The 109339-nt window shown below is 49.5% G+C and overlaps 3 protein-coding genes across 7 annotated transcripts; all 3 read right to left on the bottom strand.

The window, feature by feature from the left end:
- Positions 1–49310: 49310 nt before the first annotated feature.
- Positions 49311–73739, bottom strand: taf1 (TAF1 RNA polymerase II, TATA box binding protein (TBP)-associated factor). 5 transcript variants are annotated; one of them, XM_088925519.1, is made up of 41 exons: positions 73467–73739; positions 72419–72540; positions 71205–71328; positions 70614–70730; positions 69897–70019; positions 68659–68897; positions 67933–68151; positions 67191–67394; positions 66059–66269; positions 65659–65778; positions 64450–64617; positions 64223–64350; positions 64028–64135; positions 63598–63771; positions 63207–63380; positions 62451–62555; positions 61583–61783; positions 60646–60787; positions 59754–59884; positions 59390–59470; positions 58701–58850; positions 58322–58441; positions 57917–58092; positions 57162–57403; positions 56170–56377; positions 55879–56044; positions 55327–55538; positions 54712–54820; positions 54508–54606; positions 53927–54104; positions 53539–53606; positions 53312–53434; positions 53002–53094; positions 52819–52915; positions 52619–52686; positions 52340–52456; positions 52120–52224; positions 51696–51794; positions 50869–51055; positions 50443–50614; positions 49311–50260 (listed from the first exon to the last, which is right to left on the bottom strand). In XM_088925519.1, exons 2-41 carry the CDS (start codon positions 72530–72532, stop codon positions 50023–50025), a joined length of 5910 nt encoding a protein of 1969 aa, XP_088781645.1. In that variant the 5' UTR covers positions 72533–72540; positions 73467–73739; the 3' UTR covers positions 49311–50022. The 5 variants fall into 5 exon arrangements, with proteins under 5 accessions (XP_088781645.1, XP_088781647.1, XP_088781646.1 ...); XM_088925521.1 differs by having other exon boundaries at positions 52831–52915; XM_088925520.1 differs by having other exon boundaries at positions 73452–73537.
- Positions 73740–76660: 2921 nt separating this feature from the next.
- rhogd (ras homolog gene family, member Gd) lies at positions 76661–87239 on the bottom strand. The gene is made up of 3 exons (XM_088924468.1): positions 87105–87239; positions 84899–84992; positions 76661–83893 (listed from the first exon to the last, which is right to left on the bottom strand). The coding sequence occupies exon 3, from the start codon at positions 83863–83865 to the stop codon at positions 83290–83292; it is 576 nt and encodes a 191-aa protein (XP_088780594.1). The 5' UTR covers positions 83866–83893; positions 84899–84992; positions 87105–87239; the 3' UTR covers positions 76661–83289.
- A 3193-nt stretch (positions 87240–90432) lies between these two features.
- On the bottom strand, positions 90433–107406 carry fhdc2 (FH2 domain containing 2). Its single transcript, XM_088924469.1, has 12 exons — positions 107305–107406; positions 102397–102998; positions 99940–100001; positions 98503–98605; positions 98078–98163; positions 97557–97657; positions 97113–97183; positions 96540–96647; positions 96024–96094; positions 94699–94822; positions 94133–94297; positions 90433–94011 (listed from the first exon to the last, which is right to left on the bottom strand). The coding sequence occupies exons 2-12, from the start codon at positions 102850–102852 to the stop codon at positions 92644–92646; spliced, it is 2715 nt and encodes a 904-aa protein (XP_088780595.1). The 5' UTR covers positions 102853–102998; positions 107305–107406; the 3' UTR covers positions 90433–92643.
- Between the last annotated feature and the right edge of the window lie 1933 nt (positions 107407–109339).

The raw sequence follows: 109339 nt of genomic DNA, 5'->3' as shown, positions 1-109339 counted from the left end.
TCAATAAAGTATCTATCAATCTATAATTTCAGGGTCCTAGATTTGATTGCATCCTCAGACACCTGTCCTTAAGGAAGACACGTTCTTTCCCAGCTCCCAGAGCATGATAGTTAGGTTTGATTGGCTGTTTTACATGCTTGGCTGTGGACTGTGACCCACGCAGGTGGAGAACAGCCTTGTACTCCCTGTCATGCCCAAAGCTGAACTCTGAACGATTGATATTGCAATGACCCTCACAAGAAGCAGTGGTTCACAGACGACGAATGGAAAAACCAACCTTTGTGCCAACAGCAGAACCGACAGCTCCCTGCCGGTACATTTGAACACAAATTAATGAAACCTCTCGCAGTAAATCTCATCTCATTAAATCACAAAGCCATCTTTCAATGCCAAGACCAGCCTACAAGATTCACACGGACTCTCTGGAGAGGAGCTTTTTAAACAGGCGCTCGTTATTTCCTCACTTATAATAAAAGTGTCGTTATTAAACTTTAATCTCCTCTATTATCAAGAGGGAGGTGTGGGGAGGGGACACAGAGCACATTAGTGATTTCAATAAGACTGTTTGACAGTCCACACATGAAGCCACATCACTTAGACCAAAATGAAGTAAGCAGTTAAGAGCAGAATGAGTATAGTATGGAAGCCCCCTCTCACTACCAGGGTCAGTGGGCCGAGAGGGTTGCAGGCTTAGGCAGAGAAGCAGAGTCTACTCCACTTAGTTCTCCCTGGAGCACTGTTGGTGAGAATTAATAGTGCATTGATCGAAAGAGAACTTAAACAGTATTTATATCAGACTGTGGTGGTATAAGTAGCATCAGCTGTGATATTAGAAGTCATAGTTTCAGATATAATAATTATTTTATATAATACATTTATTGTGCCACATTTCACAGGACAAAGGGGTAAAACATAGGACAGATATATACTACAATATGAACAACAATGCCTTTCCAGTCTGGTAACAGTTTCACAGTCTCTCATAGTCTTTAGAAGGTTATTTCACATTGTAGTGATAGAGAACAGAAATGCAGTAGCTGAAAGAATGCCACTTAGGGTTTAGGTACTGATGAAGAGTAGAGAACTCAAAGGCCACATTAGAAGGAGTGTATGTTTAAAGACATTTGCAGAAGGAAAAAAGTGATAGCTCATGCAGGGCTTCGAACTTCAGGATATTTTTCTCTGAACCCTACTGGTAGCCAATGCAGGGCAGCTAAGATTGGAGTAATGTCATCACAGAATTCAAGTTTCCTGAACAGAGTGTCGTTATACAGGTGGGAAAATGAGACATCTGAGTAACTGTGAGAGATTTTAAAACACTGATCAAATTTAACACCTGTTCTTTTACAGAAATAAATCTCATTTATATCAACAACTCATTTGAGATTTCCATATTTATGTAGCTAAGATGAAATCCATCTGGCATTTCTTTGGTCTCAACAGAGTTCCAGTCCAATTCTTGATATCAGTCAAACAGAGTGTTGAAGAAGACTGTTTCACTGGCCCAATTTAAATGCAAAAAGTTAAGTTGGAACAGGTCAAATGATGTTGATGAGAAGCTCTGGTCCATATTTAAAACTCACTCCCTAATGGAGATTATTAGGATTATTAGGAGGCCATAATGGGTAAAGGCCAATTAGAAATTTGTTACACCCCTACTCTTTCAAGAAATGCCCTGGGATTTTTAATGACCACAGAGAGTGATGACCTCAGTTTTACATCTCATTCAAAGGAGGGTGCCTTTTTGTAGTAAAGTGTCCCAATCAATATAATGGGGCATTAGGACCCACATGGACCATAGGGTGAGCACCCCCTGCTGGCCCCACTAACACCTCTTCCAGCAGCAACCTTTTTTTTCCCCAGGAGGTCTACCATCCAGGTACTGACCAGGCTCCCACCTGCTGAGCTCCAGCAGGTTGCCAGCTGTGAGTTGCAGGGTGATATGGCTGCTTCTCTTACTCAATGCTGAAGGCAAGCATCCTGCGCCCAGCTGACTCAAGCCTCTTTCAAGCCTCTGTGCGCTTTTTACAGCAGCAGCAATTTCTGAAACGCGGCAGCGCGTGCTCTCCTAAATTATGAATACAATCGTTTGAAACGAACCTCATCTGGGAAAACCGCCCTCTAATTAAATTGCAATTCTCATGAAACAGTGATGAGATCAGAGGCGGGGAAGCTATCGGACTGGCCGGCGGGGGTCGGTCTCCGAATTAAAAATATATTCGCGGACCACAATGCACCGCGGGAGTAACCCTGCACCCCAGAGCTTTGTCTTCCTTGGCGTCGGTGGAGTTTATCTCAGCACCACAGAAGAGGAGGCAGACAAGTGAGACACTCTGCTGCTGCTGTTGCAGCCTGATATTTTAGGAAGGTCACAGTCAAGACTGTAATCCTATTAATAATGAATTCTATCGCATGTTTAAGGAGGGGGCTTTACCGCTGAGCGGGACTGGAGGGCTTGGGCCTGCTCTGAGCGATTGCAGAGGGGCGATCGGAGAGCAATACCCAGCCCAGGGAGAAAGCAAACGAGCGAGATTTCCACGGATCTTTGCATCCCTGCCTGCGCCACGGAGAGACGAGCCAAGCCCAGCCATCCCACGTCCGAGGGAGAGAGCCCAAGCTCTCCTCCTTCTCCGGCTTTCTCCACACGGCGCGGACACAGGCGCCAGGCGAGCCATGTGTTGATTCCGCATCAGTGGCGCAGTTTCCGTTGTCAGTCCCTGGCGTTCTCTATTGGCAGCTCACCCGAGCAGCATTCTTAACTAATATATTATTTTAAGGATATAAGAACAGTTCCAAAGTGGAGGAGGCCATTCAATCCATTTGGCCCATTTGGAAATATTTGAACAGTTTGTATGTTCTCCCTGTGTTTCTGTGGGTTTCCTTCGGGTGCTCCGGCTTCCTCCAGTAGTCTTCCTCCCACCTGCTGATAGGTCAATAGGCCCCCAATAGTCTTCCTCCCACCTGCTGATAGGTCAATAGGCCCCCAATAGTCTTCCTCCCACCTGCTGATAGGTCAATAGGCCTCCAATAGTCTTCCTCCCACCTGCTGATAGGTCAATAGGCCCCCAATAGTCTTCCTCCCACCTGCTAATACATCAATAGGCCCCCAATAGTCTTCCTCCCACCTGCTGATAGGTCAATAGGCCCCCAATAGTCTTCCTCCCACCTGCTAATACATCAATAGGCCCCCAATAGTCTTCCTCCCACCTGCTGATAGGTCAATAGGCCTCCAATAGTCTTCCTCCCACCTGCTGATAGGTCAATAGGCCTCCAATAGTCTTCCTCCCACCTGCTGATAGGTCAATAGGCTTCTGGGGAAAGTGGCCCTGGTGTGAGTGTGTGTGCGTCTGTGTGTTCCCTGTCTCGGCCGTTGCTTGCCAGGATAGGCTCGGCTTCCCCACAGCCCTGGACTGGATGAGGAGGTTTAGAAATTAGATGGATAGGTGGCAGATTTAAGTTATAACTGCAGTTATATAACAGACACATTATACAACTGCATGCTGGAATAATCAGATTTATAAAATACACCCATAAAACTATACATCATTTTTTAAGCCGTAGCAACGGTTTAACAATATCCAAGGTTTCCTACAGGATTCCAGGTTGGATAAGATCTGTAGAAATGTGGGATATGTGAAAGTCAAGCCACACAGCTCCCAGAAAGAGCACACAGATAGCATCACCTCCTTCGAGAGCGGCACTGAGCCTAGCAAGAGATGAAAGGTTCTTCCCCTCCTTTTCTCTTCTTCACAGACGTATATTTACACACATTTTCTTTAATCTGCCTTGCCTTTATTCCCCTGCCGGAAGCACCTCTCTTCGGTGAGATAATGATGGAATAAATGCACTTCGAGGGTAAGAGAGCAGAAAGAACAGAGTCCAGCTCTGGAGAGAGGAAGGAGAGTCCTGTGTGAAAAGCCGCCATTTCCCACTGCAGGGGGGCCAGCGCTCGGCCGTGATGAATTGAACAATGAGCACGGACAGGTGGGGCGTCATTCAGTCAGGCCTGGTCCGGACAGAGGGGGCTCTTTCCATGTCATTCCTGCCGAGCAAATATCCCTGCGGCAGGCCCACACAGGGAAAGCTCAGAGCAATTTCCTCTGGAAATCTGTACAGTATTTTCACAGGTGTACCACGTTCCCGCTGCGCTTTTTTCCTGCAAAACTGGGCTACACTATAACTCTACCTAATCTACCATGATATTACTGTGCATTACCGCCTTTTATTTTTCATGTCCCAGCACAGTGCAACACAGTAGGCTTTGTAAGGAAAAACACAAACAGTGGCACACACGTATACTCCAGCAGAGAAAAGGCAGAGCTACCGACTGATGAGAACAACTGCAAGAATCGCACCTGCACAAGTACCTGCTGAAGCACAAAAGGCACGATTATTTACAGGAGGAAAGCAAACACACAGTCGCACCGCACCTTGCCCGCCTACGCGCACACACACACACATACACACACACACAGGAAACATAGCGTTTCACAGACAGTTTCGCATGCAGGCTGGCACCTCGGACAGCAGGCCCCTGAGCAACCTCACACACATCCGCGAGAAGTCACAAGCTACTGTACATTTCTGCACAATCCTGCCAGCTCACACACAGCCTGTAATCCACCGCTAACGTGAGTGAATGCTGTAGGCTATAACGATTGCTGTGGCCTGAGAGAGCCTGGAGAACACAGACAGAGGAGGAGAGAGAGGGGGAGAAGAAACTCAATAGAGCTGCAGCCCAATAGGTGATCTCCTGCCAATGCCTGGGGAACAGAGAGTGAGCTTCCTGGGTAATAACAGTTCTAAGTACGTTTTGATAACTCTCAATGCTTCGTCATTTATCGGTCATGTGGCTAAAGCACTTCAAATCAGATGGTGAAGCACAGAGAGAAGGGGGTGGCATAGCATAGTGGGTAAGTCTCTGGATCATAACTGGTGGGTTGTGGGTTCAAGGTCTCCAGCAGACACTGCTGCTGTAATGTGAGGGAGGTATTGTTCCCCCAGTTTGCCCAGTCCTCTCAGTTGTATAAATGGGATCCAGCATTGCTGTGATAGACCAATGTCCCATCCAGGGGGGAGTCATGTGCTCAGAGACCGACCCAGAGAGGAGAAGGGGAGGGCCAGGGTGGGGTAACAGTCAGAGAGGGGCCCGTACCCCTGCTCATTTAATTTCCGTGCTCACAGCCCCCCCTCAAATCCTCGGTGCTGCTTTAATCTCGCAGTGCCGCTCTCTCCTGTGTGCTCATCAACCAGCACCCTTCACAGTGCATCTCAATATCACAGCCACTGCACCGCACTCCAAACACGGGAGGAACACGCAGGAAAGCCCTATGAATTAATGACAAGAGGGAGAAATAATCTGCCGGAGAGGAGAAACCTGCTTTACACAATACTCTCTTTCAACAGTCAGAACCCACCCCCTTCCCCCAGGAAGAACAAATATCATAACTTACATCCCAGCATTCTCAGTTGTTTCCATGAGCACTGGCTCACTCATTTCAGGTTATTGGGCTATGGGGTACAGTTTCCCACTGCTAAACAGCTGTCTCTCCTCAGAACTGCGCCAACAGCATGCTGGACACCCCCAACATTACTGTCAGAACTGATGATCCCCTAAGCCAAGACTGATCCAGATGACTCTATGTCTGAATAACACAGTATCGACTGTATGTAATAGAAGCACTGGATAGTTACAGAGTCCTCCCTCAAATTTAACTTAGGAACAACAAAACCGTTTTCTAGAAGAACATATACAGGAACCAAATGCTATCCCCCAAAAACCAACCACGCATCTTCCCTCTCCTCGAGATTTTAAACCCCAGAACACACACAGTCTCAAAGATTTCAAAAACATTTTTTTTTTAAAAAAACCTGCAGTTGCAGAGCTTTTCGGCACAATCCTGTACATAATCCTGTGCACCAGGTCAGACAGCAAGTGTGAAGAAACATTGCCAAAGACTTTCCAGAAAGACAGACATATTGTAGTGGGAGATGTCAGATGCAAACAGTCCTGAATGCTGGACAGGATTACAAAATCTGGCAGAATTAATCCCGTGTCACGCAGACAAATCCATCAGCCCTGCCTACAGCTCTCCTCTCTGTGAACCCTGCCTGAACAATGTCCACCTGCATCCGAGGCGCAGAGATCATTACAGCCTGTCATTTCCACAGGCAGTGGAAAATCTGCACAGCCGGCATGGGATTCGTAACTCAAGTGATTTTTGACATGTGCGTGAGTGTTTTATTTCCACTCTTGCTGCTGTCTACATTTTCTTCAATCTGCACAGAATCCTCAATTCCTAAATCCTTCTCCTCTCATTTTCAGCCCACCCACGTTCTCTGAATCCCTCTTATTGACTACGCCTGGCACGAACCAGCCCAGTTCCTGTAGGTCAGCACCAAGGTGTTAAACAAGAAAACAATCTCAGACATTGGCAGAACTCAAACTCAAAGATTGGGCAAAAGATCAAAAGAGGCACATATCGTGCTACTGAGAGGACAGGTCTCAGCAGATCACACAAGCTCTAGATAGCACAAGAGCAGATCACACAAGCTCTAGATAACACAAGAGCAGATCACACCAGCTCTCTAACAGGCGTTCTGGGGAAATAACTCATTTTGCAGGAGACACACTTCTTTTGATGTGCGTCTAGTTTCAAAACTCCTAGTGCCTCCCCAGCCAACTGACGAAACCTATAAAAAAATAGCTTGAAAAAGAAAAATAGGATGCATTTTCCGTAAGGACTGCAGCTGCAAAACATTATTAAACCGTCTTTATTGTCTGGGAAAACAGCATCTGATGTGCGTTTCTGAACAAGGCATTCCTGCAAATCATACTTAAGTGCTATACACTGTCAGAAGCATTGTATTTAAGAATCCAATTATGACACAGAACAGGATCCAAGGGTTAGCTCTCTAGTTTCTGAGCCTCAGAATATCAATAATATAACAAAGAAACCAGTTTTTGAAGATATATACTCACTAAGGGCTGCTGCCTTCGTCTTTGTAGCTGTTGAGCAGCAGCTTTTAATGAACTGCTCAGGAAGACAACATTCAATTGGACTCTGGTACAAAAAAAATGCCTGCTAATACATGACTTCTGCATTTAGTCTGTAAAGGAAATTCAAGTTCAGACCAAAGACTGTCCTCATCACCCCTGTGAACAACGAAACAATGCACAGCTTACTTCTGTTTTCATTTCCACAAAGCTCTTTCAAAGCCTCATGGGTCTCCTCTCACCGACGTTCATTCCTGATTGAACTGAGATCCAAGACTTTGGTCTTCGGGAAAAGGGCAAAAGCAAAAGCTAATCCACCCATCTTCTAACTGCTTCTTCCAGCTCAGGGTGGCAGGAGAGCTGTAGGGAAGCCAGTTAACCTACCACCGTCTTTTGACTGCAGGAGTAAACTGGAGCAACTGGAGGAAACACACGTGAACACAAACTCCACGCAGACAGCACCTCAGGTCCAGAATTGGACCCAGGGCCCCCACAGTGTGAGGCAGCAATTCTGACCACTGTGCCACTATGCCATCACGCTCTCCAGAGCCTGGTTATTGATCAAGAACATGTTTTTTTCAGGCCGGAAGCACTGGGAACATGTGTGTTTTCTGCAGTTTGAATAGCGAGTCGGCAGCTGCATTTCAATAAACGCGTAGCCTTATCAAAACCAAAAGCACAAAAAGCAAAGCATAGTTTTATGTCTGACTTACTTGGATCCGGGTGTTTCTGACTTCTGCGGTTGCAAAATAGGGCAGGTAAGACAAAAAAAGACGAAGATCGTGTAGATGAGAAGTCTAGTTCCCCAATCTAGTTGGTCTATTAGGTCATCACATTACCTGTTTTATTTAAGATTAGAAACATTTGTGAGTTATTGATCATCAAGGTTAGTAATCTGTTTAATTAAGGGAATCTTGTTCCATTGGGCCCAGAGGGTTTTCATCTTTTGTTTTAAATATTCACTAAATTACTTTAAACAATTTTCTTTTTAAGAGATTGCAGACCTGCTGAAGAAGCACAGCTGGAGACCCCAGCTCTCCAGAAGAGACCCCACTCCAGTCCTCTCAGGCCTGTGGGGAGCAGTGAACTTCAAGTCTTCCAAGTCTAGTATTAAACTGCCGTTGATGTGTGACCCACATGAATGCATCATCTGACTGTCCACGTTGGCCAGGCTGCAGAAGTCATGATACTCCTGCCCACATTTGGAGTGCAGCTCTCTCTCTCTCACTGGCACTGCAGAACATGTTCACAATAAAGAGGCAAATGTCTACATCCTGGAGAAGGGCAAGCACACCAGTTTTCCCAGGATTGGGAGTTGTGTTTCTCTCCTTGCACTCTCTTTCCACACTTACTCAGGCTGTGCATATCCAGTTCCATATTCCTTATAAATGTCTGGGATCGAGAGAGTCAGATGCCCCTTGATTTTTATCCAGCTGCACAAACCTGCCACATGTGAGCTAACAAACTCAGCATATTTAGCTTGCTTTGGATATACTGTGCGTTCAGAGAAAGACCAGCTAAGGGCTTCCATGGGCTCTCAGGGCTCTCAGGGAGAGCTGATGTGACCGACTGTAGGTTTGCAGACCATCCCTCTGCCCTGCTTCCCAAACAGCCTCTCTCATTTGCATTAGCTTATCCGGTTTGTGTTTTCAAACTCTAGTGTCCCTCTCAGCCTTGGTCTGTGCCAGAATGGTGTTGTCCCATCCTCCTGTCTCGCCCATCGGGCAGCACTGCTGCTCCCCCCCTCTCTCAGCCCTGGTGGGCCAGTGTCAGTGGGAGTGAGCACTGTGGACAGTGAGGAAAGGAGAGAAGCCAGCCAGCTCTGTCTGGAGTCATGCAACGCCTTCTATAAATAGCTCCTGTTATTGACAAGCCTTCAGATTAATTCCATTTTAAGGGGGCATTCAGCATGCCCTGCGGTTGTCCAGGCATCCCAAATGCTTCTAATAGCAAGTCAGATTATTTAATGAATTTCTCTCGTTACAGTTGGCAAAAGCTTTGACTGCATCCACAGCACAATAAGAGTCCCCAACATCAGGGCTCAGTGATGAGGTTCATGTGATTTCTAACACTTCTGAGCAGACCTCTCATTAAATACAACATACCCAGCCCTGGGTAACTTCATAAACATGTTTAGTGAAAGCGCTCTCTCAGGTTTAAACAGGACAAGCCTGATAATACTTATGTGGCAATTAGATTGACATTATTGGCAAACACTTTTACTGGCATCACATTGGCAAAATTGTTCATAAGAAGGGGCAAACTCAACACCTGTTAACTGTCTCGCAGACAATTCCAGACCTGGAGACTTTAACAGCTTTGACCTGGAAGTGGTTGGAGCCCTTGGTCCAGTTTGTTCCTCATGAGCAGGTGATAGATTCTGAATGGATGAGAGTGTGGGTGTGTCTGGCAGAGAAAGTGTAAATCAGTCTGTCTCTCTCCTCTCCTCCTAGGCCATCACCATTGAGACAGGAATGTGCTCTGCAGGCAGAGTCTGTCGTGGCAGAAAACGGTTCCCCTCAAGCCTGTTCTCAGAAACCTGGCCCCCCCATGCTGAAACGGCCCCATTATGTGCGCATATAAAGATGTCAGCGACAAAACTACCGTTGCTGACACTACGGACACCTTGGTTCCTTACACACTGTGCACGATGCACTCTGGGACCGACAGGAAGAGAGCTGTGATCTCCTCTTTGACTGAAGACAAACTTTCCTCTGTCTCCAAACTTTCCAAAATCTGCCCGTGAATGAGCCCTGCCCTCCAAGGTCAGCTTTCGGCGATGAGTAATTTGTCTTGCCGAACAGCTCCCAGAGACCGCTTCAGAGGAGCCTCGGCCAACGTGTCTGTCTTTGTTCGTCGTGTTATAGCTAGGGCAGGATCGTAGCTTCCACTCTCATAAACCGCGAGCTGCGGCATCCGCCTTCAGGAGTCGTGCTTGTGGCAAGAGAGGTTTTATGGAGGGGCTGCAGGTGAGGAGGGCATTGCTTTTTCCCTCTCACTCGCAGTAACGAGGGAATGTGGGAAAAAGGAGGAGCCAGGCATTTTGTCTTTGCGCTAGTGTCTTCACTAATCCTCAGGCTTTCCTTGCACTCAGATTTGGGATGGTGGTGGGGCGGGCCTCGTCTCATAGGCTTGTTCAGCACATGCCAGCATTTTCACTTCTCTTTGTGAAAGCAACAGGCCTCCTGCTCTCTCTCTCTCTCTCTCTCTCCCTCTCTCTCCCATCCCTTAAATCTGTTTCTGCCCTTTGTCCAGGACGGCCCATCAGTCTCCCCTCTGCTAAATTGAGAGAGATTTTTATAAGCTGACTGCACCATGGCAACCGCTGGCAGCCTACCCTGTGTGGGGAGAGGTTTCTCTGACATCTGACTTCTTGTTCTTATTCTGCCCCGCACCCCCTGCTTACTGCGCCCTTCTGCAATCGTGCGGGATGAGCGCCGTGCCCTTAAAGACTCCTGAGTCGTTTTTTTTTCCATGGCTCAGAGGAAGGATGACTTTCAAGGGCGTGCGGCTGTGTTGTTCGAAGGACTTCCTTAAAAAAAAAAAAAAGACTCCACGTATCGCCGCTTCGCTCACACGTCTGTCCTGCAGCGCTCGGTTACTGCGGGAGCAGATCAGCAGTTAAAATGTAGGCAACATAATTACCAGGCTAATTAAACAGCACCGAGAACACGGCACTTCAAAAACAACATCGCGTCCCATTACGGAGCACGGCGGAGTCTGGAGCGCCGCCTTTGAAGTGTAGCGCAGACGGGGGGGGTGGTGATGAGAGCCAGACGCGGTTCTGAGGAGACGCAGCCTCTCTCCCCCCCCAACGGGTTGTCATTTTCAGTTAGGATCCTCGTTGTGCGCTCATTTCTCACGGGAGGAATAGAACCCAGAGCAAAAAAAAAAGGGGGAGGGAAAAAATCCTTGAATTTCTTTTCCCCCCTCAAAATTCCTCTTCACTGACAATTCAAACAGAGAGGAAGGTTGTGGTAGAAATAGGTGGTAAAGACGACAGGCTGACAGTGCTGTTTCCATCCAGTTTCTAAACGCTTTATCAAAGACAGGGTCGCACGGGGAGCCTTGTCCTGTCCTGTCCTGTCACAGGGCAGGGCACACTCTGGACAGGAGCCCAGTCCATCACAGGGTACACACACAGACACAAACACACACACACACACACTCACACCAAGGCCAATTTTCCCAGAAGCCAGTTAACCTACCAGTATGTCTCTGGACTGTGAGAGGAAACTGGAGCACCTGAGGCAAACTCACGCAATCACAGGGAAAACACACAAACTCCACACACACACACACACACACACACACACAGCACCCCAAGAACGAGGCCCAGGGCCCCTGCACTGCAAGGCAGCCGTGCCAGCCACTGCACCTACAGTGCCACCCTGGTCTGTGCCAATCTGATTCAAATCCCAGTAGCTTTATTGGCACGACCCATACATTAGCCAAAACAATACCACAACAAAACACTTCCAAACATTTAGAATGATAGCAGAGTATTTAGCTCACTCTCCGGTCCCTGTGCTGAAAGCAGAGATAACATATGTATAAAACTCTTTCCGCAATGATTAGTAAGCACTGCTTGCCCAGATAGGAAACTCTCAGGAATAAAAATCCTTCAAACACCATTGGCACCCCAACCTCTCTACTCAATCCCTGAACAAGAAACTAAGGCGCACAGTGCTGCATTAAAGTCTCCTCCAGGGCACTTTACAGAGTCTTCCCCTGACACCAGCGCACTTCAAACAGGAAGACTGACAGCCGCACACGGACATCTAAGAACAATCCTCTGCTCATTTATTAATGCGTCTGTTTCTGTGTTTCGACACAAGTAAAGACAGTAGAGACCCTCTCAGTGAGATGGGTGTGTGTGTTTGGGGAAGGGGCATCTCTCGGGTGTGTACAATTCCCTGAAGGCCACTTTTCACTGCCTGAGCTTCTGCATGTGAAGAATGTTCAGAAGAATCTGAAGATTCTTCTTCTTGTGTTATTTCACAGTTTGTTCTCAATGTCAGGTGCTTGTACAGCTCAAGTGGTTGACACTGCACTGTCCGCTGCTGCTGCATGCACCCAGCTCTGATTCCCAGTGATTGCAAAGGCAGCAGGCCCCGTATTTTGAGCTATTGATCTCATCGGGTCAATGCATCGAGTGTCCCGGTCTTCAGCGGGTTCGTGTTTGTGGGAGAGCAGCAGGAACCCAGCTGTCTTGTGGGAGCGGTGCTGTGAAGCAGGAAGGGCAGCGAGGCTCTCTCCTGTGCAAGCACGTTCTCTGAGACAGCTGTCCTGCCTGCCTGACATCTGCCTAATTGGAGAGATTAAACCTCCGTGCCGGCGTCAAACTGCAGGAGCACACACTGAGGCAGGAGTGGCCAAGCCTGTGTATGGGTAACTGGAAGAGTGTGGGTTCAGATCCAAGGTGGGGTGCTTGAGCAAGGGAAATCGCTTAAATCGCCTACTGAAATTCTCTCCAGGTCATCACTGGGAATGAGAATGTGCTCTCTTGCATATCTGGATAAATGAAGATGTAATATTACTTGGGAACCGGACTACAAACCTTAGAGCCTTCTATACACGATCTCTGAGTCACGAACAGAGCTGATCTCACTTCACCCCGCCTCCCAGACGCTGGCACCTTCTCCGGAGAACCTGTTGGACTGAGAGGTGATCCTGACCCTCACAGACCATCGCCAGGCAGGCCCAGGAGACTCTCGAGCACAATCTCTCTGCATCAGCCGAGCTGTTTCTCGTCCTGCAGGCGCTGATTTCCCTCTGCAGGGCAATGAAGGCAGAAAATGGAAGAGTCTGAAAAGGAAGGTCAATTCCCCATCTGCCCATGAGCTTCATCGCAGGACTTCATGGCCTCGGCAGGACAGACGTGAATGGGGGTGAGGAGCTGAAGCACTGGGGTGCAGGCACCCCACTTCAGGGAAGACACCCCATTTGTTGCCAATGTGTCGGAAGAAGGGAAAGAGGTTTACGAAGGTGAGGGAACCATTGCGCTCATCTTGTCTTTCTCTCTTTGTTCTCTGCACGGAGAGATTCATTCAACCCCCTGACTGGTAATAAGACCCAGAAGAGGACCTCCTGTACTACACTGCGCAGTCCTGCAGGGGGCAGGCAAAGCAATGGCACAAGTAGGGCCCTGCACTGAAACAATAATGACGATGATGACATCCTCAATCTTGAACGCAGAGAGAGGACCTGAACCTCAAAAGCCCTTACAATCCACACAGCAGACGACTTTAGAATCAACTGTGAAACACAGACCAGTGGCCACATGTGGAAACTACACTGAAGCACATTCGTAACCAAGACCAGGAGGCACTTCTCTGCCCAGAGAGCTGGGGAAATACGGAGCATGCAACCCGGCTGTGTTCTTTAATTTCAATATCCTGGCCTCTTTCCTTGGATCAGTTAGCTACTGACTACCAGCCTCCCCTCGCTTCAAATTCTGATGGAGACACAGGATGTCTTTTCCAGCTTTGATCCATTTAAGGTCTTGCATGCAGCCAGTTTCCAGTCGAAAATGCACTGAGGGAAGAAGGAAAGTAAATATTATCTTAATCCCATCTGCTCGGAGGGCTCTGCAAACTTCCTCAAGATGAGGCAACAAGAACGAAACGTCTGTCGCGTGGTGATCGACGCGAAAGCCTGCAATCTCAGGGAAATTCCCAGATCCCAGCGTGTTTAGGCAAAGTCTGATGTTGCGCTGGCAATCCCCAAGTCTGCACAGCGGATATCAGCACAATCGGAACTGTAAATACTCTATTTCCGAAGCCTGTTAATTGGGAGTCTCTGAAGCGTGTAGGTGTGAGGAAGCATAGTGGTGCAGTGTGCTGGGAGTTAGTGGCTCAGCTCACCGGAGCCTCACAGCTCACTTCTCCCATGTCCTGCCCTTGATGCTCGCCTCACCGACCAGCCCAGTCAGGGGAGGCTGCAGCAATTACACACCGGCCTGGCCCAGCCCCCCCCCCACCACCACACCAGCACAGCAGCGCCTTGGGTTCCAGGAGGCGATTTCCTGCAAAATTTGACAAAATCAGCTTTTACGGCGGTCCACTACGGTCACTCGGTCCATGCACTCGCCACTCTTAGTGTCAAAGAAACACCTCTTTCTACTTTGTGTGCAGGGAACGTACGACAGGAAGCCGCGACGTTCATCGGCTCTTGCAAATGTTTCACCTTGAGAGCAGCCGCAGAAGAACTGGACGAGGAGTTCACAGCCTCTGTCAAAGCCAGTGAGCAGATCTGTCACTAATGGGGTGGTTGTCTTAATTCCGGCCTCAGACACAATTATCTACAGAGCAAGAGTTCTGCGCGGATATTTAGTGGCGCTGTGTTATAAATGATAATACACTTGAACTCCGCGTCACTTCTACTTTCTGTCCAATTATGATTCACAATCCAGCCCAGTGCAGTGATACAGACGCTAATGGGAGAGATTAAGTTTGCTGACAGATAGTCATTAGATCATTATTAGTCTTTCAAAGCCTGATAGTTTCTGTGCAGGGGCAGATCATCCAGCTACACGTGCTCACCCATGACCCACAAGCATATTGATAGGTGGAGGCCCTGCAATCCTGCAAGTGGTCAGCCAGTGCTTATTGATCCATTATTAACAGCTCTTTCAAAAGGCTGCTTCTTTGAGAAGCCTATCAGGAACCAGACAGGAGCAGAAACAGCATCTTATCTTCCTAGGGCTCCACGTTTGGGCTGAATCAATTGAACAAAGTCCTGCAGCAGAAGAAGTTAATGCGCAGTTCTCTCCTCGGTCACTGTATGTCCCTTTGCATGAAGGGGACAACTAAATTGACCGACCACAGGCCACAGTCCACAGTGTTATAGATGCTTTACAAGGAGAAAAGCTTTCCCACTCAAGAGCCTCTCTAGATTTCCACCTCTGGCTGCCATCAGCTTGTTAACTTCTTCCCCATCTCTTCTGCACATGATATTGAGCTGTTTATATAAAACTAGAGCTGTGGACACCCCCCATGTGGTAGTCTCCAGTGCCTCCTCCTGCTTACACAACAGCGATAGAGAAAAGACACTATATACGTGCAAGATAATGAATCCTTGCAAGAATAAGTCTTGTAAGAATAATTCTAGATTTCAGAATAAGAGAAGCCTGCAAAACAAACATTATTACTTTTTGCTGAAAGGGATAGTGTTAAGTAAATGTCTAAAACATGTCTAATTAATGAAAGGTTTATAACTGTATTAGTCACTTATTAGCTGTTTACTACCAGTAAAAGGTAATAAATAGCTAGGGAGCTCTCCTAATAGATTGTCCGTCTTGTTTTAGGGCTTGTATATCATTCATACTCAACTCACACATGTCTAACAGGTTTCTCCTAGTCCAAAGTGTTGCTATTATTTACTGTATACAACAAAAGGCGGTTTCTTTCAATTACTATGGTGCACTCCGACAGCAGAGTAAAGACTAGTTCTGCACACTGGATAGGCACAGAGAGATTTATCCAGAGCAACATAAATGTGTGATATTAGTACAATAAAGCCATGGAATAAATGCAAAACATTTGTGCAGATTTACAGTACCAGAAGGGTGATGCCCTCTCTTCGCTCAAAGCCTGTCTGTGTCAAAACTGGCTTATTGAGACGCAATATGAGTTAGTAGGAGTGTGCTTAGGTTAGAGGGAGGGGAGGGGGCTTCTTCATAGCAGTTCAATATTTGTGATGGTTCTATGGAGTGTCCGGACAAGTGCTTTCAGGTCTGTGTTCCAGGCAGCCAGGTCCACAGCCAGTGCTCATTAGAACTGAAGGTTCATTTCCGTTCTTTCTTTTATTCGAGGCGAGCTGACAAAATCATCCGTCACTGTCACAGCTTTAAAGCCAAACAGCAGGACAGCGGCCATGTGATGGAGGATTAATGAACACCTGCATGAAAAGGAGAAGTGTGGAATGTGGATGGATGAGTGAATGGGTGAAACAGACAGTTCAAGGTTAAAAGGTCTCTTAATTGCTGTGATATCTGCATCTGAAAGAAGCTGCTGACAGACAGCTCTTATCAGCCGGCACACTGTAGAATTCAGAAGCGGGTGTCAGTAGCACATTCATCTGTGACTCAATAAAAAAGTCAGAATTGCACAGCAATTTGAAATGGTGAGGTTCTGTGCAAGCCACAGCATCCCACTGAACACATTTAGCAAAAACAGGAAGGTAATCAGCGTAAATTGCTCTGCCTTTCAGAAACACACCTGTAGGCTCTTCAATTAGCCCTCCTGTCATTCAGCACTCTCCCCCCCTCCCCCTCTTCCTCCTTATCTCTGTCTTCCCCTCCTTCTCTCCTCAGCTTCAAGGACAGCGGGCAGGAAGACAGAACTGCCCTGAAAAACACTGCACATGTCCTGCAGGAGAGGTAGAGAGAATAACAGTGCTTGAATTTGCTGTCTTTCCAGAGTCTACAAAGGCCAGGCTTGTGCTCAGAGTGGAGATCCTGTGCGTTAAGGAGGCTGTGTAGTTTGTAGCCGCCTGTCACATCCTGAGGGTCAGAGAGTGATGCTGTTGGCCTACACAGCACAGACCGGGCACACTTCTAAACTGAGCTTTTTGTCTGGTTCACTCATTATAAAAGATTTTTATCATGCTTAACGCTGTATTTTTTAACTGTTAGCATGAGTTAGATTTAGTTTTTGGTTTCTTTCTTTTTGCTTGTTTCCTAGAACTAATGAAACTGTCAGTGAATTGGCAAATGCAGAATTGGGACAGGGGGAGGCCTCAGGGGCAGCGAGAGAGAGCAAGACAGAGAGAGATGAACGCAGCAGATAAGATAAGACGCAGGAAATGAAAGAACGAAGGTTCTGACAGACAGGGGATGAAAAGAGATGCACATGGAAAGCGCAAACGACAACAAAGCACTACGCACGTCAAAATGAAGAGACCCTTCAAATAAAGCTCCTCCAGTGCAGGAATTTTCTCTTGGTGTGGTGCACCACCCGGTGGCAAACGACAGTAACTGCAATGAGTTGAGATGCTTTTCTCTGCCGCTTTGGTCAGTGCAGATAATTGCTAATGGTCTTATTATTCCACTGTATGATCGTGCTTCATAAAGTAGATAAGTATTATAGAACTACTAATGAACTGACACGAAAGATAAAAAAAGGTCAGGTTACAAGCAAGAGGAAGTCATTTGTGCTAACATTCCAAATAAGGAGTTATCCAGTAAAGTGCCTGCTTCAGCAGCCAGGGAATGAAACAGATTGAAGTACAGGCTGAAATGCCACAAAAATCTTTCCACTCTTTCTCCTTATTAAACAGATTCTGACTAGATTGTACCCAGATATGGTTTCAGCCGGCCTAGCAACTACCCAACTAAAATCAGTAGCAGTGCATCTCCTGTAGGCAGGCATTTTAATACAGGTAAACTTCCCAGTGCAGGGTCTGTACAAACCAAGGTGATTTATCACCTCCTTCAATCAGGCTGTGCTTGGAAAGCAAATGCGCTGTGCTCACTCACGTCCAGGAATTGAAAAGCTGTCCAGTAGTAATTCTTATTATCAGTTTGTTTCTATGTTGATTGCCATTGTTGCGTCACATTTCTCTGCAATAACAATAAAATGTCCCGCTGCTGGTGTCTGGCCTTCAGACACTACTTTCTGTTTTGTAAGTATATTTAATTTCCGCATTCGCACGAATAAATGAATGAATTACAGATTTCCTTATTGTTCAGTAGCTCAATAAAGTCTGTCAGTCATGTTCAGACACAATTTCATTAGTGCCAGTCTTTATCCTCTCTAGGACCATGTTCTGAATGAATTCCTAGGAGACAATGCATCTCGTTGACTCAAACAACAGCTTATGAACGATTATATAGATGTTTACGGGAAGATAATGTTTACTAATTAATAATAATGATAATTGCTTACACTTATATAGCGCTTTTCTGGACACTCCACTCAAAGCGCTTTACAGGTAATGGGGATCCCCTCCACCACCACCAGTGTGCAGCCCCACCTGGATGATGCAATGGCATCCAGAGTGCACCAGAACGCTCACCACACATCAGCTATCGGTGGGTAGGAGAACACAGTGATTAAAACTATTATAAAAAATCTACAATATGAATATCTTTGGCAAAATAATGAAGCAACTCCAGCGATGACACACTTCCTGCTTCCATCTTTTTGCCCCAGGGCCTGCTATTCTCCAAAGCTCCAGCAGCGGGAGCAGATTCTGAGACCACTGCCTTGCCCATAAACCCCAAAGTTCCCTCTCCCTCACAGACCCACTGCCTTGAGCTCCACTGTTCACTGCAGTCCACAGAGGTAGTGCGTCTTTCACACTCTATCCCCAGAGCGGGAACCGGGGACGGAGACACTTCCCTGTGGCCCTGGCTGGCTGGCAGCACTCCTGCCTGCTCCACATTGCTTTCAGCCGGTGCTTATGGAATCCTGCTAGGAGAGACCTGCCCTCCAAAATGCCCCGAGCAGGAGAGAATCCAGATTCCAGCTCTGTGAATTCCAGAGCAAACTCCCTGGCACAGGGCACTGTGGGGAGGGGAGGGGAGGCGTGGGGCACAGCTGTGTCAGTGTCAGCTTGGCGGTCAATTTCATGGCTTGAGGAGCACCAGCCAAGAGACACAGTAATGGGTCTTATCTGTAGGGCCCTGCTCCCACTTCCTCCAGCACAGAGACCCGCGGGAGCTCTGAAACACCATTAAACATGCCAGTTATTTCACTGATGTCATGCCAGACTTCCTGTTATTGAAAAGCTCCATCTCTAACACGTTCTTTCACCTCCCCTTGAGAAGCTTCTCCTGGTTCTGGGGCACAGAAAGAATGCCTCAATGGTGCAGATGGAGGAAGTCGCGGTTTTACTTACACACTTTGCAATGCTGCTTCAGTATAGAGAGAGTGAACAAGATAGCGGGGAGGGGAGCCATGCACATCTGGCACATCTGTTCAAGCTCCAACGACCCCACCACCACCACCACCACCACCCTCTGCTCCTCTGTCCTGTTAGAGGCAGGCCCAGGGGTCTGAGCGCAGATAAATAACACAATAAACCAGCAAATATGGCAAAGCACAGAAGCCAAAACAGTCTCTGAAGCAGGAAGGCAAAAAAAAAACCCTAAAGCTCAGCTCTGTCACTGTTAAGAGTTTGAGCTTTCAAACAGAGGTACGTTTGATTTTGTTCAACACGTCTTCGCCCAGCTCCGGCTTCTGTTTTCACCATTAAAGTAAATGCGTCCCCTTGAACAGCAGATCTTACAGATCTCCCAACTGAGGCAACAGAAAAATAAACCACAGCAGAGTTTTTGAATCGAGGAGAATCACGATCTGAAGAAAGGTGGGGTAGGGCACAGCTGTGATCCACTGATCCACGGAATTAGAGCCTAATTCAACACCAAGCAATTTCAAATTAATTTTTCCCCCCCAGTAATCTGAAAACTGCATTAAGCTCTGCTTCCAGCGAAGGGCAAGCAAAAGACTAACCGCTTCACAAGGAGTAGTGCTGACAAAGGCTTTCTAATTGGGGCCGCTGAGAGTTTTTGTTAGGTTTTAAAAATGAAATTAAACATTCTCTTCAGACCGATTCGTCCTTCCTTTGATGCCTGCTGTTCCTTTGTCCTTTGTAGAGACATAGAGAGGCAGAAAGCCGTTTGAAGAGGCGCACAGCATTATCTACAGGACTGGCGAAGGCAGTCATCATGGTTAGAGACTCCCAGCCCCGATGTACATGCAGATAAGGAAACAGCTGAAAGCATGAACAGTTTGATTTGGATCAAGCTGGAGCAGAACACTGAGGTGGCACTTCTGTCCTTGCTAACATTTTCTTACGTGTTACTTTTATGAACACAGTTTTGAAACGTCTCGTCCTGGAGCAACTTTGCTCCTCTTTTTCCATTGAATTCTGGTGAAAGTTTTAAAACCGTGCAAATCTGGCAACATGCTGTGCAGGTATGGAATAGGTGTGAATTCCTCAGTTGAATGAAGATTCCTGGGAAATGAAATACCTTTCATCTGTGGTTAGAAAATGTTCCTGTGTCAGAAACTCTGAAACATCTTGTGTTTTACATTGCAATATGAGATATGCCAGATTCTGTTATCACAGCTTTCATCTGCCGTGCTAATGAGGAAAAATTCCAACGATCTTTTCCCATGCAGAGCGTTAGACCTCCGATTCTTAAGACAGCCACCAACGTGGAACAAGAGGAGAGAGCTGTTGTGGCAAGAACCACCCTCGGGACTCAGGAAACTCATCAACTTCATTCGCTGCAGCTGTTGCTGAGGCATCTTGGTCTGCGCCTCCCAGACTTTACTTGTACACATTATTACCCAGCAAGCTGCCTCCGCTCCTGACTCTACAATGTCTTAGAGCCACTGCAGTGCGATAGATGCAGAATACAAGGGTTCTGGCCTTTACCAGTCAATCCCCATCTCTGGACTGGCTTCATCACTCTGCTCTCCTCCCCACGGAGAGCTGGGGTCAGGGGAGTGTACTGGCACACTATGGCTGCCGTCGCATCATCCAGGTGGTGGGGGTTTCACAGTGGTGGTGAGGGGAGTCCCCATTACCTGTAAAGCTCTTTGACTTGAGTGTCCAGAAAAAACTCTATATACTGTAAGTGTAAGGATGATGATGATGATGATTAAAAGTATTAGTAGTATTAGTAGTAGTAGTATGTGTGTTTCTTGTTTAGCTCAATTTCTGCTAAAGCTGGATTTCTTAAGGTAAGTAAGGATATTCTTCCAGCTGCTCTGACCTTCTCAGGCCAGTGTTCTGATACTCAGGAAAGCTCACTTCTGCTATCAGTATGGGTCAGAAATTTGCACCTGGAAGATTATAATAATAATTATAACTGCTTACATTTATATAGCGCTTTTCTGGACACTCCACTCAAAGCGCTTTACAGGTAATGGGGACTCCCCTCCACCACCACCAGTGTGCAGCCCCCACCTGGATGTGTTTAACTCTCTGACTACCATTCCTTTTCTATACCGACAAGGCAGAGATCAGAGAACGAGCTCAGCTCAGCTGTTCCTCTGCAGGCTCCTTAGTGGAATGAGTCAAAACAGCAGAGGGGGAGGAAGCTAAGAGCCGTTTCCTGCAGCCTCTGCTCTTGTCAACGGGGTCCGCAGCTCAGACAGATGATTATGTCTCTGGGATTCAGAGCACAGTGTAAACAGTTGTCATCCTTTCCATAACAAGCAGGAGAGGAGGAGGAGGGGTGCAGTCCATCACTCTCCGCGCGGATCAGCAGACTAAACCTCTGCCTTGGACGGCTGCCATAAGTCTCCAGCTCAGACCGACAGGCAACTCTCTAGAAGAGCACGCTGTCTGCTCCGGCCCCCTCTCGAGCCGTTACCAGGTTTGCCCTGGGCTCGTGGTCTTTGACAGAAAGCCCAGGGTGAGGCGATAAAGATGATTTAAGAGACACTGCGGAAAATACACACGCCACTCAATGAGATTGGTGTACACCATTAGTGAACTCCATCTGCATTCTCGGAGCTGGGGGCTGTATTGAAACAGCAGACATAAGCTGTTGAAACACTGAAACGGCATTTATCTCTGGACACATCTAATCCACCTGAAAAGACAAGGAGTTTACAGACAACGTGTGCAAATATTAATCTCGGAATGAATCCTGTATGCAGCTCACCTAAAGCTCAGAGTCCTGGGAAATGCTGAGAGAATGGAATGCCTATGATTATCAAGACTATGAAATGAATGCCTGTAAAAATTCCAGATGATAGACACCTCATATAGACTTGATGACAGACTTGTACTGGACACTCCACTCAAGAGCTTTACAGGTAATGGGGACTCCCCTCCACCATCACCAGTATGTAGCCCCCACCTGGATGATGCAACAGCAGCCAAAATATGCACAAGTACGCTCCCCACACAGTAACTGTTAGGGTAAATTTACAGCCATTACAGAAAAGAGGACACATTTTGGCCAAAGGCCAAAGGTTTGAGGAGTCGGAAAGTAAGAATGTCCTGTGTTGATCTTGGTAACAGCAAATTGCCAAGCACAAATGCAGTGAAATTCGAGACCACTCTTGTAAAATCACAAAACATCAAGAAAAGGGGAAAGACACTGTGGGGTATAGAGTAAATCCAGAGTATCAGCACAGGAAAAGTGCTACAGTAATACTGTACAAATGTAATACAGTAGAACTTGATGTTAGAAGACTCACTGGAGTCCAGGAGCAGGGAGTGAAAAACGAAATCCTAATCCTAGAGAGACAAGAACCCCCTTCCAACTCCTTAATGGAAAAGCAGATTATCTGTGCAATCTGCCCCTCAATCCCTTCTCCAGAGCATTCCTCCACAGATCTCCCAGCAGCTCTCCAAAACAAACAGGGAGATTACACGAACAGACACAGATTATCATGCTGACTTTATACACCCCAGAACACGCTGATGCCACAATGTAATACTTTTGACACATGTCCACCAGTTAGAAACAGTCCTGGGAATGCTATTCAATATTCTGCACAGGCTCGGCTTTAGAAAACATGCCTATGCACAACAACCATGCCTGATCGGTTGGGATTTCAGAAGGTTTTCCAATAACAGGGAGGCTTTTCTAAACTTTTGGTGAACTTATCCCAGACAGTGTAATTAACACGTCAGTTAATTGGCGCACTAGCTCTGGATTGCAACACACCCAGCCTTGTTATCCATTATCTGTGAACTACTGGCACAGACATCATCTGCTCAAGGTAACAGAGAGCCTTACTATCACAGCGGTTCAGGGACACAGTTAGACCCCAGTGCGTGCCAGACAGCCCTGTCTGGGAACAAGGAGAAAGATCACAGCTTGCGAATCCCGCTGGTGATGAAAGTCCGACCCACAGTTTCCACTCCTGGGCACGGTGTCTGTACATCACTGTGGACGTGCATGAGATGCAAAAGGCGTCCTGTGGAAATTGGCATGTCCTTGCTGGTGAGCCTTCCGCTAAAGCCAAGCAGTATTTCAAGTTGTGCCACCACAGAAAGCTGTGACAAAATGGGAGTGGAAAATCAGGTGAGCAACCGATGGGGAGAGTCAGGGCACTTCATTAGCCAAAACAACATTGGCGATTTTGCGAGGCTGTTAAGGACACAAGCCTTCATACCTGGGCGGTCGGGATCAAGTCCAGAGACTGCTGGCAGAAGTTAGAAGAGCCTGTATGAAGAGCTGAGAGAGTAAATCTGTTACACAGAGGAAAGGGCGTCAGTGCTCTGCAGAGCAGTAGAAAATGCATCGGACGTTTAGTGAAATGACTGACTTCAGGAGTAATAAAGCTTCTGTTTATACCCTGCCGGACTCAGGTTCGAGGGAAGTGGTGTGAAAATTGCACAGCACACTGGCATAGCCTCATTTAGAATACCGTGTCCGCTACGTCGTAGAAAAGACATTGCTGGCCTCTCTTTCAGGGAGGAAGAATGAGATACCGTACAGTTCAGGGCTTAAAGGAACGTCCCACACTGACAGGCTGAAGAAACTGAATCTTCTTCGCCTCGAGCAGAGAAGATTATGAGCGGACCTGATACAAGTACTCGATATCCCTGAAAACATCGACAAAATCAACGCAGTAGATTGCCTCAGAATCTGCAGAGAACAATGAGCTACAGGACACCAGTAGAAACTATGGGAAATAATGCATTTAAAACTTTTTCACATAAAAGGCTGTGGCAGTATAAAAAAATAATACCATGTTGTTTCACAGAACAGCTGATTGAGTTCCAGCTATCGTTCAGCTAACCACTAACTGCCAAGGGCTATGTGAGCCAACTAGCCATAATTCATTTGCAATTTCATGTCACCTAGAAGTGCATCCTTCTGTCTTTTCAATTACTGAGACGCACACCTGCTTGTAAATTTATATAGCAGTGTTGTATAGCTGGGAACTGCTGTACTAGTTCCCAGCAGCTTACACTTCAACTTTTCTATTCTAGATACCCTATGGTAAACCAGGCTGAAATCATGCTAAAGCAGTCAATGTGCAATATGCACATTTAAAACCAATGAAAAGTTGCTGAATAGACTGGCTGCGCTCTCTGATATGAACTCGTGAACTCATCTCCCTCAGTCTTTCTCTGCTTTGCAGAGCCTTTATTGATACACAGCACTCAATCACTCTCTCCTGTTATCCATTATCCCTCCAGAAAGAAATAGACTCTGCTCTCAGGGTAGTAAATGTCAGCACTGGGGATAATCTGTGTGTTGATTTTTATACCAGGCTAGCAGGCTCTAATCAAAGCCAGCACATTCTGTACTGCCGCTGTTGTTGCAGATTTTTCTAAAAAAAAAAAAAAAATCCTCTGGCAGTGACGAACGACAGTAATTGCGGCGCAGCACGGGAGAATTCCAGAAAACGAAAAGGCTGAGACGTGGAAACCTGGGAAGAAAAAACAACACAGACTAAACAGCAGCAGCAGCGGAGCCAGATAAAAGGAGGCAGGTCCTACACGCACACACAAAAAACACAGCAAGTGCTGCTGCTGCTGTCCACACTGGAGCGGACCAATGGCTCGACACACCACTTCAAACCTGAGATACAGAAGCCCAGTCATCTGTTTTCCGGCTTCTTCTGTGCAAGACCTGACTCGTGAAAAATGGATCAACTCGCTATGGCTGTCTTATCAGTTGTCCTGGTCAAGATGAAGAGGCTTCCTCACCAGTTCAAAGGTTTGAAAGGTGTGGACTTGCACATACAGTACATACCAGTGAGACAAGGAATCTTCCTTCACAGCAGCACTTTTCTGAGCAGCAGCTACAGTCTGCAATCGGTTTTCTCCCAGGACACATTTAACGATTTATCACTGCAGCAGAGCCCAGCTGATGAATGTGCAGTATTGGAATGTCAGTGTTTTGGGGAGGGGACAGGAGGGGGGGGGGGAATCCAATCTGCTGGATTATCATTAAAGGGGGTGAAGAATTGTAGACCAGCAAGCACAGGGACCCCAGTGCCCGGATCAGCGGACAGATCAGGAACGCAGCCGGAATTTTGTTGCGTTCCATGAGTGCATGGCTCTGCTCTGGTGTTTAAATAATAATAATTGCTTACACTTATATAGCGCTTTTCTGGACACTCCACTCAAAGCGCTTTACAGGTAATGGGGACTCCCCTCCACCACCACCACCAATGTGCAGCATCCACCTGGATGACGCGACGCCAGAACGCTCACCACACACCAGCTCTCAGTGGGGAGGAGAGCAGAGAGTAATGAAGCCAATTCATAGAAGGGGATTATTGGGAGGCCATGATTGGTAAGGGCCTCCCCTACTCTTTTCAAGAAACACCCTGGGATTTTTAATGACCACAGAGAGTCAGGACCTCGGTTTTACATCTCATCTGAAGGACGGCACCTGTTTACAGTATAGTGTCCCCGTCACTATACTGGGGCATTAGGACCCATGTGGACCACAGGGTGAGCACCCCCTGCTGGCCCCACTAACACCTCTTCCAGCAGCAACCTTAGTTTTCCCCAGGAGGTCTCCCATCCAGGTACCGACCAGGCTCACACCTGCTGAGCTTCAGTGGGTTGCCAGTTGTGAGTTGCAGGGTGATACGGCTGCTGGAAAAAATAAGCTCTTCGCCACTCCTTTCACTAAAGCAGAAAGGAGAACCTTTGTCTGGCAGCCTGCTTTAGCTCCTGCTTGCTGGGAAGGTCACATACGTTAACCCCAAGACCACGATGGCATTCCCAACGTCATAGTGCCAAGCTTCTGACGCGATGCAGTTACCGGCATGTGTTGTAAAAGAACCTGTGCTCTGGGCAATGAAGAGAAAGTAAGATATAAGGTCATACAACACTCACCACCAGCTCTTATAAGAGAACAGCAAAGCTACTTTTATATTTTGGGGTTAGAAAGAATTGGCATTGATGAGTGCATTTCAAACCACAACGAAACTAAAATGTTAACACCTTAAATCTCCAATTTCCATTACAAAACAGACAACATTTTCCTGCATGGGCAACACCATAATTCTGTGGTTCAGAACCAGGCAACCAAACTTCCCGAGAGGTGAAGTGGCCCTGTTACACTGTGAACAAGCAGGCTTGGGAATCCAGCTCTTTTAATCCACTAGAAAGATTGTTGGCAAATACGTCTTGTTAACTCTGCATGCAGATCGTGTTGGAACATTTCTGAGGTGAAATATCTGCTGCACAACCTGTATTTATTCACTCGTCCATCACATCACATTAGTCATTACAGTGGCTAGTGAGCAGGAAGGGACAGTTTTTTTTACGTCACAGTTCTTGTGAACTCCCGGTCTCGCCTGTAGAGAGAGACCAGCGGTTTGTGACAACATGGCCACCGTACAGTCATTTCACAAAGGATTTTGTGAAATCATTTGGTCATGATGTTCATTATTTTGTGCTTGATATGGAATCTGTAAAAAAAACATCAATGAATTTATTTTGTTACCGAGATTTACTAACCGGTCTGAGAAATCAGAGCCGCAGTCTCCAGTGGGTTGGCGAGGGAGGCAGTAAAAGGCAACCTGTTCCCTACAATCAGTAGACACATGATCACGATCACCACCGCAGGACCAACAGTGGATGCCATCTCCTAGTGTGTGCTGCTTCAATTTTTGACAAAAAAAACAGTTGTGCAGTACTGTACAGTTCCCATAGGGAAAGCAGCCTGGCCCTTCTTTAAACATGGCTAGAAAAGCCAAGAAAACAAGCACTATTCAAGTTCCATTTTGTCTTGGATCACCACCTAAGAAAGCCTCTGATTCCTCTTATCTCTCCCTGCAGTTACAAGCCCTGCTCTAGCACAGAAAATACAGTTTTACAACAACGCACTCCTAGTGCACTTTTCGGTGCATTGAGAATGACTAGGCTAATCTCTGGTCAATAGAGCTGTGCACATCTCATCCATGGGACCTCAGCTACAGCCAGGGTAATGCTTTCCCACCAGATCTCTCCCAAAGGACAGCACCAACAGCTAAATGACACCGTCAGCACCAGTTCACATAAACCAGACAAAAACCACAGTCCATGCACGGTCCACTTGAAAGAAGCAAGCAAGCGAGTAAGAATCACGACTGGGCAAAATAATTGGACAGAGCAAAACTGCTGCAAGATATCCATAGGTTATGCAAAAGTAAGACAGGTCCTCACTCTGCGCCTTATTATACAAAATCCTGAGCCAAAGAAACTGTCGTGTTACAACATTGACACACACACCATCAATGTTTCCTTTGAAGTTCAAAAACATCCTCCTTTTTATGGTGTTAGATACCAATCTACTGGAGCTTATTTTTAATGGAAAGCTGGAGAGTGTTTGAAGTGCCAGACAAAACTTCTGTAATCCGCTCCCCTCCTCCAGATCACTGCCAGCCTGCTAATTGATTAAAAGCTGCTGCGCTGTCAGCGCTGGACAAATATTGATTATCTGTGATATCAGATTTACTGTGGATTCAGCACCCACTAGTTTAGAAAAAACAAGAATAAGTTGTGGCAGCGGCAAGTCTGTACTAATGGACCTGCAGTGTGTCTGTGCCAGACTCAGGCATTGGGGAGTGTGTGGGGGGGGGGAGATTTATTACTCTGTGGGGGTGCAGTTTGGGGACAATTTCTAAAATGGGCAAAATCCATCCTTCCCCCAGAGCCTCGTCACGTGCGTCTTGTCCAGGTGGACAGTACAATAGCATGACTGTTAACTCTACCGTCTGCAGGGTCCTGGACGCTGGACTGGGCTGTCTGTCTGTGTGGAGTCTGCATGATCTTCCCTCCTTTTGCCAGGCACTATGGCTGCCTCTTGCCTCTCAAAAATAAGGGGGTTAGGGTTGCTTGGCTACTTGAAACTGTCCCTATCAGTAGGAAGTGGATTTCACAACTGGCAGGTTTGTGGCCAGCATAACCAGTAGTGACTATGGGACTATAAGAACTCAGACCAAAATAACTCAATGGGCCAAATGTCCTCCTCTCACCCGTAGTCTTTCTGATAATCTGATCACTACTAACGGACGTCTGTAGAACTCACAGGATACCAGTAAAGTGGAGTCATGTACCCCTCAGGCATACAGTGATATATAATATCAGGCACCTTTCTCAAAGGAAACTCCTAAGTGTGCCATCCAGGAAAGGCTTCTCATCAGACAACTGAGAGATCACTGATTTGAATGCAGGCTTTTACTACATAGCAATCACTTGAGACCCACGAGGTGGCTGGGCTGCTCCACACTCAGTATGAGCCTTAAAGATGAGCCTGGAATGATCTTACAGCTTCCTTCCTCCTTGCACAACTCAAGAACAGGCACTTCCTTTTGCCCTCCTCAGCTAATCAGCACGCTTCAGCTACAGAGAAAAGACATCAGGAGCAAATTACACCATGAAGAGGAGCAGAGAGTCCTGGGGTTTCCTGCTCTCTGCTGGCATCAGCCCTGGGTTCATGTAGCCTGGCCGAGGGCCAGCTAATGCCCTGCTGCTCCCCTGTACATCTCTCCTGGCGCCCTGACTGCCAGCCCAGCCTGCCTGTTATTGCTATTAAGCAGTTGTGACATTATAATTGTGATGCAACCCAGTAAACACTCAGCCCTAATCATCTCTCATTCTTCACAGATATATAAATCAATACATCCTCCCCCCTCCCCACACGTTCGAACCCCAAGATGAAGCACGTGCTTCATCATTTTTCCGGACTTCGCTGTGATTAGAGCGTGTGTAGACCTAACGAGAGACAGAGGTGTGCAGCAGGTTATAAATGCCACCCCAGTGAGCTCTGTGGGCTCCCATGTTAACCTGTCACCTGTGGTGGCCAGCAGGGGAGACTACAGCAAACCAGACTCTAATGGTGCCTACAGTTCCAAGTTGGGATTGCCAATTGCCAATGTGGCACCATCCGCCACAATGACCTTTGAACCAACATGTGGGGGGGAATGAGGAGTATGAATATTGTCCTCCAAAATCGCACCCTTGTTCGAGGCTTACAGCTGATGAGTGGCTTCAGGTAGCTGACTGAGTGCCACGGCTCCCACTGACAACATCGCAAACCCCCAGCTGGTTAGGAAGTCGCAGGCGGTCGTTTTTCCTGGCAAGTCAGAAACACTCTGGCCAGCAGGAGCGGGACTGGACCAACTGTGCGCTGCCATTTCCTGTGGGCAGAAACCTGATCTCGGTCAAATAATGACTTAGCTTGGGCTCGACCCGGCGGCAGCGGCGAGCAGGAGCCCCAAATCCCCCTGCTCAGCCAGGAGGATCTGGGGGTGAAACCAGCTCGCGCAACACGAGCCGCCAGCCAATCTCTTCTCGAATTCGGTTTTCTCTGGCTCCACACACATCTCCCACGACTCGACCGTTTCCAGCCAGCGGGGAGGAAAAGGAGAGCAAAAAGAGGACGAAACGGACCTGATGGAGAAGAGGGGGCCGATGGGGGTGGGGCTGCAGAGAGGGGGAGTAAGCGAGCCGTGTGAGCGGCTCAGCTGCTGCTCCGGTAGTCCAGCCCTGCCTGTTGAGGCTCGCCCGCAAGTCAGCCGTGGGCCACGCTGAGAGGAAATGGGACCTGCTCTGAGAGAAGCGATTCCAGCGCAGGAATCCTATAGAACCCGACGAGAAAATCACACGCTAGCAGATGCGTGTGTGTGTGTGCATGCGTGGGTGGGTGGGTGGCGAAGTTTGTAAAGGACGCGCGAGGCACTCTCCCTCTCGCCGCTGATTGGAAACTGCAACACCAGAAACCACTCCTGCTCTGATTAGATGACGGAAAAGCCAAGAAGCAGAGCAGAGCAGAGCAGAGCCCTCCTGTTCAATTTGCTAACAACAGGGAGAATACCTTACATTACAGAAGAAAAGGATAGAAAGAAAGGACAGCTCTCTGAATAACTAAAAGACTTCTCTGGAGCGACTGATCTAGCCGGTTAATTCCTCTTTATGACCTTTTTTTCTGTCAGCAGTAACCCATGAAGTGCCAGCCCCCTCATTAATGGTAAACTAGTATTCTGCTATGGGGTTCTGATGAAATCCTGTGGTTGAAGTGTTTCAAGTGTTCTGTGTGTGTGTGAGCGTGACACTAAGCACTGTACAATGAGAGCACTATGGGATAACAGCCTTGGGTGAGCCTGTACACCAATGCAACACAGTGCTTAGTCTATATCCCCAACCCCTGGTGATGCCCATCTCCTCCTGCACCTCCTTCACCCCCCCCCACACTCTTCATCGTTCTGCAGGGTGGCATCAATTAAGCACTCCTCCCAGGAGGGCTCTGTCCTGGGCAGGATCTCTTTCGCTTTGAACAGAAGGGCAACTTCCCAGGGGCAGATCCGATGGTATTAATTAAAAGCCCCCCCTCCAACTTTTCGATAATAACTCTGCTCCGCCCCCCCACAGTGGCTGAATTCATTACCCTTCCCAGCCCAGCACTGCCAGCCTACCCACCCACTGTGTGCACAGTCTGGAGCTCCTGTTGCTATCTGCTCTCTGTCCCCCTCTCACTCCCCGCCCCATTCCCCCCCTCTTGACAGCCACTCCTCCTCACGCCCCTCTCTTAACAGGAGCCCCCACTTCTTTCCCTCCTCCTCCTTTCCAGATCACCCTCCGGCACATCCCCACTATGTATTCCACAACAGGAGCAGCGCGCTTATAAATATTGAATCGTCATTGCAGCTTTTGGACGAGGGATGAAAAAAAAGGCTGTTCGAAAAATGAGCACAACAGATCACCCTCCAGGAGTTTAATCAGAGCCGCACACTCTCGAAGGAGCTCTGATTACACTGCAGCAGCACACAACACACAGCAAGAACATCCATTAAGTTGCAGGACAGTTGCAGGACTGTTTCTGTAGCTCTGTGGGAATGGGCTCATACACTCAGCCTAGAGGGGCTATTGCATTAGTTGTCTGGCTTCTGCTCCGCCAGTCTGTCCCATTATGCACAGGCCACAGACTACTAGTTGAACAGGTTCTTTGCAGGGCAACACAATTTCATTGGCAGGTTCATTCCCTTTTTGGAAAGGTTAGATATAATAGTAGCTTTGGTTTAATAAATCAAACAGCATTGGTTCGTGCAAGTAAGCGGTACCACTCCCCAACCTTTTCTAAATACAAACTACCCCATACAATCATGTTGTCAATCCATATAATCCAGTAGTTAAATTCTAAGTATCATTTTCATCATTTTGCATGTGATAGAAATGTGATTTATTGGTTTATAATTGTTTGACTACATTTCAAGTCAATTGCAATTATCCCTGATTTGAGTGACTGTTAAATGCCTATAAATAACAGCTCTTAGTTTTCTTTAGTACCACTAGGAAAATACTGTTAGGCTCTAGAGTTTTGTTTTTCTTGAATGTTACTAATCTTTTTTATCATAGAACATTGTGTTCCATCAGACTGAGACAACTTGTCTTTTTCTTGCTTCGTAAACACTTGAGTACTTGAGTTAAGTATTCATTGTACACATAAGCCACTTCCTTTTCATCTTCTAAAAGTTTCACACCTGCAAACTTTACTTTTCTTTTGCTGCTGTTATACTGAAAAAATGTTTTATTATTTATTGTATCATCCACTGCAATATCCTTTTCTATTTCTGTATTATAGTCATTCTAATATCCTTTATAACTTGCTTGCAGTTCAGTACACACATCTTTTACCGGATCCTGTTCTTTTTTAGTCATTTTGTGAAGTGCTTTCTTTCTCCTTATATTTTTCTCTATTCATTTATTTAACTATGTGGAGCTTTGATTTCTAGCCTTGGATTTGCCAGCTCGTCCACTGCCCTCCATCTGTTTAGTGTATCAGTAGGACCACACCAGAGCATCACAGGAGTCTGTTCTTCATCATGAGCCCCAAAAATAGATTTTCAAATCATAGGAACAGTGGATCTCCATCAGACTATCTCTACCTGCTTTTATTTGCAGACATGAAAGCACTAGGAACTGATGTTTATGGTGCTTGCCTGCCTAGCTTTATTATTCTGCACAACGAGAAATCTGGTCTTCAACAGTCTTTGAGTTGCATTTTAAGGACCACATTGCTTGCAGTCAAATATCCACACATGAATCCTACCATCCACCTTTTTACACCCTCACACCGGAATTAAATGGCAAAGATCAGCTCTGACTCAGGGAAGTCACCTCCAGGTATTAAAAAAAATAGCTTCTACTCTCATTTCTTCTTTCTGAATTCATAATAGCAGTTGTTGTGTGGGTTAATACAATCTCATCTACATTTGTGCTGAAAAAAAAATCTATAGATCTGTACAGCCTATAATTATTTTAATCTGTGCTGATGACAAAGCGACTCCCTGGAGTAATTCACTCTGTAAGGCTTTTCGCTTGCTGGCTTGCTGACACGCTGAAATTTCTCTAGTTCACACTAGATTTGCAAAATCATCATGAGAGATCAGCAGCAAAGTCCACTAAAGTTATTATTCCATCCCAGCCCAGCAGGGGTAATGCACACAAGCCGAAGTTGCTGGTAGAATGTAATCTTCAGGTTACGAAATCATCTCTGCTGCCTCCCCTCCCACCTGCTACACTAATGCCTGTGAGGATGAGAATTATATTTCTCTTTTTCCATCCGTTGAGTCAGACATTTTTTCTCATTAGCGTAGCTTAATGCATTCTAACTTCTTTCAGCATGGTAATGAGACAGACACGCGTCTGCCCTTCCCAATCTGAAATACCATGATTATAGAACAGTACCGCCAGTCCATAAGGGCCTCAGCACACATCCGTTGCTGCTCATTGAGAGAGAGAGAGGAATGCCTACGTAGCTCTGCCAGTTGCTTAAACCACATTATAGCGTGAGTACCTGACAATTGGTCAAATGAGCTTCTTCTCCCTAGCCATGACAACTGCACAGTCACATGGCATCAACAAGAGATAGATACGCAACCTTAAAAAATACAGACACATGATGGGTAAATGCCTAGACCATAACTCACTGATAAGCACTGATTGGAAGGGCTGTGTTTACTGCGATCCTTAAGGAATGTTGACTCATTCAGGACAAAACCATGCAGAAATTTTTTTTTTCTTGTTGTGAGATCTGGTCCTGTGAAAGTTTTGCAAATCTGTCCCACAAATGAGATACATTCCTCTTTCCTGGGTGCTGTACTGCTGTATTTCAAATGTCTATACTTCAGTCCAAAGCTCCCCTTTTTCTGATATCTGTAATAATGATTCTGCAAAACGTCTTTTCCATCTGTGCATTCACTTCTGGGACCAAATGTTAGTCTCAAATGAAAATCTTTTAAAAGTCCCCTGTCTGGGTGTTTAATAAAAAAGAACTCCACAATAAGAAAATCGGTGGCTCTGCCCAGGTAGAATATCTGCAGGTGTTGTAAATGGGAAGGGGTCTTTGTCTTATCCAGCTTTCTTATCAGAGAAAACAATTGTGCCAATTGAGTCCAAGGCCACAGGACAACAGCAAAGGTCTGGCTCTCCATTAAATGTGCATCAGAGTGAGGTGATGGAGCTGTTTAAGATTCCTGCTCCAGCCAGGAGTGTTGCTTCCGCACTCTTCCCAAGCTCCGACTCACCCATCAGTGCCAGGTCGCCTGCTCGGGCCGCAGGAGTGGGATCAGGGGTCAGGGGACTCTCCCCGAGATCAAGATTGCAGCACGTCACATGCACCCATCTCTGCTGCATTTCCTGGGTGAACTGTGTGCAGAGCTGGTGCCTAAAGCTGGGCAACTTATCCCCAAAACCCTGTGGAAGGGGAGGATATCCACCAGCATCCCCTCTCTTCCACCTGCCTTAACCATCTCTGTGCGCCACTCTCCAGGTGTCCCAGCAGTGTAAGTGCCCTCTGCTATGTTTCCTTCAACCACATTCTTTTGAAGGGGAAATGGTTCCAAAGTGTAACTACTGTAAACTACACAGGTGTGATGTCAATGATCAATGCTGTGGTTGTGAAAAAGAGTTGTACTCGCAGGGTGTAGCGTAACACAGGGCCAAGAGTAACCTTCCCACTGACTGCTGAGGCAGCAGCCCCTGAGATAGCTTGGCCCTCTAATCAGCTGTGAGCAGAGGGGATCAGGGACTGAGTGGCTGGCAGATTACAGCTCAGAGCAGGGGAGGGCGGGGCTGGACACAGCACAGTGGTGAAGCAGATGTTCCCCAGAGTGATGAAGCAGGGTAACCCATGGCAACAGAACCTTGGGCTCTCTATCTTTCGTCTCCCCTCTCCTTCACTCTATCACTCCACACAAGGGGATCACTTGACTCACACATTACTGGATTAACGGATCCTTCTATCGCATCCTGAGCGCTCTCGTCAACCTGAGTTTGACAGGTTGCCATGGAGAGGGAGAGCTGCAGAACCTCCCAATTAAAAATGATAATCACCCAATTCAGCAGCCTCCCCCTCCACCCACCCAACCCCATTTAATAATCCTTCAGTCCAAGAACAATCCGGATTTGAGGCCTGGTACTTCCAGTCCACTCCACCGAAACACTTTGAGACAATCAGCTCCTTAGCTCTTCCATCAGATCCTCATAAATTATCAATAAAAATAATCTGTAGTAAAAGTCTGTCACGGAGCAGACTGGTTTAGGGTTTGCATCCCACTGAAAATATAAATCATCAATTTAGAATATGCACGCAGATTCACCACCTTGGCCAACAGCTTTTCATATACAGGGAAACTTCCACAGCCTTTCCCAGTCCGGACTCTCGATGCCACCCCACACTGGCCACAGCAACCGCAGACAGACACACGCCAACAACCGCAGCTTCACTGCTGTGCCAGGACAGGGAGACTCGCCCTTGGCAGAGATCCTTTCAGCACCCTGCATTACAGAATGGGTGAGAGGGTGAGAGCCCAGGGACGGACCCTGTGAACCGAGTCTTTCAGGCAGGCTGGAGGGCAGTACATCTTCCACCGGGGTGGGAATATTCAGCCAGACCCTGCAGATGAGGATGAGGAGAGCAGCAATGCAGTGGGACAGCTTCCCTCAACGTCACCTGGAATCAACCATCTTCAGGGCCCGAGCTCAAGTGCCTCCTCAGTCCTTAATAATTCCATCCACCAAAGTTAGCCATTTTGAACGAACCATGTTGCTTTGGGGGCTGAACTAGAATTCCTTTCAACGTTAAGAGTTTCACATTTGCGTTGCCCATCACACATCCACAGATACTGGACACTAGGCCAACAGAGGGTACAGCTTGAGTTATTGGATTTTGTGGGTCATTGTAGGAACATTTTAATCCCTTTTTAAAACGTTAATGGATTACTTCTGGACTATTTTGTCGTGCTTGGCCACAAAGCTGAACAACCCATTTCCCAATATAACACACTTATTTCATTTTCCGCGAGCTCAGCGGAATCAATAACAGATGAAGATCTTTCCATTGTTTTGTTTTTTTCATCCCCAAGGAGACCATTGAAAATTTAGGATTTCCCCATTTCGATTAGGATTGTTAAGATTAGTGCGAAGATTAAGATTACACAACGATGTCAATTAAGAAGGCCAAGGACACATATAGTGTGGAGATTAGCCTGCAGGGATATTGATACATTGCGTGAAGAAACTGCACTCTTCAGCACATAGGTGATTAACAGCCTGGGGGAGATAAGCAGAGGTGATCACCTTGCCAGGCACAGAGGGACTGCAAAACATAGGTTGACACTTTTAAGTGTTTAGCATGAGCCAGCGGAGGGAAGGCAAAGTAATACCTGTCAGGACAGGTGTAGAAATAAGACTGCAAATCCCAGTTTGAGAAACTTGAAAATGGATTGGAGCGCTGGGTCTTGCTTGTATCACTCCTGATGTGGCCGTCATGGCTCCAGCAGTGAGCTGGATAATAATAATAATAATTGCTTACACTTATATAGTGCTTTTCTGGACACTCCACTTTACAGGTAATGGGGACTCCCCTCCACCACCACCAGTGTGCAGCATCCACCTGGATGATGCGACGGCAGCCATAGTGCGCCAGAACGCTCACCACACACCAGCTCTCAGTGGGGAGGAGAGCAGAGTAATGTAGCCAATTCATAGATGGGGATTATTAGGAGGCCATGATTGGTAAGGGCCAATGGGAAATGTGGCCAGGGTGCCGGGGTTACACCCCTACTCTTTTTGAGAAACGCCCTGGGATTTTTAATGACCACAGAGAGTCAGGACCTCGGTTTTACGTCTCATCCGAAGGACGGCGCCTGTTTTTACAGTAGAGTGTCCCCGTCACTATACTGGGGCATTAGGACCCACATGGACCGCAGGGTGATATGGCTGCTGGCCTGATGGCTGCTGGATGGGCACAAGTGAAGGGAAAGAGACCTGCTTGTTGGGCCTGCCAGTCCGCAGGGCCCGGTCAGGTAGGTCAGGCAAGTGTGCCCACTCACATGGTCCCTTCAGGGTCCATAAGTAAATTGCACAAGCTTCAGGAGGGATAGGGTTCCCCTGCTGGCCAGACTGCTGTCATTTCCCATTGGCGTGTGTTCCCCAGTGCACCGTTACACCAAATCCCAGTGCTCCGCAGTGCAGTGAAGCTGTTTGAACAGGGCAGGTAGCTTTATGAGCACGAGCACTCTGTACCCAAACACGCTTGCCCACAAAACGTCATTCAACAGGGAAGAGCCTCAGCTGGTAAGACTGATGAACACTGAAGTGCCAGCAGGAAGGACAAACACCCCGATTCCCCCAGGCTCCTGCGGATAATCAGGCCTGCGTCAGGGATGCAATTGGACCTCTGCTGCCCACTTGGCAGACTGGAGAGGGATCTCAGCTCAAGCCCCCCAGGGATCATATTCCCACACTGCCCACACCAACCGGAGGCCGCGAGGGAGCGGAATAAATCACGCAGGCTGGGACAGCAGCAAGCAGAAAAAAAAAATGTGGACAGATGACATCTTGGCTAATCCAGTCTGACAATTTTCTACCACGCTTAGCAGTTTAATTTATATGTTGTTGTTTTTTTTCGGGAGAAGTTGCAGCCTGTCCTATCCCATTCCGTTCTGCAGGGTAAGCAAATGAAAATTGCACACGAATGGCATTTTCTGTTACTTGCTCGCACGCGAGCTCATCATCGGGATACAACAGGTAGCTCATTTCCTCCCTTGAACTGACCAGAAGCATTCGGCGGCAGCGCTGCATTCTAATCACAGAGCCGCAGCTCCTGGAATAAAATTAAAGCCAAACAAAGCCGGAGAGCGAGGACTAATGGGGATGACAATAGACAATTTCCCTGCGAATTCAGCGCATTTCTAATCACCTGCAATTATTCAAAGCAGGCCTTCCCTGTCAACGGGCTTGCATTTTAGCATTGGGGTGTAAAATCCGTCACAGTTTACCAATCAAAAATCAAGCTGTTGGACATTGGAATGAAAGGCACTATATGCTGCTGTGATTCTGATGTCTGAAGCTCTCCGCCTTCCCCACAGACTGAAGAACAAATGTGCTCTGCAGACACACTGCATTATTCCGCGCTGTGCAGCAATCACTCTGTTAGCTGTTCAGCAGGCCGTGCTGTCGGAATGCAGGAGCCTTCTCGGGTGCTTTCAGGGCTGATCAATCGTCTTTTGCTCCTTTGCCTCTCTTCTCCCTCCCTCATACAGCACTGGGTCTGGCTTCTTCACATGTCTGGCTGACCGGCCGGGGAACACTGGTTTGTATGGGTATCGCATCAGATACCAGGGGGAGGTAAAAACGGTACTCTTGCTGTTGATTAATTATGTGTGCACCCAGTTTGGAATCGCCAGCAGTTGTGCTTGTTTGCTGGTTTTTATCAGCCAGGCTTCTCAGCCCACATTCAGCTGGGCTAGTTAGTAGCCGGCAGTGGGCAGGAGACAGGGGGCAGGAGCGGTGTTCCACGCAGACAGATATCGAGGCTGGCGTACGAGTAGGAGGACAACCCCTCTTATGTTCTTATGAACCATGAAACACGAAGCAGGGCGCACACGTGGAACGTACATGGGAAGGGCATTTAAAACTCAGATCGGGAGGCAGATCTTTTCTGGAAGGGTGGTTGGTGGGAGTGGGACACAAGCTGCCCAGACGTGATGCCGAAACCGATACCTTGGTTCCTTTTAGGAAACAGCTGGAAGAGATCCTGAGATCAATTAAGTAACTACTAAGTACTAAACAGGCAGAATGGGGGGGAACAGCCCACACTGGCTTGTAACCTTCCTTATGTTAACATGCAAGCCAATGACTAGAGCTGGAGCTGTGCTCCAATGAGGTGATTGACTCTGCTCCTGCACCCACTACCGACACGGCCCTGACCGCCCCCTTTCTCCCTTTCCGCCAGGCCCATCTGGAAAGCGTCCCGCAGTGATCCAGAGCAAATAAGACCGGGGATGTTTTTCCAAGCAGACACACCTCTCTTCTATGTCTCAGACTGAATATAACATGTATTTATCAGGGCACTTTTGCAGACACTAATTTAGTGTGTACGAGGCACGTAGTGTGTGAACCAGTGCCTCTGCCAGGTATGATCTCCACACAATGGAGATTACTGTGCCTTTGCGGCTTCGGAGAACAAAAGCAAGCCGATTCGCACACTAACGCCATCCCTCTTCCACACCAAGATTGGATCACGAACAAGGTTAATAGCCACATAAAGACATGCACCTTCTAAGACCTGCTTAGAGAAGCACATTTTCTTCTTTCATGGGTCTTTAACAAAAGAGCTTAGCTGGAGCAGCTCAGAGACAGCCCGTTGAGACAGAAGCAGCTGAGTCAATTTAAGCAATCCCTGTGTGTCATTATTAACGCGGGGTTTGGGGGTCAGCGCAGAGGGTGCAGAATTGCATAAGAGGAAACGTGGGCAATAAATTACTTAAAAACTGGTGTTTGCACACATTTTCAGATTTTGACAATAATACACATGTATGCATCCCTAGCCGAAGGCCGTATCCTATGCTGCAAGGCAGGACATACACACAACATGCGTTTAGGAAGTGGGAGGAAACTGGAGCACCTTGTGAAAATCAACAGAAACGCAGGGAGAAAGTGCAGGTGCCGCACCCCAGAATCGAACCCAGGACCTAAGAGCTGTGAGCATGAAACACACTACATATGCTGCAGCACATCAGAGGTGGAAATAAGTTTCCAATAGCAGTTTGTAGTGTTGTAGGTTTTGCAAGTTCCTATCTGCTAGTGCCATTTGACCTAGAGATCAGACTGCTGGGATACTGCTAGCTGTCAGGCTCTGCTACCAAATGCTGCCATTCTAGGGAGGCAGATTGCTGTTACACTGCCTCCTGAAACAGGACTCTTTGATGTTAATGATCAAATATTATCAATCTTGGAAATTTGTATTTATACATTTTCTAGCTTAATAACATTTGGCTTTTGGCTCCTTTGAATCTCTCTTCTGAGCTTGCCAGTGAGTTGAGAACTAGCCTTGAAGGACACACTTTTGGAAAAGCAGGTCAGATCTCTTCACGGTGTCAAAAGCAATGATGTTAATACAGCAGGGTCTCTTGGCTGCCAGTGGAACACATCCTGTGAAACCTAAACCTGCAGTCAGGAATCATAAATAAAAAAAGCTCAGGGTTCCAGTGGGGTCTTCAGACTGAGATTGCATGCAAGAGCCTTGATAATAATTTACAGACTCATATGATCAGCTGTTGTTCTCAAATACAGCGGGTCTCAGTACCAGTTCTGAGGGACCCTTGTGTCTGCTGATCTCTATTCCAAATGGGCTAAATTCTACTTGATGTTTCAATTTCTGGAAATGCTGAATGAGATTTGCAATTGGCATGCTTCCTGTGCTCATTAGCGAGTTTCAGGATGGCCCTCACTCAGGTGCGTGAAAGTGAAATTCATCCAGACGAATTTGAGCAGAAAGAAAAATACTGACTCCCGGTAGGCGTGTCTGACACAGCGTCATTCCCATCTCTGTCTGTTCATCTTCAATTTGTCACTCATCAAGAACTGTTTCGGCAGAAATAAGGGAGCAAACTCCCAATGAGCAAGTTGAGAAGAGAATACACAGAGTTCTGTGTGCAATTGATCATATTTTTGAAACGGAGGACTGGGCGATCGAGCAGATCAGTAACACTCGACACTTTTCCCTGGTGATTAAGGGCCCAGTTGAAACAGTATCCAGGAGAGTCACGGTTCTCCAAAGACCAGGCCTGAGAATCTCTTTTCTCATCTAACACCTGTTCTCCCAGCTCATTTAATGCACTTGATTGTGAAAAAGATCAATGATGCAGGAAATTGACTGTTCTGCTGCAGAAACAGAGCCACAGAAGAACAAAGGGGAACAGGTATATTGTAAATTAAGAATTAATAACTGTGGGGGGATTCTTTACAATAAAAATGATTGCTTATAGACAGAGGGTCAGGTAGCTGTCTCAGACTGAGGGCGAACTCACAAGCGGTCATCCATACTACAAGTGACAGAATTCATTTAGTCTGAGTTCAATTTGACTTTTTTTTTTCCCTGCAGTCTCGTAAAAATAGCTGGAATTCCAAACAAAGCCCTTGCATTCTGGCTGTCTGACATCGGGAAGAGGACTCCCGTGCTCCTGATCCGAGAGACAACAGTTGTGTTCAGCAGAGGCCGTATTCCAGGCCTGAGCAAGCCCTGGGGGGAGGGGGCTCAGTCAGGAACGGTGCATCTGAGCCCTGCGAGGTCAGGAAGCTGGCAAACACATGAAGCTACCAGTGAACCAGGGAGTTTCTCTCCCCGGCAGGCACATCAGGAACAGCCTTGGTCAGCCTGTTTGCTCATTCCCTGTCCAGCCAGGACAACCAGTCGTCTCTTCCTGCTTTAAACAGGGACATTTAGCACGTCTGCACGGTGCTCTTCTGGAGCTGCGATCACAACACCTTTGCCAGGCCAAAACCAGAACACAACCATAGGTAAAGATAAGATCTTCTCCTCCTTCAAATTAAAAAACAATATCCTAATAACTTCATGAGTGGCAGCATCATAGCTAGTTCTTGGATTTCTGCAAACGTATGTTCCGACAGTGCTGTGTGGCGACTTGAAATTGCTTTAATAGCAGCACTAGAATTAATCATGTGTACGGAAATTGAGTTTTTGTAAGCATGAATGTCAGCACAAGCCATTTCTCCTCCCCACCAGCAAGGCGCCTTTTTCAGAACATGTACTAGCTTAACTGAAGAGCCCCAGCTCCTCTGGGATGAGATGAATAAAAACATCAGAGGAGACTCCTGGATTTCTTCTAATCAGCAGTCCCTAATCAGCTTGGCAGCTCTGCAAGCCCAGCACAATGTACATCTACTGGCTAAGGCGGATGTACAGTGAAGTTGCCAATTGCTTGGTGGATATGAAGATTAGCGGGTTCGTACCAGTGAAATACAGAATTCTTTGTAAAAGTCTCTCCAACCATGATTCCTGCTTCATGCTCAGGAGGCAGTAAAGGACAGGACCATGCCCCTCGGCCACGCCCACCTGAAGAGTCATTGGTCAGCTGACACATGGCAGAGGTCCATGGTGCAGCATGTCTTTCTCTGCTGCCACTGTGAGAGCCCGGCCTGGTGGTGCCCTCACAGACTGCGGAGGGGTCACAGAAGCCCACTGGATCACACAGCTAAATGTGTGCTCTGACAGTTGCGTGAAAAACCAGCATCAGGCCGTGGTTTCTGCAAATCTGCACAGTATAATAAGGCATCGTGACAACAAGAGTTATTTTTGAAAGCACTTTTCACGACACATCCATTGAACACGGCAAAAATCGGCACTTGGATCGCCAGCGCATCTCTCCCGGCCTGAACGGGCTCAACACCGTTCCAACTCCGAGCTCTTGTCAGCGCTCTGCAGACTGCTGGGCCTGTTGTTTGCTGGAGTAATAAAAGATTACAGTGGCTTTAGCGGTGTTAACGCAGGCTGGGGGAGCTGTAAGCAGCTTTAGTCATCCCTCCAGGCAGTGTGCTGGCACTGGAATGTTCCGATGACAAGAGCCACAACAATGACGCGCGCGGCCGTATCTGCACAATGCGGGAAGGGGCTTGTGCAGCTGTTAATAATCCACTAATCGCCCGCTTCAAAAATATCTTCACAGCTTCAGCTTTCCCACTCCTTGACGGTGTCCCTTCAAGAAATCTTCAGGTTATTAATACTCTGAATTTTCAGTCCACTGAGAAATTACAGCGGCTACTTGCAAAAGGGAGAGAGGGGCGAGGTCTCGTACATTTATTACAGCGGTGTGATTGTGACTCATGAACTGTTATGGCACTGTGTGCCAGCATTTACTGCATTACTGTGAATTTGAATTACTCTTGCAATAAATTATGTATTGCAGTCTCCGCATCGGACTCCGAAAGACAGTTTGGAATTCCATCCCAAATTCTGAGCAAGGCTGATATCGCCCGATGCTCCGACTCCCGAGGAAATGAAAAGGCAGGCTGCAAGCCATGATGCATGGCCATGCACCTTTGTCTCATTTAGTAATCCTCAGGGCAGGTAGTGGACTTGTCGAAGACAGGCAGGGGAGAGACTGCGGGTCATGCCACATGTACAGGAGAGCCACTGCTCATCACAGCCTGTGCACAGCAGCGCCAACATTGCTGCTCTTGGAAGTGAACGCCCCCATCTACCAATCTGATAAGAGGGAGCATAAGGCCTCCCCTTCTGTTCTCCGTTTCCTCTGATGCAATGCTTTCCCCAGAAGGGCCCCAGACTGATTCCAGGGCCACGACACAGAAAGCCTTCAGCAGCAGCATGATTTCGATTTGAAGTGCTTCGTGGTTTGAGCAGACCTGAAATGACATACTGTACTACACTCTGCAAGGGCCAGAACTGAGGCACCCTAGTTGACACTTCTCGGCATTGCCCCGGTCCATCTCCCTCTAAGAGGCCATGTCTCAGTCCTGCTGGTGGTGTAGTCGTAGCCCTCAGCTCACAGATGTCCACGCTGTGCAGCTGGCCTCGTTCATGGAAACCAGCAGCTGCATGGTTTGTGCGTTTGCTGCATGCACAATTTGTGTCCTGAAAGATTTATGAAGGATTCCCAGCCAGGCTTTCTGTCCTAATTGCTTTTCATCACATGCCTAAAGGGGGCTAACGAGCGACAGGGGCTGACAGCGGAGAAGGGGCTGTCTCTCTCCCTCTCTCGGACAGCAGCCTGATCCAGCAGGTCCAGGACCTGCGCAGGAGCCACAGTATAATCACTGTGATTTTCCCCTGGAAGGCTCTCCAGCATCACATGGTGCTGGAGAGGAACAAATAACCGCTCACGTGCTTCACTTCCAATTATACCTCCAGCACATCCAAGAACAGGATTTGCATAATGAGAGATGGGCCTGTTGTTCTCTGCTTGCTGTGCGTCTCTGAAGTGCAGCCCTGTAGCCTGGAGACGGCCCGCAGGCATCATCTCCAACTAACTCCTGATCCCCTTGTTGCGTCCATCTGTAAATCAGATCTAAAGACCTCTTTAACGCAGGTAGGACCGAGTAAAGCAGTTGGTCATGTGGAGATTGAAAGGGTAATGAAGTAGTGTAAAAGCAGAATAAAAGCAAGGTAGCATTCAGGAGGCACAGGAAGTAAAGAGCAAAGTGAATGTATGACAACAGCAAGGGTACAAGATCACCGGGTCCCACCCAGGTCACACAGGTGAACCTAACCAGCTCCAAACCCAGTGCAATTAAAGACAAGGGGAAAGCTTAGCGTTCCCATCCGTCAACCTCCTGATACACAGTTCAGGCAGCCAGTCAGCAGGGTAGGGTATGTGTGCCCTGCTCAAACCAGGGACCGTCTAGTTCTTTCATTGACTACCAAATGCAAGAAGGTGCAGCGCGGCACCCAGAGACAGAAAATCATACAAGCAGAGAACAGTACGTGCACAGATTTTAAAAAAATGATGGCGGAGTGCACATTTGAAGTGTGAAAATGCACACAGTACCCTCAATCTGGATTCCTGATGGGCACAGTGCCAGGCGACCCCCGACCTCTGCAGACAGGAGAAATTAAAGAGCTGGCAGCAAGAAAGGATGCAACACAGAGAGAGAGAGACAGAGAGGCAGGAGAAGAGTAAAAGATCAAAACCCTGCAACGGGCTCCCCCCCCAGTGACTCCAGACCACTGGCAGACCTGAGGATCCAGAGCCCTGCTGGAGATCACTGCTGGGCATCCAGTGACACTTACACACCTCTTACGGATGGGCCTTCGGCCCGCTGGGTATTAAGACGGCACACTGCCTGCCCAAGAACACAAGCAGCAAAGAGTAAGTGCAGTTCAGCTGGCGAGCAGACCCGCCATGCAGAGCTGTGTGCCAGCGGACCCGCGCTGGGATTGGGCTCACCAACTCCAGGACACCAGACCTCCTAGCCATCCGAGACCGTTCCCAGGTCACCCTGAAGCACCAGCTACAGAGGAGGCCTGTCACAACCCAGAGTCCATTACTCGGGGGGAAAAAGCAGAGGGGGTACTTTAAGCGTTAAATAACTACATCCTACAAAGAGCACCCCACAAAGGAGGGTGGGAAATAAACTGCAAAGCAAATGTAGGATTGGTCTGGACAGCTTTTCTCAACCGGAGTCTTTCAGAAGAAACAGCCCAGTTCCTATCAACTCCATCACAGGGAGCGCCTGAGAGAAATTAATTCTTATAACCCTAGTGATAAGAACGGACAAGACAGGTTACACATGAGAGGGGGCTGCTTGGACCATCTAAGAAATGAGCCACATTTCTTTCCAATTTCCCAATACAAGAAAACAGATTTTCAGTCCTCAAACTGGTAACTCAATGAGTGAATGACCCGTTTCCATTCGCTCTGTCCAGCTCCGTATCTGGGCCTCGAACTGTCGTAAGAGAGCCGTTTTACCTCAGCTGGCCCCTGGCCTGGCGCTACAGAGCCAGTTAACCTCATCTCTGCTCTCTTTCCTCCAAGAGCTCCTTCTGAATAAACAGCTTTTAAATGACACCACACTGCCAGCTCACTGACACATGCGACAGGCTCTCGGATGATTGCGGGGAACAAAGAGAAGCTGTTGAAGTGCCTCTTGGAATAGAGGATGGGGGGGAGGATGGTTAGTAAGTGGTTTTGCAGCAGAAAGATTAATAGGCGTCTTCATGCAACATCAGTGGTTTCCAGCTGTAATTAAGCACACAACTGTTGCAAGCACTCCCCTACCCCCTACGTGCCCCTGGGCACTGGTGGGAGAACAGGGCCGTTAATGACTTGTGAAGGGGACGTCTATGCAGAATAAGACCACAGATGCTTTCACCATCCCGCAGGCAGCAGCTGTGTTTTCCAAGCCAGCTCCTCATCAGAATCGCAGTCTTAATAGGAGAAATGAGCATGTCATCCAGTTCCACAGGGGACCTCTGCTCTAGGCTTGGTGCAGAATGTAGGCGGTGTAGCGGTTGTTGATCTTGAAGGGTTAACCGTGGTACAGAGATGGAGAGAGAGGCCAGGGCACAGCAGCGGCTCACTCAGTAATGAAAGCCGCTTGGTGATCTGTGCAGAACCGTCACAGAGTCGCAGAGCAGCTCGGTGAAGCTTGCTAGAAAGATGTAGAGGGTCTGCTCTTTTATGAAACTCCACTGTTTTCAATGGCCTTTTATAATCCAAGCATGGTCCCGATCAACCTCTTGTGTTACCCTAAATGTTACGTTTAAGACAGGGAAGTAGCATGTAAAAAGACACACAGGTATGGGAATATTTTAAAACGCCAACACCTGTATTCTGATGTCCAGCTGTCCAGGAAAATCACACACTTTCCAGTCTGTCCCTGCCAGAGTCAAACAATAGGTATGCTGCCTGCTTTAGCAAAGTAATGTACTAAGCTTAACATAATTCGACAGCAGAACGGTACACCACTGCTAACCCTCACCTGGGCAAAGCAGCAAAGAGTGCTGCTCAGAGAGGTCATGTTGAGTCTGTGGAAGAGAGGTCAGGATTTTTCCATCTTACAACTGCTAGCTGAGGGTGAGGGTGCCCACTGTTTCATCTGTGCCCCAGGCAGCGAAAAGAATCAATAAGTCACTTTAGCAGGGTCTAGCCTTACAGAGAGAGACGGATCCAACAATGTCCTGTACAAAACCACAGGAAATGCATGGTAAAAGATGCAATAGTATGCTTATTTACTGCAGTAAACCTTTGAAACGGTACAGCACAGAGGTCTATTGGAAGGTAGAGAGATCTATTTTGTCTAGATCTGAAGATGACGGTCCTATCGTTATCAAAGGGTGAACAGAAACTGCCCACAAGGACTTTGAAATTAACACTGAAATATTTGCGAATATAAACCCAGGCCTGGTTTAGAATCTAGTATAAAAGGCAAAGGGAGAAATCAAAGCAGTCTGGGTTCACACTTCAGAGTTTAATAGCCTGTCAAGGTGATGGATACAGCAGACCTCGTTGCACCTGGGGGCTCAGGAGTTCTGAAACACTGAGGAGCCAACAAGCCTGCGTGCTGGAGCTGCGAGCACTACAGACTGCTAGCAAAGAGAACATCGAGACGGCAACAAAACAACAAAATGCTTCTCCAACGGCATCCTGTTTGTCTTGGGTCTGACAGGTCTGATCTGATCTGGGCAGAGAGCGCGCACCGGGGGAAGAAGCCGCAGTGCCGCTAATTGGGCTGTGAAGCCCAGGCAGAGGTGGGACTGTTTATTCTGCAAAAAGAGCTGCAAAACACCTGTCAGGTTCAATAAGGCAGCCCGCGACTCTCCTCAGCTCAACGCACTGCAGGAGCTCTGCACCTTAACGCGGAAAATGAAACAGATCATGTAAGCGATCTGGCAGCAGGACGCCAAACTCCCGAACGAGCAGCGACTTCCTGGCTAATCAACTCAGTGTCTGCGCTCATTAAGACCGGCGCCAACCGTAGAACTTTTCTGCGAGCTGGGGTAATTGGGGTGGCTCGTTTTCTGGTTTGAAGCAAATGCTCATCCCACACTCAATCCCATGGTGCACCAGAGCCTTACAGAGCCTGGCTGCGGACTGCAGTTCCTGCTCCCTCGTCTGCTTGTTGCCGGTGTGAGAGTACAGTCCATTGGAAACACTGGAAGTCTAGTGAACGCATCTGGACCTCTTCTCCTCTGGCCCTGTAATGCTGGCCTGCAGCGGGAGGCCTCTGAAATACCAGAATCGGTCCAGAAAGCAGCAGCAGCACAGCTAGACAGTGAAATCACATGAATGGTTGCAGCCAAGAGCTGGAGACAGCTGCACGTACCTGGATTCCACCAAGCTACAGATCCCTGGAAATCTACCCCACCTCCGTGTGGATTTCCGGCCAGTGTCCCATGTCCTGGGAGTTTTGCATGCAACTGGACAGAATCATTGAGGGTCTGCACACCTCTCACGGGCATCTTGGAAGTCCCCCTGTATCTCCCCCAGGAAGCTCGTACTTTTGAGTCGCCATTCGAAAAAGTACTGATCTCCCTTCTCCACCTCTCTACCAGGGTGTCAAACCACCAGGGAAGAAAAAAACAAATGTTTTCAAGTCGAGATATTTTTAGAAAAGGCTCCATTTTTCCTTTATCAAGCCTGTCCTCTACGTCACTACCCTCTCGTTAAGCCACTATGACAGAGGAATGGGACTCACGCCACCCCCTCAGGGGCACAAACAAATTGGAGAGAAAAGCCGGGTACCAGTCACGAGGCACACAGAAGCACCGTAAGAACACAGCTACAAAGGAGAGGAGGTCTGTCCAATCAGGCTCAAGCAGTTAACTGCTTTTTGAACCCAGAACTTCACTTCAGTCAGTTCTTAATGATCGCAGCCGGCCAACAGCAGTAGCAAAGGTAGGTTTATTGCAGACCTGCTCGAGTTTGAAAGCGAAGAAACGCATCTTGTTCTCAGTACTGCATGTGCCTGCTCCTAATTTCCACTTGTGCCACAAGATGCACGTTTCATCACTGAGCCTGAGGCAGACCCTGGGAGACTGCTGCCACGAGCTGTAGACACGAGGAGGGTCTCGAATCAATAAGCTACTAAGCTTTCAGCCCTTCAGTCTTTACATTAAGAAAAGTGTCATGTCTCAGCTCCAGCACGATTAACTTTCAAATAGATGCCTGCTTGCTTATAAACACTGCTACACTGTGACCCAGAGCATTATTTTCTAAAGGCAATATGGTAAACAGACCTACGTGGTTTTTTGACTCCAGATGTCAAAAATTTTAATCAAGTCAGTAAAGCACATTTATACTGGCATGTGAGTGCACACAGACACATAGACCTGTGCTTAACTGCTTCCATATCCCTGCCAACTCAGCCTTCTAAAGATCCGTGCTTCAGCAGAGACAGGCCCCTGGGTTTCTGCCATGGCAGGGCTCAGTTAGCCTGCAGGGCTGTTAGTTAAAGTGCCAGAGGGCTCAGAAGCTTGCTCCCCATCTCAGCCTTGCTGATAATCAGCTGAGGCTCAGTGTGATGAAACAGGCTGCTGCGCTTGTGAAGAATGAGCCTGAAGACCTTTCTCGCAGGGAGGAGAGAGCAGCTCCCCCAGCCCTAGGCCAGCTAAACTTCAGTCGCCAGCCTCAGAGCAGTGAAAGCAGAAGAAAGGGGTCAGCCTGGGGAATCGAAGATCAAGAACCGAGGGAGAACAGAAGAGAAGCAAGAAAGCAGCACAGAAAGCCCAGTTCTGTAATGTTTCAGCAACACTGCTAGCAAAGCAATCAATGGGGGAAAAAAAAGGAAAAACGCTTCATAATACTTAAAGCATTAGTCACATAGATTTAAAGGTCATATAAATCTTCCTGTGATATTAATCCATTGATTTTGTGCTGTTGCCAGAACCAATGAAGCCATAAATATATTAAAAATAACAGCTCTCCAGTCAAACAGTGTCGAGCCCAGCAAAGCTTCCTGATGTGGCAATGCAACACACCCTAGACTGCAACGACCCTAGCAAAACAGTCCAGAGGACGCCGCAGGCCCTACTGAAGCACACAGGGGCCTAGGGGCAGAAGCAGGAGACTTAACTGAAAGGCTAAGTAGGAATACACATGGCTTAAAGCATGGGCAGTTCATTTCATTTCACTGAAGGTCAAGCTCGTCAATGATGATCTAAGCCACGTTCCACAGCAGGGCAAGGAAAATGAAAAACATACATTTTGTGTGGCTTGGTAATGCAAGATTAGCTGCCTGTTCTGTCAAGTGAAAGGACCAAGGTGAGAAAGGGGGCATCCTACTTAAAACATGGTCCTTCCTCCTTTCTGTGCATACTACTGCCCCCCCAGATTTTCCACTGCTGGAGCTAAGACACCTTTACGAGACCCCCCTAAAGGCCACCATCTCCAAGGCCACTAAATTTACACTCAAGCCAGCAGGGAACAGCAATTCACAATAGAGGCTTTAAAGCTCAAAACAATAGCTAATAAATTAGAAGTTCTCTGTTGCCATCTGCTGGGAAAAGAAAGCATTACAATGACCGGTTCACAGCTCAGCTGTTTATAAAACCAAAGATACCCTCTAATTTGCCTGTCTTTTCCCTATTACAGCCAGACCATAGCAGGTACAGCAAAAATCATGTGGAAAAAAATCTTTATTATCTTTTGTAAGCAAAGACTTTACACAAAAAAGTCTGACAAACGGGTGCGGCGGTGACACGCCTCACGTGATGAGCGGAGCAACGCTCGACTGCGCACACGGGAAAGGTGAACTGGTCCATAGGCTCCGACCAGCTTCACCGGGGGCGCCTCAACAGAGTCTCGGCCCCACTTGTCCACAGCCTCCAAATCAGTCTTTATCCTCCTCCGTGAGGCTGTGTAACTCAAACCCCACAGATAAAGGTGCTTTACAATAGCAGGATGACGTCGCGGTGAAGTCTTGGGGTCTCCGGTGGACCCCAAACAGAATCCCACAGACTGTTCCATAAGGAGGACTGCCTGGAAAGGTAAATGCTCGCAATGGAGAAAAGCACAGAGAAGACTGACCAGATGGGTGCAGAAAGGAAGGTTTTACGCAGGTAGACAAGAGAAATTCCAGACCCTGAAAGGGACTGGGAAAGCTAAGCCACTGCATGATCGTGGGATCAGTAAAGCACAAGGCCATGAAAGATCCACACCGGAAGTATTCCAATGGCTTCCTCTGGCTAGATGGAAATGTATCTGTCCAGCACCTGGCAGTACGGGAGGCTACGTCATGAGTGCTGCTCGGCACAGCCCAGACCACCACCGAAGAGGCTGGACGAAAGGCAGATGAAATGCACCCCCAGTTGTCCAGAAATTTGGGGGCTCTCCCTAGGTATCGGAGTCCATGTCGCTGTCCCCCCCAATGGAACGGAAGTCCTCGCTGTCGTCCTCGTCTTCACTCAGATGGACCTGCGAGAGCACGCAGGGCCCGTGCCGCCGCCCCGCCTCTTCTTCCTCCTCTTCCTCGTCCTCCTCCTCCTCCTCACTCAGCCCGTAGCCCGCGCTGCTTCCCAGGCTGGCGGGGTGCCGGCGGGTGCGTCCCTCCCCCTCCTCGTAGCTGCCGTAGCTAAGACGAACAGGAAGCGTGCAGGAGAAGGGGACGTGAGTATTTCACCCATGAGAGCAAATCCACAGCTTTCAACTGATCACTACAGCTCCCTTAGAGACCATCAGTAACACTTAAATCAACCAGGAAGAGGGTGGCTGTGGAACAAGGGAGTCACGGAGAGAGAGAGACCGCAGGCCCACCTGACGTTGCTGTCCTCCAGCTGCGAGTGCTCAGCGCCGTCCCCCTCGAAAGACATCATGCTCTCGTCCTGGTCCAGCCCCAGCCGCGCCGTCTCCTGGTGGACCCGCGGCTGCTGGGGACGCATCCCCCCCTCCGGCTCCGAGTCGCTGCCGCTCTCGCTCAGGTGGAACGCTGAGGGGACAAGCAAGAGGTCATCAGCACCGGCAGACATGCTGCATTACCCACTCGGGCCCAGGGGGGAACTTCCCCCTGTGGGCAATCGACCCATCAAGAACCAAGCAGATTGCCCACATGGGCAATGAGGACCTCACTCTCCACCACAGAATCTCAAATGTTATTTCACACACATTCCCAGGCGCGCACACACACACACATTCCCAGGCACACACACTGCATGCCCACTGGCCACTGGGGCTCTGACTTACAGGAGAAAGGGTTGTCACCCTCTTCCTCGCTGGCCTCATCATCCTCGCCGTCCGACATCAGCAAGTCCTGGTACAGCACGCTGGCCTGCGCAGGCCGCGACGAGCCTTCGTCGTCGTCCTCATCCTCGCACCGCCGCTGGGACAGATCCTCGTCCTCCTCTTCCAGGTCCCCATCTCCATCGTCCGCCTGGGGGAAGACAGGGAAGAAGAGGGGTGCGGAGGAAGATTAAAACATATTTTTCTTCCACTCCTTGCTACACTGTTCATCTTGTATGTAGCTTGTCAGACCAACACATTCCCTGACCTGACAGAGGCAGAGACTGTGCAGGAGAAAGAGAAAAATCAGCCCTGATTTCAGATCACAACCTTTCGCTTTAACCAGGAGAGAATGCAGGGCAATCTGTAGGGGCTTGGAGCCCAAACTGGGCTTTAGGGGCTTAGTTTTTCTAGCATGACCAGAGGAAGGACAGAGAGGGACACCCAGCCCCTCTAACACACCAGTCTCTAAATGCTCTGTCAGTCTCGGTCATCATTCTGAAAGACCACCACAGTAACCCAACAAGACCCCTTACAATCAGACAATTCATCATTATGTCTGCCACTTCCAGATCTTTGATCTATGTAAGGATATTGAGCTCCCTCTCACACCCGGTCCTGGGGAGCTGCAATCCTGTGAGGAGCACAGAGGGAGAGGGTGCCCGGCCACCTCATCACAAGCAAACACGACAAGCAGCCCAGGAGTAAGAGACAGGACAGAGGAATGAGGTGTCAGCCCTTCTCTCCTTCATCTCCATCCCCCCCCACCCCAAGGGAGGCACAAGTCTTACAGGAGTTGGGGTCTTGGGCTTGCCATCATCCTCTTCTTCAAATCCTTCTATGTCCACATCCGACTCTTCCTCACCGAGTCGGCCTCGCCCATGACGCGCCTGGAAGACGGGGGAGAGACGACGAGGGGTCCAGGAGCGAGGGAGAGAGAGGAGCCAACAGCGGGAGACGCAGAAGGGAAGAGAGAAACAGGCGACAAAGAGAGACGGAAGAGTGGCGGCAGGGGACAGAGGCCAGCGGGATGCCAACAGAGGAGGGAGGGAGGCAGAGCGGACAGAAATAAAACAAGAGGGAAAAGACGAGATCATTCACCAGCAGAAACAAAAGGCATTCAGCCATGCTTCATCACTCTCCCCGCCCTCTCCCTCATTCCAAGACTCGGATTATTCTCGACTTCTAATTTGCCCTGCCAGCCTGTCAGCTCACCTGCCCGCCCCTCTTCTCGGGCGTGGTGGTGGGCGTGGCATCAGCGTACAGACTGGGATCCCGTGGGAGGCTCATGGATGTGCTGGAGTCGTACAGGTCAGGAGGCTGGGGACAGAGAAGGCGGTGAGGTCACAAGGTTGGGGAAGAAGACACAAAATTAGCTCCGTCCACGTCTCCGTTTTTTGGACAAATTATGGTAGCAATACGTTTCGGGGGTTACCTGCGGGGTGTAGGGCCCAGGTGTCATGGGGTCAAGGCTCTCCAGGTCAGCCGCATCCAGAGCTGCCTCCTTGGCTGTAGAGATATCCTTCTCCAGCTGAGTCAGGTGTTCATCATACTGAGGACAGACAGCACATTCATATATTGAAGAGGGGCAGCGACACACTGATCGCAAGAAGATAGTGCCATCGCACAATGAGAACTGAGAAGTTGCATGCTGGGACAGTGACCGAAGACAGAGGGAGCAGGGAGCACGACAGAAAGGCAGCCATTTCCTCACCTCAGCTAGCGTCTGCTTGCAGACATTGACAATCTCCTGAGCGGTCTTGGTGTAGGGGCTGTCGGGGCCTGAAACAGACAGAGGCCCATGGTGAGAATGCATTCCCAAGACTTCAAAAAGGTGCCTTTCTTATATAGTTGACTACAGCGCCCACACCAACCCCTCCACAAAGCACCGATATCCCCCCTTCACACACTTACAGTCCAGCTCACCATTATACTTCACACTGTTGGTATAGATAAGATTGACATCATCGAGAAAAGCCTCTCTGTTCTGGTACTTGTGCTTCGAGATGTTCTGCAAGGATACAAAAACACAGACCCCATCAGCATCAGATCAAACCAATGAACAGAGACCTGAAGAGAAAGAAAGGCTGCCCTCACCTTGCGGATGTTTTCCAGGTCCATGGGGTTGATGATCACCTTGTAATAGTCTGGAACAAACTTCTTATTGACCGGGTGATGGAATGGCCAGGACTGCAGAGAGAGAAAGGACTTGAGCTGGACAACAGTAGAGTACCAATAATACTTCGCTTCGAAACTGTCAGTACAGACAGGGGTGTAAACACTCTCACAACTCTATCTTGACTTCATAAAGCCATAACTAGAAGGAGTAAAGATGTTCACAATGGCTCCTCTATTTCCCCCCCCCCCTCCAAGAGCAGATCAAAACTTAAGAGATTAGAAGACTCACGTCCGGCACAGCCATCATCTTCTGCGTGACGATGTTGTCAAGGATGAAGGAGAAGGCCACCTGGTCGTCGTCATCCAGCAGGGGGTTTATGGCCTTCTCTAGCCTCACCAGCCTGTCCTCCTTCTAGAGGGAAACAGGAGGGGAGCAAGAGGAACGCCATGTTACAGGGGAGACTGACACCGGATATCACTAGATATCACTAAGAGCCACCCTGTGAAGACACTGACCTCCTTCAGCTTCTCGTCACACAGATCCAGCATGGACTGCGCAACCTGGGTCAGAGGATGCTTTGCACCTGCAGCGAAATAAGAGTGGTCAGGACTTGAGTGCGAATCTCACTGCTTTAACGCCTTTACCATGCGCTGCTTATGCATGGAAAGTGGACCAAGCTGCCCAGACATGCTGCTGACACACACGCTTCTTTCAAAAGAGAAGCCGGATAAGATCCCTGGAGCAACTAGCACCAAACCTCCCATTGGCCTCCCCATGGCCTCCTCATGCCTGTACCCTTTCTTGTTGTAAAGTTTGGGAAGCGATTACGATTACACCGTGATGGGTAAAGGGGTTAAATCGGCACATTTATTCCCCCCTGCTGCCTGTCCCCCTGTTCCGCACCGTTGTAGGTGATGCTGTTCTTGACGATGAGCTCCACGCTCTCGCGGAACTCCTCTCGCGACGGGTACATGCGCTTGCGGACGTTCTCCCGCAGAGTCTGCAGGTCCATCGGCCGGGTGATGATCTTGTAGTAATCCTTCACCACCTTGGCGTTGACTGGAGTGTGGAAGGGGTAGGTCTGAAGAAAAGAGATCGCCATTTTATGACAGCTGCTTTAAAAGATCTTAATTTTTCCTTCGGTCATTCCGATTATCTTATAGACCGATTTTTTATTCTTCTGGATCGATACATTCCCCCCACCTTACACTTTGTATTTCTTTTGGTCACCAGTGGCTTGGAATGTATAGTGTACACTGCTCTGGCAAATTGCTAACTTCACACAAGCAAAGCGACTTTGAACAGAACAGAACAGGAAGAGAAGAGGGAGGTGTAAGAGAGCAGACAGAAGGGCAAAAGGACACTTATTCCAGGGACGTGACAGATTCATAGTACAGGGTGGAGTCAGAAGAAAGACTAGGGGTGAAGGAGCTGAGGTTCACAGAAGGATGAAAGAAGAGGAACAGGGATGCAGGGGCACTCACGTTGGGGTGGTCTCGCATGTCGTTGATGATGCCCTCGAGGACCGAGGACAGGGTGACCATGGGGTCTGTGCGCCGGCGGTGGATCGACTTGTGTGGGCGCTGTTGGGAGAGAAACCCGCGGCAGGTGAGAGTCGGGAACGGATGTTGCAACGCAATGCCACCGAACTCTACTCTGAAGCAGGGCGGGACCGGAAGGAGGCTCACGTTGAGGTAGTCGCAGTGCACGGTCGTGCCCACGCGCCGCTTCTTCTTCGGAGGCAGCTGCTGCTTCGGGAACTTCAGGACCAGGGACTTCCTCCGCACCTCGTCCGCGCTGGAAGGTGAGGTGGGGTAAAGACAGAACAGGGTGACATGATATTCAACAATAAATAATTTCTTACACTTAAAAAAGTGTAAGCTTATGTAGTGTAATTATATAGTGCTTTTCTGGATTTTCAAAGTGCTGTCAACAGGTGATGGGGATCCCCTCCACCACCACCAATGTGTGGCCCCACCTGGATGATGTCTCATCTGAAGTACAGAGCCTCTTTTTACAGTCTAGTGTCCCCGTCACTTTACTGGGGCATTAGGACCCACACAGACTACAGGGTGAGCGCCCCCTGCAGGTCCCACTAACACCTCTTCCAGCAGCAACCCCAGCTTTCCCAAGAGGTCTCCCCTCCAGGTACTGACCAGGCTCACACCTGCTGAGCTTCAGTGCGTTACCAGCTGTGAGCTGCAGAGTGATACAGCTGTGGGCAGTAGGTTGTACAGTGCTGTTCAGTACGAGGGTGTTACACAGTCATCGTGTTCAGTATAAGAGCCAGCCCGTTACTGTACCTCTCAATGAGCTGCTTGCCCAGCACAATCTTAGTGCCCTCCACCTTGATGAGCTCCTCGTTGTCATTGTGGATGACCGTCTTCTCCAGCTCCTCCTCCTGCTCCTCCGTCATGGCGACCGGGTTGGAGGGCGGGGCATTGGTCTGGTAGTACAGCGGGCAGAACTTGTTGGTCCTCATGTGACCAATCGCACCGCAGGCGCCACACTTCAGCTGGAGTGGAGAGAGAGAGAGAGAGAGGACATAACAGCAAGACCATCAACGCCAAGTCCGACAAGGCGAGCCTGCAATGTTCAAAGACCAGCAGCTCATTTAAATCTAAATAGGGGAGAATCACACTGTAGTAAAGGCAATACAAATTAGAAAACCTAAATAAATCACAAAGAAGGAGCACATGCGCAGCTGAAAAGCCTGAGATCATAATATATAGAGAGAATATAGTCTATATTCTAGTCTATAATCTATATAGAGAATATAGAGAGTCACAACTATCACTAGTTTCACTAGTAGTGACCTACTGACAGTGTCAAGTATGAGGGCCCGGGGTGGGTACCTTGAGATCGGGGCGCTCCTTTATCTTCTTGGGCTTCTTCTCGGGCGGGCCCTTGATCTTCTCCTTCTCCTGGTTGCGCTTGAGGCGCCGCAGCTGCTCCTGGATGCGCCGCCGCTCCTTCCGCATCTCCTCGCGGTGCTGCTCGTCGAACAGGGCGAACTTCCGGCTGCGGGCCAGAGGGGGGAGCCGGTGAGCTCGCACGCGCACGCGGGTGCGCCAACGCACTACAGCGGACCACGGGGGAGGCTCGCGAGGAGGAAGGGGGACGGGCCGCGTGCAGGCCAGACTCACATGAACTCGTCGTCCTTGGTGGTGCGGATGCGCGTGTAGGCGTCGATGACGGACGGCTTCCTGACGGTCTCGCAGCGGACATACTCCTTGCCGTCCTCGTCGCGGAAAGTGCGGTAGATCTTAAGGCGCCGCCCGGTGGCCGAGGAGTTAAGGCTGGTGACGGAGGAGGCGTCGTCATCCTTGTGGGAGCTGGTGGACAGGGCGCTGGCTGCACGACACACCAGAATGACACTCCCATCAAACCTTGCACCTGGACTGGACCGATGCGTTTCCTGTCATACCTTACTGGCATCTGTGCCTTTCTCTTTCTCTCTGTCTAGCTATGATCCAATCGAACCGTACTTGGTTAATATTATTGGTTAAAAACCCAAATGGATCTTGACAACCTCTGTTGCCAGGTCTGTCACTCAGGATGACGTGCCCCCTACAAAACCAGACAGGTTTCAGGTCGGGAAACGGCTGCGTGAAATTCTGTAGGACTGAGCTGCTGCAAGCACTGTACCGTGAACAGCTCATCTTGTGTTGCAGTTAGTCTAGCTCCGACATATGAATTACCAATAAAATTAAAATCCAAGACAAAATTTTGATATTGGTGTAACCTATCAAATGTTTTAAACTTTTCATTGTCTTTCTGTACTATTACAAATAATGAATTTCAATGTGTTTTAGTTTTTCTAATTAAACCTTAGAAACAAAGTTTTATCGGCACTGAACACTTCTCGTAGCTGTAGAAGAAGAATTTGTAGAAGAACAAATTCAGTAAATCACCCAAGCACTGCACTGCTGAGCAAGACATATGATGGGTCGCACACAAGCGAGGGCCATAGAGCCCATCTAGACCGTGTGGTAGCTAGTTTTAAACTGATCCAAGAATCTCATCCAGCCATTTCCTGAAAGAAACCAGGGGATAGGCTTAAGCAACATGGCTAGATAGTTTGTTCCACCTCCCGCTGGGTAAAGTCTCCCTTGCCCTTCTCATTCTCCAGACTCACAGCAGCCCTTGCGGTCTCGCCGGTCCTTGCGGTTCTTGTCCCGGTCGGGGCCACTGTCCTCGCCCAGCAGCATCCTCTGAAGCTCCTTCCTCTCCTGCTCCTCCCTCTCGCGGGACAGCTGCGAGCTCGTCTTCTTGTTCTGCAGCATGTTCTCGATGTTCTTGCCCATCTCCTCGAAGTCACTGTCCTCCGCAGAGCTGCTGTCCGTGTCGGTGGACAGGACCTCCGTCGACTCCAGCACCCTTGTGGTGGAGAGGGAGGGGGGAGTGGAATAGTGTGTGTGGGGGGGGAGGGGGGGGGAGAATATTAGCAATTTCTAGAGGATCTGACTCACTGCACCAGTCTACAGCAAAATCAGTCGTGTGGTTAAAGAGCCATATGCCCTAAGACAGTTGTACTATACACACTTAAAAAAGGCTTAGCAGCCAAAAAGGTCTTTTCTTTCTACTCTTCAGTGTGGAATAATCCTTTACTTATTCCTTTGCAGCATGATACTGCTTTAAACCACAACTCAGTCTTCTGATTTCCACATCATTTCACACACACGTAACCCATGATCTGGAAAATGAGAGTGATTTTTTTTTCTATCAACTCTGCGGGCACATCTCTTCCATAAACTAACGGGTGAATATGAACACGCGCGTCTTTGTTGGCGACGAAAAAAGAGCCCGGACCAAAGAGAACGCCCTCTGGAAGGAGGGGCGATCACCAACAATCGGAGACAGAGGTTGGGAGCGACGATAGAGGTTTCTCACTTGTTCTGCAGGTCGAAGATGCGCTGGCACTCCTCCTTGTACCTCTCCTGGTGCTCTGCCACGGAGAAGCGAGAGCCACGGGCAAACTTGCTCATCGGGCCCTCTCCAGAGCGCGCCTGCTCCGTCGACATGGTGCGCACAACATCGATCACCTCCCAGCGAGACAGCTTCTTAATCTGGGGACACAGCCACCAGGGGGCTAAACACCGACCCAGTTGTTGGACAGGCACTCTCCTAACAGATACAAGTCTGTAAAACTACTGCATGTTGGTCCCTCCCCACTGCACTGCCATCAACCTTCCCTCCTACGCCAACCAGCTAAGCAGGATGGCTCCTTCCACTTATCCGTTACCTTTCCCCTTTCCTGACCCCTCCCTTCTGCCCACCTCTGGCCCAATGCGTTACCTCTTCTTCTGGAACCCCGAATTTTCGTAGAAGCTGTTTGGCGTTTTTAAGAGAAAGCCGCCTCAAGTCAGCGTCTGTCCCCGTCACGGTCTTCTTGGCAGGCTGGGGCTCCTTATCGTCCTGTAAAAACCGCCCACCGCACACGGGAAGGTCAATCCTATTTCTCGAGATTTTGCCCCCCCCTTCAAGCATGCCGAAAAAGTGCAACTTTATAAATGAACACGGTGAGCTTTCAGGCTCAGGGCACAGCCGTCACCTAGCCTGAGCTCGTCACACAGACCACCCATCAATTTAATAGATTCCACTCCTCAAGCCTGCCAGAGCCCAGACCCCCCCACACAGAAAACACAGTGACCGAGAAAGACGAAGAACTCCTGACCTTCTGCTGCGTTGGCTTGTTGGGAACCTTGACGTAGGAGAAGCCCTCCCCGCAGCCCGTGGGGTCGGCCACTCCCGTCACCTCCAGCAGACACTTGCCCTTCATGGCCGCGATGAACGCCCGCGTGGTGTTCCAGGGGGCCGTGCGCACCTGCGGGGGGGGAGAAAGCAGGGAAGAAGGTGGACAATTAGAAGAGTAGGAGAGTGTGCCGCACGAAACTAAAAGCTAAACCAGCAAAAAGCAGGACTTTCTGTAACCAAGGAGAAGCCATGATCAGGGATGGCTCCAATATGTCAGGCACAGCGAAGACAAAGATCCTGGGGGTCATAACCTCGGATCTCCAGGAAACAAGACTTAAGCATGAAAAACAACTCCAGCTGGAAACTCTGGAGCTCTGAAGAACCGGAAACAACAATACAAGTCAGAACATCAGAGCAAGTCATTTGTTTTGCATAAGGAAATTTACTTGCAAGCTCTAATGGCCTGCAGGGCTGGGGGTTAGGGGCTGCACGAGAGATGGAATGGCACCCAGGACCAGCACCTGGCCATGCAGAGGGGGATACCCGTCTCCCCACCACAAGCAAAAAATACAAGAGGGGAAGAACGTGAAAATGACTCCAAGGGATCCCTGTGAAAGAAAGCCCATGTGAGGGGGAAAGATGGAAATGCACAGAGCTGCACAGTCTCACCTCATCATCAATCTTCATCTGGAAGTCCTCCTCATTCTCCTCCTCGGGGGCGAAGAAGGACTTTTCTCCATAGCCGGCATCCTGAGCGGCGCAGGGAGAGACAGAAGAGAGACATCTAGACGCATCAGCACTGGTCATGTGACTTAACACACACTAGCAAGTAGCTCTCCGCAGCACAAATCTGTAGACAATCTCCGCTGTAAAGCATTACTTTCAATGCAATAGTACAGCTCATAGCATAAAAACATAGATTTCCCTTACGTTTTGCTTGTGTTTTAACACACAAAATATACAGTGAAGTCCAAGTAATATGTGTGGAAATTTGGTACATGGACATATACCACCAGCCAGTGATGTTGTGTACCTTGAGTCTCTGCTCGGCTACCAGCATGCTGTAATAGGCACAGCACTGCTCTGGAGACACCATGGCCCGGATCTCCTCCTCCGTGGGCAGCCGGAAATCTGGCTTCAGCACCCACCAATTGGAGTCCATCCCTGGAAGAGAGAAGGGCAGAAACAGGGAGGTCACTCCTTCACAGAGCCGGGACACATGTTACTCATGTATTTTCCACTGCTTCAGGTCACTCTTTAGAAATTCCCAATTTCAGAAAGGAACATTTCAAACAGCCTCGATGGGCATCCAGAAGAATCGAGGATTTATTCCCTCTATTTGGTTGCGTGTCCAGTCACATGCAGAAATCTATTCCCTCCCTCCTCTTTTGTACTGGGATTTCCATCATCCTGTCCACTATATACACATCTCCTCTCCCCCCTCTAGACGAAGTGAAGCTCTGCTTCAGGATTTTTCGCTGCCACTTCACACTTCAGGGTTAAAACATGTACTGGTCTGTTACAGCAGCAGCAGTTCTGTTGATGTGGAATAATTTTTACATGTAGGGACCATCATAGGGCATTAGGAGAACTCCAGACATTGCTGCCAAAGGACACTATCACAGGATGTTAGGAGACCAGACTAGACCAAATCCTTTGGCTTACCCTACAAAGAGGGCTGCCAAAATTTCAGCATCTCTAAACATTGCAAACTCAGAAAGGTGCACACGACTTAACAAAAAGAATTTTAAGGATGTACATCTAGCAGAAAACACCGTCAAATGACATGAAGCTGGTGTTCTTTCGTCATGTGAACAGCTGTGAACAAATCAATGGGAGCTCATGGGGGGGTAGAGGAGGGGTCACAGACTGCCTCTCGCCCAGGCCCACACGCACCACGCTCAAACCCGAGCCCGGCCCGGTACCTGTGCGCTTGAAGTCGGCGCACAGCTTCAGGCGCTTGCGGATGCTGCTCTCCGAGTGCGAGGGGAAGGCTTTCTTGATGTCCTCCATCCGAATCCGCCGAGGCCTGTCCTTGCTCTTCCAGAAGAGCCGGTAAATGAAGACCTGCCCGAGGGAAAAGGATGAGAGAGAGAGAGAGAGAGAGGAAAATAAAGACGGCTGTACTGGAGGACTGAGGAATGTCGACCTCGGGAGTCCTGATCACAGACATCTCTGGTGAAGCTGCACTTTCAGCACAAGCACATCCCCTCAGACTGGACCGAGAGCAGCAGCACCTCTCCCTCGTCAGCGACGTGTTTATTACCTGTGCTCACTGCAGCTTTCGTTGTTTTCCCTAAGAGGTAATTCATCTAGGCACTGAATGAACCAAGCCGGCGATGTGCACATGACTGAATGATAGAATAGTGTGGAAAAAGTTTAAGGACACAAGCCTAGCAAAACTGATTTTTGGAAAACAGAAGTGAAGTCTGTTTTCATTAATTACTATTAAAGTAATCTTATATTTCCATATTGTTCTTGTTGCTTCATAATTCTTCAAAATATCAATATTTGTATGCCATTTGCTTTTTTTTGCCTTATCAGTCCTCCAATCTCTTACCTTTCACTTTTCCATTACTATTCCGGGAACGATATGCTCAAAAGTGTTTCAAAAGTGTACTGTTAACATGCTCTGTAACTGCTGATGTAAATTGCTGACCAAGCATCTCTAAAGTGAAGTTGAAAAGAAGAGAAGAAAGCACAATAGCCATCTCTGACAGCTTTCCTAATACTCAAGCCAAGATGTCCTTTAGCACTGGCAAGAGAAGAGTCATGACGCAGGTCAGTGCAACAGAGCAGGAGGTGTAGATAGGCACCCGTATACAACGTCACTATCGATAGGTCACTGCAGTGCGCCTGTACCTGGAGGAAGTCGCGGATATGCGTGTTGGCACGTTTGGAGTTGGGCCCGGGCACCTCAAACAGCGGGCACTCCTGGCCCACCACAATGATGTCCACCAGCTCGCGGACATAGTAGCCCTGTCGCGTGCGCAGGATCAGGAAGTCCGTCTCCGGCATCTTGTGCAGGTAGATGGGGGCGCGGAAGAGGTTATTCTCAAAGGCCTGGGGGAGGTGGATGAGGAGACGCATTAGAAACATCTCATGCAACACACCAGAGAACCACAGTCAAGCTGAAAAAACATGCAGTGCTCCTGGAGCAGCACATTTTTTCCTACAAAGGGAGAGGAAAGTGTCAGTTATCCCCCCCCCCCAAAAAAAATCTCCTTGCTTTTCAAATTCTTTCATTCATCTTTTGCACTGTGATTTGTTTCTCTTTCTTCTGTTCCTCTATCTTCCTTCCTGTCTCACTCCCCAAATTGTTTCTGCTTAAGAACATAAGAAGCGTTACAGACGATTAGCCCATCTCTAAGTACTTAATACTTTCAGAACAAGCACATCCCTTCAAACTGGACCCAGAATAACAGCAAGTGTCGCTTATCAGCGGTGTTTATTTACCTGTGGTTAATGCAGATTTAGTTATTCTTCCTAATAATTCAGCTATCTTGTAGATAATAGCTAATAACCTGAGGACCTCATCCAGCCATTTTCCTTGAAAGAAGCCAGGTGAGCAGATTTAACGACATGGGTAGCTTGTTCCATGGTGCCTCCTGTTCTCGTGTCCCCTGGTTCCTGTTTCCAGCGGGTTAACTTTGTCAGTGCCATGGAGGATTAATGTCTATCCTGCTCCCACCCCTCTCTGCTGCCCCCGCCCCTCCCACAGTCCTCGCACCTGCAGCAGCTGTCCCGGGTGCAGGGACCCCAGGAAGGGGGAGGTGTGGCAGTACACCGTCTCTCCGTACTTGCAGTCAGGCGCCCCGGGATCCTTGCCTGGTTTCTGTGGAACGGAGCAGAGCCGTGTTAGCGCCGGATGCCGAACCCGGCGGCGAAGTGGATGAGAAGGAAAACCAACAGTGGCCACCGAATTCCTGTTCTCTCCAGCATCCCCAAACCTACTCCTAATGACAGAGCATGCCCACCCCCCGACTTCCGAGCACCCGGCTTAGGAAATGTGCTATAAGGAAACGTGCCTTTTAGTAGACGGTTTTTGCAGTGATTTTTCTACAACGAAGGTATAGTCGTATGGAGGACACCATCCTCCTCACATGACAACCCTCCACAAGAGAGGTCCTCAGTGCGTTTGCCTTCTTAAAATTTGTACACATCTATTTCTGTTGTCAATCTGTATCTATCGTAGTGGGTAAAAAAAGACCATTATCATCTACAAGCAACAGTGAAGATGACGTTGAAGTTCAAGGTCAAATTTTAAGAGGCTGAGAATTTTAGCTGAAATGTAATGCCGGGTGATTTTTCGGTTTCGGTTTCCAAATTTCGAAGGAACGAAATACGGTCTCAAATCGAGGGATAGGTGTACTCACAGGAAGCAAGACACTGTGTACTGCTTGCCTTTCACATTCAATGACTACTGAGCAGCACAGACCACTGGAAGCGACGCCCATAAGTCAAGTGCGCAAGACGCGGCTCTCACCCTCTTGTAGTAGTTCTTGATCTTGGTGGCCATGCCCACTTGCATCATGAGCGGGGGGTACTCCTCGCTGTACTCGGCCAGGATGAGGTCGCCGTCCTTGCCCGTCAGGTCCTGCGCCGTCCGCATGAAGAACATGTCGCCCCCGCCGGAGGCCTGGCGCTCCTGCTCCCGCATCTGAGACAGGAAGACGAGCGGGAGAGCGCGGTGAGCGCGGGCAACGGAAAGGCCATGAAGGAAGGAAAGGAGGAGCGTAGGGCAAAAACTGGACCGAGACTTTGAGAGAGGGAGGATAAAAGATGGGGTGGAGACCGAGGTCACAGCCCTTTCTTTCTGCTGGCCTGAAAGGGCCGGGCAGGGAGGCGGAGGCAAGAAGACGACGGGGGCCCCAGACCTTGGCCTTCTTCTTGATGTGTTTGAGCAGCGGCTGGACAGGGTGGGGGCCGGGCTGGGACAGCACCCCGAAGGAGTACTTCTTCAGGGTGGGCCGGTGGAACTGCCGCAGCTTCATGGGACCCATGTGGGTGGGGAAGAACGGTTGCCTCAGCTCCACTGAAGGGATGGAGTGCTACAGGGACAGGGAGAGAGGGGAGAGAGAGATTGACAAAGACTCTTTGGGCACTAGTGTCACTACAAACCCAACCTGCCAGATTCCTATTCCCGATGAGGATAGTGCTCTTCTTCAGCAGGAGACACGAAGACCAATACCTGATCCTAGATGGAAACAGTGGTCCTTAAGGAAACCAGCATCCTACCCTCCCCCCAACCTCCAACAAATGGGAAGGGAAGTTCACTGCTCTCCAACATCTTCTCTAATACCCTACCTGGATGATGTTGCCTCCGAAGGTGCCCCGCAGACCCTGCTGCTTGGGGTAGTAGAACTCATCATTTGACAAGTTCCAGGGGTCCTTCACCTCTGGCTGGGACATGTTCTGAACGAAGACAAGGAGCAGGGTGTGAGTAAAGACTGACGAGTGAAGGAGATCCCCCCCTCTTTCCTTCCTCTCTCTGCCTCTGACCTGCTGGGGCTCATCCTTGATGACGCCAGTCTTGCCCAGAAGGATACGGCTCTTCTTCAAGGCCGATTCTTTCTTGTTCTCCTTGGAGGGGGAGTTGGAGGTCATCTCCTCTTTCTCGTCTGGGATCTCTGCAGTTTGCGAAAGGGGGAGAGGGGAGATGTCAGATGGCCAAAGAGAGGAGAGAACGGCAGAGAGACGGGTGGAGAAGGAGAAGGGAGGAGTACCACCTAGGATGATGTTCTCGTCATTGGGGTCCAGGGTAAGCACCGGTGGTGTGGGCATGTCGTCCATGGCCTGGTCATCCCAGATGATGTTGTCCTCCCAACGGCCGTACACCAGCTCCTCGTTATCGATGGGAAAGATGGAGAACCAAGGGGAATCCTCCTCCATGGAGACTGAAGGGAGGGGAGGAAGGAGCAGAAAACTGCAATATAACATCAGCTGGGAATGGTTATTCACAGGAGTCAGCACAGCGCTTCTCTCTGCCAGGGTGGGGCCCACCGAGCCAGCTCGGCAATGTCAAAATCAGCTCTCCCCACCCCCCAGACACAGGGGCACTGCCTGCTTCCCAGTGCTTTCGGCACCAACTCGTCAGCTGCACAAGCATTTGCATCGAACCCCATGTGATCCATAAAACCAAGACAGCCTTTACGACAGCCCTCTATCTCACGCGCACATCATCGTCATTTCAAGGCCGTTGAGAGAGGACTCTGTGCAGCTGGAAAGTTCGGCTGAGCCTTGATTTTGACTATAGGTACTATACAGCTATCCCACCACAGTGTACGTGCTGTTCCATTTCAGTCTGCAGGCACACTATTTATCCATCTGCATCTTTTTAAATTTTTTCTAGTCAAATTTCAGTGGCTGCTTCCCAGTACTAAACTCCAGGTCATACTCATCATACTCATCTCTCACAAACTACGTTTACAACTCTGTCCCACACTGTCTGCAGACCTCAGTCTATACACTGTGTGACATGCCCTTTACCCCACTCTTCACTTTACAATCCTCTGTCACAGACTGCATCGTCTCAACGTCATATTCGACCATGTCTACACCTTGTATTTCAGCCTGTCCAGTTTAAGTTTTCATACTTCTCCCTATCCCTAAGTGCACTGTCTATAGACCTCAGTCTCGTATTGTCCAGTTTATTTTCTTTATCCCTAGACAATGTTTTTTTTAAGCCACTACCGCAGTCTGTACTTTATTAATAGGCTCTAAACTTTGTCTATGCTTGTAGAACAGCCCCCTACCCTAAAGTAAACTGTCTGCAGGGCAGGTCTCTATACCAATCAATAACACGTCTGCATCCCTCTATCCCAGAATGCCCTCTACCGAAGTCTGTGCTTTGCCTTTGGTCATGTGTCAGACTATTAACAGTGCTGTCTCCATCTGTACTGTGCACAGCCCTATATTCCTCTTGAAGTCAACGTTACCCTGCTGTTCCTGGGAGTGTTTGTCCCGAATCTTGCCGGAGCCCTGGGTACCGGGGGGGGTAGCTTTGGGCAGCGGAGGAGGGGTAGGGGGCACCAGCTGTGAGTTACTGCGGCTAAGACCTGCACAGAACAGACACATCCCATTAAGAGTGACACGCTCCTTAACTGAGAGGTCGGGGTCAGGTAACTGAAAGGTGCAGCATAGTCAAACGGGAAGATACATTTTGGCAAAAAGTGTGAAAATGGAAATAAGACTCCGACTGCACAGGGGTCGTTTTGGATTGCACATAGAGATTCTTTTATATACAACTGTACCTCTGCAAAGTTTTTAACGCCCTCAGTCTTATTCTGCATTAAATTCATCAGCCCTGAACTAGCCCTGGAGCTAGAGGGCACTCACCCTGCTGGGCATTGTAGGCGTTGGCGTTGCGGGTCATGCTGGAGGGCAGCCAGCCGGCCAGACTGGCACGCTGCGTCTTGGTGCCCTTGTGCTTGACGTCCTCGCCGTTCCAGATGATGTCCTCCTCCCAGCGCAGCTGCGTCACCATGAGGAAGTGCTCGTTCTCCAGCAGCTCCGCGTCCGGCTCCCCTTCCCCCTCCTCCGGCCCGGCCTGCACACACACACACACACACACACGCAGAAAGGATCATGGGGGTGAGCTGGCTCGTTGAGCCACCCCGCCTCTCCCTGCGGGTTGGGCAGAGTCGCCTGGTGCTCAGCACTGCAGAGGAAGCGCTTGCTGGTCGCGCCCCAGGACACGAGAGGATTAAAACATCTGCCCAGTGTTCAGATGCATTTTTAAATCAAACCCTGACCTTTCACTGTCCCTGTAAAAATGAAGCACGCAAATATCAAAATGAGCAGAGCCCTTTGAGAAACGACGAGCCGCCGTCTTCATTAAAAGGTTTCGTTTTTTATTGCCGTTGGCAAAACACCAGCTCCTACCAGACTGTCACTTTCAGAATAGCACTCATCTACTCCATCTGACAGCCCTACGTTCACCTAGCAGACATGTTTTAATAAGTTCAAGTAGGTATCAGCACCCGCATGCGCAGGCTAAACTCAATTAAAGGTCTATTCCATGCTGAAAGGAAAAGAAAAGAAACAATATTTTGGCTGTGGAGCCTTACCAGAAGAAGGCTCCACAGCCAAACTTGTGCTTCTTTTCATCTTTGCAGCATGGAATAAACCTTCACATGTTTTAATAAGCCTCACTCAACAAGTAGAAAACATACAAGCGTCAAACCCACTAATTCATCTTGTGCTAGAAATCTGCAGCACTGACGTCACATGCAAGCAAAACTGCTGAGCCTAAACTACTTCAAATGTCTTAAGCAAGGTAAAATGAAGAGGTTCATAGAGCACGCTTGCTTTGAGAGGTTTTTTCGGTTTATGATTCGTGGCGAAGTGAAGGGTGCCCTTGTGTGCCAACAGGAGGTCGGTGGAAAGTCCCCCCCCCGCACAGCGGTGCAGACGCCACCCCACCCCACCCCACCAGGGGCGCGCCGTCCCTCGCTCGCCTCTCCGTTACCTGCTCCGGCTCTTCCGGCTGGGAGCCCTTCAACCGGAAGCCGTAGTCAAAGCCCGCGCCGTCCTCCGGCACGCCCAGCATGTCGTACCACAGCTGCGCGGGGCCGTACCGCCACTCGGCCACTCTGGGCCGCGTCTCCGCCACCTTGTCCCCATCCCCGGCGGACTGAGAGAACTTCGACTCCACGGGAGCCATCATTGTAATCTGAGGACAGAGGGAGGGAAAGGGGGGAAACGTTGGAAACAGGACCAGGAACACGAGAACAGTTACAAACAAGAGGGGGGAGCACGGATTGTTTTAGAAGACAAACAAAAAGACAACTGTGCAGGAATGCGTGGACTAGTCAAGCAGAAGAGCCCAGCGTTTCTTTCCAAATGTTGCTCTCCCAGCAGAATGGAATCTGTCCTCTTTAAGACCACTACCTGACTACTCAACAAGCCAGATCCCATTAAAGGAAACAAAGCATTTTCTTTCAGGGCACCGTCTGCTGTGTCAAAACTCAGATCGTTTAGGATTCGATTTTTTTTCCCGTCTGAAACCACCCGAACAAAACTCACAGATGGATGTATTTCTCCACACAGACTCGGCTGTGAACACCCCATTTTTGTTTTCTAAAGTGTGTAAAAAGCAAGCCGGAGGACACCCACTGCTATCCTGGGAGAGGATTCGCGCCCGGCATGTGCCCCACAGCTGAGCAGCGCTGCCTTATCACTGCCCCCTGGTGGCAGCCAGCGGTACTGACCTCATCATCAGAGAGGCACTGCTCTGGCGGCAGGGGCGGGGCGTACTCGTAGTCCCACCCCGATTTCTTCTCCGGCCCCGCCTCCCCGTGCTCGGGGTCGCCGGGCGGCGGCGTCCCGGGGTGCGGCTCCCGGTGCTTCTTCTTCCGCTTCCGCCGCGCGCTGCGCCACACCGACGGCATGTTCTTGCCGGGGCCGAACAGCCGCAGGAAACGCAGGACCTGGGGAGGGGAAAGAGGGATCAGAAGGACGCCGTCTGGAAGTGCGAACCTCCTCTCCAGGGAGGGCTGTCGGGAAGTCAGGTGCAGCGACAGGCATCAGCCCCTACATGTTCATCCTTCACACACAGTTAGATGTGCTTTTTAAGGCACAAGGCAACGTGTTCGGATGTTCTCCCAAGACACTGCATCCCACCCTCTCTTAATTCAAGTCCTGACAAGATCAGATCGTATATCGCGCAACAATTACAGCAATCTTACTTTTGTGTCGATTAAAGTTACTGACAAATGGGAACTTTGTATTTTTAAGAATATATAAAAAGCATTCAGCATATGACTGAATATTTTTCTCAGTGTTTATTCTTCATTGCTGTTAGTAACTCACATTCATGCACACTATAACACGGGACTGATCCTCTCCTTATGCCTTCATAACCCAAACCCAGGCTCAACCCTCATCCTACGGGACTGATCCTCTCCTTATCCCTTCGCCCCCCACACCCCAATTACCTTTCCCGGACGGAATTCGGGGAAGAGGTCCGTGACGCTGGGCAGGAGCTTGGTGGCGTCCCGCTGCATGATGCCGGCCAGCGGCAGGGTCAAGCTGCCCTCGGACCCTCCCCCGGCACCCTTGCTGGGGCGCTCCGTCTCCGACTCCGAGTCCGAGGAGCTGCTGAAGTCCACCTTCTCCCCCGCCGCGGACGGCGCGATGATGGACGGCAGGATGATCCCGTCTCCCTCGTCTCCGACTGCAGGGGGCAGCAGAGAACCACAATGTGCTTGTAGGTCATGCATATTTATACATTTCTTCGGGGTGCAGGTTGCAAGCAAGTATGTGGAGCCCCAGTACGTTAACGAAAGCCACAAAGACAGGATAAACCCATCGCTTCTGCATCTGTGGCATAAACCTCAGAATGACACTCTACATCAGAGCCAGCGTTCCAGACCTGCCAGAATATGCCAAGACTCTTCCTCACACAGATGACACTTGATCTTTTACCCAAATTTCCCCTTTATCGCCGTACACACAGTGTAACCCTGGTCATGAAGTCATAGTTAAATCACCAATTTCTAAGGACATCGAACAATTCAACTGCGGTCAATTAGGCAGTTTGCTAGATTTTGTAACCAGGACATCGTTTAAGCCTAAATCCAAGTACTCTTCAGATCTCAAGGACCAGAGTTCTCTTAACTGAACAGATTACCTACTGAATTCATCACTAGTTTACTGATGGTGCCAGTCTTTAGGTGACCTATGGTAAGACTAACTGAATCAAGCCCTTCCAGAACCAGGCTTGGAGACCCCAGAAGCAGAAACACAACTGGAACAAGTTATTGGGAAGAGGGGTACCAAAGCCTCCCAGTGCACAGGCAGAGAGTCCAGCCCCCTGCCTCACTGGGATAAACTCCAGTGGGACAGTTTGGAGAAGCCAATCAAGGCTAATCTGCAGTTTTTGGGTAGGTGGGAGGGAACGGGAGACGCTGGTGGAAACACAGAGAGAACACACAAACCACACACTGGCAGGAAGCAAAGGCTGGAATCGAAACCCAGCTCCCCTGGTGCTTTGCTTACAGCAGTGCGACCCAGAAGCCTGCAAAAGTGTCAGTTTTCGGCCTCAGAATCGGGCGTCACAGGGAATATTTAAATGCAGTGGCTAGCTTTAAAGACCGAACAGAAAGCGAGAGCTGGTGAAAACTACATGTATTTAAGGACGGGCCACACTGTACCCCCCTAACGTGATGCCTACCGCTGGGACCAGGAGCCGCGGGCTCGTCTCTCTTGGCCATGGTGGGCAGCACGGGCGGCGGAGGCGGGGGCATCAGCTTGGCATCGATGTCCTCGCAGTCAGCATCGTAGTCGTCGTCATCGTCTGAGGAGGCAGAGGGCCGGAGTGGGTGGGAAACGCACTGTGCTTGCAGAGAGAGGGACTAGCACTGACCACAGCTCTCAAGCCAGCACAGGGCAGGAAAACGCAGCTTCGCTTCGATAATATTTAAGTCTAACTACACTTTCCGTGATCCATAATCAGCCCTACACCTAGATTACCAGTTCTCTCAACATTTTTGTAATTACTGATTGCGCAATTCCTACTGATATATGACAAACCCACTTATTAATTGTTACTAATCAGCCGATGGGATAGAGACAACTCCAGCTGAAGGAAAAAAAGATAGTCTGAAGAGAACGTTTACGCCAAACACCAGGACAGTGTCAGGATGTCAGAAATACAATACGCAGGTTCTAACTTTCCAAATCCAGCAAATGTACGTGAATAAACAGGTAAAAAAAGACCTCTGCTTTTTTAAAGGTCATTTACTTAGTGCGAATTTATAGAACGTTAGCTTTACACAACTATATCTGAAAGAGCTTCTATCTTAAGAGCTCTTTCAGACTGATTTCCACAAATACGGCCTGTTCTAACTGTAAGAAGGGGAGGGAGTCTCTTCTCGTTCGGGGGTCTGACCTGTCCGGTGGAGGGCCGGAAGGCTGCCCATGGCCTGGCGGTATTTCCGCGTCTCGTCCTCGGCGACCTCACTGATGTCGGAGTAGTCCACGGCGTCCTCCGTGCTCTTCACCCAGCCTAAAGGGAATGGGGGAAGGGTTGAGCTGGCCAATAAAAAGGTAACGGACACCAGGAGGCTGTTCTGCCCATCCTGTTTACCCGGATGTCAAGACCTTGACGATCTAAGAAGACTCTTGTTCAGTGTCCCCTAGGACCCCAGCAGTGACAGCAAAATCACTGCCGTGCAGTCAATATCTCCCTCCGCCGCCCACAGCGCTGGGAGAGAACTCAGAAGAGAGAACACAGCAACACAGAAAGGGTCCCTCTCCCTGAAACCTGTCACCTCGTCTTGCAACCTGGCACCTGCGTCTCTTCCACCGCTGTCTCTCATCCTACTCCATACTCCCTGCCCAGCATCCCTGCTACTCCTCCTCCCTTAAACACTCCTTCCCTCCATTCATCCGATACCTCCCTCCCTCCCTCCCTTCCTTCCGAATCCCTCTCTTTCCCCTCCCTTTGCCCCTGCCCCTCCCCAGAAGGGGGGCGAGTTACCCTCCGCGTCTGTCCCCGATGCGTCCCTCTCATCCTGGGGCGGATCGTCCTCGCTGGCCGTGATCTCCGTGAGCAGGTTGCCCAGGCCCAGTGAGCCCAGCCCAGCCAGGTGCTTCTTCGACTCCTGGGAGACAGGGCAAGGAATCTCAGTCAGGCGAGATGGCTCTCAGATCACTACTGTCCTTCTGTCTCCGTTTCTAGTGAGCCACTCGGCAAGGACCAGTGCCTGGACACTGGATGAAGATGACATGAGCTTCTTTACGTTCTTCCTGCCCAGTCTAACTCCTTGTACAGAAACAAAACACTCCCGAGTGTCTTTTTTTCTTTCAAAACAGTTTTCTACATACTTCAGTAATCCCTACAGATAGAGCAGCAAGGGCACAATCTTTTTGTTGTACAATACAGCATCGTAGCCGACCAAACCTGACAAGCCTTACAGTTTGTTTTTTTTTATCCTACACAAGGTCCATTTATACCTGCATCCCGAGAGCTATCTCCTAGGATCGGGATGTATTCTGTATGGGAACAGTGTGTTTACACAAGCACTATTTCTGCTTACAGAGCTGCCTACACCTTTGCCCTATATAATCTCTTACCCCAACACAGATGTGTCAATGCCGTGGTGTATGATACTCAAACAAAGAGCAGAACTCACAGTACTGCTAGAATAAATCCAACTCTCTATGCTAGGACTTCAAACTGGAACTTATTTCTTGTCACCCCACTCTTGTCCTCAAGTCCCTGAATGAATTAAGGGGAAGCACATAAGTGGTGACTATGTTTCTTGACATGCAGTGCCCCCTAGAAATTATATCTGCATTCTCCAACGCATGCAATAGGGTTTATATTATGAAAACATACGAGAATGCATCCTCTTGTCCTCTCATTCAGCTGTATTTCAGGTGCATTCCTCCCACTTGAAAAACACACGTGATTGTTCTCCCCAGGGAGAAAGCTACTTGATTATCCCTTGCCACTGCTGGAGGGGTACGTGTAGGCATCTCTAACAAACTCTCGCCAGGACTGCGCAGTATGAACTACTGTGGGGATACTGCAGAAATAAACTTTTACAAAGCTGCCAGATCCATTTGAGGTTTTTCAAGCCACAGGTGGGTCTGCATGGTGTTAGCCATTTCGGGATTATTTGGGGGTAGATTTGCACAGGCTAGCGTGTCGCATTCCAAGAGCCATTCCTCCCCCCCCCCGCCCCTTACAGTATCCAGCACGCTGTCATCTTCCAGCTGGCCGTCCTCGTTGATGTTTCCGAACAGGAAGCCGGTGAGGGAGAAGGGCTGGTCCTGATCCTCCTCGCTGTCTGACTCAGACATCCTGCAGGCTGGGCAGATGGACAACCAGTAAGTATACAGGCAGTACGGACTGCTGAGAGAGATCCAATCAGGGCAGGTCACTAGGGCAGCTTCTTGATGTCAATACTGACCCCTCGCCTACTGGTCTCTGGGAACACTCTCACAGAGCCACTGGCCAGCGCAGAACAGTTACCAAATGCGACTCAAAATACTCCAAAAAACTATTTCTTACACCTTTTCTTTTGGGTATAAAATTCACAAAGACACGTATTCGACACCATCGCATCAACGCGAAGCCCTTTCAGAAGACTCAAAGGCAACGTCCTCACAGAGACAGTTTGCCAGACCAGACAGTCCTGAAACGCGAATATTACATTCATCCACTTCATCAAATTCAGCGTCGGAGGGGAGCCAGAGTCTATCCTGGCCAGCAGGCACAAGGGCAAGTTCGCCCAACTCACACCTGGGTCAATTTTCCCAGAAGCCAATTAACCCACTAGCATGTCTTCAGACTGTGGGAGGAAACACACCTAAACCCAGGGAGAACATACAAACTCCACACAGACAGCATCCCCGGGAACTGAACCCGGGATCCTGCGCTGCGAGGTTGTAATGCTCACCCTGCGCTGCCCCAAATACTACACACGTTTTAAAACGAGAAAGATCATATTATATTCTCGCCAAATCTGGTCAAATAATCGTTTTTTTTCTCTTTGGTCGCAAACGTACTGAAAAGAAACACTCCCCTTTAGATCAACATCGCACATTAAAGTATGCCATGGTTTTAGTATTTTTGTCCTAACACGGGCCAGTTTGCAGTGTGAGAGCACGCAGAACAGTCCTCAAACAACATCGCAAACACGGACAGCTAACAGTGTGAGTGCCGGACAGATTCCAAGAGACAGTCAATGCATTTTACAATTGAAAAAAAGATCATTACTGTTTGCTTTCCCACCAGTTGTGTCGTTGTCTTAGTTCTCCGTAGCTGGGGCCCAAACTGGATAATTTCTTCTGTCTTCCCCCCCAAATAAGCAGCTATCTCCGGGACAGGGGTGAGAGACAGACCCGGAGACTCTAGCCAAAGGGACCCAATCCTCCTTTAATTTGCATGCACAGCCGAGTGGCCTCGCTGAAGTGATGCGAATCGTATTTCCATCCGTTTTTAAAATCAAACCTCTCCGCTCTCAGCGAAGAAACAAACCATCACAGCTCACTGCATTTCACTAATGCTTCCTGTCTCCTAGAGCGCCGCTCTTTACTTCCGCTCCTTACTGCCTGGCGGTCATTTCCCACAGCGCCCCCCTGCGGCAATAACCGGTACTTCACAATCCGGTTCTCTGGAGATCTCAGAGAACAGATTTTAGAATGAAATGATTTTATTGATGATTCAGAATTTCCTTTAAAATAGTTAGCTGAGCCTATCTGTGTCGCTCATCTTAACGGTCCTAAAAATAAATGAAATTCTGAGAGAGCGGTATACTTTAAAAAGGTCAGAAAGCGTCCTTATGAAAAACAAATGCATGCTTTCTTGTAAAGGAATTGGGATCGCCTAAAGATGGACTGGAAGACTTTTTTCAATGTATTATTAGCTTTTTTAAAATTGTATTCTTAAGAACTGTGCCAGTCCTCCCTCTGCCGGTCCCACCTGTGACGGGAGTTTGCCGCTGTCCCAGCAGGCGGCGCTGTCTCCCGGAGCTTAGCCGTTTACAGCCAGACCTCACTATGAGGTTCCGAAACTGTCAGTTTGAAGGGAGTTTTTGCTGCGAAGGTGCATGGAATAGAGTGAACAGAGTAAAAAAACAACAACAAAATGACAACAGGAATGGATGTCGTGCGTCTTATCTCACACGCTGGAAGAAGAGTACTTTTTAAATCCCCTTTCCCCTATGGAATAGTCGCTCTGTACTTATAACTCTGCTTCTCTTGACTTAAACCAACGTTTCTAAGCCCTTTCGATAAGTACTTTGGCTCCAGCTGCCGAGAGTGAGAGGCTCAACCCGATGCGAGTCAGAGGACCCGCACCGGCCATCTGCGGTGCAGGTTGTCACACACGGGGTTAATGGCGCTGCCGTTATATAAGGAGGCGCCGTGTGACGCGGCTGCGCTGTCTCGCCTGCAGCAGCGCACAGCCGAGCCCTTTGCTGTGGTTACAGCGAGGCGGAGGTGTCAGCCAGAAAGGGCGTCCGCCTGCGAGCGGCCTCTTCGTCTCCTGCCCTGGCCCAGACGCCCCCACCTCTCTTACAGCAAACGCGGCTGGTGCAGCGGCGCGGCCACCGTGCACAGGAGGTGCTGAGCTGCTGCTGGCCTTGGGCACGGATCCCAGAGCTCGGTGCACGTCTGTGAGAAGCCCAGTCGTGTGCAAGAGGTCAGGAAACAGTTTTAATGTGACACCACACCACAAGGCGTTTTCACATCACCAAAAGACCAAGCTACTTCTGCTGCCCTCTTCTGAAAGGGAACTGGGCCCAAGCAGAGGAGCACAGGCAGGCTGTGAGATTCATATAGACTCTGCAAAGCACCCTGCTCACTCATGGAGCGGATAATCTCATCTTGTGTGGCACAATTAAATGTTGTGTTTTTTGCTTTATCCTGCACTCATCCCTAAGTACTTTTATATGATTTTTTTAGAGTGGTGGACCTGCTGCTGCCTACTGATCTTGCGAGAGCAGGACTGGTATCGCTGGTCCCAAAACGATTCAGCCACCAGTCTATGCTCGAGGCGATGGTGGCTGTCTCTGTTCACTGCCGGTAAGCTCATCGGGGGAAAACCCAGCCCCCCCCGCCCCCCCATGAACGGGGTTTCCCACCTGCAGAGACTGCCCCCTCCCTCTCCGTCTCGGGCTCTCAGGACTTCAGCTCACAATGGGAAGACGGCAGTAAACACAGGGCACTTCACAACAGAGACCACACTGCCTTCACAAAAAGCACATTATTTCCACATCTGAGATCCCATCTGAACCTTGTCCCCAAGTATTTACACACAGTTTATAAACACCAATAATAAAGGCTGTTGGCATTGTGCAACAAATTAAGCTCTTTTTAACACTTTTGCACTGCTGTGATATGATCAGCTCACGGTGTTCACCTCAGAAAGCCTTTGCCCCAAAGGAAGCGACTCACGAAGACCTCATGACCCCGAGTCTGGCTCTCTCATCAGATTCATTGCTGCTACTTCAGAGTGTCATGACCGCACGGTTCAAAGCCACCAAACGTGAAAACCGTGCAAGGGTCTGAACACTCTTGCAAAGCACAATATGTCATGAGCATCACCAATTTACCCAATGTTGTACTATCATCATCATCCATTGTTTATATAACTCTTATAAATCTGACTGGTGCTAAAAAGGCTTAGCTTGGGTGAAAAGAAACAATCTCGTCGTTCCAGAATCTTAAAATTTAGCTAAAATGTCAGATGAATTTCACTACAGAATTCTGTCGGAATGAAGAACATTGGGTGAAGAAAGTGGAACAATGCAAGATCTCAGAGACTTTTGCACGGCCGTGTGTATATCTCGAACCTATACTGTATATTCCCTAAATACAGTAGGCACTCTGAATTAGTGCATTGTGGAAAAAGTAGACATAATCCATAGGGAAGGAACTGCCAGGCAGAAAGGAGCTTTCAGAAAGTCACAGCTAAATCATTTTGTAAGAGCAGTCTAATAGGACTTTATCATGGGAGTATCTGAGTTGTTAAAATGCATAGAGCCACATAATAATCCCACAGGCATATGTGTAGAGTAGACTAATGGTGCTCAACTGACAAAAAGGATTTGCTCACTTACATGTGTTGAAGGGCCCCGAGACATTTCATAAGCCTGGAATCAGCTGAGTTTCTGACTAAACACTAACACACCATGCCTAGCCTATTGTAAAATGTTTACTTTATTCATGTACCTTATGGCAGCTGACTGCATGAGAGCCAATTTATTCACGCTGCTATGGGACAAAAAGAAATGATCTATTATATGAAGCTGAGCACAATAAATCAATATACAGAAGATGTGCAGTGGCAAAAGTACTGACAAACAAACCTGAATCTACTCTACCCTGCAGGCTAACTTACAAGAACACAGTGGAAAAAGGACATGTAAACCCATTCTGGATGTGAACCCGCCCACCACACAAGGACAAATGAACTGCGCAGTCTTTCTTTTGCAGCTTTACAATTTTATTTAGCATAATTTAAAATCGATTTACCTGTTAGTTCTTTTTATACAAATACATTGTTAAAAAAAAAATTCTACAAATCAAGTTCCCAGTGTATAAATTTAGTACCACACACCGCAGCGGAACGATCTGAGGCACTTGCCGTGGGACACTCAGTCATCCATCATTTTGACAGCATTTCTACAGTTATGTCAGTTAAAAAAAAAAACGAGAGAGAGAGAGAAAATGACAAACTGTATTTCACTCATTCATTCAGACTCAACACAGACATACTCTGGCATACTCAGCATTGGAAAAAGAGATATGTCATCTGTGAAAACGCACCGATGCAGCCTGAAGTACCTTCCTTTCCTCGTTCGCCAAGAGAAGACTCTCATTCCTCCAATCCCCCCCCGACATTTAAGACAGGAGTGGAGACTGACCCCTCCCATCACTACCACAGGTTCCTTTGAGAGGCTACAGCACTACTCAGATCCCTGAACACAGGTCAGGCCCTCACCCAATCTCGGCAGCACACAATGGCTTCAGTTCTGCCTGCGGGAGGTGGCGATGAGTCTGCTCTCATACCTTCTAAAGAAACCCTACGATTTCCTGGATACCCTCCGTTTGCAGTGACATCAGCGATAGACGAGTCTCTGCTCCCGCACGTCGCTGCAGAATTTCCAGCGCGTCGGAGAAGAACTCCAGGAGTGCTGTACCTGCTGCTACAGTTTCAGATCTCGTCTCTGCTCCGCCACACAGGGGATACTCTGTGCAGGATTTACTCTGGATTCAGCATCTTCTTGGGCATCGTCCAGCTAGTTCACTCTCTTGCAACACAAAATCGCAGGGGAAGGGGGTGGGGCCGAACCGTGCAGATTAACCAACATTTACACCCCACTTTCTCTTTGATAATTAAATGGCCAGCCTAACATTGCAGGACACGCGGTATTATCCTTCGTGCCCTTTCCTGGTTGAAACTCCGACTGGGATCGAGTTGGTGTAATAATGGATCGGAAAAATTGCCAATTGATTTACTACCTCAAGAAGAAAAAAAAAAAAACAATGGTCTAAGCAGTGTGCATGAAAATAGCACATTTGATAGTGGTGCTATTGCAGCCAAACTGACCACAGCACATCCTGTAGGTCACATGTGCCCGCATAGCGATTGCGGCAACAGAAACTCAAATTAAGTGAAACAAAAGCCATAGACTATTATAATATATGGTACGGCTCGATACAGTGCTTCTTCCAGATTAACTATACTGGGAACAGAATGAGGCGAGGGCACGAACATTTTCCCCCGACAGAAACCACAGACACCGAAATGGAAACCTGCTGGGAGAAAAGTCAACACAAGCCAGGGGAGGCTGCAGATAAGGACACGCCAACAGCAGCCTTCACAAGAGCAGAAGCTCAAGGCGCTGGCGATTCTTCATCACAGTATCTGAACAGACTATGCAGAGTCACCAGTTTTTTTTACATTCGGTAAGTGAATCAGCTGTTCGGACTTGACATGGGACAATTTTAATGCTCAGACGTGCAAAAGTCATTGATCACATTTCTAAGGGAATGACGACTACAGAGTAACAAGGGCCAGACGGCTTGCCCTAAAAACTGAGAAGTCTCCTGCTCTCCAACAAAAGCATACATCCAAGTGATCCTTGATTGGCAAGCTAACAGGTTCTGATGGTGGCACAAGGTAGCTACATAACCAGGGCTCTGTGCAACAAGACGAGGAGTACTGCACCCCTGTGAAGCATGGTGCATCTGCGAGCTGTGTATGGGCTCAGCACCACACAAACAGGCCAGAAACAGCAGATCCATCTGAAGAACTCAGGTTGTGGAAAGACAAGCAACAGAAAGCACTAATACCCAGGAACACGCCAAGGAACAGGAGAGGAAGGAAGAACAGAGCCCTGTGATTTGTTCCCTGCAAAATGCAAATCGTAGATTTCTCTACCTATGCCAACATGCATGAAGAAGAAATCAAAAATAAAGGCAGAACAGCCTCAGATGGATTAAAGGAACCCGTCTTCACTTCCTCATTCTTCCTGTGTGAGTACAGGAGTCAATGTGATGAGCCAAAACCTACATTCACAAGAGACTCCAAACTAGGTAATTGCAAAATGGGTAGGTAAACATTAGGATTAACTGGGGACTGAGGGTAAATAAAAAAAAACAGTCCTGTACCACTCATAAAAGAGTCTACCTATTCAAAAACTCCAAAGAATAGCTGTGAAAACAGAATTTGGTTCTAGCACAATAGCTGAAAGGAGGGTTCTGTCGCGTTGCCAGCTGAGTATTAACAGAGTTTCTGTTGCACCTCCTCTTCAGCCCTGATCTGTTCATCCATCAGAAACTCGATCCTCGCGTGGAAATATGATCATTCTCAAACAAGAGGAGCAGTAAAGCACAGCACCCCTGCAGCTGGGTTAACCCTGCTAGACAGCTCCATGGATAATCCTCCACTCTTACATTGGCTCGGCACATGCTGTCCAACTCCTCACTGCAAGCAGGTATCACAGTGGGCTCCCATGATTTCTCACCGATTTAATCCCAAGAAGGTCATGACTGGCTGACCTACAATCAGAAGGGCCTTGATGCGTGCTTAAAACAAGAGCTTGTGTTGAACTTCAGAAGCAACGCTATCTTTGTCTGAAGGTTAGTCTCTTCGGACAGATCTGGAAACTAATCCTACACCACAACGTTAACGAACAACCCCGTGGGGAGAGCTTCATGTCATCCAAGATTTTAAACTCCTCAGCACCAATCTGCTATTATAGTCTCCGTCCTTCCCTGATGCGTTTTTAAACTACAACACTGGAGTGCGGAGGGACCGCCTGGCCCCGACAAGGAACACACAGTTGAGTCTGCAGCGACACCTGCCTCCCGCAGTCACGAGCTCTTGCACAAGACGGTGTACCCCACCCAGACTACAGGGGTTACTCTGGTGTCTGTCGTTCACCCCAAGAGACCAGGTGAGCAGCCGGGTCCTTATCGGCTCAGCTGCAACCGCAACAGAGCTTCCCACACAAACCCGCGGATGCAAACGGTCCACTCAGAAGCTGCGAGGTTTGAACCCGGCAAATATTTGATGCCGAAAAGAAGCCACAGGAAAAGAAAAAACCCCTTTCTTGCAGCACAGAGGGCGGTGACTCGGGCCAGGTTTAACAGTCGGAAAAGCACCTCCTGACATCTTCTCCTTCAGCGCAGACACTAGTGGAGGCAGCTGCAGACCATCGGAGAGGAGCACAGCTTGGGAAGTCTACAACCTCAAGAGAGACCCCTTCTGCCTTCTCTCTCTAAGCTCCGATGCACGGTCCCGATGAAGCAGGGCGCCCGCAGTCAGAGCCCAGATGGGGACACAGGCCTGTGCACGCCCCCCCCCCCCACACACACAAGCAAACATGCAATTAAGCCTGCCCACAGCTCTCAGACTAAAGTGCAAAATTAACACCGTCAGCGGCTCATACGATTCCCTGCCTGCCCGGATCACGATCTTCCACGGCACCGAACAGCTCAGGAACCCAACTTGTATTTGCAGCACAGAAACCTGGAACTTAAAGGCTTCCCGTTCCCTGCTGCCTGCCTGCCGTGATCCTGGTTTCTTCTGGTGCACATGCAGCAGGAAAGCAGTCCAGCTGTAGGGTTTGGTAGCACTGCAGTGCGTGTCATGTCTTGACATGACAGTACAGGGCACGACTCCACCCTTCCACACAGGCACGGGGGGGGAGTGTGGAGATAGGGCAAAGGCAGCTGCAGTACCAGCCGCAGAGTAAACACTGCTGGTAAGCCAACGCTGAGAATCGTATCAGCAGATAAACGCACTCTAACGGGGGCGCTGACACTGAGGCCGCGAGGGCACTGAAAGTGAAACCTCCACGCGATCACGCCAGTCGTGCCGCTGGGGGGTAAAGGTGAAGAGGAGGCACAGGCGGAGTTCCTGCCTGGTGATCACAAACTCCTCTAGGCGTGGGGCGGACTACGCGAGGCCCGGCCGTGCTATTTTTTAGAATCCGCACCATCTTTTAGATCTGTGCAGCTTTGCTCCTGGGGCCCTCCATCTGGAACTCCCAATGAGCCAAAGGGGAGATTATAAAAACCTTGAGCTACCTGCCCCCACACCCCTGCCTGCAGCCTGAAACGAAGAGAAAGAGCTCCCCTGCACTTCATCACAAGCACTACACAAACACTGTACAATTAAGGCTACAGAGCAAAAAGGCACTTGGAACCTTTTGAAAATGCAGAACACAAGCAATAGGCAAAATAAGTGCACTTTAGTCCTCCAAGACAGTTTGGTAAAATGTTGCCTCTCCTGTCCATCTGTAATCCCATTCAGAGGGAGGATTAGGAGAACAGCAGGCAGAGCAGAGAGCAAACATCGCAGCCTGGTCAGACACTCTGTGAACTGAAATGAGGAGGAGACACTGCCAGGGAAGTGGTCAGTGTCCAGATCAGATTGAAGCTGGACACTGAATGACCGTGCTATAACCCTTCACAAGTGGTTACAAAAGACCCAGCAGCTAGAAGTCTAAAGGCACAGACATCTGTATGACATATACATGAGCACAGGTGTTGTTCCTGGCCTGCCTATTAAATACCTATGCATCTGCTTTTACATGTCAGTCGCAATTGAGTGTTTTGAATACATGAATGTCAGCAAAAACCAAGAGCACTGTCACGGTCCCTCTCTCGACACCCTGAGCAGCTTTAAACGTCAGAGACTTCCCAGATCCTCTCCTCCAAGGCCCCAGCACCATCCCAGTGTTCATTCACTGTGAACTTCTGTTTCTCAGCCAAACTGATCAGCTGCCTAGCAGGACAAGGCTAACACTGATAATTCCAAAGCAGAGCTGGCAAACCCCCGAGCTCAAAACTCCAGTGCTGTTCCATTTCATCCCTCTGCCAGGCCAAATTATTTGAATCAGAAGTCTGCTTTTAAGGCTTTATTAGCAATTTGCTAACTAGGGTGTACCTTCAAAAGTTCTGCAGATTTTACACAAATATCTCTCCCTAATGTACTGGACCTGCTCATCCCTGATTTAAGAGGTTCTGGTTAAGCATGTAGGACTGGGGCATATCAAAGGCCGGAGCAGATGACCAGACATCACACACACACTCGTCAGAGAGAGAAGCCCACAGTGTCCCCAGGTGGCAGACCTGTCAGTCCATCTCTCATCACAGTCTCACCCCACCCAGCCAGTCCAAACCCTGAGCTTGGGACGCACATTGATTCTCCGACATAAAACAGTCATTTGGCTAAAAAAACTGCATATAAAAAACTGTTTCCAGAAAAGTGAAATTCATTTGGAACTGATAATAAAACAAGCACATTCCTAAAAATAAAGCATAATACATGAAGGCTGTTTCAACTGCTGTGTTTGCACATCGCAGCCCCAGACCAGATCAAACTCGGCCCCCTCCGTCTGCCAGTCTAATTTAACACGGCAGGCATCAGCGCGCTGGGCTGCATGTCAGAAACGGGGGTTCGCAGATGGGAAAACGGGGGAACGTTAACTGGAACTGGAAAAAAAAAAAAACAGATTTGGTACGCTCAGTTTCGGCACTGAAGAAACACTGTCCGGTTCCACACCCTCGTAAGCCGCTATTCTGGAGTCATATCAGCTGCGACGGGCATCAGAGAAACGGGGGGTTCCTCTGCCTGAGGCGGTGTACCCCAGTGGGATTCGTGATTAGAACTCAGTTAATCCGGCTGGATCAAAAATCCCTAAAACTAGTGGGAAGCAGATTTAGAAGACCCGCTCTTTAGGCGGGGACAGATGGATAGTAGGGGGCCGACAGCAGCTCCTATTCCGCCCCGATCTGAGGGGGATCTGTGCTGGGCTGCAGGGAAGACCTCCAGACTGCCTCCCCCGTTTCAGTCAAACCTAACGCTGTAATACCTTACCCCCACCCCCCCCCCCGCGCACAGCCGCGAGTGGGGGACTCGAAAGGATGGCACCAAGGTCCTTGAAGAGAGAGGAAAAAGGCACAGGCACGTGACCCCAGTGCTGGTGGCGGCGGTGCTGTGCTAGAGGGGCAGCCCCTGCTCCTGACGCACTGCGGCTGGGCCCGAGACGAGCTGGGGGATTAGGTGCTGCTCCAGTACAGGCCCGTTCCAAGCACCTTGCTCTCTCCACTGGCAGCTCCACCGACACTGCTGCCCCAAGGATCTGGGGTACAGACAAAACACGGGAGTTGGGACTGAGGTCCCCCCCCTCCCCATGGAAAAAAAAAAAGTGTGTGTGTGGGGGTACACCGAGGTCTGGTTTTTTTTTGGTATTTCACTTTTCTTTCGTTCTCGCGTCCTCTACGGTTTTGATTCTTGATTGTTTTAAAACCTGCTCTCGGACGTTTAGGTAGGCAGCAGATCCAGGAAGCGAGGAAAAAAAAGCGGTCAATTGCGAGGCGGAAGAGGGCGTGGCGACCCGTACCTGCTCAGCCCCCTGTGCCCTGACCCCGGCGCCTGCCTACACGCGTCAATGGTAAAAAAAAATCCTTGAAATGCAAATTATTCCACAATCATTAAAAGATGGGGGGGGGGGGTTGCAGACAGGACACGAGGGGAGTGGGAGGGGGGCGTGCCCGAGCAAGGCCTCAGTCCGACCGCTCCCCCTCCTCCGGCACTATAACAAGACGCACTTCTTGGCGTTCTTCTTGGCCACGGGGTAGAGCACGGCGCGCACGGCCTCCGCGAACACCTCGCGCACGCCCTCCTGCTGCAGCGCCGAGCACTCCAGGTACTTGACGGCGCCGACCTGCTTGGCCAGGGCGCTGCCCTGCTGGGGCGTGGTGGGCGCCAGGCCCTGCTCCTTCAGCTTCTTCACCGTCTCCCCGTCGCCGCGCAGGTCCCGCTTGGTGCCCACCAGGAGGATGGGCACGTTGGGGCAGTGGTGCGACACCTCGGGGTGCCACTTGTGGCGCACGTTGGCGTGGGAGGAGGGGCTGCCGATGGAGAAGCAGATGATGAAGACGTTGGTCTGGGGGTAGGAGAGCGTGCGCAGGCGGTCGTACTCCTCCTGGCCCGCCGTGTCCCACAGGTTCAGGCTGACGGTGCGCCCGTCCACGCTCATCTGCGCGCTGTAGTTGTCGAAGACGGTGGGGATGTACTCCTCAGGGAAGGCGTTGGTCGTGTAGGAGATCAGCAGGCAGGTCTTGCCCACCGCCCCGTCCCCAACCACCACACACTTGATGGTCTGCATCTTCCCTCATTCACTCCGGCTCCAGCACCTGGGGGAGACAAGTCTCAGGGAATCAGGGAATCGGAATATTAGGAAAATCGGGAAATCAGAAAATCAGGGAATCAGAATATTGAGAAAATCAGGGAATCAGGAAATCAGGGAATCTGAATATTGGGGAAATCTGGCAATCAGAATATTGGGGAAATCAGGGAATCAGGAAATCAGGCAATCAGAATATTGGGGAAATCAGGGAATCAGGAAATCTGGGAAATCAGGGAATCAGAATATTGGGGAAATCTGGCAATCAGAATATTGGGGAAATCAGGAAATCAGAATATTGTGGAAATCAGGGAATCAGGGAATCTGGGAAATCAGGGAATCTGAGTATTGGGGAAATCAGGGAATCGGGAAATCAGGGAATCCGAATATTGGGGAAATCAGGGAATCCAAATATTGGGGAAATCAGGGAATCCAAATATTGGGGAAATCAGGGAATCCAAATATTGGGGAAATCAGGGAATCGGGGAATCCAAATATTGGGGGAAATCATGGAATTGGGAAATTGGGGAATCAGAATATTGGGGAAATCAGGGAATCAGGAAATCTGGGAATCAATCGGGAGAGACTGTAGAGGGAGTGAAAGAGAAACAGGCAGGAGAAGAAAAGGATAGAGCAAAAAGTGGACAGTAACAGAAAGACAGCCTGACAAGAGCTCAGCAGACCAGTTTTTCGCCAGAATCTTGAAATACCAATTGTTATCACTTTTATTATAAAATGCTACTGATAATGCACCATCAGAACAGAGCTCTCTGTACCTCAAATGTAAACTCATTTAAGTTTAACTTTGAAAAACCAGGAAGAGAAACTAGAGAAGGCCAGCCACAGAGAAGCAGTAACACAAGTCCACCCAGTTATCCCAACCCACAGAGCAGGGGACACCTGATGCTCTGTACTCTGTGGACAGACACAGCAACTGCTAGGCAGCACAATATCGAATCAAGATCAACTGGCACAGATGAGAAAATGACTCTTTAGATTGGAGACGCATGCTCACCTGTCCGAGCTGTTCCCAGGGGGAAATGCTGTATCTGCACACAGGTTTGCACAGGAACTCCCGCCAGCCAGTGTCTGCTCAGCCGATCTGCCGTCTGCGGAACAAAGACAGGAAGAATTAAGGACAAGGAAGGGCTTTGTCTTAGCTAAGAGGGAACATCCAAAAAATGATGAGAGTGGGTGAATTTAGTCATCCATAGGACAGAAACTCCTACAGGACAGTGTCTTTGGTCACCACCCTTGGCCTTGGGTTTGGAAATTCTGCTCCAGGTGGAATAGCGCCACCTACAGGTCCACCACCACCAACACCACGTTTTGTTTTTTTCCTTTAAAGTCTCCCATTCAACTACTGACCAGGCCCAGCCTTGGTCACTTGGCTGCGATTGAAAATGTCAAATTACGCAACATTAAATTCCGTTACATCGGTACAATTCGCAGAACAGCCAGCAGCTTGAAAGGGCCAGATTGAATCGGATCCGTTACGCAGCAGCAGCAGCGCTCTCCATCGGCCCCCCTGGAGCTCCGGCTTGTACACGACGCACAGAAGGAGGAAAAAACAGAGCGCTGTTGCAGTGCTGGCGTTTCCCTTGTGTCATCAAGCTCAGCGACCTCGCCAGGGAGCACTGGGGTCACCGGGCCCCTGGCCAGAGTCACCGCCCTCCGTGCTGCAGGAAAGGGATGTAAATCTGGTCTCCCCAAACGGCAGAGTTTTTTTCTTTTCGGCCTCAAATATTCGCCGGGTTCAAACCGCCATCACATCATCAAGGCCGGGTAAGAAGACGTGAAGAACTAATTTCAAGCACAAATGAACAAATCAGTTCCTCAGATCTGGTCTGCTGCACTAGCGAGCAGAGCCGACGCTGTATTCAGATCTTCTGTCACCCTGTCATCAGAAAAGATATTGCTGCTTTGGCATCCAAGAACAGCAAACAGGTGTATGCTGGGATTTAAAGGAATGTCCTACACTGACAGCAGCCATATCACCCCCCAACTCACCACTGGCAGCCCACTGGAGCTCAGCTGGTGTGAGCCTGGCCAGTACTTAATTGAGAGACCTCCTGGGAAAAACTGAAGTTGCTGCTGGAAGAGGTGTTAGTGGGACCAGTAGGGGGCGCTCACCCTGCGGTCTATGTGGGTCCTAATGCCCCAGTATAGTAATTGGGACACTATACTGTAAAAAGACGCCGTCCTTCGGATGAGACGTAAAACCGAGGTCCTGACTCTCTGTGGTCATTAAAAATCCCAGGGTGTTTCTTGAAAAAAGTAGGGGTGTCTCCCTGGCATCCTGGCCAAATTTCCCATTGGCCCTTACCAATCATGGCCTCCTAATAATCCCCATCTCTGAACTGGCTTCATCAGCCCCCGGAGACGAGGACCGGAGGAGGTACCGACTACCGTTGTCCACTCCCACTAGAAAAACACAAATCCTGTCCACAAATGGTAATAACACTCCCATTGTTGTGCAGTTCAATCCAGGTCAGGTTTTGCAAACTGCACTTAAACCGATAAAGAATAAAAGTGAGCCCAGAGAGCACGCCCATCTTGTCTTTAAGATGTACGGAAAATAAGGTAATAAAGCACAATCAAGGAGCATCAGCAGACACGGCCTTGTACCAGAGAGAGGTTCAGGTGGACAGCTGCGTCCGCATGCATAGGCTGCAAAGGAACAAGTAATAGGTTGATTCCATGTGAGTCAGTCTCACACCTGAAGAAGGCTCCACGGCCGAAACGTTGTGTTTTTTTTCTTCTTTTTTTTTTCCCCCAACACGGCATAAACCTATTACTTGTTCCCTTGTACCAGAGAGCCTGGCAGCTTTTAAAACACGAAGTGGACCAGACTGCCGTGCAATCGGGTCTGCGCCCCTCCCTGATGGCTCCGGACAGCATGGTCTCCTATTAAGCCCGGCTCACATTCACAGGACCCGAAATATTGTTGGTTGTTTTTTTTTAGCTGAGCAGGGTCAGATCAAGGCCGTAGACTCTTTCCTGCTCCCACCTCTCTGCACGCCTCCCCGCCAGCCGAGCCCCACTCGCTCGTAAGAAACCCGGGCCGGGCCTCCGCGACAGCGCACCGGAGCACCTTTCCACCCACCCCGGCCCGGGCAGACCAAACACCCACCTCGCTTTACTCATTTAAAAAAAAAATAAATGACAAAAACGACGACGGCGGCGGCTTAAAAACAGAATCGTCAGTTACACCGACTCACCAATGCGCACTCCGCAGTCCCCGGCGGCCCCTGTTACTTTTCAGCTGGCTGATCTCGACAATATTGGGAGTTTGAAGTCATTGGAAAGCGCTTGGATGACTAAACCACTCTTGTGGTGAAACGGTTTTCCTGTTTTCAACTACAGGCCATTTCTGCCTTAAGAAAATCGACTCAGAAATCGAAACTAGCGATCCGGGAGCGCCGCGAAGGCAGTAAGTCTATAATTTACGTTGAACTCAGCTTTGATTTAAGTGCTGTGTGCTGGAGGACTGATTTTTTTTGTGTGCGGGGGGGGGGTGGGGGGGCGTTCATATCAGTCTTCGTGCAAAAATGGCAGCAGGCAGATCGAGGGAAAGAAACGACAGATTCCGCAAATCCTTCCCCCGATCGCAAATCAAAAGACTAGGATAAGAATATAATTAAATAAACTTTCACCACCTCACCGCCTCGCTCACGACTCGCGCTCTCCGTCTCTCAGTCAGACCCGCATCCGGGGAGCTGCCCCAAATACGGACTGCGCATGCTCCACTGCTGGACGGTGGGAAATGAAGTTTTTTTTCCCCAAAAAACCTTCCAAGGAAATTGTTTTCCTACCTTTCGTCTACTTCCGCTTTTCCACCCCCGCCGGTCTCTAAACTCAAAGGCTTTCGGGAAATTGAGTTTTCTGGCTTTCTGAAGGTACATATCGTGCAGCTGCCCGACGAATGTTTTTTTTACACTTCTTAAAACCTCTTTTCACATAATATAGCTATCGTTTAGGAGGAATTTACTGGTCGACAGAGATCTGCATGGAGTACTAATACACAGAAGACATGATGGATGGATGGATTAATACCCTCATTATTTCCTTTTTTTAATTATAAAATATTAGCATGCCAAAAAGGGTTGGGCAACCAGTTGACCTTGGACCCCTAGAGGCTTTTTTTCTCCTTACTAAGGAGTTTTTGGTTCCTCTCCTCCGTTGTCTTCTGGTCTTCTGTTCTGTATTGAGAAAATGTATCGTCAATTGCATTGTCAAGCGCCTTGGGGCAGCCTTGTTGTGAAAGGCGCTATATAAAAATAAATTGAATTGAATAAGTGTTAAAAATTCTTATAACAATCGTTGCTTCTCGAAGGAAGATGTACATCTCTAAAGTCAGTATACAAACAAGTCCTGATTCTGAATTCACTGTTTACTTTTCATTCTATGCAGCCGAAGAAATTCCTATTCTGGAAATGCCCTGAACCAAACTCTTATCACGAAACGAAACAAAACCGTTTTTTTCCCCCCTTTCGGTCAACGTGTTCTCGGAAACGACGAAGCACCGATACATGTGTGCCACCAGGGGGAGCAGTAGATCTGTCGGGTCTCTGCAGCATGAATCTTACGTTCGGACGTGTCGCCCCAAGCTTCTCTGGAGGCGATTGGAAAAGAATATTCCTGAATTCGGTTAGGATTTCGGTTTTCCTTGCGTGTTTCCTTCGGGTTTCAGAGACGCGCAGAACTGAAGTCTCATTCGCTCTTATGGTCGCCTATGCAAGGTAGTGGGATCATTCCAAGACCAAAGGAGGTTCTGCAGTGGATACTATAACCTCTTTATCCTATACAGGGTCACCGGGTGGGGTGGGGCAGCTGGCAAGCAATGGGCTCGAGGCAGAATGTAGACTCTGGCCAGAGCGCTACTCCATCACAGGGCACACACCGACAGGCACACACTTACACCAAGGCCAATTCTTCCCAGAAGTCAATTAGCCTCCCCGTGTGTCTTGGGACTGTGGGAGCAAAACGGAGCACCCCAAGGAAACCCACACAAACCCAGGGAGAACATGCAAACTCCACACAGATGGCACCCCAGGGCTGGAATTTAACCCATGACCCAACGCTAACGGAGGCTGCACCCCGCATTCCCGGTGCAGACTACAACCAAACAAGTAAGCCAGGCAGACTAAATAGACACCTGTTGTCTCTAATCTTTGTGTGGAAAGTGCATATGCTTCTGGAATGGAATGAAACGAGAAAAGCAGAATATGCCGCACAGCACAGAAAAGCCGAGAGCTCCAGTTATTGCTCTTACAATACCTCAGTGCTCCAGGCCCAACCCGTCAGAGAAAGGATGCCGTCGGGTTCAGAGAGCGTGAAATCGGAGACTCTCTCTTTGGGTCAGCTGGGGAAACGGTCCTGCTTTAAAACCGGGGCCTCCCAGCCCCAGAGCAAACGGAACAAAACCGTCAGGGTCCGAGAGTCCTTTTTAATAAGAAAGGGATGACGACTGTCCTTTCTCCGGAGCCGCGCTGACTCTACAGGTGTGCGAGCAGGCTACAATAAACACTTACGCCAAGAGACGCAATGACGCACTGTCAGGCACACACTCACAAAAGACGGGCTCCGCTGCGCGCAACAGGAGACGCGCAGACAGTCCGAGACAAACGAGCACCTTCGCTCGCCTCCTTCCCTGGCGTCACCCCGGCCTGCAAAGAAAACCTTCCCGCTGACAAAGGGATTCCCCAGAGCCCCTCTCGAGTCCCCATGGCGACACTCCCAGGCCCTGGGTGCTTCGGCAGAGAGAAAGAGAGGCGAGGGAGGGTTCGGGAAGCCAGGGAGCGCTGGTCCAGCAGGAGGAATGTGCCAGGCTCGTTAATAAGCTCTCCCTTTAAGTAAACACTTGTGGAACTCCTGAGCTTGCAACCCCACTCCCCCCAGTCCAGGAGTCTCTGGTGCTGCTGGTCAAGTCACTCATCTCTCACAGAAAACCAGTTTATGCAGCGAGTGAGCGACAGCACAGCCTGACGTCTCCGGATTTGCTCTGGACAGCTAACCGGGCCGTTCTGCTCTGCGCGGGCAGTTTCACTTCTTTTCAGTTTCATGAACAAAGATGACAATTTGCCATTGCCCAGATATGAACAATTATCTTCATCACGTTCTTCCTCACGTCTAAGCCAAAACCCAAAGGTGCAAAATCAATTTAGGAGCAAAGTGCACCTGCAGTGTAATTAAGTAAACACTTAATGAAGGAGTTGTTTGCAGATAATGCACATGCATACATAATACAATGCACAGTTTTGTTTAATACTATTGCAATCTGACTTATTTGAGGGAGAACACGTCTGTAGAAAGGCTACTGGTGGAAAGATAACTTAGGTCACATTCTTTGAAAGTTAATTTCTGATGTGGCATAAATATTACATTTAGAAGTCCTGAGCTTATTTCTTGCAATTAACATAGAGGGAGCGATTATTAGCCATTTCAAAGTATTTTATATTCTGATCAAACTGCTTCCGTCTGTTTAGAATTGTGTGTACACTCATGCATTCGTTGCTAAAACTCACAGGCGGCACAAAATGTGGTTTCATTTACATAATCACTTTTATTAAGTCATCCTTTTCTCTTTTTTTGTAAAAATCACGTACTGTATGTTACAGATACAGTATATAACAGAAAAAAAAAAACTGACCTTAACTTTTACAATTCGTATAAAGTGCACCAGAAATAAAGTCGCACTGTACTGTAAGGCAGCAAGATAGACGCGCGTGCTGGGGGAACAGCCTAGAGAGGGAGGGGGGGGTTTCCGTACCTGTAGGCTGTGGGCTATGGTTGTCAGGAGGTGGGAGGGTGGGGCACAGTCTCTGTATAAACTGTTCTACACCTTTATTCACCCTTGAGTGGGCTGAACTGATTTTCAGAAAGTGGCAGCTGAACTACAGGATTCAGGATTGCTGGATTCAGCCCCAGGACTGTCAAGGTAGAAGAGGCAGGGATTCCCAGAGAGCTGACAATGTGGCTGTAGCCCAGTAGGTGGCAGTGTGAAGCAACTGTCTTAATGCCCAGGAACCAACACGCCCTAACCGGGGCTCTGAAAGCTCAGCGACGTATGGCTCCCCACAGACAGGACCCTTCCAATCCTTTCCAACAGAGTTTTGGTACAACCGCCTCCTTAATTAAATTGAATCAATAATCAATTAATCAAGCAGCCAAAGAGTTCGTTGTTCCAAAATCCAGGAGTGGAATGCACTGAAAGGTCAGGGATTCGACTCCCTCTTCCACCGGGCTCTTTTGTTTTTTTTAAAACGCAACCTCCTGTGTTGCCAAACAAGGAGCTGGCACCACCACTCTGCCAGCCTGCATAGGCTGCCCTGCTAATGTCCCCCACGTGAGATTCAGGAGTCTGGCTTTCGTGGCACGCCACGCTGTTAGGCCAGACTACCACCCCACCTCTGCAGGGCCGTCTGGTGAGGAACAAGTCCCTGCGCCCCAATTCCTTACCCACCATGTCGGGTTCCACCCACTCTCAAAACCCTACCCACCTTGGCTACTCATCATATACAGTGTACAAAGAAAGGTTAGATAAATTACAACACTTTTGTTTTTTTACATACAAATATAACTGCTCTCTTTTCTTTTCTCCCAGTTCCCAATTAAATAACAGTTCAGAACAAAATCGATGACTCTGCCAATCATGGCAGCCTCCTTTTCCATCGTTTTGTCCCATCGTTTTCCCCCAGTTGGCACAGCAACAGTGTGAGGGCGGGGTTTAAGGCAGGAAGGGGCAGGGCACACATACAGGAAAAGGCGGGGCTCTGTGCTAGACAGAAGTCTGACAAGAAAGCATGTTCCTCTCGGTTTGGTTTAAGATGCATAAGGAGTAACTAGACAGTGCTGCTTCATAACAGCGCAGTGACTGCATGGCATTGAATGCACTGTGCTTCAGGACCACCATTTATTGTCTAGTGGAGGATCATACATCTCTCGCTCAATTGAAACTGTAGGATACCGAGGTGCACCAAGCCTGAGTTCACTTCAGGCACTGAAGAATAAGTTTCACTTCAACAATTAAGCATTCGTCGAGAGGCACTGAGGTTCTTCAAGAGGAAGGACATGTTGATGCTGAGTTTATCATAAGGTGCAAAATGGGTGCTGCCACATCTCGCGTGGCTGGTCTTGAGGGTTGCAGAGGATGGATTGAGAAGAGGTGCGGTGAGGGTCCTGAGACAAATGTTTGCCTCCAGAGGCTCCCTGCTGCCTGCACAGGGCCCCCTGGTGGGTGGAGGTAGTACATTTAGGTCCTGTAAAGCTGACATGTGCTGCACTGGTAGTGACCCCTTCCCCATTGCCACTGCCTATTGTATCCAATTGCATGCCCTGCCATGGGCCATGGTCAGGCTCCCAATACTGATATTTCACATTCCCAGTACACAAGGCAACTGCTGAAGATACGTCTCCCCAGCTGCATGACCCAGAGGAACAGCGCTAGTTCTAGTGCCATACAGCCAGCCATGTAGATGGGCTGGAAGTGAGCCAGACGCAGCTTTATCCTCTGGATAGACTCCTCTTCTCAGGTGCCTTGTTGGGATCAAGTCAACAGGAGAAAGGTCCCTCAGTCCCTCACAGGCTGCCATCCAAACGGGAGGTGGAACTCAAACGGAGTGCCACAGAGGACCAAGGAGTCCCTGATTTTAAATAAATATTACAAGAAAAATACCACAGACATTTTAAATCCCCTGTGTCCTAGTTTAAAGGAGTGCACAGTCTGTCTTTTTCCCCTTGCAGGACAGGTTCCAAGTCTCACCTCCACAGAGGCTGAGTTGGCATACGAGGGGTCTTTCCCAGCCGGGCCCCTGGGCTCCTGGGGCTGCTGGGATCACAGTGCTTTGCCGCCTTTGCTGGAGCTGCTGGAGCAGGAGCTCGAATTCTGGTGTCAGCGGTGGGATTTGGGATCAAGCGGGACGGGGGGAGGTTGCCGGACGGCTCTGTACCCCCAGGCAACCGTTTGGACACCCGGAGCAGGGAACCACGGATGAACGCCCCCGGTCCTGCAGTGCCCGGCTTGTCTTTCTCCTGCTTGGTTCGGTCCGCCGGCCGCCGCGGGGTCGGAATCGTTTTGCCGGCCGCCTCCGTGGTGCCCCTGGACAGGTCTCGTTTCTCCCGGAAGCTGCCGGGACGTTTGCTTTCTGTAAGGGGGGCAGCCGAGGTTGGGCGGTTAGGCAGCGTGGAGCGCAGAGCCCCTCCCCGAGAGAGGGGCAGGCGAGACACCCTCGGGGCCGCTGCCTCCTCTGGCACAGGTGTCTCTGGCTTGGCTCCTCCGGGCACCTTCCCCCTGGGAATGCCTGTGCTGGTGCCATTCCCACTCTTTTCTCTGAGGCCGAGCCCTTTCCTCAGAGCCACCTCTCTAGTCCTCTCTCTTGCCAACTCTTTTCCTTTTCTCCCACTCTCTCCCAATTCTTTTGTTGGGGCTGCATTGCCTCCCCTTTCCAAAGCCTCCCACCCCCCCGCAGCCCTGCTCTCCGCCTCTCTCTCCCGGTGCCACTTGGAACAGTGCGCAGGTGCGGGTCTGGGCAGTGGGGTGGACAGACTCTCGTAAGACTTCAGCCCGCGTACCAGTGTGTGGCACTCGACCGTCTCCCCTACTCTGGGGTACTGAGCGTGGGGGCGCCCCTTCTCCGGTGGGGGCTGCTGCACCAGCTGTGGTACCAGCTGTTCTGGCTTCTCTGGCAGCAGGGGCTCCGGCTCTAGCTCCAACCCCGGCGCTTTGATTTGGGCGTTCTCCGTGTCGGGTGTAGCGCTTGCACCCGGAATACCGACACCGCGGCTGTCCCGCTGGCTCGTCGTCGTCTCCGTCATGTCGCGCGGCCGCTCGGTGCGCTCCGGGGACGGCACGGGCTCCGGGCTCTGCACGATCACAATGGCCATGTCCTGGGCGGACAGCGGCCGCTCCGAGGTCAAGGAGCGGCCAAACTGCCGCGGCTCTCTCTGGCGCAGGCTCCGGCGGCTCCAAGAGTTGCGCAGGTTTCGCTCCAGCGTGCGCTCCAGCTCGTCGTCCTCCCCGTTTCCCGCCTCCAGGGCCGTGCAGGTGGAAATGGAGCGCCGTTTCTCCGCGCTCTCCTTCTCGCGTTGAGCCCGCCTCCGCTCCTGCGCCTCCCGCTGTGCGTTCTCCTGGCACGAGGGGAGGGGAGGAGAGTTTCAGAGAGTGGTGCTCGCAGCAGGGGACCGCAAGAGCGATGCAAAGAGAAAGCGGAAAACAGGGCACAGAGGCCAGTGTGAAGTCGATACCCACTTGAACAGCTCGCTGGAAGCGCTGACAGAAGCTCTGGAAGACCCTGCAGGCCTCCTCCAGCTTGAAAGTGTCATCGTCCTCGCAGAAGAACTCCACTAGGGCCTGTCTGGCCTCCCGCATGGCCTGCACCTCCCCCTGCGCCTCCCCCAGCCGTGCCTGCGCCTCCTAGAGAGAGAGGAAAATGGGCACCCTGTTTCACTTACACCTGACCCAGCTCCAGCACCTTGGCAAATATCATTGTTACTAATCTGCTTGGCTGGCACTTTTATCCAAAGCGATTTACATTTGCATCAATTTATACTGCTGGTTATTGTCCTGCAGCAATCTCATTTGGCAAATGACACACGCACGCATGCAACAGCAGTGCCTCACTGGGATTTGAACCCACAGCCAGAACCCTACCTGCTGCTCCACACAGCTGAGACCATGACAAAAATGTAATGGATATCGACCCTCAAAAGAGAAATCCTGCTAGTGCTAAGTGCACCCCAGTAATCTCCATCGACCCCATGTGGCGGGGTGGTGGTGGTGGGGGGGGGGGGGGGGCGAAGGAGAGGGACACCCACCTCCAGGAAAGGCAGGGTCTGCTGCCTGAGCTCTGCCTCTGCGTCCGTCTCCACAGCCGCCCGCAAGGCGGCGACTCGGCCCTGGAGCCGGAGCAGGTCCCCGTGCGCCACGTCCTCGGACAGCCTGGGTAAAAGAGGTGGGGTGTGAAAATGTGGCCGTCACCTGTCTGCTCACTGCCCACCTCCCCCCCCAGAATCCTGCTTCTGTCCACGACTCTGTTATTGTTTCTGCACCGTGGGCCTAATGATCAAACTTGGCTTGCAGAGGGCCAGACCGGGCCGGGCCGGGCTGGGCCCAAATCTTGTGGCCCGATTGACCCGCTACGTCCGTTCGCCTCTGCTCGGCTGGTGAGCCCGGGCTAGAGCTCGACGGCAACAAGCGCGAGTCTGGGAGGGCAGAAGATGTCTGTAAATAATACATGTATTTATGCAATTCACGTCTATATGCAATTTCATGCATAACTCATTCTCTAAATTATTCAACTGTTTTCCTGCGGTTCTTGTCAACTGTGACGGGAGAATAAGCAGAGGCTCTTCTGTGCCTCCTGGAGACAGACTGCCATCGGGGAACAGCAGCCAGGCCACCAGCAGGCAGGAGAGGAGGAGGACGTGAGGGTGCAGGAACAAAGGCAGTGTGCTGGGAAGGGGGGGGGGGGGGTGTTGTTTGAGAGCCCACAGTGATAAAGGGACACAAAGCTGGCTTCCTGCTCACACCCGCCAAAAACCGCACTCTTGGAAAACTGCTTCACAGAATATATTTCCACCTGAGCCGGGTCAGGTGCCGCTCGTGTGATTAAATATACTTTCGGGAGTCCACTGGCTGTTCAGTTTATGTTATTTTTTTCCCCTTGACTTCCTTAGCTCAACTGGCGCCTCTTGGCTTCGGGGGCGTGCGCACTTCCTTTGTTTCTAGCTGTTCACACGTAGATAAGTGACGTTATCTACCGGCAAGGCTGGGAGCACTGGGAGCTGTTTACTGCCGCACGCCTCAATGACACGGCTGTCGACACAGTCTCAGTCACACTTGCCCTCCTGGATGACAGGAGTGTGTCTCTCTCGGACCAAATGTGGACCAGCTGGCGTGCTGCTGTGGTTTTGGTGGGGGAATAGTTTTCAGCAAACTGGCTGGATTGATCTGTTTGTGTAACCAATTGTTTTTCCCATACCTGTAAGAGTTAACAAGTCCTTGTCTGCAAAGGACATATTCAAATCATACCTACATACCAATCGGGCTACTTTCAGCCCTGTGTAGGATCTGGGCTGTGTGACATGTAGGCTGGCTGGCTGTAAGGACACATCCCCAGCCAGCAGGGGGCAGAACTCACCTGGAAGCAAGGCTCACGTGCTTCAGCCTGCTGGGGAAAGACAACAGCCCCTGGTCTTTCTTCTCCGCTTCCTAGGGAATGAGGAAGAGTGCGAGTGAGAAAAAGAGAAGAAATAAAGAGACTGAAAGAAAGAAAAAACTTAACACCCACTCCTTCCTCCGTATCAGGACTAACACTGTCCCAACCACACACAGCACATTCAAGGGACTTGGGCTTGCAACAGAGGCCAGTCCTCTCATTCATTCAGACTGTGTGAAGTCAGAACTGTTTGACTGCACTGAAGTCTCAACAGGTTTCTACCCAGTGAAGAGAATGGATAAGCAAAACGCAGGCTTCTGAACTTTCTGGCTGGTAGTGCCCCCCACAAGCAGGATATAATTCCATGTTTGACAACGTGAATTCTATCACCAACAGACTGAACTCGCTTTCCAGCCCAGCTCAGCCGAGGAAAGTCCAGTTTCATCCATTCTGGCCCAAATCACTGCACAAACAGCCCTGCCCCCACCCTGGTCTTACTATGGCCACGAAGTGCAGCAGGTTCATGCCCGGCTTGTTCGCTTTGGTGTCGGCCAGTCTGAGCAGAGAGGCAATGCGGAATCCGGCCGCGTTGCCAGCGTACCCACCCTGGGGGGGGGGGGGGGGGGGAGACAGAGACAAATTGGAGGTAAGAGTCAAACCCGACAATGCTACCAGATTTTATTTAGAAGCGTTTCCAACAACCTCAAAGCACCGTGCCAGATGTGCGACAGGAGAAAAGAAGAGCACGGTAAACCCAATAAAACAAAATTCTACATCAAGTGCTACAGGCTGCATACACTTTCCCTTCTCTCACGCAGATAATGAGTGCATGTCTCCAGGCCTGTGAGTTTACTGCCTCCTGCAGTAAAACCAACACACAATAATGACACCGGCTGTAGAACAGACCTGCCCCCACATCAGGGTACACACACACAGCTGACATGGGGCTCGTACGAAAAAGCTCATTACACAAACACCGCCCCCCTCCTGCCGTGATCCGACACTACAAAATCCGGAGCAGAAAGGCAGACGGGCAGACGGGGACAAACAGAGAAACGGCAAGAGACTCACAGCGTTCATGTAGTTCCCAGCCTTGAGGACCAGCCGCAGGATGGAGTGCAGCTCCGGACAGCTGAGCAGCTCTGAATAGCGGAGGAGCAGTAGAGAGCAAAGAGAAGGGGGGTTAGGGAGAGGCTGCCTTCGGCTGCATTCTGGCTCCTATGTATTTACAAAACTATTCTGCACTGCATTATACTAAATTCCTCCACTGCAAAACACAGACTGATAAAGACATTGGCTGATGCACTTCAATGTCATAGAATGTGTTAGTAATACACTTCTATTACATTAATACAATAATAGTATTTAGCAATTATAAATTACTGTGCTGCAGGGCAGTCTGCACAGCAATGCCAGGGTTCAGTAGCCTTTTTGGAGAATGCTCAGCCGTTCTGTCCGTGGTCATTAAAAACGGACGCCAAGATATTTCAGTTCTAGTCCCCCACAAGCTCTCACCCTGGGCCGCCTCCCGGAGCGTGCGGGCCGCGTCACACAGAGAGGTCAGAGCCGGGTCAAACTCTTCCCGGAGGATCAGCGTGTCCAGCCTCAGACGGAAACTGGAGGGAGGGAGAGAGGAAGAGAGAGTCTGAACGGGGCAGCAGGGAAGAGTTGGGGGGGGGGGGGTGACACACTGCATTTGTGTATTGAATGCAAGATGTATTTGGGTTAAAACACAGTGAGTCAGTACACAGGGAGGCCACAGACTGATACGGTGCTGTGCAGCGCGACAGCAAAAGGGAGAGCCAGCGAGCGTGGGAGAGACGCTCAATATCCGCACAGCTCACACAGCTGGCAAAGGGGGTCACTGGATGTGTCACAGGCTGACTGAATCACTCTCTCTCCCCCCTGAGTCACATAGCCACAACCTCTTACAGGAGGCGGGGGACCGGGGTTATAGCACAGCCCATTGGCTAGGTTGGCACTGAGCTAATGGGACTGGGGCACAGGATGGGAAACGGGGGAGAAAAGAGTCTCACCTGGGCACCTCCACTACCAGCAGCATGAACAAGTCGGGCTCCCCCAGCTTACTGCGATCACCCTGGAAAGACCGTAACCGTTTCTCCTGCAGGACAGAAAGAACATCTCGGTAATTGCGCCCAGGACAGAGAAAACAAACACAGACACGGGCCACCAAGCGGAACGAGACCCCCGCTACACAGGGCCATTCCAGGTCCTAATACCCACAGAGCCAGGTGCCGGATGCTCTATTGCCATCTTAACCACAGCCGATTTTCACAGACTGTTAACTCTACTAAGCCAGCAGTGCAATTTGTTCAAGAACCTAACGCCCAGGCAGCTGGGGACAGGGCTCAGTTGTATGCTCGAAGTTGTATGGAATCCAACACAGATGGCACAGGGGCAAATGGACAGTAGAAAAAGAGAAAAGGAAGCGCCTTCTTACCTCTTCCGTGTCAGGAAGCAATTTGCTGAGCTCATTCAGTCTCTCTGCTCCATAGTTCTGCCCTGAGCCCTGCCTGATGTCCTCTATGATCTCTCCCGCCGCCCTGCAGGGGCAAAACACAATCAGTGCACCCTGATATACACACAGCGCTTATCACTTCCAGGGCAGCCTTATCTCCCCACCAGGGGCAGAATTATCGGGGAGGGGTTGGATTACAGCCCCATGACGCCAGGCTGGCGACACAGAGGGAGAAAGGGCCAAGGAGCAAACACAGATCTCCTGGGAAGTCACCCTGAAATGCACAGACACAGGAAGAGAGAGAGAGAGAAATCTGGAACCCAACACAAAGTCAGTCTCTTATACATCCACCACCACCCTGCGTCTCTCTCTCCATCCCTCTCCCTCTCCTGTTCTGCATTCAGCCCAGATGTGAGCCCTCTGTTCGTGTTTCAGGCTTGCGTGCTGATGAGACTGCCTCTGGGCCTCTGAATCGCTTGCATGTGTCACGCAGAACAAACCCTCTTATCTCCCAGGCGACCAGCCCGGGAGGCAAGAGGCAGGCGTGAGTAAGATGATCAAAGGCAGAGAGGTCATTGGGAAGCTGTTTGTGCGGGGGCTCTGCAAGGCACCGTCTCATTCAAATGCAAAGTTGCATTCACTCATGGCCATGGCCAAACACCTTGTACACATGCAGGCATTTCTAATTTCAATGTGAAACTCACCTAGAATTATTTGCAAGACAAAAAGAAAGCAGCCCTTGCAATTGAGTGAAGGCGTACAGCAGGCTCAGTGACTATGGACAGCACCCCTCCCCCCTTCCATCACACTCGAGGGTTACAGCCTCAAGTCCCACACCTCGCAACTCCATAAAGTGCCAGACGCACAAAGGAAGGGGCAACAAGAACATAAACTGCCTCCCCACCCACGTTTCCACATGAAAGTGAAAGAAGTGCTGAGCCAGTTCAGGGTTCAGAGCAGGTGTCACCTCTGCCCCCTTTAACCCTTAACTGACAGGGCCGGCTGCTCAGACAGGAAGCAGGATTATCTGGGCAAAGCGCACCTGTCCGCACCCCTCCTCCTCCTGCTCTTCTCCCTGTGACAGGACCCCAGGAAGACTCGGACCACCCACACACCACCAAAAACCCAGCGCCCTCCACCCCTCGGCCCACTGGGGGCCATCGCCTTGGGGACACCTGGCTCGAACCCTAGATCGCAGAGCTCTACCTCCACATTGGAGTTCGGTTTTATATATCAGGAGGCTCATTATATTTTTATCTGCTTTGTCCGGACCACCATTTAGGCTACATCAGTGCCCGTCTCTAAGGACGGATCAAATGCTTCCAGCAGGAGGGGGAAGAGCACTGCCTACACCCCAAGAGTCATCATGACACAGCATTAACGTTCTCCAGGCTAGTTCATTCAACCAATCCCACTTACCTCTTGAAGTGCCGTAAGAAAATCCCCACGTTCATACTGCGTTTGGCGTCCAAGAGAGAGACCTGCAGAGACAAAACGGGAGTCAGAGGGGAGCTGGAGAACTTGGCTCTCACTCTCCAGTGCTCTACTCCACGCCAGTAAACAGATCAGTTCTGATACTTGGGGGTGTGGCACTCCAGCAGGAGAAGAGCAAGATGCCCCCCTTTAACCTGCTTTGGGATGCTCCCCGTCCTGCATCAATAACAGAGATCTAGAATTCCAATTTCTGGGGTTTCTCAGGGCTGGCCATAGGTCCCTGGCATGCCCATCAGTACAGAAGTAAGGTGCAACACTCCCAGGAGCTAGTTGACTACACGCTCAACACAAGACCTTTCCCCTCTTCCCCTCCCCCTCACAGAAACACGGGCCTGCCCCCGCCTCCCACTCTCAATCATCTTTCCTCTTCCACTCTCCGTCTGCATCTCCCACACTCGGCTCTCTCACAATCACATTCAAGCTGCTTCACTGCCCAGACCGACCGCAGGATTGCCTAATCAGCTCGCTATGAGAAACATTTATGCAAATATTAAAACATCATCATGCTTTTGTGAAAATCGTCTCTCTCCTCCCAGTCTATCTACCGCCTCCCAGCCCTTTCCTCCTCCAGCTTAGGATCAGGGACAAGCAGTGCAGCTCCATCTGTAACCTCCATCCAGGGCTCTCCTCATCTCAGCACCTATGCAGATACACACTCACACCTCTCTCTTGTTCTTCTCCATCTTTTAAGCCACATTTTAACATCAGCTGTACAGTAGTAGTAAAGTAGAGGAGTTTATTGCCATACGTACGTGTGCATTGGAATTCTTATTTGTGCCGCTCTCTCAAGACAATTAAAGTACAGCAGACGACACAGTACAACAGACAACACCACCCAATGCAGACAGTACATTGCAAACATAATAAATAATAACAACTAGAGTAGTTCTTTAGAAGTGGCAAAGAAACTGCTGATGCCCAGTGATCCACCTTGAGTGCACTGAGCACGGGAAATCCCTGCAGGTTGGGCCCTAGGGGAAATTCTCTAGGCAGGCTGATAGAGGGAATCCCCAGCCGGGGGGATACGAGGGTCAGAGTCCAGAACGCTGCCTGATACAGGGTTACCTGGACACACGCAGGCCCTACTGCACTGATACACACACACACCACTCAGCTAAACTCTCAGGAATGCACAGAAAGGCAGACGACGCTGCTCTGAAAGTGCTAATCGTGAGTCAGAACCACCAGCTCACCGAGCATTCCCTGCGCTGCACGCCAGTCAGCAGACCTCAAACTCACAACAGCTGGCCCCACAGCGCTGAGGAAGAAGAGTCACCCTCGCTTTGAAGCCAGTGGCGGCCAGCTCAGAACACGGACTGCTCCCCGTCCCATAGAAGCACTTATTCTTGACAGCACAGACTTTACCGGCACATTAAAATGATTCTCATAGCACTCTCCTCTCCTCCCCACTGAGAGCTGGTGTGTGGTGAGTGCTTTGGCGCACTATGGCTGCCGTCGCATCATGTGGATGCTGCACACTGGTGGTGGTGGAGGGGAGTCCCCATTAGCTGTAAAGTGCTTTGAATGGAGTGTCCAGAAAAGCACTATATAAGTGTAAGCAATTATTATTATTATTACTCTCATGCCCCAGTATAAGAACATTCGGTATACGAATTTCCGCTAATCCAAACATGAAAAATGTGCACATTGTAATTCGTTCTAAAAAATGAAATTTTGCCAATCCAAACTTTGAAGTTCAAAAGTGACCGATTTTGCCTGAGACCCTTCTGTGAACATGTGAATTCGGCGCCACCGAACAGCTGCTTGTTTCCGCGCGGGCCACAGGTACTGCGGTTCAGGACGCCGTGAGGCAGCAGTGCTGTGTTTACGGTCACAGCTGAAGCTTGTGCTCTCATTTTCAAAGAGAGAGTTTTTTGTTTGTTTGTTTTGTACTCTGTGTTCATTATGGGGTCTTAAGGAAGAGAAAAAGATTTTTTAGCGTCGTCGTCGTCAACAGCATGCACATCGTTCTAGCCGATTGCTTGGATAGCGATCTATCACGGAAGAATGAAAAATGTAAATATGATGTGAATTATTTTACAACTATGCCTTGGTATAATGGTCTGTATGGTATTATATGTTTAGAGAGGTTTTTGAGTGAATTTGTCTTCGGTTCGGAACGAGGCGGAATTTTCCCCTGAGAAATAATGGAACTCTTATTTCGGAACAGATTTTCAGGAAAGAATTAGGTTCGGATACCGGGGTATGAGTGTAATTGAAAGTGATGTACAGACTGGATATCGAGACAAGTCTCGCCATATCGCTGGGCATCACTTGCACACGGGGTCTCAGGGTGAAAGCTGGTTTGGCGTCGGGGTCTCGGGGTGAAAGCTGATTTGGCGTCGGGGTCTCGGGGTGAAAGCCGGCTCAGCGTCGCCTCACCTTCTCCAGGCCGGGGTCCTGGGGCCGGCTGCACAGGCTGCGCCGGATGGCGGCCGACCTCTCCAGGGACAGAGCGTCCTTCCTCCCGAAGAGCTCGTCCAACGAGCTGAGGTCGATGGGGAAGTCGTCGTCGTCGGCCCCCGGCGCCCCGCTCCACACGCTGCGCCGCCCCTCCACGCGCTCCCTCGGGATGAGCTCCCAGTTCAGGTTGCGCAGCTTGGACCGCCGGATCGAGTCCAGGCGGGACAGGGGGGTCCCGGGAGTGGGAGTGGGAGGGGGAGGGGGAGGCGGCGGCGGTGGTGGCGGAGGGGGGGGCGGGGGTGGTGGAGGGGGCACCGGGGGTTCCGGCAGGGACTCCATGATCGTCACGGCGACCGGAAGCTGGGCGCACAGGCCGCCCGCGGAGACTCCATGAAAGAGGCTCTCTTTGCTGCCGACGGTAACATTGATCAGCATGGCGGCTGGCGCTGGTGGCTGCCTCTCATCGTTTCGCTCTGCGGACACGGCCCAGATCGCTCCAGCCTTATCCGTCGCGCGCTCTCCTGTTCACTGTTACGTCAGGGTGCTCCTCTCTGGTGCTGCAAAGGCCTGCCGGTATTGTTCTGAAGAGGAAAGGCAGAAGAAACTGCTCAGTTACCACATGGAGCAGCGCGGACAGCCTATAAGCGAAAGGTTAAAAGGATGACAGAGAAGACACTGCACGTCTGACATACTGATATCACTTATGGCATGGTGGCACACTGGACGGCATTGCTGCCTCGCAGGAGCTGGGGTCCTGGGGTTCAACTCCAGACCTGGGGTGCTATCTGCATGGGGGCTGCATGGTCTCCCCATGTGAGCATAGGTTTCCCCCGAGTGCTCCGTTTTCCTCCCACGGTCCAAAGACATACCGTTAGTTTAATTCGCTTCTGGGAAATCTGGTCCTGGTGTGAGTGTGTGCATCTGTGCCCTGTGATGGACTGGTGTCCTGTCCAGGGTGTACCCTGTCTTGCTCCTGCTCACCCTCTGTGACGCTGTACTGGATAAATCGTTTAGAAATGGATGGATATGCTTGACATCTTGCACATTTCAAGCACCTGCCTGCGTAAATAATGGTACAAATCTGAACGAAGCACCTCCTGGCACAAGCCCCGTACAAGCCTCGACAGCAGCAATTCCACCTAGAGAGCGCCGAGTCAGATTTCCAGCTCTGCGCAATTTTCAGGCGCGGCACCAAACCTGCGCTTGACTCCCATCCTTGAGGCTGGGATAAGGGGCTGGAGCTGAGCAAATGGACACGAGGAAAAACTGCGCTCAAAGGCGAGCGAACTGAGAAGCTTCCCCCTCGCGCTCAGCTCGACGAACGCGCTCCCGCAGACAGCGCCCGTCCTCCGAGGATTACACCTTCTTCCGGAGAATAGCTGCCAGCCCCTGCCCTCCTGCGCATCCGCCCACCATTCATGAGAAAGACTTAAGTCAATATAAATAAACCCAGACAGGGCCTGTGGCTACAGGCCTGCGATATCCATGGTAACAGGGCACCCTTCGCTGGAAAAGGCGTGACGAGGAAGAGGGGACACGAAGACCGAGATCCACTCTACTGACAGAGACGCCACCCTCCTTGTCTGTGAGACTCAGGCCTGCCCGGTCCTGCCTGCCCGGGTCCAATTACAGGCCTCCACACTCCTCCACAATGTCGGGGCCGCGCTCTGTCTGCACAGGCAGCGAGCTCATTACACCAGCTCTCTTCCCAGTAATTAGGGCTTCTCAAGTTGACACGAGAGAAAACACTCTCAGCGCTTCTGAGAACAAGCAGCCGGGCTGGAGAAGGGAAAGGGAAGAGGGGATGAGTGTCTCCCACTTGCAGGAGAAAGAGTGACCTCAACACAGTTGGGCTTTTTTCTTTTAAATTAAATACTTCAGTGAGCAACGCAGGCTGCAGACAGGACAGCAAGGGCTAAAAAACCCGAAATACAAACAACACAATTTCTATGGTACATGACAGTCATGATAAGTCATGGCAAGTCAGAAATGTCTGAGAAACTGGAGAATTCTCATTTGTACTGCAGGGCCTTTACAGGAGCAAAGTGCATCAGAACATTTTGCTCAAGGGTGCAACAGCAGCGTCTCACGTGGGTTCTGAACCCAGGACCCTCTGGTCCAGAGCCCTCACCGATAACACACACTACCGCCAAGTACCTGCATCTGTCACGCCAGCATCCGGCTCGATGGAAGTACACCTGCTTCAGATAAAAAAAAAAGAAATCCTAACTCCTTCTCTCCCAAGTACAAAGCAAAGAATGAAAAAATCTGGTTTTATAAAAGCTGGAGGTGACCCAGAATTGGAGGGAGGGGGGGGGGGGGGGGGTTGAGCGCAGTATACACTGAAATAAGCCACAGTTACCCCCCGGTCCTGGCTCTCAACCTCTCGCCAGCTGCGCCAAAGCAAATAACGAAAAAAAAGCCGTACTCGTATCGTCACATAGGTGTGCTTTTTGAAAAACTCTCCAAAGCAACTGTATCCCGGCACATTACCTCAGCCTTTTTTTAGCCTCGTAAAATAACCGGGTTTTAGGGAAAAAAAAGACACCTTTCGAACGACGGGAGGCCCATCTTGAATTGGTTGCTAGGAGCTTGAAAAGCCCAGACTGTGGCCCGTTTCCGAAGGCCGCTCAGATTACTTCAAAGTTGGGGCAGTCCAGACCAAACCTTCGGGCCCACTTGTACTGTACCGTCTGAGGCTCGGAGAAAACACACCAGCAACAGGGCGCAACACGTTTAGCGGTAAAGCCAACACACACGGTAATGTCTACAAGTTTGTGTGCTTTTTTATCTTTGTTGTTGCCTTCGCCGCAAAATTATACGTTAAAAGGCGAGTGCAGTCTTCAATCCTAGCGTGGTTTATTATATTAAACAATAATAACTCGAGTGCCAAGTAATTAAATGCCTTAATTAAATACCCCCCGCACTCATACACCGTGTGAAAGTCCCCTTGTCGCCCGGCCGTTGGAGCAAGTTGAACAGTACAGTGGCCCCAGGAAGAGCCGCTGCCGTCTTTATTGTCGAAACTCAACAATATAAAATCTCTGGGGCTTTCCTGTCGGAGAAACACCCACCGATAAAACTGCGGTCAAACCCACGACCCCACAACCAGGTCACTGTATTACAATAACTGCGCAGTCGACAGACTCTCCTTTCATCCACTGGAGCTTCTGCCTCAGCGCTACTGTTTAACGTCGGGACGGGGGCCGAGACTTTCGTTGGTATTATAAGGGGGCAAAACACATCAGAATTCTCTGGATTTTGAACTCCAGTCGAAGTCCCACTTTAAGATCTTTTGAGAAATTTTACACAATGCATCTTTTATTTAAAAGAAAAGATTCGGAAAGCACTATCCCAATTCGGGTGTTAGAATCACCTCTGATGTAGTTCGGATATTTTCCCCCTTTTCGAAAACGGTATTATTTTCTGCCTTAAAGGGTTGCCTTTCAACACAGACATTCGTTTAACCCCCCACGACGTTAAACAGGCATCGACATAATTATATAAACTTGCGAAAATATTGCTCGTTGAGCCTCCCTTTAAGAAAACATTTCGTTACGGTGCAGATTTTTAAAGCCATGTCGAAAACTTTCTTTGAATGACTAGTCAACGAAGACTTACGTATGGCTGTAAAAAAAAACACAGTCGCGCTTTCCAACACAAGTCCAAACACAAGTTACTGAATTGTTCTATGCACCGTAAAAAGCAAACCCTTACAACAGCTTTGAATATACTTTTTTTTTTACCATTTCGTTCAGAAACGGATTGTTGCGCAATTCCCTTTTAATTGGCACCTTATTATGTAATGCTATAGAACTAACCTCGCAGAACGCCACAAAAGCGATTGCTTGATAAGCAGTCATTATCAACGCTGCGATGACTAATTGCCGGCCCCATGGGCAAGAAACATTCTACATTGTGCCGAGAATACCATGCGTACAGTTCTTATCGCTCATCATCCACATCGCAGGTAGATCCCTCTGGATCTGAAGCGGTGTTCCAAGAACGTTTCAATATTTTTCCTAGGCGGATTATCTCTTATCATCAGCGCAAACACTTGAGAAATCGGTGTTCACATTCTCGTAATCTTATTTACCGACACCTCTCTCTGCCTCAATCCTTACAACTCTATCTCAAGCCGCCGCCGCAAGAGGGTAGCCTCCCCGCCCACGGCACCGCGGGGTCAAAATCTGTTGTGTCCTTCTTAAAACCGACGCAAATGAAGAACAAAACTTTCTTGGAACTCTCCTTTACTACAGCTGGTAACCCGCATCACCCGTCGTCTCAATTAGCTGCATTCTGCGGGACTAATGTGAATTGATCTTTGCGGGTCATGAACCGGGCACCCTTTCCTAATGATTAAAGTAAGGGGAGTGCGTGCGTGCACGCCCCATATTTTTTGAGGGTGTGCGGGGCGAGGAGTCGCGGTACCCCCAGCTGAGACCCACAAAAGACTCGCGTCTGCACCCCTTTAACGGCACTGGGAACTCGCTCTGCTTGCGGACCAAAGAAGCCTTCATCTCCAATCCTCCAACTTCTACCATAATCATAACTTTTTCATAAACCCATCAGTCAGAGGATCCCGGCTCCTGTCGATTATATTACAGCAACAGCCGGCGGTGGTCTGTCAGGTGGAATCGCGATGCCAAGCAGTAACTTAAGCAAATGAGAACCGGACCACCGAATCTGCAAGACCGTTTACGCCACGGCTAGATATTGTACCCACGAAAAGCAACACTGGATGTTAAGTGTTGTGTTTTTAACACAACCTCACCTGTATTTTTTTTTTTAAATGAAAAGGGTCTTGACAAGCGCTCCCTCTTCCAATCTAAAAAGAGGATCCACTTACATCGCGTTGTGTCGGTATTTCTGTCGTACTCCACTTACTTTCAGTAGCTGACGGATATTATCCATGAAAAGCGGAGGCTGCAGATAGTGCCATTACGGGTGGCTGTACGAACCTCACCCCCTCCCTCTCACTCTCGTACTAAACCCGCACGCCTGCTCTTCAAAACTTTTTCACCAACTTTGAGCTCGGAGTGCGCCTGCGCGTCATCCTCGACTCCAGCAATTTAAAGGAACAGGGACGCGTTCCTCCGGACGGAGCCTGGTTATTTTTCCTTCGGACGACCGATTCGGACTGATTGGCAAGCAAGACACAATCTGCAGAGCTGCCTTTCTTATTTGTCCCACGCCCGAGTTCTTAGTGAGTTAGACGATACGCCTTGTAATATCTTATCTTGCTTGTGGCTGCACCCTTAGTCTTATCCTTGGCGAAGGTTTGGCACACCTGGACAGTGGTCGTGGTGCAGACTGTGTGCAGACTGTCCAGTGAGGGCAGATTGCATGCACGTGGCTCCTGGTACAACAAAAACATGCCAGCTGAACGGCTTCTGGACTGGTTAAGGATTTTTCTTCTTAAGCAGAATACGGCTCTGCCTGCCTACACTCCCTTGCAAGTGCCTGGGTGGCAAGGGATCGTGGGGGCTGTAATCAACTTAATCTGCCAGGCAGATCTGCCTTTGACCCAGTTCCCACAGAACTCTGCGAAAACGTGACCACCTTCTTCAGTTCCTCCGAGGAGCTCTGAATCGGCTCCTGCTCTCCAGAGCTCCCCCACCAGACCCGTGACCCCGACCTCCAGAGGAACGAGAGAACGGGAATTGGTTACAGGCAAGGAGGTCTTGTGGTCCATCCAGCACAGTGCTAGTAGCGAATCGATCGGGGGGTCTTACCCAGGACAGTCTTGAAAGAAGCCCGGGTGTCAGCTTGGACGATGTGCCTTTGATGCTTGCTCCATGCCCCCCTCATCCCTCTGTGCACGTCTTTTAAATGCACTTCCCTGTACTTTCCACCTGTGTTGACTTGTTTACTTTTCGCTGGAGTTTAACACACAGAAGATCAACTCTTTCGACACTGCATTGACCTCATCTCTTTGCTGCAAGAGGGAGTTTCCAATGGGCCGCTTAGCGGCACCAAAAAGAAAATTCCATATGCACAGCTAGAACTGTCCTGAAGGAGGTGAAACCCATTTGTAAAAACCTGTGTTTTCTCCTTTCAAGTGGACCAGAGAGATGCCCCCACCTCTCTCTGTCTCTCTCTCTGTCTCTGATCCAAGCCAGTGCATGCATGGGAGCAGATGAGGCCAGACCTGGCAGCACTGTATCTCCCAGGATGGCAGATTACACTGGTTCAGCTGTTTCCCACTGACTCAGATAGCAGAACCCCTGAGCTCATGAACTGTAGTTTTTATTACAGGGGCTGGGGGCAGTTACAGGGGCAAACAATTCAGAAGGCAGTTTTAAACATGAAAACACCCAGGCCCTAAGTAAAGTAAAGAGCAGGAGCAAGACAGGGTTTTCCCTGCAATACTACAGCAATCAATTAGGCACAGTGGAGACGGAGAGCACAGAGTGGCACAGTTCGCAGACAGGGGAGCGTGATGGAGCGATGACATCACTGCTCTGCGTTTTCGGCACAGGAGAAGAGAGCTCTGTTATCACAGCCCAGCGCAGACAGGCTTGATCAGGGCCGGGAGTGGGAATGAGATAGACTGGGAGAGAGGGGGCGGGAATGTCCCACTGTGGGAAAATAAGCCAGCCCCGGCCGATTGCAAAACGTTGTAGTTGCGTTTTCATAACGGGATCTTTGTTCCCTGCCAAGCGTGTTTTTGATTTCTCAGTTTGTGTGGCGTGGTGCAGAGAAGCCTGTGAATAACATCGTGCCTATTCAACCCCCAGTAAAGGCTCAAAAGCCTTTTTCCTTTTTCAGCCCTGTATATGGCATACATAAATAAAACATGTTTAAAAACGAAATTTGTCGTTGTTCTCTTTCTGTGCCCAGCTGGAGGCCCAGCCAGAAGGCAGCAGCAGGTGCTGGACGGTCCACTGTTCTCCAGCAGCGCAGGTCAGGACAGCAGTGG

This window comes from Atractosteus spatula, chromosome 9 (assembly GCF_055471065.1).
Source record: "Atractosteus spatula isolate fAtrSpa1 chromosome 9, fAtrSpa1.hap1, whole genome shotgun sequence".
In the NCBI taxonomy this organism is placed as follows: Eukaryota; Metazoa; Chordata; class Actinopteri; order Semionotiformes; family Lepisosteidae; genus Atractosteus; species Atractosteus spatula.
Note: the sequence above shows the minus strand (reverse complement) of the source record. Positions and strands in the feature narration are given on the sequence as shown.

Excerpts from the sequence above, each read along its gene's own strand:
- taf1 (XM_088925519.1), bottom strand. The coding sequence starts at position 72,532 with ATGTCTGAGTCAGACAGCGAGGAGGATCAGGACCAGCCCTTCTCCCTC. Across the intron at positions 56,378-57,161 it reads GCGAGACCGCAAGGGCTGCT|CCAGCGCCCTGTCCACCAGC; the intron begins GTGAGTCTGGAG and ends TGTGTCGTGCAG. Across the intron at positions 53,435-53,538 it reads GTGACGAGAAGCTGAAGGAG|AAGGAGGACAGGCTGGTGAG; the intron begins GTCAGTGTCTTC and ends GTTTCCCTCTAG.
- fhdc2 (XM_088924469.1), bottom strand. The coding sequence starts at position 102,852 with ATGCTGATCAATGTTACCGTCGGCAGCAAAGAGAGCCTCTTTCATGGA. Across the intron at positions 100,002-102,396 it reads AGGACCCCGGCCTGGAGAAG|GTCTCTCTCTTGGACGCCAA; the intron begins GTGAGGCGACGC and ends TTGTCTCTGCAG. Across the intron at positions 96,648-97,112 it reads CTGGGAACTACATGAACGCT|GGTGGGTACGCTGGCAACGC; the intron begins GTGAGTCTCTTG and ends CCCCCCCCCCAG.
- rhogd (XM_088924468.1), bottom strand. The coding sequence starts at position 83,865 with ATGCAGACCATCAAGTGTGTGGTGGTTGGGGACGGGGCGGTGGGCAAG.